General features: G+C 44.7%; 4 protein-coding genes and 1 non-coding gene across 18 annotated transcripts; 1 reads left to right on the top strand and 4 right to left on the bottom strand.

The window, feature by feature from the left end:
- Nucleotides 1-15,349: 15,349 nt before the first annotated feature.
- CXH2orf42 (chromosome X C2orf42 homolog) lies at nt 15,350-44,621 on the bottom strand. Of its 6 annotated transcripts, none has more exons than XM_055123399.1 (10): nt 44,570-44,621; nt 39,628-39,903; nt 37,465-38,298; nt 35,903-36,013; nt 33,008-33,112; nt 31,458-31,562; nt 29,027-29,134; nt 23,887-23,987; nt 21,706-21,868; nt 15,350-16,012 (listed from the first exon to the last, which is right to left on the bottom strand). In XM_055123399.1, exons 3-10 carry the CDS (start codon nt 38,285-38,287, stop codon nt 15,804-15,806), a joined length of 1,725 nt encoding a protein of 574 aa, XP_054979374.1. In that variant the 5' UTR covers nt 38,288-38,298; nt 39,628-39,903; nt 44,570-44,621; the 3' UTR covers nt 15,350-15,803. The 6 variants fall into 6 exon arrangements, with proteins under 6 accessions (XP_054979374.1, XP_054979373.1, XP_054979375.1 ...); XM_055123398.1 differs by having other exon boundaries at nt 44,501-44,615; XM_055123400.1 differs by lacking the exon at nt 44,570-44,621 and adding an exon at nt 44,365-44,385.
- A 2,771-nt stretch (nt 44,622-47,392) lies between these two features.
- TIA1 (TIA1 cytotoxic granule associated RNA binding protein) lies at nt 47,393-89,077 on the bottom strand. 7 transcript variants are annotated; one of them, XM_055120689.1, is made up of 13 exons: nt 88,763-89,045; nt 76,288-76,384; nt 68,072-68,170; nt 66,760-66,814; nt 66,558-66,590; nt 65,278-65,365; nt 62,063-62,138; nt 55,436-55,544; nt 54,958-55,053; nt 54,657-54,741; nt 53,783-53,906; nt 52,792-52,934; nt 47,393-50,514 (listed from the first exon to the last, which is right to left on the bottom strand). In XM_055120689.1, exons 1-13 carry the CDS (start codon nt 88,786-88,788, stop codon nt 50,388-50,390), a joined length of 1,158 nt encoding a protein of 385 aa, XP_054976664.1. In that variant the 5' UTR covers nt 88,789-89,045; the 3' UTR covers nt 47,393-50,387. The 7 variants fall into 7 exon arrangements, 5 of the variants coding, with proteins under 5 accessions (XP_054976664.1, XP_004609199.1, XP_054976665.1 ...); XM_004609142.2 differs by having other exon boundaries at nt 52,792-52,937; nt 88,763-89,043; XR_008627260.1 differs by lacking the exon at nt 47,393-50,514 and adding an exon at nt 53,535-53,643 and having other exon boundaries at nt 52,812-52,937; nt 88,763-89,054.
- Nucleotides 89,078-89,355: 278 nt separating this feature from the next.
- Nucleotides 89,356-89,426, bottom strand: TRNAG-CCC (transfer RNA glycine (anticodon CCC)). The gene has a single exon. It is a non-coding gene; the product is annotated as a tRNA-Gly (tRNA).
- Nucleotides 89,427-95,199: 5,773 nt separating this feature from the next.
- Nucleotides 95,200-110,592, top strand: PCYOX1 (prenylcysteine oxidase 1). Of its 2 annotated transcripts, none has more exons than XM_055120972.1 (6): nt 95,200-95,375; nt 96,498-96,704; nt 98,457-98,631; nt 104,744-104,955; nt 105,474-105,626; nt 106,254-110,592. In XM_055120972.1, exons 1-6 carry the CDS (start codon nt 95,207-95,209, stop codon nt 106,910-106,912), a joined length of 1,575 nt encoding a protein of 524 aa, XP_054976947.1. In that variant the 5' UTR covers nt 95,200-95,206; the 3' UTR covers nt 106,913-110,592. The 2 variants fall into 2 exon arrangements, with proteins under 2 accessions (XP_054976947.1, XP_004609198.2); XM_004609141.2 differs by having other exon boundaries at nt 95,202-95,384.
- A 549-nt stretch (nt 110,593-111,141) lies between these two features.
- On the bottom strand, nt 111,142-119,587 carry SNRPG (small nuclear ribonucleoprotein polypeptide G). 2 transcript variants are annotated; one of them, XM_004609140.2, is made up of 4 exons: nt 119,473-119,587; nt 115,097-115,119; nt 113,134-113,258; nt 111,142-111,319 (listed from the first exon to the last, which is right to left on the bottom strand). In XM_004609140.2, the coding sequence occupies exons 1-4, from the start codon at nt 119,502-119,504 to the stop codon at nt 111,269-111,271; spliced, it is 231 nt and encodes a 76-aa protein (XP_004609197.1). In that variant the 5' UTR covers nt 119,505-119,587; the 3' UTR covers nt 111,142-111,268. The 2 variants fall into 2 exon arrangements, with proteins under 2 accessions (XP_004609197.1, XP_054976948.1); XM_055120973.1 differs by lacking the exon at nt 115,097-115,119 and having other exon boundaries at nt 119,473-119,557.
- Between the last annotated feature and the right edge of the window lie 1,593 nt (nt 119,588-121,180).

Consider the following 121,180-nt stretch of genomic DNA (forward strand, 5'->3'; position numbering starts at 1 on the left):
AGCACAGCAGGTAGGGTGTTTGCCTTGCACGAGGCCAACCTGGGTTCGATTCCCAGCATCCCATATGATCCCCCAGCACCCCCAGGGGTAATTCCTGAGTGCAGAGCCAGGTTACACCTGTGCATTGTCAGGTGTGACACAAAAAGGAAAAAAAAAGTCTCTTACTCTGCTTTGCTTCATAGATAAGATAAAATGTGCCTCAGGGGTTCAGTCCTTGAGGGGATTTATTGCTTATTCAGATGCCCACCTGTTTGCAACACTCTTTTCTTTAAAAGAAATTAGATATAGAATGACTGCTTTCATTTGTGATATATATATTTCATCATCATCATCATCATCATCATCATCATCCCGCTGATCTTTGAATTTCTCGAGTGGTCTCAATAACATCTCCATTCATCCTACCCCTGAGATTTTAGAAGTCTCTCTTTACTCGTCCTTTCCAATGGTGCTGCATTAGAGGCTCTTTCAGGGTTAGGGGAATGAGACCCATCTTTGCTACTTATTTTGGCATATGAATACGCCATGGGAAGTTTGTGAGGCTCTCCCACGTGGGCAGGAAACTCTCGGTAGCTTGCCAGGTTCTCCCAAAGGGAGAACTAGGCTATAAGATGGGAGTTTGGTTCTATAGTCTCTGAATGTTGGCCATTGGTGGGATTACATGGCACCGGGGGCAGTCCCTGGGTGTGACCGCCTAGCTACTGGAAAATGGGGGATCTTCCATATTAGAAGAGTAATATCCATGACCAGAGAAAAGTAGGGGCTAGGACTGGTCAATGATTGGAATCAACCTCAACTGTGTGGGGTCTGAGGGTAGAAAAGATAGAAAAGGAACCAGTATGACAATAAAAGCTGGATATTATCACACTGGACAAGAATTGAGTGTAAAAGCGACCCGGGTTTGATTCCCAGCATCCCATATGTTCCCCCGAGCACTGCCAGGAGTAATTCCTGAGTGCATGAGCCAGAAGTAACTCCTGAACATTACATTGCTGGTTGTGACCCAAAAAGCAAAAAAAAAAAAAAAAAAAAAAAAAAGGATATACCTAATAACCTTTCAGTATTACAAACCACAGTTCCCAGAGGCGGGGGGCAGCAGGGAAATGGGAGGGAAACTGGGATATTAGTGCTGGGAAATATACACTGGTGGAGGGATGGGTGTTGGAACACTGTATGACTGAAACCTGATCATAAACAGCTTTGGTTTTTTTTTTTGCTTTTGGGTCACACCCGGCAATGCACAGGGGTTATTTCTGGCTCTGCACTCAGGAATTACCCCTGGCAGTGCTCAGGGGACCATATGGGATGCTGGGAATCAAACCTGGGTCGGCCACGTGCAAGGCAAATGCCCTACCTGCTGTGTTATTGCTCCAGCCCCTCATGAAGAGCTTTGTAAGGGTCTATCTCACAGTGATTCAATAAAAGAATTCTGTTATTTTTTTCTTAATAAAAACCTTTTTTGGGGGCTGGAGCCCCCAAAGCAAACCAAACCAAAACAAAGCTGTTCGACCAATTGACATACCTGCCAACCATGCTTTGTAGCACATAGGGCAGGTTGAAAGCATGCCCCCTTCTCTGTTTCTATGCTCGCTCACATTAGTGAACTGGGAGCCTCTGGAGAAAATCACGATTCTGATTACAGGGTTGATTGGAACTTCTTTCCCTCCCCACTCTACCCTCAGGCAGGAAAAGGAATTGAATAGGTACTTGCTAAGCTTTCTTCTTCCTACTTAGCTCTATTACCAGGTCTACAGCTTGGAACCACAGTGTTTATCTCTAGAGGTCTAGGCTGCAATTTCATTTTTGTTATTTTTTTTCTTTGTCATAATACCTATTTTTTTCTACTTTTACATAAAATTCTTTATTCAAGGACTGGAGCGATAGCACAGTGGGTAGGGTGTTTGCCTTCCACGTGGCCGACCTGGGTTCAATTCCTCCATCCCTCTCGGAGAGCCTGGCAAGCTACTGAGAGTATCCTGCCCGCATGGCAGAGCCTGGGAAGTTACCTGTGGCATATTCAATATGCCAAAAACAGTAACAACAAGTCTCACACTGGAGACGTTACTGGTGCCCGCTAGAGCAAATGGATGAACAATGGGCCGACAGTGCTACTACTATTTCTCTTTATTCAGAGAACTTGGCTTATTTTCCCCTAAGGATTGTCATATTCACAAACTTTATCTTCAGGGTTATAATCTGGTCAGTGACCCCAACCCACAGAAAACAGTCAAAAGACAGGGCTTACTTTTATCTTTGTTGGTCACACCCTGCATTGCACAGGGGCAACTCCCAGCTCTGTGCTAGGGGTCATTCCAGGAACGAGGGATCCACACTGAGCCTCCAAAAAGCTCAGCATGAACTCCGGTCTGCTCGGTTATCTCTCTGATGCATCTTAATATTATTAATTGGTACATAATTCTTTAAGCTTTGGAAGAGGGGCCAGAAATAGAACAGTAGGCAGCACTTGCCTTGCACCAGGTGACCCAGGTTTGACCCCTGACATGCCATATGATCCTCCAAGCACTGTTAGGAGTAAGCTCTGAGCACCATTGAATAAGTGACCCCCAAAATAGCCAAAACTCTTTTTTTGTTTGTTAATTTTTTTTTTCTTTTTGGGTCACAGCCGGCGATGCTCAAGGGTCACTCCTGGCTCTGCACTCAGGAATTACTTCTGGTGGTGCTCGGGGGACCATACAGGATGCTGGGAATCGAACCCAGGTCGGCCGTGTGCAAGGCAAATGTCCTACCTGCTGTGCTATCGCTCCAGCTCCTCAAAACCCTTTGAAGAAAAGGGAATCAACTCCCCCAAATTTGGAGAAAACCCACCTCATCACCATCCCACATTTCTTTAATTTTTCTTCACAGACATCCTTCCTCCCTTCTATTTTTTTTCTCTTCACTTCAGCATAAGCTCTTTTGGGGGGGAGAGGAGAGCACACCTAGTGGTGCTCAGGGGCTGCATCTGGCTGTGTTCCGGACTTGCTCCTGGCAGAGCTCAGGGAACCATGTGGTGTTGGGGCTGGAACTGGGCCCCCAGCCTGTTAAAGGATCTCTCCTGCTCGGTAGGGCTTCTGCTTGTTCTCTTCAATACTGTTGTTTGGGGTTTGTTTTGGGAGTGAGGGGCCTCACAAGCAATGTTCAGGGAGCCCAGGGCCTCCTTTCTGAAATTCTCAGTCAACCTGGTCAGCTGTTCAGTGTGAAAGCCCGAAAATTTTGGAGGTGCTCAGCCCTGCGGTGCTGCGGGGTACTAGGGTCTTCCCAGCCTGGTTCAGGGACCCCTGGAACTGCACCTGGTGATGCCTGAAGAATCATGTGGTATACCAAGGATTGATATGGGGGGACCGGAGCAATAGTATATAGGTAGAGCGTCTGCCTTGCACATGGTTGATCCAGGTTCGATCCCTGGCATCCCGTCTGGTCTGCTGAGCACCAGTAGTGTGCGTTTCAAAGAAGCATGGGAGCATGGGACGCATGCGTTCAGTGGCCATTCCCCTGGCCACCCCAGGGCAATGAATGGATGGACGAAGAATGGGGGGCAGGGGGAGTGGGGAACTGAGGAACAGGGCTCCAGGCTGGCTGGTAGTGTTTATTTCTCTCTTCTCCTTCTCCCCTCTCCGGCTTCTCTCCTACAGTGTAGTTATTTCTTCTACAGCATAGTTAGATCTCTCCCCCCTTACAGTGTCAATATTCCCTTCCCTGTTTACAAGGTCATTATTTTTCCCTTCTCCCCAACCTGTTCAATCTCTCCCCTTACAGCATAGTAATTTCTCCTCTTTCTCCCTCCTTATAGCACAGTTATATAGAAACTATGAAAGGTGGGTACACATAGGTGGGGTATACACATTGTTATAACAACAAACAGATATAAAGTCCCTCCTTCAGGGGAAGTTCTAGGAGATTAACTCAAGGACAAAGTCCGAAGGTTTAGCACTACAGATTACTAGGAGGTCCGCTCAAGGGTGGGATTCCATCCAGGGTATATTGCTTTTTCCTTTCCTCAGATAGTAACCCATTTAAACAATCACACTAAATTTACTTCTTACTAATATTTCTAGTCATTTTGTTTGAACACAGTAAGATATATATTAAGCTCAAAGGTTGGCTCTTCCTGGGGACATCTTGCTATATATCTCAGACTACAGCTCTCAGACCAGGTCAGTCTTTCCTAACCAGGTTAGTCTTTCCTAACCCCAGGATCCTATGGAGCGCCGGGGGCTAACCCCATGTCAGCCACACACAAGGCAAGCCCCTCTACCTGCTGGACTATGATGCAGTCCAAAGCAAGATAGTTTTTATCAAAACTGCTTAGGTGTGAGGGGAGAGAAAGAGAGCAAGTAAGTGTTTCAAGAGAAAACACAGGCTTTCCCACAGTGGGAAACGCAAGGAGACACAGAGATGAGAAAGCGACATCCGCAATCAAAGGAGAACACAACACTTAAAGAGCAAGCCAGCGGTGTATACTTTATTAAGTGGTTCGGAGGGGCACACTCAGAGGTGGTCAGGGACCATGTGCTGCCAGGGACTGACCCCGGGGCTTCTGTGTACAAAGCACACTCTCCAGTCCTTTGAGCCACCTCCTGTTCTCCCATTCAAAATTGCACTGGGGTATCACGACACACAATCATATTAATATTGTTTTAGGCACACAGTGGGTGTTAACTGCATCACACCCACCACCACAGTGCCAATATCCCGCCTCCACTGTGGGTATTTTCTCTAAACCTCTGACATTTCCGCCTACTGAAATTCTATTTGGCAACCCCCTAGCAACCCCCTCTGTGGAATCATTCTATAACTTCTCAAAGTTCTCTTATGCACTGAACTCAGGGCCTCTATCACTCATTTAGAGTTTGTCTCTTTGGGGGGGGTCACACCCAGCAGTGCCTGGGAATCTTGCTGGGCTGGGAATTGAATGTGACCTTCTGCGTGCAAAGCATGAGTCCAAAATCATTAAACTATGGCCCACTCATCTAGAATTTAGCTCTTTCTGTCTTGTGCTGATAATGCTCCTAAAAGTGGTTATAAGAGGAAGGCCAACAATAAAGGTGAATAGGGTTTATTAGCTTTGCTCATAAAGCACCCTCCCCAGCCCCAGACACATACACCGCCTCTCCTGCTAGCTTTCCCACGAGGCAGAGATCATTGCTCTTTGCTGCTCACTTAAACCGGGACCCTCCCAGGCTGGAGATGGAGGATTTTTGGTTTGTTTGTTTTTTTTTGTTTTTGGTTGGGAGAAAGTCACATTACTTGTGTCTAGAGCTTAACTCCTGACTTGCGCTCAGGGTGTACAGATAGTACAGGACTATCACTGTCCAGGACTATGAATCAGCTGGAAGGCATATGCCTTATATGCATAAGACCACCCTCCTTCTGACCCCCGACAGTGGCACTGGAGTGACTTCAAGATCAATACAGAAAGAGAATCCCCCACACTCCCAGCCCTGCAGGTGTGACTCCAACAGAGGCACACAAATAAAAAAAAACAGAGGGCTGGAGAGTCCAGCAGGCCAGAGTTCATAGTTTGCCTAGGAGCTCTGCATTCCACTCACTCCCCACCGTGGGGGCCAGCCAGCACCCCCGCCCCCAGCACTGCTCTCAGAGGAGCCCCTGAGTGGTGCCAAAATAAAAAAATTTAAAAACAAACTAGGACCCGGATCTTATATTGTTGTTGTTGTTTTGGCCACACCCAGCAACACTCCTGGCTCTGCACTCAGGAATTACTGCTGGCAGAGCTCAGGGGACCATATGGGGTGCAGGGGATGGGGGGGAATCAAGCGGGTGGGTTGCATACAGGGCAAGTGCCCTACCCACTGTACTATCTCTCTGGTGACTAGATCTTATTCTTCTAGACGGCACACTGTGCAGGAGCCCATCTCTCTCAAACACCTATTAACCAAGACCACACAAAGGTCAAGGTACATACAAAACACAAAGCAATCTACTGATTCACACTAAAGAAAAGTCAACTTTGGGGCAGAAGGGATAGTACAGTGGGCAGGCATTTGCCCTGCATGCGGCCGACCTGGGTTCAATCCCCAGCATTCCATATAGTCCTCCAAGCACAGCCAGGAGTAACCCCTGAGCATTGCTGGGTGTGACTCAAAAACAACAACAACAAAAAGTCAACTTTTAGGTGGACTAGAACTCTTGAATTGACCTCACATTTTCCCCTGAGCTAATGATTGCTTGGTAAATACTGACTTAAAACAAAAGCAGACAAAGTAATCTCTCTCCTTTAGGGCTGACCATGCTTCCCTACTGCGAGGGCAGTGTGCCAAGAAACCATGGAGCTCAAGTGCCCTTAGTTAAGATCTGCCTCAGGCACTGCCAGAGCTTCCATACTTCCACGGAGGGCAAAGCCTCTTCTGTTTAGTTCTCCAAACAACAGACTGGACTTAATCTAAATTATTAATCACTTTCCAGCACTTCCTACATTTATACTCAGATATATGATCAGGGGCTGGAGTGTAGTACACCAGGTTTGTTTTGCATGCAGCAGACCCAGGTGCTAGTAGCTCACATGGTCCCCAGATCCCAGCCAGGCTGAGTGCAGAGTGCAGAGCCGGGAGGAAGCCCTGAGCACTGCAGAGTGTGGCCCCAAAGCAAAAACCAAACCAAACAAAAAAAACAGATTAAAGATCAGTGTTTGTGTGTTCTTGAATCTCACTGCAGGCAACGATTTTACAGACAATTGCCAGGTTTATGCTGAAAGGTTACCAATCAGCCATTACACGTAGCTCACAATGCAGAAGACCTTTCTGCAATTAGAATATAAGCACCCGAATGTCCCTGCCTTACGGGTGACCGTAAGTATGTTAGTATCAGTCCGACAGACGGTATGAGTTCCAAAGACTGCTCTGGCAGCAAAGAGAAAGAAGATTATTCTCCATTTAAAAGGAGCCCTGTTCTCCTGCTGCTCACCAGCTCTCTCTGAAATACAGAAGCAAGCAGGAATTATAATCTAGATGTACAAAACAGTGGATTTTAAAGAACTACCCTGAATATTTCGGGATTTATCTTGTCTGGCCAAGCTCAGGATTATAAAAATTTTAAGAAAACAAAATGGAGAAAAATTTCTGCCTTCGATGGTCTAAATTCCACATAGGTCTCTGTAGTGGGTATGGCTGCCACCCTCACCGCGTAACACAGAACACAGCCATCCCTAAGGCACCCTGAATCCAAATTACACAGGCACCACGTTCCTGCTTTTCGCACTGCTGACTGGCAGATGAGCAATGGTTTGTAGAAGCAGCAGGTGCTAGGAGAGATGGCTCCTGCCAGAGAGTGCTAAAAAAAGGCCCAAGTCTGTTACAGGGGAGGCTGCCATTAACCCACCAAGTGCCAAAGCAGAGAGATAAGGAAAGGTTGCCCTTGTCCATTTGTCTCCTGGGACTTCTCCAGCCCTTTCACTTGATCCATCTTTTAATCGTGTTCTCCTCCTGCCCCCTCCCGCTACCCACCCACTTTGGGCCACACCACCTGGCAGTACTCAAGGCTTACTCCTGGCTCTGCACTCAAAAATTAGTCCTGGTGGTGGTAGGGGGACCATCTGGGATGCCAGGGATCAAACCAGGGTCAGCCATGTGCAAAGCAATTTCCCTACCTGCTGTACTCTCCAGCCTCCTAACTTGGTCGTGTCTGGATACAAGAAGGGTGGCCAAGAGACTGGGGACATGCCCAGAGTAAAATGCTTCTACTCATAATTTGGGTCCTGAGTATTTCATTCCCTAAAGAAGGATTGAGGCACATATGTTGCCCGAGCACGTGATGCTTGTACCCATGTGGCCGAGCACATGTGCTGCCCACACCTACCCTACTGAGATGTGTATTTTCATGCTTTCATATCCAGTGCTGGGATGTGTGTAGGGGCTCTCTTCACCCTTGGAAAAGGCCCAGTTCTCTCTTGAGTCTCGAGCACGTTATTCTCTCTCTCTCTCTCTCTCTCTCTCTCTCTCTCTCTCTTTTCTCTCCCTCCTCCCCTTCAAAAACCTCCAAATAAAATGTTTTACTTCAAAGGAAGGAAGGAAGGAAGGAAGGAAGGGAAGGAGGGAGGGAAGGAGGAAGGAAGGAAGGAGGAGGAAGGAAGGAAGGAAGGAAGGAAGGAAGGAAGGAAGGAAGGAAGGAAGGAAGGAAGGAAGGAAGGAAGGAAGGAAGGAAGGAAGGAAAACGGTTGAGTGGCTGGAGCGATAGTACAGCAGGTAGGGCATTTGCCTTGCACGCAGTCAAGTGAGGGTGTTCAATCCCCAGCACCCCATATGGCCTGTAGAGCACCACCAGGTGTGATTCCTGAGTGCAGAGGCAGGAGTAACCCCTGGGCATCGCCAGCTGTGACCCAAAAAGCCCCCCCCCCCAAAAGAAAAGAAAAGAAAAGAAAAGAAAAGAAAAGAAAAGAAAAGAAAAGAAAAGAAAAGAAAAGAAAGGAAAGGAAGGGTCGAGTAGGTTCTACCTCTTTCCCTCTCGAGCTCTGGAACCTTGCTAGAGCAATGGAAAATTTATTGGCCCTTAAGAGCCCTGAATCCTCTATCTCCCCGCTTTAAGATGTGTTATTTTACCTGCTGAACCGGTCTCCTCTATAGGAAAAGATGATCATCCACTGAGTTCACAGGCCCTGCTGTGGGAATCAGAGACAAGCTGTGTGAAAACCCTACCTCAGTCACCCGAACATGCCCTATGCACTTCAGGTCTTCCTTCCAGGAAACACTCTCGCCTTTGGAGTCCTGTGGAAGGGGGAGCCGTCTGTAGTTACTGGAGACTGGCTGGTCCTGTCCCAAGGAAGACTACCTGGCCACACGCAAGGTGAGGGGGATGATTGTGGAAAGCAGCTGGAGGTGAGAGTCAACTCCAGGATGCTCCCAGCAAGAAACCCTGCGGGCTCTCCTACTTCCACATACACTGGAACCAGAGAAAATTCCAGCAACCATGCCTCCTTATATTATTTTGGTTTGGGGGCCACCCCCAGTGGTACGCAGGGCTTACTCCTGACTCTGCCGGGACCCATCCCGGCAGGCTTGGAGGGGGAAACCACATGGGGTGCAGAGGACCAAACCCAAGTTGGCCATGTGCAAGGCAAGCACCCTACCTACTGGACTGTACTACCACTCCAGTCCTCTATTATTATTTTTTGCGGGTGCCAGGGATCCAACCGCAGAGGCTCACACTTGCAAGGAAAGCGTTCTCCTACTGAGTTAGATACCCAGCCTCGCTCGCTCAATTCCGAGCAGGCCCTAGGGTCAAGCAACTCCTCGGGTCCCGATCGTCCCACTGCCTCTTTCGGTGAGCGGCGTTCAATCAGGCCTTGAGCTGCTCTGGGCTTCCACGGGGGCCGCCTGCCGGAGCGGGGCACTGCCGGCTGCGCTCGCGACCACGCGGCCTGTTTGCTGGGCACAGTCCCGGAGCTGTGTGGGGGCCCTGCCCCGGCTCCTGCTGGCTCACACAGAAAGAAACGGGAAGCGTCTGTTAAAGAAGCCAGCCACCAGGAGCCACCCAGAGCCTTTGTTTTAAGGACTTCCCGGCCCCCGGCCGCCGGCCAGCGGGCTCCGCCGCTCCCGCGGAAGTCAAAAGGGGACTTTTGGGTTCGCCCGACCGCCGACCACGTGCGGGCACAGCCGAGTACGGCTGGGGGCGGGGGTGGCGGCGGCTGGCGCGCGGGGCTCGCAGGGTGCCCGTCGCTTCCCGCCCCGGGGTGCGGGCTGGCTCGTCCGAAGGAGGCGGGGGAGCGCGCCCTGGGCCCCTGGGTGCGGCGGCCCCACGTGGCCACCACCCCGAGGAGCCGCGGGCCAGAGTCCGAGCGGGACCCGCCGCACGCCGGGAACCGGTCCCAAACGCACATGCGCGGGGGTCTGGGGCGCCCCTCCCCCGCGGCCCTCGCCCCGGCGCGCGCGCATGCGCGCGCCACGTCCGCGGCCCCGCCCCCGCGAGCCACGCGGGGAACCCCGGTGACGTCACCGCCCCCGGCGCTCGCCTTCCCGCGCTCTCCAGAAAAGACGCGAAGGTGGTGACGTGTCCGGGCGTCCAGGGCGCCTGCGCAGGAGGCGTCGGCCACTGAGCGTCCTGCGGCGCCGCCTGGTGGCGGGTGCGAGCGCCGCCAGCCCGGCCGGAAGCGGCGGCGACGCGCGGGCGCGCGCGCGAGGACGTGACTGACGTCACCCCGCGACAGGGAGGGGGCGGGCGGCCGCGTGACCGTCCTCCCCCTCCCCCCGCCAACCCCCTCCTGCTCCGCGCGCCGCTTCCCGCCGCCTCCTCCGCCTCGCGCTAGGCGGCTGCACGCTGCGCTTTATGTCCCTTTGTTTCGGGGGCTAAGCTCGCCTCGCTGCGCAGTGGCCCGAGTCCCTCTTGGTCCTGATAGGGAATCTGAAAAGTGGATCGAGGTGGGAGGCAGACAGGCGTCCCTTCTCTCATGCATTTTTGTGTTTGTGTTGACCTACTGCCTGTAGTTTACGTTCCACAGAAATTGTGCTGTGAGAGCTGATACATAACTGGTATTATAATAATGCATAGCTGATACTGATGCATAACTGATATTAAGGACAGAAATTCTAATGTTTTAGCCTTTTGGGCTGCACCCGGCGATGCTCAGGGGTTACTCCTGGCGGGGCTCAGGGATGCGGGGGACCGAACCCAGGTCGGCCCCATGCAAGGCAAACAAATACCCTACCCGCTGTACCACCGCCCCGGGCCCTGAAAGTCTGGAGAAGGGACAAAACGCCCCACTGGAGCCTAGGGTGTGTGTGCGGGGGGGGGGGGGGGGGGACGAGGGGCAGGGAAACGAAGGGGGGCGGCAAGAACACAGCAGGAGGGCGCGAGAGCTGCAAACGCTGGGGTAAACGGAGCGTTTCGTGCCCGGGAGCCTTTGGTGCGCGTCGCATCCTCTGACCGAGGGAGTTGGAGCTCCAGGGGTCGCGCTTTAAAAAGTGGGCAGCAGAATCCGAGAGCAGCCCAGGACTTCGAAGCTGCACTTAAGATGGAGGGTGGAGGGACAACGGCAAGAAGAGTCGTTGGGGCGGGAGAGAAACCCCGCGGTTCTCGGCTGCAGACGATTTTCCCTTCTGAAACTGGTCGCCTTGGTTGTTTGAGGCCACTTTGTGGGAGCGTCTCCCAGCGCAGCTCACACCAACGGATGCTTGGATCCGTGGCAGGCGCAAACAAACCGTAGCGTCTCAGCCCAGCGACGCGGGGCTGCTTTCCCTAACTGCCAGCCCCTGGCAGTGGAGTGAAAAGCAGGCATCTCCGAACCAGGTCAGGCGTTAGGTCTTGTTCTTCAAAGTGCATCTGCACTCAAACGTTTCTGCAATGCAACACTGTCTTGCATCTAGTTTGAAGGTATAAATGCAGGGTCTGGAGTCCAAGCCCCCCCCCCCCCCAAAAAAAATCTGACCAGGGTATGCATTCTATAGAAGTGATGTAAGGACAGTGGTAGGTGTACTGGACAGTTTGGTGGTGGTGGAAGCAGTAACTTGGTGCATCTAACCATAAGCGTGAGACCTGAGCAATAGTGCAGAGGGCAGGGCGTTTGTCTCCCTCGTGGCCTGCCTTGGTTCAATCCGAGGTATCCTGTATGGTCCCCTGAGCACTGCCGGATATCACCCCCAAGCATAAACCAAAACTATAAATGTCAACACTGTTAACCTAAACTGTCTTAAGTAAAAATGTATATGCATTCTAAGTAGATCCCTGGGCAATTCCTATGCACATTAATCTCTTGTAAAACAGTTCATCCTGCTCCATGGATGAGGCAGGTGGGATGGTAAAAAAAAAAAAGTGTGGGGAGGTCACAGATCTGAATAGTGGGAGACAGGCTGGCAAAGAGCAAGGACCGTAAGGGTGGTGGTGGTGGAGGGGGGAAGGGGGAAAGGAGTGTCAGAAAATGTCACAAGAAAAAAGAGAGAAAACCAGGAGATTAAGATTGGGAGATTAAAAAGAAACAGATTGAGTGCTGAGCAGATCCATCCTAGGTAAGTTCTTGAATAGATTTTTGGTTTTTTGGTCACACCCAGTGATGCTCAGGGGTTACTCTTTTTTTCTTTTTGGGTCACACCTGGCGATGCACAGGGGTTAATTCCTGACTTTGCACTCAGGAATAACTCCTGGCAGTGCTCAGGGGACCATATGGGATGCTGGGAAACGAATCCGGGTTGGCCGCATGCAAGGCAAATGCCCTACCTGCTGTGCTATCCCTCCAACCCCTCGAATAGATTTTTACTGCCTTTTTTTTTTTTTTTGCTTTTGGGTCACACCCAGCGGTGCACAGGGGTTAGTCCTAGCTTTGTACTCAGGTGCTCAGGGAATCATATGGAATGCTGGGAATCAAACCCTGGCTTTGCACTCAAGAATTACTCCTGGCGGTGCACAGGGGATCATATGGGATGTGGGAATGGAACCTGGGTCGGCCGTGTGCAAGGCGAACGCCCTACCCGCTGTGCTATCGCTCCAGCCCCTTTACTGCCTTTTCTGTGTTGTGACCTATGCTCAAGAGAGTTTAGTTCATTCCAGGGAACCAGGGGCAGCCTCCTTCATCTCTTCACCTACAGCTGTCACAGTGGGGTTTTCCCTGGGTTCTCTTAGTGTAAGGTAAAGTTCTGGGCTGTTTGGTGTGTTTCATACCAGGGCACAAACCCAGGGCCTCACACATGCAAGGCAAGTAAAAGCTCTGCTGCAGAGCTACATTCCTGCCTCTGTGCTCTTTCTGACATGCGCTAACATAATGGTGCCTTTTGGAGAACATACCCAGGCTGCACTCAGCAGGGGCGAGATCTGGAGGCTGGAGTGTGTGTGTGCGTACCAGAACACACATGGGGGCTGGAGGGAAGGGACAGGCTATTGGCAAATCAAACCTAACAGGAATGCGTGACAGATAGTGTGGTATAAAGTAACTGGGAAGTGCCGGGCCTAGAAGGCCACAGGTGTGGTGACTCTCATAAAATGAGAGCCAGGTGGCAAGCCTACAGACCTTTGATTAGGTGGGTGGTTCTTGCAGTCAGATTTTCTGGAGGTCTCCAAGTGACCTATCACTCCTCTATTATTAACGAATTGTTGGGGTGACAGCGGTTCTGGTAGAGCAGGGACAGGCAGGTTAGAACCAATGGGTCCTGGGTGGGGGAGATGCAAATGGTTCCCAGGTGCCCACTGAGTTCAGGACTCGGCTGTGGTGTGTGGAGGGGGACAGTTTCCCTGAGACCCATCAATAGCCTGAGAAAGAACAGCCTTTGCAGTGGAAGGTTGCTGTGCCAACTTAGTGGGTTTTGATTTGTGTTTATTTTGGGGTGATACTCAGTGGTTACTCCTGGGTCTGCACTCAGGAATCACTCCTGGAGGTACTCAGGATGCCAGGGATGGAACCCAGGTTGGCCACATGCAAGGCAAGTGCCTTATTTAGTGAGGCTTGAGCTATTCACTCCAGAATACAGATGGAGGGCTGGAGAAATAGTACAGAGGGTAAGGCCTTCCATGTGACCGACTCAGGTTTGATCCTGGGCACCACATATTCCCTGAGCAATGCCAGGACTAAGCCCTGAACACAGATAGGTTTGGCCACTAAACAAAACAATACAGATGGGAGACTGCAGTGTAGGACAGTAGCAGCTGGACCACCCTTCGAGATGTGTGTCTGATGAGGAAAAGTGGTGTGTGTGGGGTTGGAGAGGTAGTAGAGTGTGTAGGTCACTTGCCTTGCAAATGGCCAACCCAGATTGGATTTCTGGCATCCTGTATGATACCCTGAGCAATTCCTGGGCGTAGAACCAGGAGTGACCTCTGAGCATGGCCGGGTATGCCCATCATCCCCCCCAAAAAATGTGATGTGCAATTATCTAGTACCTTTGGGCATGTGCCTGGTGGAGGGTCTGAAAAGCACTGTCCTAGTGTAAATATCTAGGATCAGTCTGCTAGTGTGTGGGTGAGGGTGAATTAGGGGTCCTGAAGGGGTCTCGATGTCCACTGGACATTGGCAGTGGGTGAGGGAGTCTCATTTCTCAGTTCATGCTTGACCTGGACCTAGTGCAGGTAGAACAAGAAGGGTGAGTGTAATTCTGAGCCCCAATTTGGATTTTTTGTTTGCTTTTTTTTGTTGTGCCAGGGTTCAAACTCAGGACCCCACACCTATGAGTATTCTAGCACTGAGCTGGCAGGGCTACTCCCAGCTCTGTGCTTGGGGGTCGCTCTACTGGTGCTTAGGAGGCCATCAGTACCAGGAATTAAACTCAGGTTCCTGCATGCTTAGCATGCCTCAGCCCATTCACTGAGCTCTCTGGCCCCTTCTAGATTTTTTTTTTTCCCTCCCAAATATACTCAGGGTTTACTCCTGACTCTGCACTCAAGGACCACACTTGGTGGTGCTCAGGGATCTATATGGGGTGTCAGAGATCAAACCCAGGTTAGCCGCATGCAAAGCAAACATCCTACCTGCTGTACTATTGCTCTGGCCCCCTGATTCTAGGTTTTATTTATTGACCATTACAAAGCTGTTCATAATTGGGTTTCAGTCATACAATAATCTAGCACCCATCCCTCCAACAGTGTACATTTCCCACTACCAATGTCCCATTTCCCTCCCACGATCCTCCAATACCCCACCCCCTGCCCCCAGCTTGTTCTATGGGAGGCACTTGCCTTCTTTCTCTCTCCTATTCCTTTTGTGCATTATGGTTTGTGATACAGGTACTAAACGGTCATCTATCTAGATTTTAATGGGCCATGATGGTCCTGGGTGAAGCCTCAGCACTTTAGTGGGGGCCTCTTGGTATTCATTTGCCCTAGTCATCTTTTATGACCATTGTGGTTCTTCTGGGTCAAGTATTTCCCTGTCACCCACAGTTCTATCTTGGTCAAAAAAAAAAAAAAAAAAAAGATGTCCTCAATGTTCTCAGAATAAAGAATTTCTCATACTAGGCCAGCCTTTGGTGTGCCCTTTGAGAATTCCTGCTTTTCAGGCGGGCTCTCTGCCTTGAGTTTTAATTTCTTCTCTTACCTACATCTAGCTAAACCTTTCCTCATATATTAATTTTGTTTTTGAACCACACATAACAATGTTCAGGACTTATTCCTGGCTGTGTGTTCAGGAATCTCTCCTGGCAGTGCTCAGCAGACTTTATGTGGTGCTGGGGACGGAACCGAGTTGGCCACATGCATGCAAACACCCTACCTGCTGTTCTACTGCTCCGGCCCACCTTTCTTCTCCTTTAAAGTTCAAGGTCTAAGTTCTCTGTGGGACTTTCTGGAACGCTTCTCAAGTATATCCCATGGTTTGAGGCACTTGGGAACTAAGCAAACAAGCTAGTCCTGCCATTGCACAGCATGGAGCACCAAAATCTTCCCCAAAGTTTAAAATGTTATAGTCAAAACACATAAGACATAATTTGGAAAAACTCAGGACACTGTGCTTTATTTGAGAATAGAATAAAGGGCATGACTGCAACTCTTCCCAGATTATCTTTCTGCTCGAGCAGGGCAGTATTAGCTTTCCAACACTAATGGTGTATGGTGTAGTGCTGCTAACTTCTTAATGAGTAAGAAAAATATTTAACTCTATGGGTGACTCCTTAACCAAGGAAAATCAACCAATTTTTGTTTTGCTCCTTTAAAAACTCGGGCCAGAAATATCACCCAATCCATAATGACTATATACAACAGCACTGGAAAGGCTATTTGCAAGGAGTGTTCCTTCAGAAGAATCCACTTAAGTGTGAGAAACTGCATCTTAGCTAAGAGCAGCTCACTAATGAAGAGGAACATCAAAGTGTCCCAACTAGTATTTAAAGTTGTCAAGGGGTGGGTATGTGCAAATTGAGCAGCAAAACTTTTGTTTTGCCTCAAGGGAAAGTGATGGTGGTCAGAGGAGCCAGTTCCAAGGGCTGGCCTAGAGGAGGCCGCTGGTCTTGGTATTCAGCCACATGGCCATTCCGGTGGTGGCCATACTCAAACTTGATCCGCAGCTCGCCAATCTTGGACTGGGGAAGGATATCCGGGATCCACTCAATGATGAAAGGTGTTGGTTCCTTTTGATCTGGAGAAGTGTTACCTGAGGAGGTAACAAGGAAATGCTGAATTAATGTAATTCCAGATTTCAAGTCTCAACAGATTTTACTCTGTTCATGTGTGTGTGTGTATATATATATATATATATATATATGAATATATATACATTTTTTAATTAAAAAAGTTAAAATATAACTGCAGAAGAACAGGAAAGGGAAAAACGAAAGGAGGGACCAGAGTGATAGCACAGTGGGTAGGCTATTTGCCTATCTGGGCCCAATCCCCACATCCCATATGGTTAAAAGAGAGTAGGATCAGGAGGAAACTCAAAGTGCCTGTGGGAGATTCAGGTTAAGTCCCTGGCACTTTGTGGTCCCCCAAACAGAGCCTAGAGTAGGGTCCAAGAACCATTGGGTGTAGCCTCAAAACAAAAATCAACAGAGCCGTGCCGGAATGGTGAAACAGTTGGAAGGGCGTTTGCCTTGCACGCAGTTGACCTGGGTTCAATCCCCAGCATCCCATATGGTCCCCACCAAGCACTGCCAGGAGTGATTCTTGAGTGCAGAGCCAGATGTGGCCCCAAAACCAAACAAAATCCATGATTCTAAAATATATTTCAAGGGGCTGGAGCAATAGCACAGCGGGTAGGGCGTTTGCCTTGCACGCGGCCGACCCGGGTTCAATTTCCAGCATCCCATATGGTCCCCTGAACACCGCCTGGGGTAATTTCTGAGTGCAGAGCCAGGAGTAACACCTGTGCATCGCTGGGTGTGATCCAAAAAGCAAATAAATAAATAAATAAAATAAATTTCAAATCCATAATATGCTTAGACATACCTAGAAAGATTAAGAGAAACAAAATCCAAAATGAACACAGCTAGAATAGGAATTTAGCCTAATTTAAAGGTAACCTTCTTGATAATAAAGGAAATACAAGTGAACTTTTTCTTACAATAAATAAGATACAGAGACTCATAAATAAATCTCGAGAGATCAACAAGCTGCAAAATGTTTTCGGACACCTGCTTATAACTGAGACATCCAGGACATCCAGGGCACTCCAGAGGGGTGGGTCAGCCCAGTGCCCACCCACACAGAGCCCTGGCAGCCGCCTGCTCTCACACTCCAAAGTTGCCGCCATTCCTCCAGCCAGACTCCGGGGCTAAGTTCAAGGAGAAATCAGCCTGCCAAAAATTTAGGCTATGGCTCAAGAAGTAAGTGAAACCTCTGGACATGAACTGAGTGCTGAAAGTAGGTAAAGGGACAAGCACGATAACCTTTCAGTACCTATATTGCAAACCATAATGCCCAAAAGGAAAGAAAAATAGAGTGTGGGAAAAAAAAAGAAAAAAAAGTGCCTGCTATAGACACAGACTGGGGACGGAGGGGGGGTGGGAAGGTAACTGACTGGTGATGGGACAGGTGTTAGAACACTGTATGACTAAAACACAATCATGAGCAACTTTGTAACTGAATTTCTCACAGTGATTCAATTAAATAAATAAATGAGTAAGTGAAAATAAACAGGTACATCAACCAGATAACTATAAGAAAACAAAAGCATAATACTACCTCATATCTTACATCAAAATAAATTCCAGAGGATCAAAGATTTAAACATGCAAACTCAGGTTTAATAAAATGACTTTGTGGGGCCAGAGAGATAGCTCAATGGGCTGGAGCACATGCTCTGCATGAAGGAGACCTGGGTTCGATCCCCAGTACCACATGGTCCCCCAAGCACCACCAAGAGAGACCTCCTAGCACGGAGTCAGGCATAGCCCCTGAGCACTACAAGGTGTGGCTCAAAAAAACAAAACAGGGGCTGGAGCGATAGCACAGCGGGTAGGGCGTTTGCCTTGCACGCGGCCGACCTGGGTTCAAATCCCAGCATCCCATATGGTCCCCTGAGCACCGCCAGGGGTGATTCCTGAGTGCATGAGCCAGGAGTGACCCCTGTGCATCGCCGGGTGTGACCCAAAAAGCAAAAAAAAAAAAAAAAAAAAAAGTTGCTTTTGAAAAATGTATCGCACCAGCAAAATTAAAAAATAAGGTACCATCTTCAAAGCTGAAAGCACTAAAGCACAGAAAATACCGTGCATTGAATAAGCATAAAACAAACCAAACAAGATGACAGAAGACCAACTAAATTAATTAAAGCCAAAGGGTAAACTAATTTTTACTTTTTGGTGGGGGTGCCACTCCTGGTGGTGTTCAGGCCATATTCCTGGCTCTGAGCTCAGGGATCCCTCTTGCCAGTGCTCAGGGGACCATACGCAGTGCCAGGGATCAAACCAGAGCTCACTGCCTGCAAGTCAGACACCTTAATCCCTGTCCTTTATCTTAGGTGTGGGGCTGGCATTCTTTTCTTCAAATCTTTTTCTGATTAGTCACCTTGAACTTATAAAGTTATTTATGACTGGGTGTCAGGCAGACAATGTTTCAACCCCAATCTCTTCAACAGTGTCACCTCTCTCCACCAACAGCCTCAACTCCGTTTGCCTCCCCCTCCCCACAGTCTGCTTCTAAGAGAGGCACTTTTTTTCGTTTCTGTGTCACTGCACTACGGTTTACAGCACTGTTGCTGGTCAGGTTTCCTACAGAACACTTTCCCACCCTCGGCACCACCCCTTCCTCCACTACAGAGGTGGACCTCAGCATTCTTGAGTGGCGGCTCTTCAGGAACGGTCATGGCGTGACCAGGAATGCTCACCGGGGGGTACCACGCTGTGCCTTACATGTTCACCAGGTCACACTCCCCGGCCATGATGTTCACACGCCTTAGTTGTGGTGCCTCTCAGGGATGACACCCCTTTGTGGCGCGTACATGCACCTGCTGTGGTCTGGCTGGAAATCACTCATGGCACTGGGATCACAGAAAATACAGCTGCTGAACTCAAACAGCGGTGCTGCCAAGACTTTTGCTAAGTCTGCCTTTGGGGCAGGCTCGGGTGGTTGAGGGAAAATTCGAAATAATGGTGGTGAGGAAGTATAATGGTGGTGGGACTGGTGTTGAAATACTGAATGTAATAAATTTGTGTGAAAAACTTTATGAAAATAAAATAAAAATAAAACTGTTGCTAAGGCACTTGGCAATACCACTTGGCACATATGGTGACATTGGGAAACTGACCTGTGACATTGAGAATTTGATCTTGTGGCCATGTGCTTGCAAGCCAGATGTTCCATGCCACTGCTATTCCTACAGGCTCTCAAGATAATTTGTTTTTGCTTTGGGGGGCCACATCCGGCAGTGCTTAAGGCTGACTTGTCTCTGTGCTCAGGAACCACTCTGGGAGGGGCGCAGAGGACCATATGGCGTGCTGAGTACTGGATTTGGTCAGACACGTGCCATACAAGTGCATACTATCTCTCTGCCCATTAAATGAAATTCTGGTATATGCTATAATACAGATGAACATTAAAGGCATGTTCAATGAAATCAGCCAGTCACAAAGGAAGTCTTACATTATTCTATTTTTATAAGGGAGCAGTTCTCAGATTTATAGATACACTAGAATGGAGGCAGGGAGCTAGCCCAAAGGGTGGGCCTGCTTTTGTATACGGGAACTCGGGGTTTGATCTGCCACATCACATGATACCCCAAGCAGGAGTGAAAGGCTAGTGTTCAATGGGTAGAGTTTCAACTGAGGAAGATAAAAAGTTCTTGAGATAGATGGTAATGATGGTTTCAAACAATATATTTAATGCCAGATAATTATACATTTTTAAATGGTGAAAACTTGGGCTGAGGAGGTTTAGGCCACACTTATTCAGTCAGTGCCCAGGGCATACTCCTGGCTCTGCACTCTGGGATCACTCCTGGTCGGCTGGGGGAACTATATGTAGTATCGGAGATTGAACCCAGGTGGGCCGTGTACAAGGCAAGCACCATCCCCGCTGTGTTACTGTTCCAGTCCCATGATATATTTTCAAGTGAAAAAAGCAACTGAGGCATGACCCTGTGTCTTGGAAACTCTTTTAAAGAAAACAAATGTATCTGAAATACTTAAACAATAATAGTTTTAAAGGTGAGGTCTTTATAATGAGAGGGATTACAGATGGTTTTAATTTTTTTCCTTCATTTTCTAACAAAACTCATGATTTCTCTACGATGATCATGTATTACTTCATTTATTTTGGTTTTTAAGTGCCCAGGGTTTATTATATCTGGATCCATGCTCAGGGATCATTCTTAGGCAGCTCCGGGGACCGTATGTTATGTCAGGGACCAAACCCAGGTTGGTTGTGGCCAAGGCATTGCTCTACCTATCGCTCTGACTCTTATTTTTATTTACTATTATTTTTTTGGCCACACCCAGCAGTACTCAGGGATCACTCCTGGCAGAACTTGGGGGGTTCTATGGGGGTGCCAGGAATCAAACCTGTGTTAGTAGCAAGCAAGGTGCCTGCTGTATTATCTCATTGACTCCAGTAATTTTTTTTTTTTTTTTGCTTTTGGGGTCACACCTGGCGATGCACAGGGGTTACTCCTGGCTCTGCACTCAGGAATCACTCCTGGTGGTGCTCAGGGGACCATATGGGATGCTGGGAATCGAACCCGGGTCGGCCGCGTGCAAGGCAAACGCCCTACCCGCTGTGCTATTGCTCCAGCTCCAGTAATTTTGTTTTCAAAAGCTCTGGCTAAGGGACCGATGTTACAGGGGTTAAGGCAGCTGGCTTGCAATGTAGCTAACTCTGGTTTGATCCCTATTACGGGACCACTGGCTCCTCTAGGAGTTATGCCTAAACAGAGCCAGAAATGGTCCTTGAGGGGCTGGAGTGATAGCCAGGAGTAACCCCTGAGTATCACTGGGTGTGACCCAAAGAGAAAAAAAAATTTCAGAAATGGTCCTGGAGTATTATAGGGTATGGCCAAACCAATGTGCCTTACCCCCTTAACGTTTTTATAAATAAAAATCACTTGCCAAATGAAAAAAAAAAACACATCTTATTCTATGATTATCTTTACAAGATGGAGGAATGCAATGGCTTCTTTTCTCCTCCTCCTTTTGTCTTTTTTTTCTTTATTTTGGTTTATAGACCACACTTGGCAGTGTGTTCAGGGGTTATTCTTACAGGGGATTGAACTTGGGTCAGCTGCATGCAAGGCCAGTGCCCTCCCTGCTGTACTATCCAGCCCCCAAGAGGTCTTGATTTTTTTGGGTCACACCCGGCGGTACACAGGGGTTACTCCTGGCTTATGCACTCAGGAATCACGCCTGGCAGTGCTTGGGGGACAATATAGGATGCTGGAATCAAACCTGGGTGGACTGCATGCAAGGCAAACACCCTACCCGCTGTGCTATCACTCCAGCCCAATAGATCTTGATTTTTTTGTTGACGTTGTTTACGTATTTTGGGGCCATGTCTGGCAGTGTTCAGGGCTAAGTCCTGGCTCTGTGCTTAGGGATCACTCCTGGTGGCCTTGGGGATCAAATATGGTGCTGGGCATAAAACCCAGGTCAGCCATGTGCAAGTCAAGTGCTCTACCCATCGTACTAGTTCTCTGACCTCTTCTTTTTTTGGTTTGAACCAGGGATATGGTGCTCCAGGTGCCACTTATAATTCTGGGGATGAACTTGTAGACCGTGTGCCAAAAATCGCCTTATCTGCTGTAGTAGCACTCCAGCCCTGGAATGTGACTTCTTTGTTTAAGGTCAAGATTCCAAGTCAGGGGTGGCACACTGATATACACAGCTGACCTCAAAGGAAGTGAACCATTCATTCACTTACCAACTTTGAGAAAAGTTTTCAGTTCCAAGGGCCGCAGCACTGGCTGCTTTTCTATCCGCCCGTACGTTTCTGCTATGCTTTCCACTTCAACTTTTGGGCATTTAAATAGCTCATAAGTCCCATCCCGGTTCTGGATAAAGCTCCGGGTGATTTCCAAGGGCATCTGGACAGACAAAAATCAAGGATGATGGAAAAAAAATTTTTTTTTTTCAACATAGACAAACATTTAGATGACAACAGATCTTTCTTTCACTCATTCTTATTAAATATACTCAGAATGAAGTAAGACTTCCCCTTCTGTTTTCAAGTGAATTCTGTTAGCAAATCTCCCTTCTGTCACTCACAGCTCTCCCTTCTCCTCTCTCGCTAACTGGAACACCAGTCGGATGTACAAACTGCGCCTCTCACATCTCCATGTGCTGGCTCAGACATGCTCTCTCCTCGCCTGTGCTGCTCCCCTGCTCTGTGCTACTAGCACCTTGTAAAGCTCCAGAGAGCACCAACAGCTCACCTTGCACCTGAGTGCCATCCCGGACACTCATCCTGACAGAACCTTCTTTTAAAAAATATATATATATATATATATATATAAAATAAACAAGTGGTTCCCTGCCCACTGGGAGCTTTAATTTATTTTTGCTTTTTGGGTCACATCCAGTGATGGGTTACTCCTGGCTCTGCACTCAGGAGTCACTGCTGGAGGTGCTCGGGGGGCCATATGGGATGCCAGGGATTGAACCCAGGTAAACCACATACAAGGCAAATGCCCTCCCTGCTGTACTATCGCTCCTGACAGAACCTGAACTGAATTCTGTCTCTGCTAGTGAGGATCTGGTGAGTGAGGCTCTCAAAGTGTAACCCGCTCCTCATCCACAAAATACAGTTCATACCATGCCGGGGGAGATGGCATGAGGCAGGGGAGGGAGGGAACCCAGCCCAGACAGAAGACGGCTTCTGGGCTCTCTCCCCTCACTGTCCTTGCCCTGTGCTGCCTTGGTGCCCCTCTCAATAGCACCTGCACCTTTGTGATATCCAACATCCTGTGTTTAAAGAAGTTATTCAAGTGGTTTTTGTTTTGTTTTGGTTTTTGAGCACACCTGGTGGTGCTCAGGGCTTATTTCTGGCTCTGTGCTATATATATTCTAGGGTTCACATATAAATTCTGTAGCTACCAAATAATTACCTGTTTTCTGGATATAACAATACCTTGCAATTAAGCTAATGTATCAAAGTATGTTTTTCTAGATCTATAGGAAAAGAAACTACACAAATTTTCAAATCAGCTTAAAAAATGTTTTAAAATGTCTAGTATTGGGCCAGAGAAATAGTACAGTGGGTAAGGCACTTGCCTTGCATGCAGCTAACCCAGGTTCGGCCCTCGGCACCACACCAGTGATCCCTGTGCATGTACTCAGGAGTAAGCCCTGAGCATCACCAAGTGTGGCCAAAAAACCAACACCCCACCCGCCCCGCCACACACAGAAGAGTCTAATATTTCCTTTGTGAGAAAGAATAGAAGCATATAAGAATATAAAGAATATAAGAATCAAGGGTCGTTTCTCTAAGAACTAAACTGCAATCTTGGGGTAGGGGACAATTGTGCTTGACCCATTGATTTGTTAATAAATACAAAAAAAATCACAAAGTTGGGGCTGGAGCAATAGCACAGCGAGCAGGGCATTTGCCTTGCACGCAGCCAACCTGGGTTCAATTCCCAGCATCCCATATGGTCCCCTGAGCACCGCCAGGAGTAATTCCTGAATGCATGAGCAAGGAGCAACCCCTGAGCATGACTGGGTGTGACCCAAAAAGCAAAAAAAACCCAAAAAACAAAAAAAAACAAAAAACAAACCCAAACAAAAAAACAAACAAAAACCCACACATTCTAAGCTGCCTGCCAGTTAATTTAGCTTCACCGCCATTTTCCAGGGACACTCATCTGTTTTTTCTGATCCCGCAGAGAAAGAAAGTGAAATCTGCAGTATTTTTTTCAGGCTACAAGGAAAACCCATTAAAATCAGAGTTAGAATCAGAAAGTCCAGACTATTTCTGAATAATCCCTTAGTGTGAGAACAGGAATTCTCTTTGGTGTGGATAACTCAAGGAACTTTACACATGTGTCCCATACTTGTTCCCTCTTTTCCTTGAGGCCCTCCCATGACTGCAGAGTTAAGCTCTTACCTCTGGAGTATCTAGGATTTGTTTCACTTGCAGGATATTAGTGATGTGCCAGGTGTACTTTGAAAATGTTCCCAGAGGCAAGGCATCTTTCCGAATGAAAGCTTCAAAGTGAAAAGAGGACAAAATTAGGCTAAGAAGGAAATCATCTCCTTTTCCCATTGGTACCCAATTTCTAGAGTGCAGTACAGTGGTTCCTCGGGAGATGGGGGGCTTGTTAGTACTGTGGGGGCAAACCAGGGAGTGCACATGATGCTCGGGGGGGCACCAGGCCCCCGGCAAGCCCTGCTGTGGGGTTACTGCATGTTGGGGCTTCCCATGGTGCTGAGATCAGCACAGCAGTACATGGTGCTGCCACCCGAATCACACTGCTGGCCCTGGAGAGATCCTTACCGAACCTCAGAGCTTACAAAAGAAACCCTAGGGGCCAGAGAGATAACTCAAAGGACTGAGTGTGTGCTTTGCATGCAGGAGGCCTGGCTTTGATCCCTGGCACTGTCTGCTTCCCCTTGTACCATCGGAGCAGCCCCCAATACAACACCAGGTGTGGCTCAAAAAAAAAAAAGGTAAACCAAAAAAAAAAAGAGAGAAAAATTTACTAAAAACTAAACGAGGTGGGCTGGAAGGATACTATAGAGGACCCAGGTCTGACCCCTGGCATCCCATAGGGGTCCCTTGAGCATTACCAACAGTAATTCTTGAGTGCAGAGTCAGAAGGAACACCCTGGGCATTGCTAGATGTGACCCACCAAGGGAAAAAAAAAGAATTAAATGAGGAGCTGGAGTAGGTAGGGAGCTTGCATTGCATGTAGTCAATGGGGTTCGAGATTCAACCCCCAGCTCTTCATATGGACCCCAAGCACAACTGGAATGATTCCTGAGCACAGAGCAAGGAGTAAGTCCTGAGCACCACCAGGTATGGCCACCCTGCCCCCCCCCCAAAAAAAGGGGACCAAAGAGATGGTACAGTGGATATGGCACTTGCCTTGCACCTGGACAGCCTGGATTTGAACCCCAGCACCCAATATGGTCCCCTGAGCACCACCATCAGGAGTGATTCCTGAGTGAAGGGCCAGGTGTAAACTTTGAAGTGCTGCTGGGTGTGGGCCACCCCTACCCCCAAAAAGAACTAAGTGCTAAAAGCAAGGGAAATAGCTCCAAGGGCTAGAGCACAGGCTTGGCCATACGAGGTGAGGTCTAGAGAGGTTTTTTGGTTTGTTTTTGCATCACACCTGGCTATGCTGGGTGTGGCCCCCAAAACAAATAAATAAATAAATATATTCTAGAGGTAGATATACAATAAGGTCTGACAGAAATGTGACAACTCAAACAATAAGGATATTTCTGTTATAAAAGTCTTTGGTTATCTGAGATGATATTTATTTTTTCTGCTGTTTGAGAGTATCTCACCCCTACAGCAGAGCCCTGCAAGCTACCCATGGCATATTCGATATGCCAAAAACAGTAACAAGTCTCACAATGGAGACATAACTTGTGCCCGCTCGAGCAAATCAGTGAGCAATGGGATGACAGTGACAGTGACAGTTTTGCAAAGCTACACATACATTACTCCATTAAACAGTATCTTACAATCTCTTGCAACTTAAAGTATTTTTTTGTTTTTGTTTTTGTTTTTTTTTTTTTTTTTGCTTTTTTGGGTCACACCCAGCGATGCACAGGGGTCACTCCTGGCTCATGCACTCAGGAATTACTCCTGGCGGTGCTCGGGGGACCATATGGGATGCTGGGATTCGAACCCGGGTCGGCCGCGTGCAAGGCAAACGCCCTACCCGCTGTGCTATCACTCCAGCCCCTATTTTTTTGTTTTTAAAAAATTAACTATTATTATTATTATTATTATTATTATTTTGCAACACCCAGTGATGCTCAAAGGTTTTCCTAGCTTTGTACCCAGGGGGATGCCAGAGATAGCAACTGGGTTGGCCACGTGCAAGGTAAGCACCTTACCCACTGTACTATCTTTCTTGCCCCTCTTACAACTTTAGATGTATTAGAGGTTAAAACATAGCCCATGCTTTGTATGCAGGAGACCAGGTTTCAATTCTTGGCACTAAATGGTCCCCCCACAATGCTGGGAATAGCCCCCCAAAAAACATGAGACCAGAGAGATAGTACAATGAGTAAAGTGATTGCTTTGCATGGGGCCAACCCTGGTTCTATCCCTGGCACCACAAAGATCCCCTGAAAACTGCAAGGAGTGATCCCTGAACACAGAGTGAGGAGTAAGCCCTGAGCACTGTAGGTGTGAGCCAATACAAGCACACACACACACACACACACACACACATACACTCTCTCTCTCTCTTATAATAACCACATAGAATTTAAGCTCGATGAAGTGATTTTCAATCCACAGCCCTGCCTGCAAGATTATAAAGGAGTTCCACTAATGGGTCTAAAAAAATAGCTCTGGGGTAGGTTAAAATTAATGTAGTAGGCCTAAATGTTAAAATAGAACAAAGAACATTACCTAAAAAAATCAGAGAGAAAAATCTGTAAAATCAAAGATTGTATGCCCTGAACATAATGATGCACAGCTTGCAGTATTCAAAAATAGAACTGAATCCACTGCCATCAAATAAGAATTCACTGTAAAGACAGCACAGATTTCTAACTGTAGTTACTCTTGGACTATTTGTCAGAAAGTGAATACTTTCTTTTATCTTCTCCTTTTTATCTCCCTTACTTTTATTTTATTGTTTTTTGTTTTAGGGAGATATCTGGCTCTGTGCTCAGGAGCACTCCTGGCGGGACTCAGGGGACCCTATGTAGTGCCGGGGATTGAACCTGGATCAACTGCATGTGAGGCAAGCACCTTCCCTGTTGTACTATTTCTCTGGCACCTCATTTTCTTTTATTATTCAACGAGAATCTAGCGATCTCTAACAGATGCCATAGAAAACCAAGACAAAGGGCTACAGATGTAGCTTAGCTGTGGAACACTTGGTGAGGCCCTGAGTTTAATTCCTGGCACCACAAACATTTTTTTCTTTTTCTTTTAATTAAACTGAGAAGTCAGAAAGCTCATACAAGAGGTAAGGGGCTTGCCTTGTTCGAAGTCAGCTGGTTCAGAGGCCACAGAGTTCCCTAAACACAGAATCAGAATAGCATCTGAGCACCACTGGGTGTGATCCAAATCCCAACCCCAAATAATAAAAATTAAATCAAGTAATAAATACTAGGGGCTGGAGCGATAGCACAGCGGTTGGGTGTTCGCCTTTCATGTGGCTGACCCGTGTTTGATTCCTCTACCCCTCTCGGAGAGCCCGGCAAGCTACTGAGAGTATCTCGTCCACACGGCAGAGCCTGGCAAGCTACTTGTGCGTATTGGATATGCCAAAAACAGTAAAAATAAGTCTCTCCATGAGAGACGTTATGGTGCCCGCTCGAACAAATCGATGAGCAACGGGATGACAGTGACAGTGACAGTGAATAAATACTAGAATAATGGAAATAATGGTGGAGGGAAGCTGACGCTCTGGTGGAGGGTGTGGTGCAGGAATGTTTCAGTGCCTGGAACCCTGTCATTCTCAATACTGTAAATCATAGTGTCTAAAATAAAAACTTTTAAAAATGTATTACGTTTAACATGCTTTGCATGTTCAATCTCTGGCACTGCACAGTACTCCAAGCATGGCCAGGAGTGATACTCACCTCCTCGCCTGCCCCCCACCAAACACCAAGCTTGGTGTAGCCCCTGAGCATCATTGTGGCCCCAAAACAAACAAAATGTGGCCACAGAGATACACAGTGGGGAGGGTGCTAGTCTTACATGCAGCCAACTGGGGTTCAATCCCCAGCACCCTACTTGGCCCCATGAACCCATCCAGGGTCTGAGGTCCAATCTTCAGCTCCACAAGGTCTTTCTGGCACTACAAATACCACTAGAAAATTGTTAACAACCAAAAAAGGTATTACAATCCTAAGAATCTCTTTAAAAATAAATTTTTCCTCATCAAAAATTGAGAACCTGGGGTCAGGGATATAACTGAAAGAGCAAAAGCACATACCTTGCATGCAGAGGCCCGGTTTAGTCCCTGGCACCTTCTGGCCCCCTGGCAGCACTGGATGTAGCCAATACTGCTACCCCAGCATTGAATCTTCAGGCGCATGTCACTGGGTCCAAAACCACCAGGGTGGCCCCGTGTATCCCTGACACTAAGCATCTCCCCCATCCCACTAAAAAAATTACTTTCTTTTAATTTTTTTTTTCTTTTTGGGTCACACCTGGCGATGCACAGGGGTTATTCCTGGCTCATGCACTCAGGAATCACCCCTGGCGGTGCTCAGGGTACCATATGGGATGATGGGAATCGAACCCGGGTTGGCCGCGTGCAAGGCAAATGCCCTACCCACTGTGCTATCACTCCAGCCCCTAAAAAAATTATTTTTTATATACACTGTGTGTCCAGGAAACCAGCCCAAATAACAATTTGAGCTTACAATGCTTTTACTGGAATTATTCCACATCTAAAAATATCAAAATATTTGGTGAGAACTTTCTCTCTTCTTTTGTTTTTATATCTGTTTTTTGGCCACACTCATCAGTGCTCAGGGCTTACTTCTGTCTCTGTCCTCAGAGATTGCTCCTGGTAGGGGTTGGCAGACCATAAGGGGTGTCAGGGATCAAACCTGGGTCAGCTATGTGCAAGGCAAGCACCTTGTACCATCACTGTACTATCACTCTGGCCCCTTGGTGAGCACTTGCATTGCCATTTGTTTATCAAGTTTGTGTTTCTTTCTTTTTTCAGCTTTTTGGGTCACACCTGGCGATGCACAGTGGTTACTCCTGGCTTTGCACTCAGGAATTACTCCTGGCGGTGCTCAGGGGACCATATGGGACTCTGGGAATCGAACCCGGGTTGGCCGAGTGCAAGGCAAACGCCCTACCCACTGTGCTATCGCTCCTGCCCCCATGTTTGTATTTTCTTAATCTTTCCACGAGCTCTTTCCTGGAGTATGTTTGGGCCTTCAAAGGTGATAGCTATTCCAAGAGTACAATGGCGAAGGCTTCATGGTGAGCATATGATTAATTCTTAATCCTGAAGATTTCATGCTTTTTCCAAACACAATGTCCTACAGTCAACACATCAACTGCCTCTCCTGAGGGTATATGCCATACCTGTGGTGGAGTTGGGGAGACGTTTTTTTGCACTTCCCATTGATATTCTCTGTTGCAGGGCGTCAAAAAAGGACTGAGGAATGTGGAACACCAAGGGCTCTGGCTTCCCTAGAGGAGATAAGAAAAACTCATTTAGGACACCAGGGAACAGCGCTGGGCTTAGAGCTCCTGCCTTGCAAGCCTGTGGTCTTGAGTTGAAATCCCGGGGTGCACGTGTACCAATAGGATCCTGGCAGTCCTGCTGCCTGCAGGCACCCGTGTGACCTGTCACTTCTGGATAAACCACAGCCTGGTGTATGTGAGGACCCCAAAAAGGGGTCTGACCCCTAGCATGCATCACAACTAAGAGACAGATGAGCACCACCAACAGGAAGCCTAAGCTCTGGTGAGCACATGGCTGAGATCTGCAGCAGCGCCTGGCTAGCACCACAGCTGCAGTCAGGACACCTTTCCTGATACTCCGAGCCTGGCAGTCAGAGGGGTGCACACCTCAGAGGACCATGGCGACTGTGGGAGCGCCACACCTGACATGCACCCTCGCCATCATACAATAGCAACGGCAACAAAAATTAAGGGGAGGGGAAGGAGAGGAGGAGTGAAATAAATTGTTTCCTGGGTTACACCCAGCAGGTCAGGGCTCACTCCTGGCTCTGTACTCAGGAATCATTCCTGGTGGGCTCAGGGGACGGTATGGGGGTGCCGGGGATCCAGCCCTAGAGTCTAGCGTTAGCACAGGGAAACATAGGGAAACACAGCCTCTGTCTGCCTGGATACAACCAGGAGAGTGACTCTTAGAAAAGACTTTAAGACAGTTTATCAGGCCGGAGAGACAGTGCAGCAGATAGGGGAGTTGCACTGGTCCCCCACATGCTCCCCAGCCTTTTGAGGCGTGATCTCTGAATGCAGAGCCAGGACGTAGCCCCAAGCACTGCCAGTGTGGACCCCCAAAACAAAAATAAATAAAATACAACAGCATGGGGCTGGAGTGATAGCACAGTGCTAAGGCATTCGCCTTACACTCAGCTGACCCCAGTTTGATTCCCCCGCCCCTCTCAGAGAGCCCGGCAAGCTACCGAGAGTATCTCGCCCACACGGCAGAGCCTGGCAAGCTACCCGTGGCGTATTCGATATGCCAAAAACAGTAACAACAAGTCTCAAAATGGAGACGTTATTGGTGCCTGCTCGAGCGAATCGATGAGCAACGGGATGACAGTGACAGTGACAACAGCATATCTTAGAGGGTGAGAGACAGTGCATTGAGTAAGGCACCTGCCTAGCTTGCAGCTACCGTCACAAGCTTGCAACCCTAGTCTGAACCCCAGCTGTGCGGTAATACCAGGTGTTGCCCCCACACTCCCGACCCCCACATACAGTCAGTTTATTCTATGGCAACAAAGGTCAAGCCAAAAATATAGAACAAAAGGCTTTCTAGTATTCCACAGAAAGACTTGACATTTTCTCAAACTGACTGTGCCTACTTTATTCGCCTGCTACTGATCCTGGGGCCTGCCTGGTGGTGCTCAGGCCTGGGCTTCTCTGAGTCGTGTACGGCCTGGTGGTATGGGCCCAGGTGCACAGGCCTGGTGTTTCTGGGGGCCTCGGGGACTGAACTTGGGCTTCTCCCCCGAAAGGCGGGGTCCTTTGAGCTAGGCCCCAGCCCCTTGCTGGATGTCTTTTTGTCCACTTGCGTTTTTTATGTCCTTTTTGGGGGTTCAGGGGCTAGTCCTGGTTCTGTGCTCAGAAATGACCCCAGGTACTGTTTAAGGGATTACATGCAGTGCCAGGATCTAACCAAGCCCGGGTGCAGTAAGGCAAGCACATTAACCCCTGTGTCATCTCCACCCTGAATGCTAACTCAACTGACAAAATAGTCACGGCCTCTGAGCAACTTTAAGGTTTTACATTTTAGGAGACAGAGTGATAATATATTTTGTAGGGCACTTGCCTTGCATGGGGTTTACCCAGGTGCCATCCCCGGTATCCAATATGGTGCCCCAAGCACCACGAGGAGTAATTCCTCTGTGCAGACCCAGGAGTGACCCCTGAGCACCACCCGGTGTGGCCCCCAAAACAAATATTTTTTTTTTTGGTTTTTGGGTCACACCTGGCGATGCACAGGGGTTACTCCTGGCTCTGCACTCAGGAATTACCCCTGGCAGTGGTCAGGGGACCATATGGGATGCTGGGAAACTAACCCGGGTTGGCCTCGTGCAAGGCAAACGCCCTACCCGCTGTGCTATTGCTCCAGCCCCCAACAAATAAATTTTTAAAAAAAGTTAAAAAAAAAAAAAAAGGATTTTGACTTCCTTGTGGGCCAATGCGCACTTGACTAAAGCAGGACTACCAAACAGAACCAAACAGAACCACAGCACAATTATTCTGATATTTTTCTACTTTCCTACAACAGCCCAACTGGGTGACAAATACTTACCATCAAACTGGTAGTGCATAGTTTGGTGGATGCGCTCTGTGACACTGGCCAGCCAGTCTTGGAAGGATAAGGTCACTTGTGCCTCATCTAACAGCTGACCACAAGCTAGGAGAAACCCAAGAAACTAGTCAGCCATTTAGCTTACAGAATGGACAGATAATTTAAGTTTGAAAAAGCTCAGGTGTCGGGCTGGAGTGATAGCACAACGGGGAGGGTGTCTGCCTTGCACACAGCTGACCCGGGTTCGATTCCCAGTATCCCATATGGTTCCCCGAGCACCACCAGGAGTAATTTCTGAGTGCATGAGCCAGGAGTAACCCCTGTGCACCACTGAGTGTGACCCAAAAAAAAAGCAAAAAAAAAAAAAAAAAAAAAAAGCAGCTCAAGTGTTTGTACAGAGGGGGAAAAAAAGAACAAGAAACTAAAACTCAAAGAAATTAGAAACATTATGTGAAATGGAAGATTCTGTATTTGGGGGAAAGAATACAGCATTAAAAAAAGAGAAATAAAAGACAACGAGAGACTATCAGTTTAAGATTACTAATCACAAAAAGCCTGAAGCCTTCCAATACCAAAGTGCAGACTGGCCCTGCAATGACTGTTAGAAAAGAGGCTTACTCCTTGCTCTGAATCCTGATGAATATGAATTGTTCTATGTCCACAGACCAGCCATTCTTTCTATTCTCCAGATATCTTCAGATGTCTAAAGTCTACCTCCTTTTATAGAGATACAATGCTATAATTACATATGTATAGTGAATCATTTCCCCCCCATTTAAAAAAAAAAACTGGATCTGGGGGCTGGAGAGATAGCACAGCGGGTAGGGCGTTTGCCTTGCACGTGGCTGACCCGGGTTCAAATCCCAGCATCCCATATGGTCCCCTGAGCACAGCCAGGGGTAATTCCTGAGTGCAGAGCCAGGAGTAACCCCTGTGCATCACCAGATGTGACCCAAAAAGCAAAAAAAAAAAAAACTGAACTGGATCACCACGAGATACACAGTTACAAAGCTGTTCATAACTGGGTTTGTCATACAATGTTACAATATCCATCTCTTCCCCAGTGTATATTTACCACCACCCAAGTCCTGAGTTTCCCCCTAAGCAGACGGTGGTTTGCAACACAATTCAGATCATTTTGATAACTCAGAAACTATTTTCTTCTTTCCTTGCACCAAAGGAAATATTAAAGATCTATTATTTGACACTGCTGATCTGTTTACTTTCTTTCTTTTTTCTGCTTTTTGGCGTTTGGACCACACCTGGCAGTGCTCAGGGCTTATTCCTGGCTCTGTGCTCAGACATCACTCCTGGCAGTGCTCAGGGGAACATATGGGATACTGGGGATTGAACCCGGTTGGCAGTGTGCAAGGCAAATGCCCAGCCTGCTGTACTATCTCTCTGATCCCTACCTTCCTGACTTTCTAAAAAAATATTTATTTACAAAATGTATGTCCTTAATTAACTAAGATTTGGTTTTAGATTATTATCTCCTTATGCACTGCTCTGGTTTTCTGCCTCTTTAGCCTATTCCCAGGGAGGAAACTTACCCTGCCTTTTTAAGGAAGAAGCAACCACAGGCTTTTTCAGGCCACTTTTCCTCAGATTACTGCTCACTGCATCTTGAGGCAGCAGTGTACTGTTCATCTGTGCACCTAAACCGCAAACCATTACTGTGTTTAATAACAGATCTGCAGAACAACACTGATTCAATCTTAGGGGTTTTTTTTCCTTCTTCGTCGTTGTTGTCTTCTATTTGTTTTGTTTCGTTTTTTGGGCAATACCTGGCAGTGCTCAGGGGAATCATAAGGGATGCTGGGGATTGAGCCTGGGCTGACCACGCACAAAATAAGAGCCCTACTCACTGTACTATCTCTCCAGTTTGGATTCAACCATAATTTCTGAAGAGTCTTAAATGTATAGAAAGTCTTTGCTAGCTTCTCAGTTGATATTATAAAGGCTAATGCAAAAGCTTTTATAAATAACATTTTAAGCCTTTTAAATTTTAAGTTGATATTTTAAGTTTTTTATATTCTTTATGGATTGGAGCGATAGCACAGCGGGTAGGGCATTTGCCTTGAACTCGGCCAACCCGGCTTTGATTCCTCCATCCCTCTTGGAGAGCCTGGCAAGCTCCCCGTTGCGTATTCGATATGCCAAATACAGTAACAACAAGTCTCACAATGCAGATGTTACTGGTGCCCGCTTGAGCAAATTGACGAACAACGGGACGACAGTACTACAGTACTATATTCTTCATAGACATCTTCAGAAAACCGTAAGTGATACTGAGTATCAAACCAGGATCACTTGCAAGGCAAGAACCTTACCCACCGTACCATCTCTCCAGTCATGACACTATAATTTTTAAGTAGCTGTGATCATATCAGGACTAACAGATTTAACAACAACACAATTTTTTTGAAATTCCAATAAATCAGGTGTGTGTGTGTGTGTGTGTGTGTGTGTGTGTGTGTGTGTTTGGGGGAGGTGGGGTGGCACATCTTCCAGTGCTCAGGGGTTCCTCCTGGCTCTGTACTCAGGAATCACTCCTGAATACCTGATGGTGATCAGGGGACCATATGGGATGCTGGGGATTGAACCGGGGTCTGCCATGTGCAAGGCAAATGCCCTACCACTGTACTATCTTTCTGGCCCCCAAATAAATAATTTTTTTAGTATAATCATTCCCATTATTTCCGGGGAGATATTTACACTGAAAATTATTTGTCTGTTGTTACCACCCTTTCTATGGGGATCTGGGGATTGAGCAGGGTCACTATTTTTGTTTGTTTTCCTTTGGGACCATACCAGGGCTCACATCAGGGCTTAACTTTTGTGCTCAGGGATCACTCCTGCCATTGCTCAGAGGACCATATATGGTCTCCAGGACTGAACTGGGGTCGGCTGCATGCAAAGACTAGAGCATATGCTTTGTGAGAGGGAGCTCCAGGCTCAGTGCCTGGTACCATGATGCTTAGGGCATCCATCGCTCACTGGGAGTAATCTCTGCAGAAAGAGACAGGAGCTGCCCCCCCTTCTCATAGGTGTGGCCCCACATAAACAACAAACAAAGAAGGAAAGAAAAAAAGTAAAGGCATCTTTGTTGGGTCAAAACATGTCTCAATGGGTGCAGTGTATTCTCTGCAAGCTGGAGACCTCAGTTCAATCCCCTGGTACCTAGTGGTTCCCCTGAGTATCACCAGGATTGTTCCCCTGCACCCTGCCAGGTATGACCCAAACTACTCCCTCAAAAAAATATTTACTAATATGAAAACAAAAGTATTTTACTTTAATTTTGCACTCTGGGCTGGAGAGACAATATAGTGGGTAGCACATTTGCCTTGCATGTGGCTGACCTGGAATCCCATATGGACCCTGAGCACTTCAGGGGTAATTCCTAAGTGCAGAGGCAGGAATAATCCCATCTGAACATTGCCAGGTATGGCCTCAAAACAAAAACAAACAAACAAAATTTGCATTTACCTAGATATCAGTAAGTTTGGAGTTTAGATTTTTTTTTTTCTTTTTGGGTCTCACCCGGCAATGCACAGGGGTTACTCCTGGCTCTGCACTCAGGAATTACTCCTGGTGGTGCTCAGGGGACCATATGGGATGCTGGGAATCGAACCCGGGTCGGCCACGTGCAAGGCAAACGACCTACCTGCTGTGCTATTGCTCCAGCCCCAAGTTTGGAGTTTGGGCCACAGGGGTGGAACAGGGAATATTATCATTTCATTTAGAGTATAGGTCAGGATTATATACTAAAATACTTCAGTATTTTAATATTGATTATAGGGGGCTGGAGCAATAGTACAGTGAATAGGGCGTTTGCCTTGCATGCGGCAGACCCAGATTCGATTCCAGCATCCTCTATGGTCCCCCGAGCACCACCAGGAGTAATTCCTGAGTGCAAAGCCAGAAGTAATCCCTGTGCACCGTGTGACTCAAAAAGCAAAAAAAATATATATATATATATATATATACACATACATATATGTATATATGTATATATACACACACACATATATATATGAATCCTTAACTGACACTGGTATCATTTGAATTAAAAAAGTAATTTATATGTCTAATGAGTGTGTGTGTGTATATGTGCATATATGTGTGTGTATGGTACTACATATGCTTATATATGCAAGTAATAACCTATATCTCTAAATTAATGTGAGAAATGTAATTAACCACCATTGAGGTGTTTTAAACTCTAGGAATGACACTTCCTAACACTTTCTTTAGGCGTATTAAGGTGTAAAGCCAGGGCCAGAGATGTGGCTAGAGTGTAGGGCCTTGGTTCAATCCCTGGTACTACAAGGTTTTCTGACCGAGAGCCAGAAGTTACCTCTGAGCACCCCTGGCTGTGGCCCAACAAAACAAAACAAAGGTAACACTACCAAAGCCACAAACCAAGCAGACAGCTCCCCACTCACCAGACACTTCTTCCTTTTTCCTCTTCTTTGGCTTAGAAGCAGTAGACTCACAGGCTGAAACCGTTGATTCTGAATGGCAACCTGACTGGGGTATGATAACCTCCTTAAGACCTAAGACAGAACAGATTTTTAAAAATTTTAACATGATCCAAAAATTACTTTGGGCCCATACTTAAGAAAAAATTTTAAAAATCCAAATCAGGCCAGACAACAAGTATGCTTAAGAGAGCTAAGGATTAAGTACTTGCCTTGCACATGGCTGACCCTCGCTGGATCCTCAGCACCACAGACTAGTCTCCTGAGCACTTCCAGGGGTAACCTCTGAGCACAGAGCCCGAAGTAAGCTTTAAGAACCACTCCAACCCCCCCCCCCCAACAAAAAAATCCAAATCCCCCAGATTATGGAGTGGGAGATCGTAAAAGAAGCTCCTTTGGACCAGACTGACGGTGCAGGGGTTAAGGTGCTGCCTTGTGTCGTCCAGAGCGGCTGACTCTGCTTTGCCCCCAGCACACGGCACTGTTCCCCTAACCCCAACACTGCGGGGAGAGACCCCAAACACAGAGCTGGGAGCAGTCCCTGAGATCTGCCTGCTGTGATCCCCAAACCCAAGTAAATTATATTAAATAAGCTCCTTTAGGTGTCAGATCCTCCACTCCCTGCATTTGTGGGGTGACTTTGCTACTGTAATTCAAGTAAATGTGTCACTTCAGTCTCTGGGCCCCTGCAAAAGCTCCTTCAGGTATTTCCCCCAACATGTCATTATTTATCAACTACCATGGAAGGCTCTAGACAAAAATGTGAAATGAAAGTATTTGGGAGCCGCTACCTGCTAAGGACCATTAAAAAATACAACGAAAAGCATCTCTACGGGGCTGGGGAGATAGTCCAAAAGGCTTTGCAGGCAGGGAGGCCGAGGTTCAATCCAGGCAACAAACAGCAAGCCAGAGAGGTCCCTGAACACTGTCATTGGGCCCCTCTGCCCCACACTTCTCACTGGAATTATCTACCAACTGCTTCTGAAGGTTGCTAGGAAATTTCCAGATGCCAACACAAATAAGTAGAAAAATAAGTTTCCACTTATTTCTGTTGGGGTGTGTATGTGTGGTGTGCCAGGGATTGGATCCAAACGTCCTACAGCTGAGCTACTTGATGCAGAAACTCTTAAAGATCTTTTGAGTTTTCCATATTTCAAAAAAATAAGTAAGCTAAAGGAAAAGAAACGTCTGGATAAGGTTTTTTTTGTTTGTTCTCATAAGTATTGGGCATCATGGAAAGGTAAAACTATAAAAGGGAACTAACTTTACAAGATTTATTGACTCAATAAAAATTCCCAAATAGTTTGACCATTATCCATTTCAACCAACCAACCAACCGATCAACCAACTAACCAACCAACCTTTCTGCAAGTGTGCTGACTGGGTTTTAAAGAAGGAATGCTTTTCATTTGAATTATCTACCAACTGCTTCTGAAGGTTGCTAGGAAATCTCCAAATGCCATCAGTGGAACTCTTTCATTGCCATTTTAGAAAGACAGAGTAACTGGGTCAACCATACCACCTACCGCTGGAATCAAAATTTAGGAAGTCTGAGAATTCCTGAGCCAATGTCTCGTCACTGGCAAAAGCACAGATGCAAGCAAAGAAATGAATGCATCTCTGGGCTGCCTCCTCACTGGGGGCATTTGACTTGTGCGATTTCAGAGTCTGGCAGGAGCAGAAGAAACGGCGCTCAGGCACACTTTTTGCGCTGATTTTCTGCACAAAGGATGTATGCAAATAGCCCAGACTATGCTTCTGGCTTGCCTTGCATTTCACCACCAAAATGTTTTTAGTGATCCTCTGGACCAGAGGACCCGTGGGCTCCGTGGCCAACTGCCAGATGGTCTGCTTGGTTTCTGGAGAGGCCTGCATTGCGTTCAGGACTGAGCTCTTTAGGGTCAGCGGGGTGGCCTCTGCTTGGCAGTTCACCGCCAGCTTGATGTGCTGGCACTGGTTTTCCACAACGCCCTGGGCAGCCGCTTTCAGGCACGAGGGGACGTAACATCGCCCAGAGCTCAGCTGAGTGATGATTGTCCCATCCACCATCTGGATTGTCGTCTCCGAAACCCCTAACTCCACAAAGCATCTGTAGTCAGGGCCCCGGTCCCTTTGGCGCACTGAGTAGACCTGCAGATTGGAACCAGTGATGATCTTTACAGCTTCAACGCTAGGCTGCTTGCGCGCTCCATAGCGGAATATAGTTCCACATGTCTTGTTCTTACAGCTCAGTCCCCGGGTGCCGTTGTAGGTGCCACATCGGGGACACTTTCTGATTCCCCGTAATGTAGCCTTCCCCAGATCAGATAAGAAAGCTGGAACTTTAGTCCTCAGAGAGTTTGGCTCCATTTTCAGAGGCCCTAGAAAAGGCGATAAGCTTGTTAGTGTTAGTATACCACCACACACCCACATCCACACATGTACATTATGACATGATATTGAGAGCACAAATGGAAATCTAAAACTATAATTTTCAAATTGCACCCTCAAAAAGAACATCAATCTAAGTCCTTAAAAGAAAAAGTGGGGGGGGGGGGGCTGGAGCGACAGCACAGCGGGTAGGGCGTTTGCCTTGCACGCGGCCAACCCGGGTTCGATTCCCAGCATCCCATATGGTCCCCTGAGCACCACCAGGGATAATTCCTGAGTACAGAGCCAGGAGTAACCCCTGTGCATCGCCGGTGTGACCCAAAAAGCAAAAAGCAAAAAAAAAAGTGGGAGAAGTTTGGCTGTTCCTTTTATTTTCATTTTAGGCATCATCATGATTTACAACATTCCAAAGCTACAGCATGTGCCCCCTTAATCTCCTGCCTTCCAAATTATATTAATTTTTTTGGTTTTTATGGCATACCTGACGGTGCTCAGGGTTTACTCCTGGCTCTAAGTTCAGGGATGACTCCTGGGGGTGCTTGGGGGACTATATGGGATGCTGGGGATAGAACCTGGATCAGCTGTATGTAAGGCAAGCGCCCTACCTGCTGTACTCTCTTTCCAGTCCACAAAAGGTGCCGGGAATCAAACCCAGAGTCTGAACCATGTCAGGCAATCACAGAGGTTACATACCCAGTCCTATCTCTCACTCTATTTTAAAATCCTAACAAAGTGATAAGCAGAGGCTTTGAATGAGGGCCTAGGTCTGACCGCTGCACTGCCTGGACCCCGAGCACCACTGAGAGTGACACCTAAGTACTAAGCCAGGAATAGCCTCCAGCACTGCTGGGCATGGCCCCCAAATCCCCAGAAAATTCATTAAACAAAACAAAGTCCTAATGCAATAACCAAGATGTTCCTCTAGATTCAGTCCTATTCTTTTTTAAAATTAATTTCTCTTATTTAATATTCCAACACCAATCCCACCACCATTACACCTTCCCATCACCATATTTCAAACGTTTCCACCCCGCTCCCCAAAGCAGGACCTAAATAATTTATTTTGTATTGCTTGTGATGAAAAACCCATTAAAAATGATCCAAAAAGGTTTCCTCAGAGGAAAGTGTGTCAAAGTATTTCACCCTGGAGCCATTAGGCCCTTGTATGAAAGAGTTAGATCCCATCCTATTTTTTAAAACAATCGAAACCTGACATGCCCAGAACTTTAATTTAAGCAAGGGCTGGGGAATGAGAAAGGTGAATTCTTTCCCTTTCACCACATCACACAAAACCCAGTCAAACCCCACACAAATTCTACCTGTATCAGCTGCCAGGGCATTTGGAAAACCGTATCCCCTGATTTCTTAAGACCTAAAAGGCACTTCATTCATTTATGATGATCATAGAGGAGAGGTGAAAACATATTCATTTGCAGAGTAAATGCTACTGCTTAACCCAATGTCTTCTGAAATTTGAACTCTACGGTGTAACAATATGGACATTCTGCTTCCTCCTTGGTCAAGCAATAGCAAAGCTTCTGCCCAGAGTCCCCAGTTGAAGAAGATTCCCCCGTGCTCTGTGGAGATCTTGGAAACTGTAACAAGAAGAAAATATCAAAGCTATGCATGGGTTCTTAGGAGAAAATGTTCTGCCAAAGTCACAAGAATTCACCCTATTTAGAATTCCTCCTATTTATTTATTTTGAGTTTGGGGTCATAGTGGGCAGTGCTCAGGCTTAATCCTGGCTCTGTACTCAGGGATCACTCCTGGCAGGCTTGGAGACCATCTGGGATGCCGCAGATCAATCCAGGTTGGCTGCAAGTGAGGCAAGCACCTTACACACTGTGCTATCACTCTGGCCCCCAGTAAGGAATTCAGACCACCGTTTACTATCAATTATGTCTGTGACCATAGCACAACGTTGTTTTCTACGAGTGGAAAGAAGAAAAACAAAACAAAACAAAACTCATTAAGAGAGGCACTGGTCTCCAAATTGTTTATGGTAAAGCCTTAAGATGCCATAACTTTAGCATCATCTTGAAAATTCTACTCTGTCCTCATTTGGGGACTATATGCTGGGACTATATCCAGCAGTGCTCAGGGGCTGCTCCGGAGATCACATAGCGCCAGGGATAGAATTTAGGCCTCCCATATGCAAACACTTTGACCATTAAACTATCCCCTTAGCTCATCCTATTATTTCTTTCTTTTTTTTTTTTTTGCTTTTTGGGTCACACCTGGAGATGCACAGGGGTTACTCCTGGCTCTGCGCTCAGGAATTACCCTTGGCCGTGCTCAGGGGACCATATGGGATGCTGGGATTTGAACCCGGGTCGGCCGCGTGCAAGGCAAACGCCCTACCCGCTGTGCTATCTCTCCAGCCCCCATCCTATTATTTATTTCTTAACATTTTTTACTGCACTCTGTAGAGGGCAATTTGTTAGTACCTTTCAAAATTACAAAACATGGGACAGGAGAGATAATACAAAAGGTAGGATGCTTGCCTTGCACCATGCTGCTGACCCAGGTTTGATACCTGGCACCCAATTTAATCCTGAGCCCTTCCTAGAGTGATCCCAGAGTGCAGAGCTAGGAGTAAGCCCTGAGGACAATCAGGTGTGGTCTAAAATCCAAATAACAGACACAATTACAATGTGTATGGGGAAGGGAGAGGGAGGGAAGGAAGGTAACACCCAGGTAGTGCTCAGGAGGCCTGGGCCCCTCCTAGTGAGTTGCAGCATGGCCAAGGGGCAGGAGGTTCCATGCAAAGGCCTAATGTTGCAGTGCTGCTCAGGACCCACAGTGTCAGTGCTGGCTTATTGCCTAAGCCAGCCTGGCACTGCCTGGGTGCAGCAAAGGCCAAACCCAAATGGTGCTGGGAATCCCCAGAGCCAAACCTGTATGATGCTAAATACTGAATCAGGGTTGGCCACAATCAAAACATGGGCCTTAATCCTTGAACTACCATTCTGCTCCATAAAAACCTAAAGACACTGGGACAGTACAGACAGTTCCTAGGGCAAAGCAGTAGCACAGTGAGGAAGGGCTTGCCCTGCATGCCGATGACCCAGGTTTGATCCCCAGCATCACACATGGTCCGAAGCAAGGAAGCAACAAAGGGCCAAAGTCAATATAACAGGAACACTGGTCCATACAACTGAACTTGGGTTGGGGGGCAGTGTTGAAAGAGAGGGGTTACTGGAGTCCTTGGGAGGTGATGGGTGTCCTGTTGGATTTATATACACAAGAAACCATGGTTAACAATAATGTTAACTCAATCAATAATCCTGGTTCGAATCCCCAGCACCATCTATGGTCCCTAGATCACACCACTAGTGATCACACTTGAGCACAGAGGCAGAGTCAAGAACAGACCCAGAGCACTGCCAGGTTTGTCACCCGGGGGGGGGAAAAAAGAGATGGGTTGGGGGCCAGAGTGATAGTATAACGGGTAGGGCATTTGCCTTGCACACGGCCGGCCCAGGTTCAATCCCCGGCATCCCATATGGTCCCCCAGCACCACCAGGAGTAATTCCTGAGTGCAGAGCCAGGAGTAACCCCTGAGCATCGCTGGGTGTGACCCAAAAGGAAAAATAAAAAAAGATGGGTCACAAACTCAAAATGGATCACAGACATGTTAAAACTGTAAAACCCACACAAACCATAATGTATATATATAGAGAGAAGAAAATTGTTATAGAGGCAGCAGGTGTTGGGCAGAGAGGGAAACTGGGGACCTAGGTGATGGATGTACACTGGTGAAGGGACTGGCGTTGGAACATCATATGACTGTAAGCCAATCATGAACAACTCTGTAACTGTATCTCACTATGATTCAAAAACAAACAAACAAACAAACAAAACAACCCTAAAAAAGCCTGAAAACAAAACTGTAAAACCCTGGGCCAAGATGCGGTTTAGTGGTAGTGCCTACCTTGCCCATGTGAGACCTGGGTTAAATCCTCAGCACAACCAAAACTAAATAAATAAATAAATAAGCACAAAATTCTTAGAACAGGGGCTGGAGTGATAGCACAGCGGGTAGGGCGTTTGCCTTGCATGCGGCCGACCCGGGTTCGATTCCCAGCGTCCCATATGGTTCCCTGAGCACTGCCAGGTGTAATTCCTGAGTGCAGAGCCAGGAGTAACCCCTGTGCATTGCCAGGTGTGACCCCAAAAAAAAAAAAAGCAAAAAAAAAATTCTTAGAACAGGGGCTGGAGAGATATCACAGGTTACATTTCACGTGACGGTCCCTGTTTTGAATCCTTGGCACCACATATGGTCTCTTGAGCATTGCCAGGGGCTGCAACTGAGCACAATTCAGGTCAGCCCCTGAATATCGCCAGGTGTGGCCCCTCCCCATGCGGCTCAAACAGAACATCAAAAGCGTAAGTGAAAAAATAAACACACAGGTCCATCGAATTTAATCAATGTTAAAAATGTGTGTGCTTCTAGGGATATAATAATAAAAGTGAAAACAGGGTTAGGGCTGTGACTCAGCAGTACATTATTTGTTTTACAAGGATGAGGCTATGGGTTAATCCACAGCACAAAAAGGAAAAAAAAAAAGGGAAAGGCGGAGTGGGAAGGAAAAGGAAGGGTGAGAGGAAAGGCAAAGGGAAAAGGGAAGGGTGGGGCTGGACCGACAGCATAGTGGGTAGGGCATTTATACTTTGCACTGAAAAATATGAATATCCATGTATGATACGCTAGTTAAAAAATAAAAGATAGTGAAGACAGCAGTTATTTGCCTTGCATGCTACCCACCTCCATTAGATCCCTGGGACCACGTATGATCACACCACAAGGAGTAATCTCTGACCACAGAGTCAGAAACCCCATCCCCCACGACCCCCGCCAAAATATTTCTTTTTTTTTCTTTTTTAAAGGACAGTGGCCAAGATGTGGCTCTGGGACAAAGCACAAGCTGGGTATGCATGAGATCTGTCACATCCTTGGCAATGCAGAAAAACAGATGGAACACACACACACACAGAATATCTCTATTATCTCAGAAGAAAGAACCCGGGAAATTGAGGGAAGGAGACCTACACCTCACTGTACTATTTGAACTTAACATGTACAAATGCCATGTACTGCAAATGCTATCCTGAAAGCACATACAAATAAGTCAACACAACTTGTAAAGAACCTGCGTTTGTTTTGGTTTGGGGGCCACACCCATTAGTGCTCAGGGCTCACTCCTGGCTCTGTGCTCAGGGAATAACACCAGCATTTGAATCCTGCCTTTCAACTGGTACTCTTCCCAGTACCTTTACTCAGCGAACCTGCGTATGAAAAGAAACCGGTCCTGGAGGCGGGAGCGATAGTACTGGGGTTGTCTTGCATGTATGATCCTCATTCCATCCTGGCACCCCATATGGTTCCATAGCCCCACCAGGAGTGATCCATGAGCACCAGGCAAGTAAAACGCTGAGCACAGCTGGGTGGGGCCCAAACCCCTCCTCTCCTATGTCTCCCTCAACCCCAAGGGGGCCTGGTCCTGTTAGGGTTAACCATGATCACTCCCTGGAAGTACGGGCTTTTCGTTCTGGTGCCCTTTGACGACAAAAACCTTCACACTTTACAGTGTGCGTGTGGGGGGAGGGGAGGGATGCTATTTCATGCCTGTGAAGCACTGCAAGTGTAGAGAACAATCGACCACCAGGAAGGCAGCATGTGGCTAGCAGTTCCCAAACCGTACTTGTTATGCACTGCTTGCTCCCCGCGATCCTGTGAACAAGAGCCTCTATTTTATTCACTTTGGTGCCCGCTCAGGGGAAAAGGCCCCGGTCCCGAGAGAGCTGCGTGCGCTCCAAGTCTCACACCCACCAGAGGGTGGATGGGGAGTGTGGAACTGTCTGGATCCCAGACCACAGGGGGCAGGCCTACAAGGCAGGCCCTGCCAGTGTCCTGCAACTCGGCGCGGTCTCAAACAGCCGGGCAAGTCCGCCCCCGCGGGCTCCCCGGGCTCCCGGGGTCCCCGGGACCCCGCCCGGCCCGGACGCAGCCCCCGGGGCCGCTTCCCGGCATCCTCCCCGCGCCGCCACTCACTTCCGGTCCCACGCAGGCCGCCGCAGGAGCATCACTGGCCCGGACCCTGCTCCCGGGACGCCCTTTCCTGCGCAATTCCCGTCTCTACGCCCCTGTCCACCGCCGCCCCCGCTTCCAGTCAGCACGGCCCCCTCACCTGCCCGGTGCCTCCCGCCTCCGCCCGCAACGTGGCCCCGGGGGCCCCAGGTTTGACGACCGCCCTCACCTCCTCTCTCTTCGTCTGCCGCGGCCTTTTACAAACAGGGCCGAGCTTTTCGCTGTAACAACTGTCGTTATTGGCCAGGGCGCCCACGCGCAGCCAGGGCCCGCCCACTTCAGCTGGCGGTGTATGATGGGAGTTGTAGTTTCCCCGGTGCCGGAAATTTCTGGGTTTGACTGTTGTTTACAAATAAAGTAGAGCATGTAGTCATTTTTTGATCCTCGATACTAGGAATGATTATCTTTCCGTCACTTTTCAGACCCTAAGATCTTTTTCTGTTTGTATGTTTTTTTTGGGGGGGCCCTGCTCAGGACTCAATTCCTCCTGCCTCCGTGCTTAGGGATCATTCCTGGCCATCGGGCTGGGCGAAACCACATGAGGTGTACAAGTCAAGCATCTAGCCACCGTACCATCTCTCCAGACCCCCCAGACCTCCTCCCTATGATCCTTTAAAAATAGTGTTGAATATTATATCTCGTGTCTTTGGGAAGAGACATTTGTGCCTTTTTTTTTTTTCCTATTAGTTCGGCTACACTTTGTTTAAATTTCCCTGGTATATATTTTCCCGTGTACTTTTGTTTCAGATGTTACTTGTAAGTATATCTAGTCGGATTGATAGTACAGGGTAATGCTGTGGGCACAGCATATGCCTTCCACCCTCCACCCAGCCCCCAAACACAGCTGTTACTTTTGTTCAGAAAAAGAGGGCATTATATTTGTTGATTTATACATCAGTATTCATTTACATTGTTGATTTATCATTTCCTTTTTTGTAGCTTAGATTTTTATTCTGGGATTCCATTTTTCCTGAACTATGTGCTTTAGAAGTTCATTTAATACAGAATTAGTTGATGGTAAGTGCCCTTGAATTTTATCCCATTTCACCTTCATTCTAGTATGGGATTGTTTTAGGTAGGTTGTTTCTTGCAGTATACGGAATATATCCCTCTGAGTTTTGGTTGATAGTACTACTGTTGACACATTTGTTATCAAATGATTATCGTTGTGGACAGTGTTTTGTTTTTGTTTTAGGGACATGTTCAGGGTTACTCCTGGCTCTGCACTCAGGAATGACTCCTGGTGGTGCACCAGCATCACACGGGATGTGGAGATAGAACCTTGGTTTGGCTGCATGCGAGGCAAGCACCCTACCTGCTGTACTATCGCTCCAGCCCCTGTAGCAGTGTTTTTATTCCCTTCATCCCCATTCTGTCATTGTCACTGTTGTTGCAGTGATGGGAGTCACATACCTGACCGTGCTGCTCACACACTCAGTGGTGGTGCTCCTCAGCGGAGTCCTCCCTGTGGTTCCAATTCCTTTTAAGTTGTGGTGCTCACACACACATGCTTGTTGAGGGTTTCACTTGGCACTTTCACACATTATGGTTGGAATGCTGGCCATGGGATCTGTCACACACACAAACACACACACACACACACACGAGTGGCACGGGGATTAGTCTTGTGACCCCACACTTTCAGGCTAGGCAGTCTAAGTCACTGTACCCCTAGTCTTTTATTTTTGAGTGTTTTTTCTCACTTTTTGGGTCACACCCGGAGATGTTCAGGGGTTACTCCTGGCTTTGACCTCAGGAGTTACTCCTGGTGGTACTCAGTGATGTCGGAGATTGAACCCAGGTCAAGCGCATACAAGGCAAATTGCTTTGGCCCCCAAGTCTTTAATTTTCTTTTCTTTGTTTGCTTTTTGGGTTACACCCAGCAATGCACAGGGGTTACTCTTGGTGGTGCTCAGGGGACCATATGGGATGCTGGGATTTGAACCTGGGTTGGCCTCATGCAAGGCAAACACCCTACCCCCTGTGCAATTATTCCAGCCCCAAGTCTTTAATTTTCTTACTGTTGCTTTTAAGGTCCCTGTCTTTGATAACTACAATGACCACGAATGTACAGCCCTTGACTGCATGTTATATAATGCAGGAAAAGGGGGTTTGATCCCAGCAGCACATGGTCCTGAGCACAACTGGGAGAGACCCCTCAAACACTGAGCTGGGAGCACTGCCAGAGGTGGCTGGCCCCAAATGCAAACAAATGTGAAGCATTAGAAATCTGTTGGGAGATTTATATGGAAGTACAAATCTGTACACATTCATAGTCAAGGGGAAATCAGTAGCCATTTGGCTTTTTGGTGGGGGTTCCCAAATGTCAGCATTTGCCATGTTAGAGTTGAGTATTACCAAAGGACCTTCCTCCAAATCCTGCCTAATGTCAATATGGCTGGTCAAATTCTAGATATGAACAAAGAATAAATATGGGATTTACCTAGCAAGTAAAACTGCCTGATCCTCATTTTCTATCCAGTATCTCACCGAACCTACTAATCCTGAGTCAGAAGCCAAAAGCACCCTACCCCCTTTCTTGAGTTATCAGAATAACTTCAGCCTCCAATTTTAGAGGCCAGAGTGTAAATTTCTACTTAACTGAGACACATTCACACGCATTTTATTTAGGCTCTTAAATCTGTTGTTTTGGAGGAACTTTTTTTTTAAAGTCTGAACAAAATAGTCAAAAAGCAGTGGGGCTGGAAGATCATCAAAAGGGTAGAACATAAGCCTTGCACGCATGACAGTCCCCCCTCCCCCACAACTCTGACACTGCATGGCCTCTCCTGAAAACTGCAGGATGGTCCTCACGCAATTGGCCCAATATCAAATCACTGGCAGACCTGCTCACCAGGTAAGCGCCTATGGGAGGCCACCACCCCCTCCCTGCCCCTCCCCGCCCCCCTCTCCAGTCCCTACAAAAAGGAAGTGCAGTTATTAAGGAAAAGATCATCCCTATCGAAAAATAAATTTGTTTTCAGAAATCATCACTCTTTCCTGGGAAGTTTATTTCTTAAAAACATATTTATTTTTACAACTCAACTGTAACCTCGAGAGCACCCTATAGCACTTAGTAAATTTAGCTTGCTTTATATGCAATGAGGTTTTATAAACGGTCTTATCAAATATAACAGAGCTCTAACAAACATACAAAAGGAAGACAAGCAAACACAGGGACAAAACAGGAAAAGAATAAAATCAGACTGTGAATCTCATCTTCAACAGATACTATCAACAATGAAAATGAGATCTGGTTCATGATGAGTTAAATCTGCAGAATGCCAACTTTTTGTGGTGTTAAACAGCAATTCAATGCAAACCATGGTTTCTGAAAAAAAGATTTTTAAAAAATCTAATGTAACAATATGGCTAGGTCAAAAAAGATCTCTCACACACAATAATCATTGCAAGGAGATCCCACAGGTTATAGAAAACATAAAAGAACTTTAATATCCGAAGTCAGGGCAAAGAATACTGGATTAATGACCCATTAAGTGGGAATAATTTGAGGTTCATTACAGTACCAGATGTATTTAAAAATAAAATTTGAATGCATATTGCAAAAAATGAAATTGTTTAAAACTCTAATTCCCTCAATTGATTACTAAGTACTATTAGACTGAAAAGTCTTTAAATGATGTTTTAACAATAAGAGTAAAATTTAAACCAAAGTTAGCAATGTTCCTGAAATGTGACTGTTCAGTAGTAGCCTTTTCGTCATGCATAATACCACTTCTCAAAAAGTAGTCAGCGTACATTTGTGTAATAAGAAAATATACTGGCTAATAAAAAGTATCATTACTTGAAATAGTCAAAATGAAAGATAAACTGTATTTTTGCTGAAATTATTTATGCACAAATAATTTACCCTGCAGTCCACAGGTATACAGGACATATTTTTTGAATCAGACAAAAATGAGGGAACTAAATAGAATCAAGTCAGAAGAAACTAAAAATAGCTTGCTGCTATTTTTTTTGAGTATTTTATTCAAGCTGCTTTGGGTTGCATGCCCTGATCTATAGAACAGGAAATAAAATTTCCAAGTATTTAAAAATTTTCTCATCTTCCATAAAGCAACTTTTATCAACACTTGAAAATACACAGTGACTTAATGAAACATCAGTACAACTGCATAGAATTGAGCTCCAGAGAATTAAACACGTATGAGCTGTCTTTCCTGGGCTCTGGTTTACAAGAGTATTGGCTTAGAGACCAGCTTAGAGTTAACTGCTCCTACCTGGAAGACAAAGGCCAGGCCAGGAAATTCTAAGATCTCCAAGCCTTTTGTAGTTGCTAAATAAAATTCTAGGAGCTCTCTGAGGTCTTAAAAATAACCAGCCATCCAAATATATATACCGGGGACCCTTCCCCTTTGTGAGTCAAGGAAGAATTAAGTTTTTGACCTCACTGAAAAAACAAAAAACCACAACAAAACAAAATCTCCCACAATTCTTCTAAGAGACTCTGAAATGTACTAGAAATTTCAAAACTAGAACAATGCCATCAAAGATTAAACCTCTTAATGCTCGGAGGACCCCAAAATAATAAAATTGGGAACTCCAGGAAAACAGGTACCAAAAAGAATCAAATAATGATTGCACTGAGGATTTTCCTCTTTGAAGGCTGTTTACGGAGGTAGGATTTTAAGGTTTTTTTTTGTTTGTTTGTTTATATTTTGGCCTCTGAACATTTAAAAAATGCTTTGCCCGGCTGGTCCTTCAGGCTAATTTCGGAGTTCATAACAAACCCCAAGCCTGATATCAGCATATTCTACAGTTTCACAGCTATCATTTGTACATATTACAATTAAGATGATTTACTCTTTTCTGAGTAAATGTAACTAGAAAATGGCAACTTAATATATTCCGTTACATATAACTTTGTGTCTCAAAATTTTTGAAAAACAAGAGCTGATGACTTTATATTCAAAGACTATCAAAGTATGTGTTTGATATTCACATGCAAACAAAACCTTGTAAATCTCTTGTCAACTCTGCATGATGCCTTTAAGAAGGAAATGGCAGTATGCTAACTGTGCAAAATCATAAATTGCTAAAACATTTTACATAATGAAACAAGACATGTAAATGTATAAGTTGACACATAAAATTGACATGGGTTCATAAAAACTTATCACATTTCAGAGATTTTCTTTAGTCACAAGTTTTTGTTTTTATGTTTCCTGGTACACAGCAAAGTTTATCACAGAAGATAAAAATCCTTTAAAACAAATCCAACAGGGAATTCTTGAGGCACCTTCTCATATAAAACACAAGATGAATGCAACTATCAATCCATCTGAGTAAAGTTTTCAATCTAAGTGAACATTATTTTTGCCCATTTTTAAGTTTATTTTACAGAACTCTAATAAGGCAAGACAAATTCATGGAAAAATGAAGATACAAAAATGATGCAAACTAATAATTTATGTTTAAAAATTCCAAAAGGAAAACAGTGGAAATGGGACCGTTCAAACAATGCCTTAAAAAAAAAAAAACACAAAACCTAAAACAGAATTGTGCACAAGCTGAAGATTACAAAGAACTTCTAGACTATGCACAGTTTTGGTTTTTCTTTTCTTTTTCTCTCTTTTTTTTTTACATATTTATATTACATATTTTAAATCATCAGGAATGCAAACTAGAACTGCACACTACTTTAGTGGAAAAAAGTTCAACATTGTGCAATTTTCTGCCTCTTAATTTAAAAAAGTGGCAGCAATCCCTGCATTTGTATTTCAAACAAGGATCTGAGAAACTTTATCAAAAAAGTAATGAAGGCAAAAATTGGCAGACATCCAGCATCTTGTTTCTTTGAAAAACAATGTGGATGATAAGTAATTTCATGATTAAAAAATGAAATCTTTTAAATAAATACATTGTATCTGACATTTGCACTGACTGATTTGATGAATCATTAAGTAAACAACGGCTTTCCACTCTGTAGCCTCAAGCCACTGGCTCTAAGATTCTGTAGTCCTTGTTCACTGGGTTTCATATCCTGCCACGCGGTACCCAGCAGGCTGGTTAGGCAACATGCTGCCATTCTGTCCTGGAGGAGGCTGTACTCCGTAATTTGGTCCCATCCATGGTGCGGAAGACTGTGTCTGACTGATAGAGAAGGTGAAAGAAGCAGAAGGGAGGGATTAAAATGAAACGAGTAGTTAACATAATACACAATAAATGTATTTTTTCCTAAATTCAAATAAAATGTTTAGTCAGAGGAAAGGAAAAAAAGAATTTTTCTCTTAAAAAACTAGCAATCTCATTAATTTGTAGCCTATTTTTTTAGTTTAATGACTTCTAGAAAATATCCTTCATATGTAAACTTCTATTACCCTGCCCCCCTTTTTTTTTGTTCTTGGCCACACCTGGCAGTGCTTAGGGATAACTCCTGGCTCTACATGCAGGACCACTCTGGGACACCATAATGAATGACAGGGATTGAACTTGGGTCAGCTTCGTGTAAAGCAAGTGTCCTTCCCACTGTACTCCCAACTTCTTCTTCTTTTTGGTTTGGGGCTGCACTTGCCAATGCTCAGAGGTTACTCCTGGCTCTGTGCTTAGGAATTACTTCTGGCAGTGCTCAGGGAACCACATGCGGTGCCTGGGATCAAAACTGGGTTGCCTGTGGGCAAGGCATGTGCCCTACCCACTGCACAATCACTCAGGCCCTCCAGCCCCCAGCCTACAATATCCTCTTTGAACTCAGAAAAAAAACTCTCGTTGCAGAAAACTGCCCCATATGGATGAGATATATATTGAATAAGTCACTGCAAGATAATCATTTGGCATATGGATTAGTGTTTATATTACTCAAAGAAATTAAAATAATTATCAGCATTTTTAACTTCCTAATTTTTTTTTGGGGGGGGGGAGAATACTTGTTGATGCTCAGGGAATACCACACGATACCCTGCAGGCTGATTAGGCAACATGCTGCCATTCTGTCCTGGAGAACTGGGGTCTGCCGTGAGCAAGGCAGGCACCTTAATCCCTGTACTATGTCTCAGATCCCTAACTTTATAATTTGTCTAATTCAGGTGATACGTGAAACTTTCCACATAATCACATTAAGAATAAAACTGTCTTGGGGCTGGAGCGATAGCACAGCAGGTAGGGCGTTTGTCTTGCACGCGGCTGACCCAGGTTCGATTCCCAGCATCCCATATGGTCCCCCGAGCACCGCCAGGAGTAATTCCTGAGTGCATGAGCCAGGAGTAACCCCCTGTGCATCACCGGGTGTGACCCCCCCCAAAAAAAAAAACAAGAAAAAATAAAACAAAACAACTAGCATTAAAATAAATACATCTAAGAATGGCTATGACCATAAATCACTTTTAAAAAGTTTAACTATTAAGCTCTCTTTTCTTTTTGGGGAGGTTTAGGGGTTTGGGTCACACCCAGTGGTACTCAGGGCTTAACTCCTAGTTCTGCACTTGGGAGATCATTCCTGGCCGAGCTCAGGGGACTATATAGGGTGCCAGGTATTAAACCTGGGTTGGCTGGATGCAAGACAAGTGCCCTACCACATATTACCACTACAGCCCCAACTTTTCTCTTATTCATTAACTATTTCCAGGGGTCAGGGAGATTGTACAAATCTTAAGGCATTTGCCTTGCATAGCACTGACCCCAATTTGATCCCGGCACCCCATATATCCAAGCACTCCCAGGAATGATTCCAGAAAACGGAGCCAGGAAGGAATAAACCAGGTGTGGCTCAAAAACTAATGAACAGAGGGCTGGAGAGATAACACAGCGGGTAGGGCGTTTGCCTTGCACGCGGCCGACCCGGGTTCAAATCCCAACCCGGGTTCAAATCCCAGCATCCCATATGGTCCCCTGAGCACGGCCAGGGGTAATTCCTGAGTGCAGAGCCAGGACTAACCCCTGTGCATCGCCAGGTGTGACCCAAAAAGCAAAAAAACCAAACAAACAAACAACCAAAAACTAATGAACAAATCAATACTTTCTAAATATTGATTTATCATCAAAAATATCTTTTTTCACCAAGCTTAAGGCAAATTTTTAGATAATCTCTTCCTAGAGATTTTTGGTGCTGGCTTGAGTCTGATTCCTGGCAAAATACCTAAACGTACATGAGCAGATGCATGGCTCACCCTCTTCACATTATCAATCTGCCTTCCCTCTTCTAAAACCTTGATACTTTTAAAAAGGAAAAGAGGGACTGGAGTGAGCACAGCGGATAAGGCATTTTTTGCCTTGCACACGGCCGATCCCGGTTCGATTCCCAGCATTCCATATGGTCCCCTGAGCACTACCAGGAGTAATTCCTCAGTGCATGAGCCAGGAGTAACCCCTGTGCAATGTTGGGTGTGACCCAAAAAGAAAAATAAATAAAAGAAAAAGAGAAAATATACTTACTTAAAGCCTTGCTGGTTCCAGGCCTGTCCGTACATTCCATAAGCAGGTACCTGCCATCCATTAGGCATATACTGGCCAATTTGTTGTGCATTTCCATACCACTGGCCCCATTGGCCATATGCTTGTGGATATCCAATTTGATTCTGCTATTAAGTAAAATTTTAGCATATAATTTAGTATTATGTATTCTCTGTGCATATATATAAAATCCCATACACAATATAAAGCCAAGCCACGTAGGGTCATAATTATAGTATGAATGAATACACAAGAGATTAGAAAGTGACTGCTAAAAAAAAAAAGTGTGGTTATGTTCCATAACTCTAAGTGATGTTCGTTCTGAATATTATATTTTTCATAAGGCAGTGTAGGAATGCCCCCGTAATAAATACTAAAATCAACATACTGTAACTATTTTAAAAGAAGCCATCAGTATGATTATTTCCTTCAGACACAGAAAATATAAAAGGATTACTTATACCTACATTTAGTTTACTCAAGAATCTTCGTTTAGGATTTTCTTACTCCCATTTACAATTTCCTCATAGAAATCTTTAAGGAATCAAGTTTAAACCATTAGAACTGCTTTGGAAAACAAAAGCAGCAAACTCTGGAAGAAAACGGTAAGGCCTTATATATTTAGAATTTAGAGTCTATGTTTATTTCAATTGAACTAAGCATGCTTGTGAGTTCTCCAAATAGTATGTGAATAAATCTACCAAATATTTAAAAAAATTTAATACCCTGTTAGGTTTGTCGGAGCATTTTAATATCCACTGTGGGAGCATGAGTCAACTGAAGCAGTCACATTCATCATGTCACCACTGCAATCCATGAACCACCACTCTGGAACTATAATACATGTAGGAAAAGCCCTTATATACTATAATTTTAGCTAGAAACTTATTAACAAGGATTATCAACAATTTCATTTTAAAATAACTTCACTCTGAACCCAGAAATTATTCTGCAAAATTAAGACCCTTCTTACCTGTTGTACAGGGTTGATCATATCAAGAGTTTCTTTGCCCCAATAGCACTTCACAACATGACCTTCAATGGTAGTCCCATTAACAGAAACAATTGCATGTGCTGCACTTTCATGGGAATTAAACCTGTTGAAACAATATTAAGAATCATCAGTATAAAATGTTCAAACTGATGAGATAAAACAGGCAGACCATATAAAATAAAATGGCATACTTTTTTTGCTCCCCCCCCCCAAAAGACTGTGTAGTTAGAGAAACTTCTGTTGTTTGAGGGTCATACCCGGCAGGACTCAGGGATCATTCCTGGTGGGATTCGGGGACCATGTAAGGTATGGGAAATCGAACCACAGTCAGCTGCATGCAAGGCAAACACCCTACCTGCTATACTATCGCTCAGGCCCTGAGACACACTTTTCTTAAAAGAGAGAATGCTTTATTGGCTTTCATTTGTGAGAGAGCTATTAAACAATGGTAAATAAGTTACGTGCCAAATGATTTCTACTTCTGGTTGCTAAGTCAGTCCTAGGTTTTATGGGCCATACCTATCAGTGCCTGGGGACTGCTCTTTCCTTCGTGCTGGATGTCACTCCCAGCAGTGACACCACTGAGTATCAGCTGTGCCAGGTGTCAGGGCCTCCTGTATGCAAAGCACACGCTCAGGCTGCTGAGCTATCTCTCCAGCCCCAAGCGAGGTAAATTATAAAAAAATTGCTAGGTTAACCCTCATTCAAAAGTGACTTGGGAAGGAGAGAATTTGTTTAAAAAATTTAAAAAAAAAAATCACTCACCTAGAGATATGATGCTGTACTCTGAACACATATGTAAGCCAATGGCAAATCAACTAAAACAAAACATTAAAAAGAAAGAACACCCTACCGAACAAATGAATATCCTTTATCTGGGAAGACTCGAATTTCCATTATTTGTCCAAATGGTGAAAAAGTCTGCCGCATTAGTTGTTCTGTTGGACAAAAACGGAAAAAAAAAAAAAATCAAACCAAAAAAATTCTATGCTCAGTGATAAGTACACGTACACGTACACGTACACGTACACGTACACACACACACACACACACACACACACACACACACACACACACACACACACACACACACACACACACACACAGCTTTCCAACTTAAATAATAGTTGCAAGATGTCACACAGGTTCCATACCTGTTAGCCCAGAAGTGACACCTCCACAGTAGACAGTGCAATTGCTTGGACTAGACTGATTAACCACCTCATCATAGGATAACTGCTTGGTGTTTGCTGGGGAGGTAAAGTTTCATACATTTAATTCATTAAATAAAATATTCTCAAAGGAAAAAAGCAGCATTAACTATATTACATAATGGTAATGGTTACCTTAACCAATATGCTTACAGAATACTTATTACATCTGATTGAGGGTTAAACTTCCCCCAAGAATATCTAAAAAATTACTCAGTATTTTCCATGTAATAGGAGACTTGACATTTAGAGGAAATAGTTATAATCACAAAAATGAAAACTAAGTACATTTTTGAACAGTAGTCTTGATTTGCTTCTCATCTATTTCTGCAACAAGTCTCCGGGAACAGCTCTAACACTTAAAAGCTAGTGTATTTTTCTCCAAAATTCCACATTTCCTTTTCTTCGCCATTACACCTACACTCATATGTACTCTTTGGAGCTGGAGGCTTTCGGGTTGCCCAGTTAGTTCTGATTTGTCTTCCACCAAGCCATTGGCCACCCATCTGTTGAATGGCGTTTTCAGCATCCTGTTCCGCACAAAACAACAAAAGAAGATACTATTAATTGATGTTAAATAATTGTTGGTAACAGAAAAAACTCAAAAGTTTTTTTTTTTCTGTTTTGGGGTCACACCCAGCGATGCTCAGGGGTTACTCCTGGCTCTGCAACTCAGGAATTACTCCTGGCGGTGCTTGGGTGACCATGTGGGATGCTGAGAATTGAACCCAGGTCGTACACGTGCAAGGCAAACGCCCTACCTGCTGTGTTATCGTTCCAGCCCCTCAAAAAGTTTTTAATTAACACTACTTTATAAACATATGATAGCTTTTTGGTTTTGGTTTTGTTTTGTTTGGGAGCTACACCTGTGGTGCTCAGGGGTCGTTAGTCCTGGCTCTGCACTCAATGATCACTTCTGGCTATGGTATGCTGTGCTGAAGGCAAGTAGAAGGTCTTACTCACTGTACAATTTGACTTCTATATCACAGCTTCTAATTTTTTGGGTTTTTTTGGGGGGAGGGTCACACCCGGCAATGCTCAAGGGTTACCCTGGCTCTGCACTCAGGAATTACTGCTGGCGATACTCGGAGGACCATATGGGATGCCGGGGATCACACTTGCATCCAAGGTAAGTGCCCTACCCTCTGTACTATTGCTTTGGGCCCAGGTAACAGCTTTTCCAAAATGCAATGGTGTTTTCAAATTCTTTAATATAAGATGGTGGTAATGTTACTTGAAAATGTATGGAGTCAAAGAATCCTTGTGAGTTAACTACTATAAAATTCATAAAACTTAACAATTATTATGAATAAAAGTTTTAATAAAACCAACAAGCTTGTTAATTCAAGTATATGATTTCTCATTTATCCAATAAGTAAATACTGAATCGCTACAGCTACAGGCTCGGTGTCAGGATACACACCAGTGAGTGAGGCAGACATGGTCTTCACTAGCAAGGCACTCCCGTGCTTTTGGAGAGACAATCAAGTAATCACTAAACTGTGAGAAATGCTACTGCAGAAACAAAAGGTAAAGATAGGAAACACAAACATGGGTGTGTACTTTGAATATGATTAGGGAAGAGGGCAGGAGCAACAGTACAGTAGGTAGGGCACTTGCCTTGCATGCGGCCAGCCCAGCTTCTATACCTGGCATCCCATATGGTCCTAAGCCCTGCCAAGAGTGACCTCTGAACACAGAGCTCGGAGTGAGCCCTGAGCACTGCCAAATGTGTCCCCCACTTAAAACAAACAAACAAACAAAAAGGATAATTAGGGAAGGTCTCTACGGAAATGAATAAAAGTCAGTCAAGTGGAAACACTAGGGAAGAAAGCACTGGTAGGAAGGAAAACACTGTAATGCATGTTAAAGCAAGGGTTTGAAAGGTTCATGAGAGAAAACAAATGTGAAAGACAAATAGGTTCTGTGGAATTGTAGGAAAAAGGAATAATTCCTTAATCCTTAAATTGACTGGAGCCAAAGAGATATAATAAGAGGCAGTGCACCCTGGTTTGTTCCCGAGCACCGCATATGGCTTCCTCAAACAATGCCAGGAGTGATCCCCAAATACAAAAAGAAAAAGGCAAATTCAAGTTTAAAAGACTTTTTTTTTTTTTTTTTTGCTTTTGGGCTACTCCAGCAGTGCCCAGGGCTCACTCCTGGCTCTGCACTCGGGCACTTAAAAGTTGGAGAAATATGATGGTTGCTTGATACCTGTATTAGAAACCATAACACCCAAAAGGACAGAGAGGAATGTGCTTGCCACAGAGGCAGGAGGTGGGAAGGGGGTTGGGGTGTGGAGGGATACTGGGAACAGTAGTGGAGAATGGGCACTAGTGGAGGGACGGGTACTTGAACATTGTTTGGAACACAATCATGAAAGTTTGCAAGTCTGTAACTGTATCTCACAGTGATTCACTTTAAAAAAAAAAAAAGGCAGGAGAGATGATGTAGCAGGCTGGGCACCTGCCTTGCACACAGTCAACCCGGGTTTGATCCATGGCATTCCCATATGGTGCCCTGAGCATCGCGATCCAGGAGAAATTCCTGATTTTTGTTTGTTTTTGGGTTAAACCCAGTGATACTCAAGGTTTACTACTGGCTCTGTACTCAGGAATTAACCCTAGCAGTGCTGAAGACCATATGGGATGCCCAATCAAATGCAGGTTGGCTGCATGCAAGGCAACTGCCAATCCACTGTACTGGCCCCAGCACTGCCGGGTGGGACCCCACAAAAATAATAAAGTACTATTTATAAGACATAAAAAGGAAATGCATATTGTTAAAAAGAAACACTGTTTTAACATACCAAATGGCATGAACTCTATGGGATGTTTACTGTTATGGGTTAAATTGTGTACTTTAACTCTTAATTTTCTTGGGGCCATACCAGGCAGTGCTCATGGGTTCCTCCTGACTGTAATCAGGGATCACTTGTGGTGAGCTTAGGGATCCATGTGGTTCTGGAGATCAAATCCAGGTCAGCCACAGAACTCTATACCTCAAACTGATAGTCCTAACCATCCTCGGTTTGCCTGTGATTAATTGTATCTAAAAAGTAGGGTGTGTGTAGACATATCAGTTAAGATGAGGTCATAACAGATTAGGGTGGACCCTATTATCCATTGTTAGAGAAATATACACAAACACACACACACACAGAGTCAACTGGAGATTAGAGGCAGAGATTTGGCATGATAGAATATAAGGTGAGTATAGCAAGGACTGAAGATAAGCAACAAAAGCTAGGGAGTGTGAAGGAAGGTTCTGTGGGTAGGTTTTTCAAAGGGAATGGTCGCCACAATGTCTAGTTAATTCTGCATTCTCATCTTTCAAAATGCAGAGAAGACTCGTTTTAAGTAATTTTACCTATGGTTGGCACACTTGATATAGCAGCCCTACAAAACTAGTATAATTAACTACACACACAAAAAGAGAAAAACCATTTTATGGTCATGCAAACAATTCTTTTGAGAAGTTTGATTCCAAATTAAAACAAATGAAGAACTAGACAGAGGGAACCTGGAGTCAAGGGTCCAATTTAAAAGATTCTAGAGGCCCAGGATATGGCTCAATGATAGAGTGCCCACCTTGTATATGTGAGGTTGTGGGTTTAATGCCCCGAACCGAGAACCAAGGGTGAGGGCCCTGCAACCAAGTGTGTGTGAGCCCTGGCAGACTGCAGCAGCAGCAAAAGGAAAGGGGAAAAAAAAAGATACTAGGAACATATTTTTAGGTTGAAGGAAGCAATCCAGTAGCAAAAGACTGATAAAATGATACAAAAAAATCAGACAAGTATGACATATATAATTCTACTGAAATTTCTTTTGTGAAGTAGGCAAATCTACAGGAAGATCAACAGTTGCTTAGGATTAGGGAAGAGGATGTACAACAAAAAGAACAGGGACTGCTCATAGGGGAAATGTAAAGAATTTTATAGAGATTTGGTGGTTGAAAGCTGAAGGAATTTCTGTATGATAATCCCTATTATTTCATTATATCATAAAGCTGTCAGCTCAGGCTAATGATGCAAGAAAAATGAGGATTATCTGAGGACACAGGAAAGGACACGAGATCATTAACTAAGAGTAAGAAATCCAACTTACAAGAAAAGCATTACTGCAAAAGCAATACTGTATTATACTCATTCCATGTTTGCAACCACTGAATTAGAAGCAAAACCAGTTGACAGTTATCTCTAGCAACGTCCAATGTCAGAAAAAAGCTGTCTAATCAATCGACGAGGTTTGCTCAGCTAACACAATATGGGAAGAAAGACCAGGGACATGGTATAATAAAAATTAAAGTCAAAATTAGCAGTATTAACAGAGGACATGCCAAAGATTTTATTTAGCTGTTACATTAAATTAATAGCATTTTCCTTTTTTGTCCTACTCTTACCTCTTGCTTGAATACCTGCACTATCTTTTTAAAAAGCAAAATCCAACACCATAAAACATGCACAGAAATTGATGTTCCCATTTCCGGAGTGTACACACAGTACAGCAGGTAGGGTAGCTTGTCTTGCGTGCGAATGACCCCGTTCAATCTCCAGCACCTCATATGGTACCCCAAGCACTGTCAGGAGTAATTCCTAGGTGCAGAGCCAGGGGTAACCCCTGAGCACCTATGGGTATGGCTCAAAAACAAAACTAAAAGGAGTCCCAGGTGTTAAAGAGAGAGAGAGAACCTATAATAAGGTGCATACCTTGCACAAAGCTGAGCCCTATTTAGTGCCTGGCACTACCTATGGTCCTCTGAGCAATGCCAGGAGTGATCCCTGAGCACAGAACCAGAAGCAAGCCCTGAGCACCACTGGGTAGGGCCCAAACATACACACACATTTGGGGTCAGGGAGATGATTCAAAGTTCACAAGCTCTGCGTGCAGGTTCCATTTCTGGCACTGCATGATACCCCGGCACCACACGGAGGAATCCCGAAGCAGAGCTTAGGTGCCCCAGAGTACCACTGCATGTGGCCCCAAAAGGAAACAAAATATTGGTGTTTAATAAAGGATTGTTAAATGATTATTACATTTTATTAACTATTTTTTGGGGGAAGGTGGGGCTGTTACCCCTGCATGAAAATCGTGCACACTAATTCTTCGAGTTATCTCCCTGGCCCCTCAACAGCTACTTTTAAATAATGATAGGAATATGAAATAGGGAGTTAAGGAGTAGATGAGAATTTCCACATTCACTTTGTTATCGTGCAGTGTCAGGAATAAACTCAGGCTTCCTACATGAAAGGCATGCACTCCATCCAGGCCTTTAAGCTGTGTGTCAGGCCCAACTGTTACTTTTATTTTTTTTCTTTTTGGGTCACAATGCACAGGGGTTACTCCTGGCTCTGCACTCAGGAATTACTCCTGGCGGTGCTCAGGGGACCATATGGGATGCTGGGATTCGAACCCGAGTCAGCTGTGTGCAAGGCAAACGCCCTACCCACTGTGCTATCACTCCAGCCCCTATTTGGGGGTTTTGAGGAACCACTCCTAGAGCTCAGGGGCTGTTCCTAGCTGTGTGCTCAATAGTGACCCCTGGTGACGCCTGGGGGAATCATATGTAGTGCAAACTATCAAATCAAGGTTGAGCGCATCTCAGGCATGTGCCTTACCTTCTGTGCTATCTCTCTGGTCCCATTAGTATTTTTTAAGTAGAAGTCATTCTCAGCACTGTTCAGGGTCAACAGGCTACCCTCGCCAGTGCTGGGGAACCATGTAGTATTAGGGATCAAACCCAGGATTTTGAACATTGCAGGTATGTACACTACCATATGAGTTATATCTCTGGCCTCTTTACTGATAATTTGTGGGTTTTTTTCTTTTTCTTCTTTTTTTTTTTATTTTGGGTCACACCCAGCAATGCACAGGGGTTACTCCTGGCTCTGCATTCAGGAATCACTCTTAGTGGTGTTCAGGGGACCATATGGGATGCTGCGGATCGAACCTGGGTCGGCCGTGTGCAAGGCATATGCCCTACCCACTGTACTATAGCTCCAGCCCCCTTTTCACTGATAATTTAAATATTTATGCATTTTGAAAACATTCTATCAGTCCTCTGTGTGTACCAGATACTAAACAAATGTTGGGTAAATAACCATCAGAAGAAAGACAGTACCCTTGAGTGCTGAGGGGTAGCAAATGTTTTGGTTTACTGCTCCCCCTTTAAAAAACAAACATACCTCTTCATCCTCAGCAATGGAAAACAAATTATCTAATGCTTCCTTTTCAGCAGGTCTGACTTTAGGGGAGAGACTCTCCAAACAATAATAGTGAGTTTTGTTGAAATATTGAATGCAATCAAAGTGAAAGTAAAGTGAAATTTATTAGTTACACAGGCGGGGGGGGGGGGGCGCTAGGGGTGGGGGGGCTAGGGGCGTGGGGGGGTTAGGGGTATGGGAGTGCGGGGTGGAGCTATACTGGGATTCTTGGTGGTGGAATATGTGCACTGGTGAAGGGATGGGTATTCGAGCATTGTATTACTGAGATTTAAACCTGAAAACTTTGTAACTTTCCACATGGTGACTCAATAAAAAAATTTAAAAAAAGAAAAAAAAATAAAAACAAACAAAAAGCCACAACCACCCAGCATTCCCTCAGATATCTACCACTGTTAAGTGTGTACATAGAGTACAACGCCCACCCCCCATCCCTTTGCACCTGAAGCTATGGCCTGCCTTCTTCTCTCCCTCCCCACTCCCCTATTCCAGTGGGGTTTCCCAGAGGACAGTATTCCAATTATGGAAATCAGTGCTCTAGTGATTTAACAATGAAATAAATAACAGATGACAGAAAAGTCAGAGGCCAGAGATACGCAGCAGATGAGGTGCTGGCCTTCATGTGGCTAACCCAGGTCCAATCCCTGGCATACCCTATGGCCCTGTGAGCACTGTCAGGAGTGATCCTTGAGAGTAGAGTCAGGAGTAAGCCCCAAGCACAGCAAAGTATGGCCCCAAAACCAAATACACAAAAGATTCATATTAGAACAAAAAGAGTGTTTTTATCCTGTAAAGTGCTACACATGCACTTTTTTTTATTGAGCTCACCCATTTGTTGAAAAAGGAGACAAAGCCATATCCCTTAGACTTTCCTGTTGCCATGTCTTTTACCACACGGGCATCTCTGAAATCAGAAACAACCAGAAGTTTAGGTTTGCAAACTGTCTTGTAGCTGTCAAGTGAGAATTTCACATACAATTCATTTTATGTTCAACTGTCATTAAGATGAACCTTTAATGCAAATTCACCTTTAAGTCTATGAAATTTATTAGCAAATGAGGCTTATTTTTCAAACATGCAAATCAGTAACTTCATTTATATATATATGCATAAACTGCACAAAAATTGCCTCTTGCTTAGCAAGATTTTTAAACTTTCAAATATTAAGCATGGTGAAAGCAGCTACTCATATGAATTTAACCACTTTAGACCAATGACTTTCTTTAACCATGCAATTTATACTTTGCAATTGGGACCCACAGTATTACCTAATAATTAAAAATTAAAACAGAAAACAAAAGAAAAAGTTACATATTCCCTAAATTAATTAAATTATTTCACTTTCTGAGATCAATTTATACCCCCCTCTTGGACTCTTGATAAATTTTGAGAACTTGACATTTTCAGGAAAGCTAAATCAACGATGAAAAATACTACACACACACTTTAGTTTTAAACTATACAAGAAAAGATTTAATACTAAATTTTAAAATAGTAACCATGTAAGATTGATTGGAAACTAAAGATATAAAAGCAAAATTTTAAAAAGTCAGAAAGTAAAAAAGCACGCCAACATTTATCCACTGTGAACCGTAGCTTGTAGTTAGCCAGGGCAATTCTGTCCATTCTTCAGAGACACTCTGCAAAATAACCAGAGCCCTATTATTTGAGATTGAGTGAAAAACCCAGCCATGATAGCTAAAACTCCATACCTCAAAAAATTGGACTCAAATTGTGCTTCACAGGCAATCGGCTTTTAAGTTAGCAAGGCATGTCACAATGCTTGTTCTCTCAGGACACACGAACAAAACAGTCAACCATGCAATATAAGTTTGTATCGAAGTATACATAAGCATATTTTGATCAGCTTAGAAGTGATTTTTTTTCCCTTGGGGTTGGGGGGCTGGGGCCACACCTTGTGATGCTTGGGGATCACTCCCAGCAGTGGGACCCTGCGGTGCTGAGGATTGAAAAGGGGTTACCAGCCACAGGCAAAGCAAGTGCCTTAACCTCTGTACTATCCTGCCCTGTAAGTGATTCTTTTTTTTTTTTTGCTTTTTGGGTCACACCCGGCAATGCACAGGGGTCATTCCTGGCTCATGCACTCAGGAATTACCCCTGGCGGTGCTCAGGGGACCATATGGGATGCTGGGATTCGAACCCGGGTTGGCCGCGTGCAAGGCAAACGCCCTACCCGCTGTGCTATCACTCCAGCCCCCCTGTAAGTGATTCTTAAGTGTACAAGGTCAAAAAGACAAAGGTGGAAACTGAAAACTAAGAAGTCAATTAAAATACCATTTTAATGAAAATCTCCCAATTAAACTATATAGTACAAATACATTTAATTTAGTAGCTGAGACACTTCTATATCAGTTTTATCAGACTATCCTAAATCTGAGAAACAAGAGTTTAACGTGCTATGGTTTTGGCTCACATCTCACAGTGCTCACTACCAGGCTTGGTGCCTGAGAGCTGCTCTTGCAGTCCGTGGGGAACTGTGCAATGTCAAGGACTAAGCTGAGGTTTCCTTCATGCAAAGCATGCACTCCAGCCTGTAGAGCTATCTTTATGGCTCCTAAGCACTTTCTTGCACTACTAATATTTAATTTTTCAGTTTAACTTTTGGTTTGGCAGTCATGCTTGGCAGTGCTCAGGAGTCACTCCCGGCAGCATTCCCAGAAACATGAGGTGACAAAGACTGAACCTGGGCCTACCCCATGTTAATGTGTGCATTCCAGACTACTGAGCTCTCCCTGGCCCCTCAATGCCATTTAGAAGTTGGCTGCTTGAACCAGAGAAAGAGCACAAGGGCCTGAGTGTATGTGTTGCATGGTTCAGGAAGTCTGGTTTTAATTCCTTGCACCGAGCACCACTGGGAGTGAGGCCCGAGCACAGAACTAGGACCAGTCCCCAAACACCACCAGAGTAGCCAAAAATTAAAAAATAGCAGTAACAATAAAGCTGACCTCTTAGGGCCTGCAAAATGGCTCAATAGGTTGAATACATGCTTTGTACGTGAGGGCTGACTCCCTGGAGCCACTAAGAGCAGCCCATTTTTTTTTTTAAAAAAAAGGAAGTTTGTCTCCTACTTTTGTCCTTCCTTTATCATTATGAATTTTCATTTTTTTAAGTAGGCTTTATATCCAAAGGTAAAGCCCTCAAAAAATTAGTACACAAAGGCCTTTTAATATTTTCTTTTCACAACCTCTAACTTCGGGAAAGTTGTGAAGAGAAAGTAACTTATGCATTTTCATTTTCTTATCAAAGGAGCTACAACTCTTTATATGAAAAGCTCCCAAAATTCATCACCAACAATTGGCATTTACTTCTGGGGTCCTCACACTCTTCTCTCCATTGCTGGTCTATTCAAACCAAACCAAAGCTAGTGTTTCCTTTTCACTCTTCTAGAAGGAACAACAGTAAAGCAACCAGAAACTTAAAAAAAATTATTTTCTAAATTACACAATTAGGACCATGATCGTACTATAATCCACTTACAATTCTTATACTCTGAAATGGCATGCTTTTCACAATACTGAAAATTCTTATTCGTTATATTCATGATGAATACTACCTTGTGAGCTATTTATAAAAAGCCTAAAATGGATAATAACAAATGCAAACAGATAGTATTTCATGAAATAGTAAAAGGTATTGCTATTGCTAACAATAATAACAAAAGGGTCAATAGCTGGGAAATAACAGTAATTGTTGAGTTTGAATTGTTAAGGTTTTCTTTTGGGGGGGCGTAAAACTATGCTAAAACAAAAGTCATGGTATCACAGAATTGCCAAAAGGGCCTAAATCTCTTGTCACAGCACAAATTTACTAAATATTATGATCATGCTAGCAAAACACTTATATAAGAAACAATACGCACACAGCAAACTGTTTCTTAAAAACTAATGGAATGATTTTAAATGCACTAAATAACAATGAGAAGATAAGCCTTTACTGTTAACTGCTTGGATAGTCTCTAGACTATGTAACACATTACATTCAAGAGTTTAAAAAGTATTTAAAATTTATCTTTTGTTACTTACGATATTCTTCCAAATGGTGCAAAAGCAGCTTTTATATCTTCAGTTGTTATTTCTGGACTGAGATCACCAACAAAGACATGGAAATGATCTTATAAGGGGAAGGAAGGGGAAGTGAAAAGAAAAATAAAATTTTAGAATTTAAAAAGTACTAAAATTGATTCAAATAAAATATTCTTATAGAAACTTATGGATTAAAGTATAATACTATACTACATCTATACAAATCCTATCAATTTTAAGCATTATCAATCAAGATGATAATACAGGATTCTCCTAAATGACTGTGATGTATCTAACTGGAAAATGATAGTTACATTTCTATTTAGTCAATTATTATAGCCATCTAAGAAAATATGAGTTTTGCAAAAAAATTAATGACTGAATCACCATTCTAATAATAATTATTTACATTTATTCAATTTTCCACTATATTAAAGGTTTTACAAATATAAATAAAACAGTGGTATTGTGAATTATGTAGGCTAGATTGCCTCAGTTAAACAATTTACTGAAGCTAGCTATATACTTGGTTTAACCATATTTTGTGAAGAACAATCAAAGAAATACCTTGCATTGCAACAGTTTGATGTTAAAGTATTTGACAGTTTTCTCAAAAGCCAACAGTTTTGGTTGCCCAGACATTACACCACTCAGTTTATGTGAATCCATGTGCAAGTGAACTAAGACTGAAGGCAACAGAATGAAAACAGTAATCCCTTCACTTTAAATTAAAGCCATTAAAAATGCATTGGAGAGAAATAACGATCCCATACGTGAAGACTTTTTTTAAAAGATAATGCTCAAAAAAAAAAAAAAAGAAAGAACTTAAAAATTACACAACAGCTGCTTCAACATTTAAAAATGGATACATATAGCAATTCTGACAAAGTTGTATTTGTAAAGAAAAGTTACCCCTAGTTGGCAGGCCTTAAGCAAGATACTGGGTTGTCATTTGGGAAACACAGTGTCAGGAGCAAACTCAAGAATCAGAAGATCTGGGTATGAAGCAACCTCAAAGAAGCAGGGTATCTTGCCCTTTAGTTGGTGAAAGATTTCTAAGGCATCAGCTGCTACCAAGGGGGGTGAAATAGCACCAAAGTAGTGGAAAAACCACACTTGGCCAACACTGGGAAGAAGGGGGAAAAATATTGCCAGAGAGACAAATAGAAACATGACCTTCTCCCTCCCCTCTCCCCCCAATAGCAAACAAAAAAATTTCAAGTGGTTAGTGAATACCCTTTTCAAGAGATTTCATTTTATGTTTAAGAAGATACAATTACCTTGTGAACGCTGTGTGCTGACAACGGTACTACCTGATGACAAAGATTAGATTTGTTCTTAAATTTATTAACACAAACACATTCAATCATATCTTAGGATAACGATCAAAACATTACTGCAAACACATATGTTTATATGCTTTATAATAAAACTATGGTGTATAATAAAAACAAATATTCAAAGGGTATAAAATATACTTACTGCTTGTATCTTTCTTTTGACTGCTGGGGGTTGTTGCCCAATTCACTTTGACTTCCTAAAAAAAATTTCCACATTTAATCTCATGAAATAAAACTCAAAATCAGAAAATTAAAAGATGAAACATTCAAGAAAATCAGTTCAGTCCAAAAGTTATCATTTAGGGCCGGAGTGATAGCACAGCGGATAGGGCGTTTGCCTTGCATGCGGCCGACCCGGGTTCGATCCCCGGCATCCCATATGGTCCCCCAAGCACTGCCAGGAGCAATTCCTGAGTGCAAAGCCAGGAGTAACCCCTGAGCATCGCTGGGTGTGACCCAAAAAGCAAAAAAAATAAAAATTAAAAAATTAAAAAAAAAAAAACAAAAAAAAACAAAGGTTATCATTTAGCCTATACTTATCTATAAATAATACTGATAAATCATATATGTTTCTCTTTTAAGAATTCTATTTACTGGGGCTGGAGAGACAGTACAGTGGGTAAAGTGCTTGCCTTGCATGTGACCATCCTGGGCTTGATCCCTGGCATCACCTATGGTACCCTGAGCACTGCCAGGACTCAGGACTGATTTCTGAGTACAGAGTCAGGAATAAGTTCTGAATATTGCTGGGTATGCTGCCCTGCCATTCCCCCGCCCCTTCCCACCGCCCCCCCCCCCCCAGCCAATAAAGAGTTCTATTTACCTTTTCCTTTTTAAAAATTTTGAGTTTGGGGACCAAACTCACTAATAATCAGTTTATGCCTGGCTCTGAGCTCAGGAAATCACTCTTAGTGTGGCTCAGGGGACCATATGGGGTGCCAGGGACATAAATTGGGGTCGTCATTATGCAAGACTAGTGCAGTACCTGCTCTACCTGTCTCCAATTCCTCTATTTACCCTTTTCATCTGAAGTGTCGGCAATAAGGCAAGAATATAGCTCAGTGGTAGAACACTTGCCTAGTGAGGCTCTGTGTTTTAACCCAAAGCATTGCAAACCACAAAAAAAGTATATGAATGTATTTCTTTTGTGTTTTGGGGCCTCTTAAGAAATGCGCTGGGGTCCTGAGATTAGTCACAGGGCCACCGGCTATTACTAATACTTTACCCTACTGTGCCTGGGGAACCATGAGGTACTGGGTAGAACTCAGGGCTTCCGGCATGCAAAGCACACACACCAGCCTTTTGAGCTTTTTCCTAGGTCATATCTCATCTTTTTAATATTAAATAAGATGTTTGACAGTAGGTAAATATAATGCTTCTGAAAAGAAACAAAACTGGATGCAACGTAATACTTTCCCAGTGCCAAGTCACCTTTTGTAATGACGTTAGCTTACCTTACCCATTATCTTCCGCCCATTCATAGCAGCTAGAGCTGCAGCTGCATGACGATGTTCATAAAACTCCACAAAACAATATGGATCATTTCCAGCTGTCTGTTAAAGGAGAAACACAGATCAATTTTAAGTTTCATACTCCCATTATCTTAAAAATGTTTATGTATGTCAACCACCATACTCATGGAGAATAAGAGTCCATTCCGCGTGTAGATATTCAGGCAAGCATTTAAATGAACTATTAAAAAATTAACTTTCTGGAACCTGGGGATATCTATTGCTCAGTGACAGGGCTGGTCTTGCATGCAAGAAACTATGAGTACGTGAGGATAATCCCTAGCATTAGCCCACAAACCTAGTACAATCCAGGCTGCACTGACATTTGAAAATCTCAGACATATTTTATTTTCAATTTATTGCTATACCCAGTGATACTCAGTAGCTACTCACAGGAGCACTGGAGGGACCATGAGGTAGTAAAGATCAAACCAGGGCTTCCAGCATGTAAAGCATGGACTCTGATGGTGTACGAGTCAACTCTCTGGCCCTAGTACTATCATTCAATATCTGTGCTGCCACAACAAAGTGTGATCTTAGAAGCATTACAATCATGTGTGTCTAAGCACTGCAACTGTAGAGTGTGACCCTGTCATCACAACAACCCAAAGGGCAGGGAATGGGAGAGAAAGACCAATTTTCAGGGGCTGAAGAGATTGCCTTGCATGCTGCTGACTGGGTTCAATCCCCACGATCCCCTATGATCCCTCAAGCACCACCAGGATTAATAAATGTGGAGCTAGAAGTAACCCTGAGCACTACCAGGTTTTCTCTGTCTGGGGGTCATACCTGGCAGTGCTCAGGGGTCACTCTTCGTCGTTTTGGGGAACCACATGGGATGCTGGGGATCGAACCCAGGTTGGTCACATGCAAGGCAAGTGCGCTACCCACTGTGCTACTGCTCCAGCCTATAATTTAATCTTGTTAATAAACAAGTATCCTACGCATGGCTTTAGATAATTTCTCCTCACCATATCTTAAAGCCATAGAGCTTAATTTTACTAATCTCCTTTGGTCTCAATGCCTTGGTATTAATTTTTAATGATTTTTCTGTCCCTTCCCTGTTTTATTACTTCTGATTTTTGGTCCAAACCCAGGGGTGCTCATGGTTTGAATCAGGTCCTTGGTGTCTTAGGTTACGTTTTACTGATATTACTAGTACACAGATAGTCAGGAGGGACCTCCAAGGGTTCTGCCTTTACATGCTGGAGGCCTGCGTGCAGCCCTCAGCACTACGCTATCTCCCTGACTGCAAATATACACTGCTGAAGTTACGAAGCTGCAGAAAGTCTCAGTTGCTTTTCTTGTTTTTGGTGCAGTGTTCAGAGGACCCTGGGGTAGCTTTCAGGATACTCAGCCACCCAGACCTGGAGATTCGATGCTTGGGGCAGATGAAGGAATCAGCAAACACAAGGCAGTGCTGCTGGGGCCACGAGGGCAGCAACCGTGCTATGGTGCTGAGGCGACAGGAGGGGACTGAATGCAGGCTTCTGACCAAGCACTACCCTGTCCCCGCTGGCCTTGACTACCAGCTGGCACCAGCCTCAATCTTTTTTGAGTGTGCTCCCAGGGACAGAACCCGGAGCTCACGGGTGCAAAGGCAAATACTCTACTGCTGGGCTGTATCCCTGCTCTCGCAGGCCATCTTGAATCTGTACAATGAGAATAGGCTCTGAACACAGAAAAATAAAAGAATTGAAAGGTTTTAGAATGTGAAATTGATTTGATTTGTGTTCTTTATTTGGGGCTATACCCAGTGGTGTTCGGAGGCCACACTTGGGTCTATGGTGCTTGATGAACTTTATTAGAACCCAGGGTTGAGTTGCACACTAGGCAAGTACCTTAACCTTTGTACTATCTCTCCAGTCCCTGACTTTTTTCCCTTTTGGGGTTAGAGAGGGAGGTTGGGCCCACACTGGATAGTGCTCAGGGGATCCATAAGTGTCACTGGGGGATCAACCCCATGTCAGCAGCATACAAGGTAAACACCTGTTTTTTCTTTATTTTTTTTGGGGGGGGGGTCCACCTTGCAATGGCCAGGGGTTACTCCTGGTTCTACACCCAGGAACTACCTCTGGTGGTGTTCAGAGAATATATGAGATACCAGGAAGGGAACCAGGGTCAGCCACATACAAGGCTGTACTATTACTCCAACCCCCGTAGATACCTTTTTAAATTTGTGGGTCATACCTAGTGGTTTTCAGATACTACTCCCGGTGGTGTTAGGGGATCAAGTGCTAGAGATGAACCAGGCTTCCCACGGATCTAATAGGATGTCAGGGATCAAACCTGGGTCTATTGCATGCAAAGCAAGAATCTTACCTGCTGTATTATCTCTCTGGCCCCAGTCTCACTAGCCTTATATGCTATCTTCCCATTCCATAAGTGTGCACTTTCTAACATAAGAAAAAAATATGTTGCCAGCTCAGATGTATTTAAGAAGATTTTCTCCCTTTCCTGCTGGTACTCCAAGAAATTGAAGTTAGGGAGTTTTTGTTTGTTTGGGGGCCACAACTGGTTACTCTCAGGGTTTATTCACTCCTGGCTTTGTGTTCAGGAATAATTCCTGGAGGGGTGGAGGATCATACTGGGCTGCCAAGGACCAAGTCCGCAGCAGCTGCATGCAAGGCAAGCATCCTATTTACTGTACTCGCTCTCCAACTTGAAGCAGTTGAAATTTCTTAAATGAGGCCTGGATTTTTTATTTTTTTGTTGGGTCACACCTGGCTGTACTCAGGAATCACGCCCGGCAGGATTCAGGGAGTCTTATGGGCTGCTGGCAATCGAACCCAGTTGGCCGTGTGCAAGGTAAGCACCCAACCTGCTGTACTACTGCTCCAGCCCCAAGTCTGGATGTTTTATTATAACAGAAGAAATACTCAGTATTTTCATAGTAAGAAAATTCTTTTTGTTTTTGAGGCCAATTCTGCAGTGATCTGGAGGCTAATCCCAGCTCAGTGCTCAGAGGTTGCTTCTGTGGTTCTCAGGAACCCTGAAGTGCCAAGGATCACATGTGGGGCTTACACATACAAAGCATTTGATCTAGCCCTTAGAGCTATTTTCCTGGCCCCCAAAGCACAATATTTTATATCTATTTATGCAAAATAGCGAATGACTTTATTGTCCTTTTTAAAATTCACTGCATAATTCTTCAAAACAGAATTATTCCAACAGGAGACTAACTGAAAATTTAGATGATCCTAAAATAAACACTTTGTCTTTGTATAATTAAGACAAAGTATAATTAAAATAAGTCACTGATATTAATTTTTTTGAATATTGGAACAAAAAGGTAATCACAAAAGTGATGATACGTATGGGCCCAAGTGATATAGCGAGTAGGGAGTTTGCCTTGCACGAGGCCGACCTGGGCTCGATCCCTGGCATCCCATATGGTCCCCCAAGCACAGCCAGGAGTAACTCCTGGGTACAGAGCCAGAAGTAACCAGAGCATCACTGGGTGTGACCCAAAAACAAACAAACAAACAAAAAGCAAAACAAAAAAGTGATGATACTTAAGACTGTCTATTTGTTTTTTGAGTTACACACAGGGTTTATTTCGGGCTCTGTATTCAGAGATCACTTCTGGTGTGCTGGAGGTACCATAAGCGGTACCAGGGATTAAAGCAGGATCAGCTGTGTGCAAGGCCAGAAGCCTTACCTTTTGTACTATTTCCCTGGCTCCTAAGCTTTAATTACTTTTAAAACAGGAAATAATAATAGTTTTGAAACTGTGTAATTAAGGCTGCTAAGACAGATCAGTAATAGCCTTTCAAGGATAAGTCTGTGGACTCATGCCTGGCAACACCAACACACACACAGAGACACACACACTGACACAGACACACACTCCCATGCACACCCACACATGCTCTCTGCCTTGCATTTTGAATTTGTAAGACTCTGAATTCTATGCCTGGAGCCACAAAATAAAAAAAGAGTAACTTTTATGTTCAAATGAAAAAAATCTTAATCATGTACATTGCCAACTTTATATTCCAGAGAATCAAATTCATATATATGGAATATGGGTTTAAGTGCAATAGTGTAAATGGGCTGGGATTTAGACTTTAATAAACAGGCCCTCTCCCAAGTGTATACCTAACAGTGCTGTGCTTGGGAACCCATGCAGTGCTAGGGGAGGGGGGAGAGAGAGAGAGAGAGAGAGAGAGAGAGAGAGAGAGAGAGAGAGAGAGAGAGAGAGAGAGAGAGAGAGAGAGAGAGTGTGTGTGTGTGTGTGTGTTTATGTCTCTCTCTCTCCCAAGTACAGTGCTACTAGGAGCGAGAGCGAGAGAGAGAGAGAGAGAGAGAGAGAGAGAGAGTGCGTGTGTGTGTTCCCGTGTGCCCTACTGATGTGAGACACACACACACACTTCTTTATCAAAAAACATACAGATTTTTAAGTATGCAAATAAAATACTTAAGAAGTACAATGGGCAGGGGCTGGACAGATAGTACAGTGGGTAGGGTACTTGCCTTCCACACAGCTAACCTGGATTCCATCCCTGGCATCCCATATGTCCCCTAAGTACCACAGGGAATAGAGCCTGGAGTAACCCCTCAGCATTGCTGTGTGGCCAAAAAACCCCAAACTGTACAATGGGCAAAAACAGTTGTTCAATCTATGCATATTACATGTAGATGACCCTACTATACTAGAAAAAAGGCTTGATATTTTAAAATCTAAGACAAATTACAGTGACCATGCTAAGTAGCTACTTTGGATTCTAGGGCTGGAGATGGCTCAGAGGGTTGCAATACATGCTTTGCATAAATTGAAACTGTGGGTTCGACTCCCCGAATTACATAGTCCTTATGCACTGCTCCAGGTATGGTCCCCCGAAACTGAGAGGTGTGGCTCCCAATTAAAATAAATTTTAAGGGGGCTGGAGTGATAGCACAGCGGGTAGGGCATTTGCCTTGCAAACGGCCGACCCGGGTTTGATTCCTGGCATCCCACATGGTCCCCCGAGCACGGCCAGGGGTAATTCCTGAGTGCAGAGCCAGGAGTAACCCTTGAGCATCGCTGGGTGTGACCCAAAAAGCAAAATAAATAAATAAATAAATAAAAATTTAAAAGCATAAGATCCAAACAAAGGGAGAAGGGATGTAACTAACTCAGTGTTAAGAATGTCTTAGCAGGGGGGCTGGAGAGATAGCACAGCGGGTAGGGCGTTTGCCTTGCACGCGGCCGACCCGGTTCTAATCCCAGCATCCCATATGGTCCCCTGAGCACGGCCAGGGGTAATTCCTGAGTGCAGAGCCAGGAGTAACCGCTGTGCATCGCCAGGTGTGACCCAAAAAAAAAGCAAAAAAAAACAAAAAACAAACAAAAAAAATGATCTCTCAGGGCTGGAGTGATAGCACAGCGGGTAGGGCGTTCGCCTTGCACGCGGCCGACCCGGGTTCGATTCCCAGCATCCCATATGGTCCCCTGAGCACCGCCAGGGGTAACTCCTGAGTACAGAGCCAGGAGTGACCCCTGTGCATTGCCAGGTGTGACCCAAAAAAAAGCAAAAAAAAAAAAAGAATGTCTTAGCAGGGGCTGGAGTGATAGTACAGTGGACAGGGCATTTGCCTTGCACGCTGCTGACCCGGGTTCAATCTCCACCATCCTATATGGTCCCCTGAGCACCGCCAGGATAATTCCTGAGTGAAGAAACAGGGCTAACTCCTGAGCATCCAGGTGTGACCCAAAAAGCCAAAAAATAAAATTAAAATCTAAGTATTTTAAAAAAAAAAAAAAATCCTCAGCACTCCACAGGGTCCCCTAAGCACCACCAGGAAAATTCCCGAGTGCACAGCCAGGAGTAAATCCACCACTACCCCCCAGCTTCTCCGGGGCATGACCCAAAAGCAAAAAAACACAAAACAAACAAAAAAGTGGATCTTGGAATCAACCCAGAAATCCAACAGGTAAGTGGATGAAGGTATGGTATATAATACAATGGAACACTATGCTGCAAGGAAGGATGAAATCATCCAATTCACTACCACTTGGATGGAACTAGAGAATATTATGTTAAGTCAGAAGAAGGACAAATACTGGATGATCTCACTTATCTTGTATCTTGTAGTATACAGAATAAAAGTACAAGGTAATGCAAGGTATCAAAGGGTGACACCGAGATTACCCTGGACCACGGATAACAGGAATAAGGGCAAGGAAAGAAAGAAATCGAGGTTCAAAGAGACATACAGGGGCCAGAAGCCCTAGGCATACTGGCAGTGCAGAGGGGAGAGAGGGAGAGAGGGAGGGAGGAGAGAGGGAGAGAGGGAGAGATGGAGAGAGGGAGAGAAGGGAGAGAGGGAGAGAAGGAGGGAGGGAGAGAGAGAGAAACTGAGACTGTCCAAAGAGACAGACGGGCAAAGGACCTTGGGCACATTGGTAGTGTAGAGGGATTTTGTGTGTGTATGTACCAAGAATCAATACCATTGTGAGTATAAGATCCAGACAACACCAAACTTAAGAAGATGCCTGTCAGGGAGACACACTGTAGGGTGAAAGGGAGCCGGGACATGGGGGTTCCAAAGGGAAGTTGACACTGATGGTGGGATCGGTGGCAAAACACTGTAACTCGGGGCTGGAACAATAGCACAGCGGGTAGGGCAAACAGCTGACCGGGGTTCAATTCCCAGCATCCCATTTGGTCCCCTGAGGACTGCCGGGGTGATTCTTGAGTGCAGAGCCAGGAGTAACCCCTGTGCATTGCCAGATGTGACCCAAAAAGCAAACAAAACAAAACAAAAAAAAAAAACCACTGTAAATCGCAATGCTTTAAAAAAAAAAAAAAAAGGAATGTGTATCTTCCATGAGGCCCTTGGTTATTATTTTTTAATTGTTGCTTTGCTTTTTGTGTGGGGCCACCTCAGTAGTGCTCAGGATTGGGGCATGCATTCCAATTTTTGAGCTACCTCTCTGTCTCCTAATGCCCTGGACTAAATCCTAAAAAAAGAAGAAAAAATTTATTTCTGTTTAGCACTAGCACTGTCTTTTCATTAACAACAACAACAAGAACAACAACAACAAAAAGGTCTTTTGGGGGCTGGGAGATAGCTCAGGGCGCTAGCGTGCGTGCTCTGCGTGCTCGGAGGCCGGGTGCGATCCCTGGAGCTGCCTGGTCTCCCAAGCAACACACCAGGAGGAGCTACCAAGCACTGCCAAGTGTGCCTAAAACCAAAAACCTTTATTCTTTGTGTACATTTATAGTTTATTGCTAACCCCAAGTAGGTAGATGAAGGAATTAAATCCATCCTTCATCCCTTCATCCCTCCCTCCCTCCCTCCCTCCCTTCCTTCCAGAGAGTGTATGTGTGTATGAAGGAGGTCACTGCTGATACTGCTGAGGATCAAAGCCAGGACTCCTGCGTGCAAAGCAGCAGACTGAGCCATCTCTCCGACCCTAAATTACTTTTCTATACTGGTGACTGCCTAAAGCAAGATAAAATTTGGGGGCTGGAGCGATCGCAGAGCGGGTAGGGCGTTTGCCTTGCACGCGGCCGACCCGGGTTCTAATCCCAGCATCCCATATGGTCCCCTGAACACCGCCAGGAGTAATTCCTGAGTGAAGAGCCAGGAATAACCCCTGTGCATCGCTGAGTGTGACCCAAAAACCAAAAAATAAAAAACCAAAAAAAAAAAAAAAAAGGAAGATAAAACTTGAATCATGTCTTTAAAAAACAAAGCCGGGAAGACTGTACCAGTTGTAAAGCTCTTGCCCTGCATACAGCTGACCCAGGCTTTATCCCCAGCATCACAGAGGCTGCCTGAGGAAGATCAGGGGTTACTCCTGAGCAGAGTCAGGTGTGGCTCAAATATCCCTATAGAATAAAAATAAATAAAAACAAAGGGCCAGAGACAGCATATACACAACATCCTGAGTTTGATTCCAGCATAGCAAAAGAAAACAGTAATTTCCTAATACAATAATGGAATTTCTAGATTAGGACAATTAACAGACAATGCTGATGCCTCGATGCATCTTAAAACAATAATTAACTCTATTCTCTTCATTATTTAGAAACAGATTAACAGTTACCAAAAAAAGGAATCATTACAAATTCACTAAAATCCCTATAAACTTAGAATTATAATTTGAGTTACTAGAAATACATATACAAAAAATAAAAATAAGAAGAAAATTAACTAAATACCCTTACATCCATAATCATTTTGCAGTTTTTACAAGGTCCGATTTGGCTAAAGAGCTGGAGAATAAGAGCTTCTGTCACATCTCTGGAAAGGTTACCAACATATCTGAAACACAAAGAAAAACAATTTACCATTCAAAATTTGCCTCTTTTGAATCAGTTTTTTTTTTTTTAAACCGAAGGAGATGGAGCAATAGTACAGAAGTAAGGCACTTGCCTTGCATGTGACCGGCCTGGGTTTGATCCCCAACATCCCTTATGGTCCCCTGAGCCCAAGGAGTGATCCCTGAATGCAGAGCCAGGAGGAAGCCCTGAGCACAGTTAGGTGTGGCCCAAAATCAAAACGAAACAGGGGCTGGAGAGAGAGTATAGTGGGCCAGTGTGCCTGCCTTGCACAAGGCCAACCGGGGTTTGAGTCCTGGCATCCTATGTGGTCTCTGAGACTGCTAGGAGTAATTCCTGAGTGCAGAGCCAGGAGTAACCCCTGAGCCATCACCGGGTATGGCCCCAACCCCCCCAACCTCCAAATATAGTAAAATAAAAATCCCCCCAATTGGGGCTGGAGCGATAACACAACGGATAGGGTGTTTGCCTTACATGTGGCCAACCCAGGCTTGATTCCCAGCATCCCATATGGTCCCCTGAGCACCGCCAGGGGTAATTCCTGAGTGCAGAGCCAGGAGTGACCCCAGTGCATCGCCAGGTGTGACCCAAAAAAAAAATCCCCCCCCAAAAAAAGTTGTTTACTGGAAAACAATCTTTGTCTTATACAACTTGGTTATAGTTTTGAAAAGTTTGGCAAAGGCTGGGGATGGAGCTCAGTGGTGGAGGTTTTGCCTTGCGTGTGAGGTCCTGGGATCAATCCTTGTCACGACAAATAATAGTAATATGAATAAAATATATTTTCTTAGCAAAACTTCAAAATAGTAGAGGGGAAGCTAGTTTACTTGGGGGGTTGGAGGGGGATTTGAAAGATGATCAGGAATCATTCCTGACAGTGCTTGGGGACCATATCGGGTGATGGAGATCAAACCTGGGTAGGCTGCCTGCCTGGCAAGCGACCTTCCTGTTTTATTATCTTCCTTTCCCCTAAAAAAAACCTTTTGTCAAGGTTTTGCAAAGTAACTTGTTGTCCTTAGAAAGATAAGCTTTAAACACTGGCACATTAACGAACTGCTGTACTTATACAGAAGATTTAATATAAGCAATCCAGGAAAGCTTTGCAATGTTGTTTTTAGACTGGGTTCATGCTTGCAACTTCTTATTACTGCAAATAAAGTTTTCCTCAACTTTTAACTCACACAATTCCACTAGCACTGTCCCATTCAGGTAGACTTTGGTTTACACAATAAACATCTTTTCCTATTTTTATTACTGTGAAACACATTATGCAGTGCTAGCGCAAGCTGACCCCTGTGCAAGTCAGCAGAGCTGATGCTGGGGTGTGCAGGTACATGCGGTGGCAATGAGCAAACACAGGGCCTCGTACATTCATGCCATTTGGTCTATCATATGAACCACATCCCCAGTCCTAAAAATTATGACTAATTTATGCAAAGAGTGAATTTATAAGCCCATATTACCAATATGCTTTTTATTTAAAGGATTATTATTTTTTAAAATTTCCCTTCCTGGGGCCGGAGCGATAGCACAGCAGGTAGGGCGTTTGCCTTGCACGCGGCCGACCCGGGTTCGATCCTCGGCATCCCATATGGTCCCCCAAGCACTGCCAGGAGTAATTCCTGAGTGCAAAGCCAGGAGTAACCCCTGAGCATTGCTGGGTGTGACCCAAAAAGCAAAAAATAAAATAAAATAAAATAAAATTTCCCTTCCTTTCCCTTTGTTTTTGTGACAATTGCTGCACATACTTGTTTGTGGCACTGGGGGTTCAAATGGCAGTGTTGTCAGATCACACTTGTCATATGGGAAAATGCCAACTTTCACCTCTTGCTTGCAAAGCAGATTTGTTGCCATCAAGCTATCCCTTCCCTTGGTCCTTTAAGGGCTGAGTTGCTTTTATTTTTGTTTTGTTTGGGGTCCACACCCAGCAGTACTCTGGAGACCATGACCTCTCATCACAAAACATCAACACAAGCCATAAATTATAGATTCAATTCCTTTTTTCCATTTACTTGTTCAACAACTATGCACAACACTTACCACAAAGGCACTGGAACAGGTTAAAAAGGCAAAGGCAAAGTCAGAGAGGATAGTGGGGAAGGCAGACTGACTTGCACACGGTCAACCTGGGTTCAAACTGAGCACCATATACTGTCCTGTGAGCCATGCCAAGAGAGATCCCTGAGTAAGCCAGGTGTGTCCCCAAAACCAAAACCAAACCAAACCAAAAGGTGAAGGGAGAAGCATGATTCTCTCTTTTCTTTTTCCTTTTTGGGTCATACCCAGCAATGCTCAGTGGTTACCCCTGGCTCTGCACTCAGGAATTACTCTTGGCTGTGCATGGATGGACCATATGGGATGCCGGGGGTCTAACCTGGGTCGGCTGTTTGCAACGCAAATGCCCTCACCATTATACTTACATCACTCCAGCCCCAGAAGTGCTGATTCTTAAGGAACATGCACATTTAAACAACTGACAACAACATTCAAAACTAACAGTAAGCTATTCAACAGCACTTCTCCCAGTACGAAAGATTATTTTTTGTTGTGTATTTTGGTTTTGGGGGCCATATATGGCAGTAGTCAGGGCTTACTCCTAGCTCTGCACTCAGGAATCACTCCTGGCGAGCTCAGGAGACCAGACGGGGTGCTGGGGATCAAACCTAGGGTGGTTGTGTGTAAGGGACATGCTCTACCCACTGTACAATCACTCTGGCCTCCCAAAGATTATAATTATCTCAAGTTTTTATTCTGAAAATCAGTAAGGGGAAAAATTAAGACCTTAATTTTTAATAGAAAATCCAATAGAATATGATCTAATGATTCTAAAGGAAAAAGCTTTTGTTGCATTACAAAATGGCAGTTGGTGGGCCAGAGTGACAGTACAGTGGGTAGGGTGTCTGACTTGCATAGGACAGACCTGGGTTGGATCCCAGGCATCTTATAAGGTGCCCTGAGCACCAACAAGAGAAAGTCCCGAGTGCAGAGCCAGAAGTACATGGTGTTGCTACGCGTGGCACAAAAACAAATTTAAAAATTTAAAAAAAATTTAAAAAGGGCTGAACAGACAGTACAGAAGGTAGGATGCTCACCTTGCACATGCCAGGCCTGGATTTGACCCTCAGACCCACATGCCACATGTCACCCATGTACCACAAAGATTGATCCCCAAGTTTAGAGCAAGAATAAGTCCTGAGCACTGCCAGGTATGCCTATCCCCCAAATAAAAAGAAACAAGAAAACTGGTAGTCAAGAGATTTAGACAATTAGTATTATATTAACAAAAACTATAAGCCCTGTTGAAATAACTGACTCATGCAAGATTCACGAATGGATGAAATCATTAGGTAAAGGGTTGGTGTGATCATTACCAGAGTGCCCAAGTTTTCACACGCATTACTCAACAACTTTGAAGGAAAAACACTTTTGAGCCTTTTGAGTGTTTACCACTCTGGCCATTCCACTTTACAGATGGACTGTGGGGCCAGAGCAATAAACAGTACAGCAGGTAGGGCACTTGTTTTATAAGCAACCTACTGATTTGATCCTTGACATCCCATATGGCCCCCCGAGCACTGCTAGGAGTGATTTCTGAGTGCAAACCCAGTAGTTTACCTCAACACTGCCAGGTGTGTCCTCCAAACAAAAAATGTCTACATATGAATTATATCACCTATAAAATATTCTAAAAAACGGTCTACTTTGAATCTGGTCAAGCTTAAATTTAGGTATGTTTACAGGGGTTGAGGCATATAAAAGTTTTAGAGGTCACGGAGACCAGAATGATATAGGGCATTTGCCTTTTAGGGTTCAATCCCAGTCACCCTTAAGGTTCCCTGAACTTACATAGAGGGACTGCACTCATTTGTGGAGTATAAAATAACATCACATGATGCTGACACCCAAGGACAGTAATACAAGGACCAGGGAGACTGCCCCATAGCTGGAAGACTGTTTCATGAGCGGAGGGGAGAAGGCAGATGGAATAGAGAAGGGATCACTAAGAAAATGATGGCTTGGAGGAACCAGTTGGGATGGGAGATAGATGCACACCGAAAGTAGATAATGGACCAAACATGATGACCTCTCAGTGTCTGTGTTGCAAGCTATAATGCCCAAAAGTAGAGAGAGAGTATGGGGAATATTGTCTGCCATAGAGGCAGGGAGACGGTGGGAAAGGGGGGTTATACTGGGGATATTGGTGGTGGGGAATGTGCACTGGTGGAGATATGGGTGTTTGATCATTGTGAGATTGTAACCCAAACATGATTCAATAAAATTTTAAAAATTAAAAAAAAAAAGTTCCCTGAATTTGCCAGGAGTGATCTGGCAAGACCTGAGCACTGCCGGGTGTGGCCCCCAAAACCAAAAAATAAAATAAAATTTAGGGGCAAGATAGATAAAACCATGGGCAAGGTGCTGTGCTGCCTTGCGTGAGGCCAACCTGGGTTCAATGCCCCAAGTCCTGTCAGGAATAAGCTAAGCATAGCTGGGTGTGACCCAAAACCAAAAAATAAAACCAGATGTAGAATATAAGAAAACCTGTCTGATCTCTTTAAAAAGGAAAGGGGGGAGGGCAGAGTGATAATACAGTGGGTAGGTAACTTGCCCTCTACACGCCTGACCCAGATTTGATTTCCACCCCAGTATCCCCTATGGTCCCCTGAGCCCTGCAAGAAGTGATCACTGAGTGCAGAGCCAGGACTAAACTCTAGTGTGGCCCAAAAACCAAAGGGAACAAAAATTACTGGGTCAGAGTACAGCAGACAGGGCACTTGCCATGCACAGTGAACCTGGGTTTGATCCCGAGCACTGCCTAAGGTTGCCCAAGCCCTGCACAGCGTGACCCCTGAGCAGAGAGCCAAGAGTATGCCCTGAACACCACCAGATAGCTCCAAGGGCTAGAGAGCATACTCTGTGTGCCTGAACCCTGGACTCTATCCCTGGTATGAACTCCCTAACACTGCACAAAAACACCCCCAACCAACTAGCCAGGGGGAGAAAAAAACACAACTTGGGGCTGGAGAACAAGGCCTTGCACTGACCTCCTTGGGTTGATCCTCAGCACCCACACGGTCCCCCAAGCTCCACCAAGAATGTTATCTGAGCACAGAACCAGAATTAAGACCTGAGCACCGCTGGGTGTGGCCCCCAAACCAACAAAACAAAAACCACCCCGCAAAATAAAAACTACGGTCTGGGCTTTTTTTTTTGGGGGGGGGATGGTCTGGGATTGGTATTTGGACTACACTTGTCAATACTCAGGGTTTACTCCTGGGGCAGCTAGAGGACCATATGGAGTGCCAGGGATTGAACCAGTCAGCTGTGTACAAGGCAAGCTTAGCTTTAGCCCTTGTACTATCTTTCCAGCCCCCACAAAGCACTAGATTATGTACTGCTTTCTATTTATTTACTTATTATGGTCTGTGATAGTCTATAAAACTTTTAGTAGCCTACACTAGCTTGGAGCCTCTTTGAATGGACTCTGAGCACAGAGAAATGCCTGAGAAGTGTCTTCCATAATTTGCTTTCTACCTTAAGAATTACAAAAACAAGGGGCTGGAGGAATAGCACAGCGGGTAGGGCTTTTGCCTTGCACGCGGCCGACCCAGGTTCGAATCCCAGCATCCTATATGGTCCCCTGAGCATCACCAGAGGTGATTCCTGAGTGTAGAGCCAGGAGTAACCCCTGTGCATTGCCAGGTGTGACCCAAAAAGCAAAAAAAAAAAAAAAAGAATTACAAAAACAAAATTTCAAATTAAAGAAATAAAATAAAATTCTGTGCAAAAATATCCAGAGTAAAAAGTGACCTCTTGTTTTTTGCTCTTTATTAGGAAGTTAATGACTAATACCTAGTTTAAGTTTTTTTGAGGGATGGGAATGGCAAAACCAGGGATTGTGAAGCCAAGTATGCACTTTACCACTGAGCTACATTCCTTGCCCCCATACCTCAAAATTTAAAAACAAGTCTATTTGTAAATAAAAGCTTTGGTTTGAGACAAAAGCCCAAGTTATATATATATATATGTATATATATATGTATGTATATATATATATGTATGTATACACACACACACATATTGGCAGGGGAGGGGGCGGGGTTTTGGGCTACACCTGGCAGTGCTCAGGACTATTACTCTTGGTGTGTTTAGGGGACCATATGGACCGCCAAGGTTCAAACCAGGGGTGGACATATGCAAGGAAAATGCCCTATCCACTACATAAAAAATAACTTGAGTGTAACAAGTGTTATAGTTTGCAGAATATTCTAAACATTCTTTTTTTTTTTTTGGGGGGGGTGCAACACACCCAGCAATGCTCAGGGATTACCCCTGGCTCTGCACTCAAGAATTACTCATGGCAGTGCTCAGAGGACAGGGGATCAAACTCGGGTTGGCCGTGTACAAAGCAAACATTGTACCCACTGTATTAGGAACTCCAGTTCCTAACATTCTCATTTTTATATTATTCTTGGGGGAGACTTGGGGTCACACTGGGTAGTGCTCAGGACTTACTCTTACTCTGTGCTAACAAATTCTTCCTGGTGGTGTTGGGAATGACAGATACCACATGTGGGGCCAGGGGCAGACTAAGGTCAGTCACATGTGGTTTAATACTATCTACCTGACCAGACATTGTTCTAGGATTCTTATTTTGTTTTTAGGTCACACCAGGGGATGCTCAGGAGTTACTCCTAGCCCTGCACTCCGAAAGTGCTCAGGGGACCAGATGGGATTCTGGGATCAAATACAGGTTGGCTCATGCAAGGCAAGTGGTCTAGCCACTGTGCATATGATCTTTCTGGGCCCTTTATGATTCTTCAATCACATACTTTGTCACATACTACTGTTTCCAAATCTAAAGGATGTCCTATCAAAAATGTGGATTTATGTTAAATGTGTTGTAAGTATTTTTTCCTTTTGGCTGTCAAGTAATTTCTTTCGTACACTTAAAGAAATCCTCATTCTATGATAGTCTAAGATTGAAAAGTCTCTGAAGTGTCACCTTCATAAAAAAAAATAGGCCAGGACAATTAGGCACTAATGCTGGACAAAGACAATAGGCTAAAGGAGAGATTGAAGAGAACTCATTTTGGTGAAAAATATTAGTGGACTCCCCAATTCAATGCCAGAGGCTAGCACCATATCCTTCCTGGGATGTTCTATGGACTGACTAGAACCATGAGCCTGACAGTTGTCTTTCTTTTCTGAACATTTTCTATAGCATGTTCTCTAAATTTTCAACAAATTCTGGGCATACAATATGTATTTAATATTTTTAACATATTCCTTGCTGCTTGCATTCAAGAAAATTCTAATACACAAATAGAGCAGTTGCAAGCCATGGTGCCCTGGCATGTCTACTGGACTACTAAACAAAAGCACAATTTTCTTACATTTACATGTAGTTTTTATTTTTCAAAATTATTTTGGAATAATATTAAATTATCCCATTTTTAGCTGTTCCAATGACCTCTGAATTGAAGCAGTCCATGTTGATATTTAATATGTCACCTCTGAGATCATGTGCCAATCTTGTGCAAACTGGAAAGTAAAGACAGGGAATAGAATAAATTAACTATTAAAGAAAGTAGACTAAAGATTGCCTTTCTTGGACAACTGGGCAATTATGACTGTGAATTGCTTGTCAGTTAATATTATATTAGTACAGCTTCCTTAACATGAGAACTGGATTCTCCTAGAGAATGTCCTTATTAGGATAAATATGTGGTAAAGCAAGAGTACTTCTCAAATGGTTAAAGCTAGAGGCCAGCGGAGCGATAGCACAGAGGGTAGGGCGTTTGCCTTGCACGCGGCCAACCCGGGTTCGATCCCCGGCATCCCATATGGTCCCCCAAGCACCGCCAGGAGTAATTCCTGAGTGCAAAGCCAGGAGTAACCCCTGAGCATTGCTGGGTGTGACCCAAAAAGAAAAAAAAAAAAAAAAGCTAGAGGCCAGGAGCAGGCAGGGCGTTTATTTGCCTTGCATGTGGCCAACCCAGGTTCAATCCCTGGAATCCCATACAGTGTGCCCTCCCCCCCCCCCCAAAAAAAAACAAGTCAAATGGTTCAGCTAAAAAAGCAGTGTCAAGGAGGTAGTCCAGCAGCAGGTAGGGCACTTTTCTTGCACACTCTGAACTCAGGTTGGATCTCCAGCATCCCATATGATCCCCCTAGGCACGTTCAGGAGTAATTCCTGAGTGCACAGCCAGGAGAAACCCCTGAGCATCACCAAATGTAAACCCAAAATCAAAAAAAGAATACATAAGGCAAATCTGGCAATTGGCAAAGCCCCATAAAAGTACCTTAATCTTCAATGTGCTGTTTTCATAACTTTTCTTTTTTTTTTCTTTTTCCTTTTTGGGTCACACCCAGCGATGCTCAGGGATTACTCCTGGCTTTGCACTCAGGAATTACTCCTGGCAGTGCTTGGGGGACCATATGGGATGCCGGGGATCGAACCCGGGTCGGTTGCGTGCAAGGCAAATGCCCTACCCGCTGTGCTATCGCTCTGGCCCCTTTCATAACTTTTCTGTAGTTTTATATTTTCAAAATAAAAACTATGAGAACATTCCATGGAAAGTCATTAATACTGACAGTGAAAACAACAATTTATGCCGGCACTGAATTTCCTATTAACACAGATCTTTGAAGCTTGGTAACCAAGTTCAAGTAGACAAAACTGGAATCCAAAAACCTAGAAAAATTAACCAATAAAGAATACGCTAATTATTACGCTTACGTCATAAGCATACTGGCCCAGTATGGTCATGGGTTCCTGCTAAAAAAGGGGGAAAAAATGTACTCAATGTTATACTGAACTGAGTTTGCATTTGAGTTAGACTCTGGATAAAAATACAAAATTTGGGGGTCAGAAATTTAATACAGCAAGCAGGGCACTCTCCTTGCACATGGCCAACCTGGGCTTGATTCCTAGCACCCTATATGGTCCCCTGAACACAGCCAGGAGTGATTCCTGAGTTAAGAGGCAGGAATAATTTGTTGGGTATGGTCTCCAAAATGAGCACAGAAGGGAGTGTGAAGCAGAATCTGAAGAGGACTTGTGAAAATTTGAATGAAAAGCTTTTCTGTAATTATAAATTCTGTAAGAGATTTTATTTATTCATCTTACTTATGTAAGGCTCACTCATAGGGTCCAGGACCTATGGAACACTGGAAATACTATAAGTATATGTTAAAAAGATAACACTGTTCTCTCTCATAATTTAATATTACAACAGCAATTTATTTCATTTCCCCTGACTAGTTCAGGAAGAAAATTTTGTCTTATTCTATTAACAGTTGTGTGCACTGCAGGAAAGAGGTAGTCTGTTGCATATGGCTGAAACCCTGGAATTATGACCTTTATTACTGTACCACCTACACTGGTGGAGACTTTATAATTTCTACACCAGTCTAACAGAATGTATTTAACTACGAAGGAAAACATCCTAAGGCATCCAGGACTGCTCTCATTTTAAACTTATTTTGCAACAAACTAACATTTTAGATGACTGATATTTTGTTAATAAACCTACTTACTGATTTCATTCTCATATGCCATATCCATTGGTAATTCCTGTTGCTCTAGTTTCAAAATATACCCAGAATCAAAAGACTCCTCACAATATTTCCAAAGTACTGCAGATAAGGAACTGAACACTGGCAATCAGCAACTTAAGGTGATGCTGAATGCTCATTTGTGACAAAGAGGCATTTCCATGAACCAGGTTAAGCAGACAGGTGAAATTCAAACTGACACCAGATTTTGCCTTCAAGAATGAGTCTTGATACACTGTTTGGAATTGTACCAGTTTTTAAAAACAAATTTATTGATCACTTGTCATGGACCAGACAATGTGTAAAACCATATTAAACCAGTTTTTAAAAAAAGCTGGCAAAATCTAGGGATTAGTAGCGTAGCTGCTTATAATTAATCTAGATTGGTTTAACTAGACAAACTGAAGTTTTGGTTGAGGGAAATTGAAGGAAGACAAGGAGACTGTAAGGAAATGTTAAAGCAGTTCTATTTTGATTCAAAGATTGTTGGGTGGGGTGTTCTGGTGTATGAAAGGCAAAATAAGTTTGAAGTGTAAGAGTTGAAGACTTAGAGCTAGAGATAGCACAGCAGGTAAGGAGCTTGCATATGGCAGACCTGGGTTTGATCCCCAACACCCCATTTGTTCCATCTCCCTGCAAGCCCATTAGCTCATCCCTGAGCACAGAGCCAGAAAGCCTGAGCACCATGGAGTGTTCTTCCAAAAGCTGAGGACAGAGTTGCAGGATCAAGAACAAAAAGGTATTATGATCATGGGTGAGTTCCTTAAACTGTGAAACTTAAGTTTTTCCTCAGCTGCAAAATGGATACTCAAAGTTCTGCTAGGATTAAACCAGCACACAAAGCACTCAGCATGGAACACTTCCCAAGGACTAAAACTTCATTATTTCTCCCTTGGGAATTGGGTCACCTTCTCCAAACTGCTACTACCTTGCTTTGGAGAAAGGCCTGAAAAGACTTAAGTGGACTTGAGTATGTCATTCCCAAATCAGTGCACTACAAACAATGAGCTCCAGCTAAGTTCTGGCAGTCTCTGGAAATAAAAACTTTGAAATAATGGCTGGAGCGCTAGGACAGTGAGGAGGGTGTTTGCCCTGCACATGGCCACCAAGGTTCTATCTCTAGCATCCCTTAAGGTCCCCAGTGGAGTAAGGCCTGCGTGCGGAGCCAGGAGTAAGGCCCGAGCATAACGGGCATGTGCCCTCCACCCTCCAAAATAAAAAACAAAACAGAACAAAAATAAAATCTTTGAAATAATCCAAAAAATCCTAAATTCCAAAACATTCAAAAAGAGAAGTAATGCTTAACCCATTATGTGGCAGGATAGGGTACTTTTAGCAAATAAGGAAAAAAGATTCCCACAATCTCTTACTATACAAACAGGTTTTAAAGGCAGTATTCTTAAAACCTTTGTCTCCAGACAGAAACCTTGCCAAAACACTGGGTTAGATCCCTGGCTCCGCCTGGGGATAGGGGATGCACTAATTATTGTATAGTACTTAAAAGATAAAGTACCTAACAGACTAATCAAAAGTTTACTAATCCATGATGAAAAGAAAAATGCCTCGATTTCTCATCCAGATTACAAAACGGAAACTTTTGCCGGGGAAAGTACAAATTACCCTACCTAACTTCAGAATAACTAGCTTTTTTTCCAAAAAAAACCAAAACAAAACAAAAAACCCCTCAATCTCTAATTTCTAACGCACAGACCTCCCAAAGAAAGGGCCAGTCTAATAAGAATCAAAACGAAAAGCTGTAAAAATAAAACAAGCAAACAAAAAAAAACCCCAAAAAACTCCAGGCGCTTTCTCTTCCATGGGAGGAAAGGAACAAAGACAGGACGCCCCCCCACCCCCTTCTAGACTTTGGAACACAAAGGAGAACGCGGGGGTGGGGGAGGACCGGCGTGTGCACTTGGCACAAAGGAACCGTCCCGAGCAGGGCTGGCCAGGAACTCGCCCGGATCAGCGGTGACTGGGGGTGTGCAGCGATCCGGGCCTCTGGAAAGGGTCCGCCGCTCGGACGTCCATCAGCGGGGCGGCCCGCGCGGGGCCACGGGGCGAGAATGCCCCGTCGTCCCTCCTCGATGCGGGCACGGAGCCCTCGCGGTGCGGGGTGGGGGTGGCTGTGCCAGGTGTCGCCAAGAGCGGGGGGTGGGGGGGTCTCCAGAACCTGGACGCCCACTTTGAGGCGTTTGGGTCGGGCCAAAGGCAGCCCCCGCGCTGAGTGGAGAAACAGACCTGGCTCTTGTCCAGCTGGCAACGGCGGGACTAAAGTTTAGCTTCCTGAAAATGAGCAGGAGCCGTCTCAAGGGGGAAGGGGACAATGCTTAGGGAAAAGGAGAAAACGTGCGGGAAGTGCCTGGGGAGGGGGAAAACCCCAAGGGCCACCTTGGGGAGGGGGGGCGGCGGGGGACACGCTCTGAAAGGGCCAAAGCGGAAAAAGGGGGCGAACGGGAGCGCCTGGGACCCCGAGGACGGGACGGAAGGCTCTGCGACTCCTGGAGCTTTGAATGAAAAAGTCTCTTCTTTTCCAGGCCCGGGGCCACGGGCCATGCCGCCGGAGCAGTGAAGGTGCAGGGATTCGTTTTGGGGGGCTGAGCCCCCTTCTCCCTCCACCTCGTCCTCGCTCTGCGCCCGGCTCCCGCGCTTCCTTCAACCATCCAGAAGCGCGCTCCGGCCGGGCAGGAGCCGCGCCGTCGCGGCGGCCACGGAGAACAATAGGCTGGGGAGCGGCGCGGGGCCGAGGCCTCACGCCGGGACGACCACCATCCCGCCCCCCTCCTCGCTGCCCCAGACTCACAGAGTCTTGGGCATCTCGTCCTCCATGGCTGCTGCTGTCGCGGCGGCGCCTCCGGGTCCAGCTCCCTACCCTTTGCTACCTCCCACCTCGTTTGAACGGCTATGGCTGCGGGATAACGGGGTGGCTCGGCCGCCCAGAGGTTACTCCGCCTCCTCCGGCGGCGGCAATTACACTAAAGCGCCCGGCCCGGCACGAACAATGAAGCCCCAGTGCAAGATGGCGGCGAGCCGGGAACCTCGGAACAGCCCGCGGAGTGACCCGGGCTGCGCAGGCGCAGAACCGTCCGGCAGGCTCAGCCTCGCGGCCGCCGGGCTGCACCTCCATCCATAGGTTCACTTGTTGCGCAGCCGCGCTGGCTACCCGGCGCCGGGCGCCGGTCGCAGCGCGCAGGCGCGAGAGTTAACTCTTTCGGGACCTTGGATCTACTTTTGTCTTCTAGCTGGAGTCACATTGTTGCAAGTGCGGGGGATGATAATGAAATTTATAATGAAACAAATTTGCGTGGAAATGAGAAGTTGTCAGTGTTTCTGGAGAGGAAAATGAACTCAGAGATTACTGGTTGTCTTCTTTGTCTCTGAAGTCCAAAAGCGAAATGCGCCGCCCGGGAATCGAACCCGGGTCGCAAGAATGGGAATCTTGCATGATACCACTACACCAGCGGCGCGGCTGGTATCCTCGCTGGTCAAAAAGACTTAGGACTAAGCATAAGCATACGCGTTTGCTCCTGGATGAAAATTCTTTATTTGAAATTAAACTCTTATTCATACACTAAATCCATTTTTTTTGCCATACATAAGAAACAGCTTTGTCTTCTCTCTTCCAAATATAGTTGAAAGGATGTTCTTCCTTTTTTCCTCTATATGTTTTAAATATTAAAAGTAGAAGTCTCAGTAAAGAGAATTTTCCTTCTTGATTTTAACCAAATTTTTGAGAGCCAGCAAGGTTTTTCTAGATCTTTGCCGCGTTTGTTTTTAAAATACATTTCATTGGTTTATCGCCTTTACATTAGAAGCATTTAAGAAATATAAATGAAAGTTAATCATAAGTCAGAAAACCAGATGAATCAGAGATCGATAAATTTCGTTCCTCTACGAAGGGTGGAAAAATCAGAACTTTTGATGTGTGGTTCAACGTTCATTCTTCTTGTATGAAATAGTTCCCACCCCCGCTCCATGAGCTGGATCCCCCAGTTCCCTGCCAGCTCTTTGAGAAATATTTCTTAAACACAGGAGAATGTACAGTCTTTGAAACAGTTCTTCTACTGAATGGTATACTTTGAATTTCTATTTATAAAGTCTGTGACACATTCTTTAGAGATAGTAGAAGTCTAAAATTGTCTTTTTAGAATGAATAAAACAACTGTTAGCAGTGGACGGTATTTTTATCTTAAGATTCCAGGGATTAAACCTAGGTCTCAGATGAGTACTTTGCCACTTAGCCCATCCCAGCCCCAAACAATGTGAGAGTTTTTTGCAATGTATTTCACGTCTTATAATTCACCCAGGAAGAGCCATTTTTGTTGTATAACAGAGATGTACAAACATCACTGTAATTAATGTAAGAACATTTCATGACGTGTAGATTCACCTCACTTGCACATTCACCTCACTAATCATCTTTTTGTCTCTATAGATTTGTCCCTTTCTAGACATTTCATGTAAATGGAATCATATATTATGTGGTTTCTTTCATATAATATTATGCTTTTTTTGTTCTTCTATGAAATAGAGTATAAGTACTTTATTTTTCGCCAAAAGTAATTCTATGTTATAGACAAAGCACATGTATCATTAAAAATTTTTTGTTACTAAAATTTATTTTTATTACATTTATTTAGAATTTTATAAAACTTTATTGACATTTTTATTTTGAGTGTAATACATCAGTCACAAACTAAACATAGATTAAAAAAAGATTTGGAATTCCCTCATTCTTCCCTTCTTGACATAACCAATATTAACAGGTTAGTATAAAAGCTTCCTTATTTTACTTTAAGTGTTTATGAGTACATATGTGTATGAGGACTTATAACCTTTTGTCATTATTTTTTAATTTAGTTATGCCATGGAAGTTACTGTGCTACTTTCTTCTCTCACTTAGATGTACATCACAAGATGTTTTCCATTTCAACTACAACAGATCAGTGAATTTTTTATAATAGCTGAAAAATAAGCCATATAACAAATGTGTCATAATCTGTTAAATGGCAAATTGAATAAATGGCCACAACAATGTTAATGGATATTTAGATTACTCTTTTTTTACTACTATAAACAATAATATTATATGCATCTTGAATATATCTTTATGAATTGATATTTTAATTTCTGTTGGATATCACTAAACATAATATTAAATTATATAGCTATGTTGCTAAAAAATAGAACATGTCTATGTTGATATATTTATATGTAGATAAATATTTTCTATTGGTATTAATCATTCATGAACTGTGCAGGTGGCTGTGGAAAAATACATGTCTTGCATGTAGGAAACCCTGGGTTGGAGCCAAGGCATCTCATACATAAACAAACAAATAAGTAAGGTCTGAGTAATCGATATGCTGAACTAATATTGGAAAGCCAGTACCTCAAAACGCCTGTATTATTAGCCTCCCTGGGGAACCCTGCGACTTATTCTGTAGTTCTGTGACCACCACGCAGAGTGCTTAACTTCTTTCTTCTGGGATTCTCTCTGTCTCTCCTCCCCCTCTCTTCCCCCTTCTTTCCATCTCTTTCCCCCTTCTCTCCCCATCTCCCTTTCTTTCTCTCTCCCCCTCTCTTCTCTCTCTCCAGCCTCCTCTCTCTCTCTCCCCCTCTCCTCTTCTCTCTATCACCCTCACTTTACCCCTTTATCTGATTCTCTCTTTACCTCACATTTTCTAAATAAAAATTATTTGCTTTACTAAAATAGAAAAATCAGTACTTAAGATCTCAGCCATCCTTATACCATTTCCTCTGGCATTTATAATGTACTCTTACTAATTTTTGCCAATGTTATAGGTGAAGAATGATACCTTCTTTTATTTGTCTAAACTATTACCAGAGTTGAGCATTTCTTCATGTTGTTACTTTTGCTATTGGCATTTTCTCTTTATAAATGACCTATTTATATATCTAATCTGTATTTGTATTAAGTTTTTTAATCTCATCACTATGAGCTCTTTTTATGTTTTTTTATAATAAATCACAATTCTGTCATATAAGTGGAAAATACTGTAATGATTTTTTTTTTTTTTTGCTTTTTGGGTCATACACGTCAATGCGCAGGGGTTACTCCTGGCTCATGCACTTAGGAATTACTCCTGGCGGTGCTCGGGGCACCATGTGGGATGCTGGAAATTGAACCAGGGTTGGCGGCGTGCAAGGCAAATGCCCTACAAGCTATGCGACTGCTCCAGCTCCCATAGCGCATTTTTTAAACAAATTTTTCTCATCTAAAGATGTTTGAATTTTATGTAGGCAATATGTTTAGCTTCTTATATTACTTCTGAATTTACTGTCTTGTGTAAGGTAAGAAATATCACTGAAGCAAGTGTTTAACTTTTTCACATCTGAGCCCTGGCACCCATCCTACACACTGGTCCATCAGCGGGTAGTGATGTCCACGGTGCCAGATCAGTGATATTCAGCCTTTCTATAGTCAGGTCTGGGATTATAGTTGATTGAGAATTTGGACTGTATACAGTGAGAACTGAAATACAAAGAAGTAAGAAGGTATGAAAATGAATTCCACTAAGGTACTTTCTTTACAAAAATTTTTAATTGAATCACCATGAATTACAAAGTTATTCATGTTTCAGTATAATTTAGGCATACACTATTCCAGCAACAGTCCCTCTATCAGAGTCCACTTCCCTCCACCAATAATTCCAGTTTTCCTCCCACCCCAGGCCTGTCTTTATGGAAGGCACTATTTTTTTTTTTATTCCCCTCATCTTTTTCAGAAACTGTAGTTTACCATACTGTTATTGATAGGGTATTGCACATGTCACTTTACCTCTCTTCAGTATAAAGTACTTTCAAAAGAAAGTAGAATAATGGCAGGACTATAGATTTAGTTTTGTTGTTGAAGTGAGCATACATTTTAATATAAAGTGACACTGAAGTCTCATTACTTGCAGTAGTATCCGAGTACATTCACCAGTTTTCTGTTGGGTACTGTACCAATCACACCTACTTTCTTGAGTCTGGGTAAACAAGAACATTTAAAAGATAAACTACAGAAATTAATAAGGGTTTAGATTATCATGATCCTGCTTTATGCATTCTTTGCTGAATACTGCAGAACAGACAAGATGGGGGGATGCTGTTGCTCTCAGGAATGGTGGAAATTTGCTTTCCTGCTCTATCATAACCATTTGTCTTCTCAGTCCAATAATGTTTGAAGTAAAAGCTCCTTGTACTAGCACATGCCACCAACGAAATTGTGAGTCAAAGAAAAATTACTTGACAGCAACCCAGTCTCTAGAACAGCCGAATGGAATCAACACAAGAGGCTCAGGCCCTTCTGAAATCAACACATTTGCACTTGCTCCTCCCTCCGTGAGTGCTGTTTCGCTTGAATTGAACTGAGCATCAGCAGATGCTTTCTGTCATCTGGGGCAGAATTATAGATCTGGGTGTTGTCCAAGATAAATAAAGATGGATGCTATAGTTTTAATATGATCAGTCATACTGTAATACAGAAAGTTCTGTATGAATTGAATTCCATTTCAATTTGTACAGAAGTGAGTGGGCTTTTCAATTTGCTTTAGGGCTCCAGTAGGCTCCACCAGCAGAGCTCAGGGACTACTCCTGGCTTACTCCTGGCTCTGTGCTCCGGAATAACTTCAGGCAGGGCTTGGTGGACCTCATGTGGTACCAGGCATCAAACCTAGGTTTCCAAGTACAAGGCCAGTGGCCTACCTGCTTCAGCTTCTCTTTTGTGCTGTCCCTTCACTAAGTAGGTTTTTGGTAAAATCTTTTCAAGGTTTCAGTCACAAAAATAACTCCTGTGTCAAGGTCAGTAACAGAGTCAACTTTAATCTACCAAGAATTATTTATTGAGAACTTAGTAAGCTCAATGTGTTGAGGTAGCCTAAAGTAGCTTAGGAAAAAGAAAATTTAAAGAAATATGTGTGTACATATATATCTTTAATTTAATACATATATATGAGTTCTTTGTAATTTCTAGGTGTTGCTAAAAAGGAGAGTTTGTATTTTTATGTTTTTTGGTGTTTTTAAAAAATTGTTGGCCATACTCAGCAGTGCTCAGGACTCATTCCTGGTGGTTCTTAGGGACTATTTGTGGTGATGGAAATTGAGTCAGCTACAAGCAAGGCATAATAACAAAGTCTTGCAATGGAGGCATTACTGGTACCTGCTCGAGCAAATCGATGAGCAATAGAGTGATAGTGACAGTGACATGCAAGGCAAGAACTTTACCTGGTCGTATCTCTCTGACCTGTATATATATTTTTTTCTTTCTGGGTCACAGCCTGTGATGCTCAGGGGTTGGCTCTACAGACAGTGATTTCTCCTGGCGGTGCTCCAGGGACCATATGGGATATCAGGAATTGAACCCCCCTGCTCCAATATTTTAGAGAAAAAAAATATGCTACTGATTTTTCTGAACTGGGAAGAACTTAAATACTTGCTCAATGAATTATTTTTGCATTAATTCCCCAAGTTCAACCTTCCTACCTAATTTACTTTTGCTCTATACGTATTATAGTTTATGTTCATAAGCTCATTTTTTTTCTTTCTTTGGGGTGGAATATTTTTGTTGTTGTTATAGTGCGAGGCATCCAAGCCAGAACTTAATACTAGGAATCTACGTTAGCTACAACCTGGGCACATGGATGCAATATTTTAACCACAGAGATATAATCATATAATCCTCATCAACCAGAAACCACTTTCAAAAAAAAAAGAATCCATTAATACTAGGACAATTATTAGAGGTCCTACATTCTTTTCTGATGCTTGCATAATATCCTGACTTATGACATGAGGACACAGCTTTTAATCCTGCTTTTCCTCTTCCCTCACTCTGCACCACCCCCTCTCCAGTCTCCGTCATTATTCTTTCGTCTAGCACCATTTATCATTTACACAACAGTGCCATACCATTTGCACAGCTGTGCCTGGAACGGTAGCACTCTTCTGACTACGTTTAGAGCTAGTGCCTTCTGCAAGAGGAAGGGCGTGAAGGAAGGGGCTAGCGAAGATTTAAAGGTGTTTCCCCCAGAGAGCTGGGGAAGAGACCCCTCTGGGTATCTTTGGGGTTTGCTCGAGGCGGGATGGGCTTCGGACGGGTTGCGGGACTGGCTGGTTTGGGGGGCGCGAGGGGGCCCGGCGGTGAGTGAGCTTCGGGAGGGCGGGGCGGCGGCGCGGGGCTCGGGACCCGCGTGGGCGGGCGCGCGGGGGGCGGGGCGGGGGGCGGGGCGGGCGGAGCGCGCAGATGCGCCGCGGCCCAGCCACTGTCTGGCGTTCGGGTCAGTCTGCGGCGCTTGGCGGAGACATGGGGCGCACGGCCCGGCCGCTCCTCTCGTCGCTTCTGGGGCTGGGGCTGCTGCTGCTGCTGTGCAGCTGGGGGTGCCCTGGCAATGCCCATCGGCGGCCCCCGCCGCGTAAGATCGGTAGGAGAGAAGTGGGCGGGGTGGGGGGCGGGTGGGCATGAGCCCCACAGCCTGGCCGCTGCTGCTGGGGAGCACGCCGAGCCCCTACCGGGTCTCGCCGTTCCCGGTTCCCCAGAGTTGCTCTCGAAGCCCCGGAGACCGTGCCTTCCCGGGCGTGCAGATACTGCCACTTGTGGAATGGGCCGTGGAGGGAGGCCGCGGGCGGGCTGGCGCCCGTCCGCTCGCACGCACCCAGCCACCCTGCAGCCCCAAGTCCCGGAGGCCTGGGGCTCCAGGGAGGCCGAAGCCCCTTTTTGTGCAAGCCCCCCTCCCCCACCCAGGCTCTGTCTGCCTTCCTGCGCGGCCCCGGAGCTGTGGGCCGGCCGCGAGTTCTGCAGATGTCAGGCGCACGAGGGCACCATGCGCGCGCGGCGGGGCGGGCGGGCCGGGCCTGCCGGCTGCCCCGGCGGGGCTGGAATCCTCGGTCCCCAGGCCACCTGCGTGCGCACGAAGGCCTGCTGGCACAGTGGCTGGCCCTCGGGACGATCGCAGCCCCGGAGGCATCTGCTCTTTCCCCAGCTTCTCTCTTCTCCCGCCTCCCCCGTTTGTTTTGCTTTGCTCTGTTTTTATCTCCCTTAAAGCTGCGTTGAGGGGGGGGTCCCTAACCTGGCCCTGTTGATAAGACGACCATCCTGGGCAAATATGGCGGCCCCTTCATTGCAGTGCGGACTGGGAAGGCCCACCCCCGCTCTTGCATGCGTTGGGCACAAAGAAGGATGTGCAGGCCCAATGGAGCGTCAGCAAAGCACTGGAAATCTTTGGGCATCTGGCAAAACAAACAAACAAAAAATCTCCTAAATACAAAACCAAACAAACATACAAACCAAAAAACCCAGAAAATCAACTAATGCCAATTTGTAATTTAATTGAATGTCATCTGGGGCCACATCTCCAGATTTTGAGTTTTCTTTCCTTCCCGGTCTTTAGGCTTCCCTAAATTGTTACTTTGATAGTCTTCAATTGATTATTGAGTAAGGGCCTTTCGAAAAGCTTTGATAGAAAAACAGAACACTCATAAATGGACCAAGGGTTTAAAAAAAAAAAACCCACGTTCTTAACCTGCCTCTCCCATAGCAATCATTGGAGCCGGTATTGGTGGCACATCAGCTGCTGTTTATCTACGACAGAAATTTGGCAGGAGTGTGAAGATTGACGTGTTTGAAAGAGGAGAGGTGGGAGGCCGTCTGGCCACCACGGTTGTGCAAGGGCAAGAATATGAGTCGGGAGGTGCTGTCATCCATCCTCTTAATCTGCACATGAAGCGCTTTGTCAAGGACTTGGGTATGTAATTTGGGTCTCCAGCTAAGCAGATGTCTGTGTGACCATCCATGTTGTCCCTGTCAGTGAGGGAGCCGAAACTCTTCTGCCCAGTTAACTGCCTTTTACAGAGAAGTTGGTGAGACTGTTGCCACCCCTTCCTGTTAGCCTGGGCACTGTTCAGTAGGAGCCTCTGCTGTAATGGACACTGGGTATCTGTAGCTTCAGTTAGCTGGAATTACAGCCACGGAGTGCGGCTGGTGGCGGTGGCTGCTATCCTCACCTCCTAAACCTCTGGGTTTCTGTTGAAGAATCAGGGGGTTGAGTTAACAGATAGCGAGTGAGCTCAGTTTCCACCTTGAGAGATCCACAGGAGGCCCGAAGTGGCTGGTTTCAACTTGCATAGCCACGTGCAAACCTGGGAGAACTAACCCACTGCTTCCCTGTGAGCGGGTTTGTGGGGCAGGTTTGAGGTAAGTGTGCAGGCCTCTGCAGGTCCTTCGCTTGGGGAAATGAGTCATTTTGGCTTTCCGGTTATCTGGAATATCTGGTTATGCAAAATAGGGTTTGTGTGGGATACTTTCCCTCAGTGTTCTCCACACTCCCAGTGGATGCTCCCTTTGCCTCTCCGAGGACAATTGTTTGCCAGGAACAGTTTATTTTATTTCATTTGGTTTTGGGGGGGCCACACCTGGTGGTGTTCAGAGCTTACTCCTGGCTCTGCACTCAAGAATCACTCCTGGCAGTGCTCAGGGGACCATCTGGGGCACCAAGGATTGGACTCCAGACAGCTGTGTGTAAGGCGAACCCCCTATCTGCTATGCTATCACTCTGGCCCCAGTGAGGAACAGTTTCTGCCACACCAAGATTTATGTCTGACATTTCAGTCTTTCTGTTGAGTGCAATCATGTTCCTCCCACCCCCATTGTCTTTCATGCAGGAGGCCTAGGTTCAGTCCCTCCTTCACACTCTGAGGTATTTGTCAATAAAATTTTGTCCCAGACCACCTGCAGGAATTACCCCTGAGTACAGAGCTAGGAATAGCTGTCCCCCCAGCTGGGTATGGCCTCCAAATCTGGAAAAAAAAAAAACAACCAAACCCCCAAAAGCCAAATCTAGTGTTTACACCCACATAATCATCTTTCAGCATCTGCTTTGAGACAGAGTAGTGAGTGTGTAGTGTGTGTCTGTTCTATTCTCCTATTCTCAACACTCTATTCTCACCAAGAGACTCCTTTATTATTTGTGTGTGTGTGTGTGTGTGTGTGTGTGTGTGTGTGTGTGTGTATGGTGGGGGGGTGGGTAGTTTGGACCAGACCTGGTGATGCTCAGGGCTTACTCTTTTTTTTTTTTTTTGCTTTTTGGGTCACACCCAGCGATGCTCAGGGTTCACTCCTGGCTCTGCACTCAGGAATCACCCCTGGCGGTGCTCAGGGGACCATATGGGATGCTGGGAATCGAACCCGGGTCAGCCGCGTGCAAGGCAAACGCCCTACCCACTATGCTATCTCTCCAGCCCCTGAGGGCTTACTCTTGTCTCTACACTCAGGAATTATTGCTGGTAGTGCTTGGGCGACCATATGGGATGCTGGGGATTGAACTCTCTGGTTGGTTGCATGCAAGGCCAACACCCTACCCGCTGTGCTATGGCTCTGGTCCTTTAGTAAGTCTCTGAGTAGTGGGCCTGTGCCTGGAGTTCATTAACTTCATAGTGTCCCCAGTAACATTCAGTTATCATGGAAGCCACTGTCTTAGTCCTCTTTTCTGTTTTTGCAGGTCTTCCGACTCTTCAGCTCTCTGGTGGCGTTACCGGGGTGTATAATGGAGAGAAAATGGTGTTTGAGGAGAGCTCCTGGTTTATAGTGAACATTCTTAAACTAATTTGGCATTATGGACTTCAGTCCCTTCGAATGCATATGTGGGTAGAAGATGTATTAGATAAGTTTATGAGGTAATTCTTCTCTTTGCCCCCTTCCATTTAACTAAATCTGGCACCACAAAGCTTGTTTGTAAGATTAGTAAGCAGAATGTTTTGTATAGAAACTATATACACTGTCCATTTGGAAATTGAAAGGGTAATTGATTTTTACCTCTGAAAATGTGTTTTGTAAATATGTGTGTAGTACCACTAGACTCCTTTAGTCGTCTATATGTTAATACCTTCAGTTCACATGACAGCTCGCAGATAGGTACTGTTCTCAGGGTTTTTTTTTTGGGTGGCATTTCACACCCAATGGTGCTTAGGGTTTACTCCTGGCTCTATGCTCAGAGATCACTCCTGGTAAGGCTCAGAGGACCATATGGGATGCCGGGATAGAACTAGGGCGAGCCGCATGCAAAGCAGGCACCTTACCTGCTGTACTATCACTCTGACCCTGTTCTCAGCTCTTTGTAGGTGTGGAAGGTGGAGGCATAGAGAGATTTCACATGTACCCTTGTACATATCTGTCTACTCAAGATACACTTGGAGGGCTGTAAGCTGGGCTTCTTACCCAGACAGCTGCTTCCAGTGTCTATACCCTTTTAATTTTGTGTGTGTGTGTGTGTGTGTGTGTGTGTGTGTGTGTGTGTGTGTGTGTGCAGTGCTGGAGATAGAACCTATAGCTAGATATGTGGCTCAGGTGGTAGAACATATGCTTTAGCTAATGTGTGAGATCTTTATAATTCAATTCCTGCACCCTGTGGCCTCCAAAGCACTGCCAGGTTAGGCTGGTGGCCACAGATCATGGTCAAGAGTGCCACCCCCTTCCCCATCGAAATAGGCTACATCTTTCTTCTTTTTGGGGTCACACCCAGCAATGTACAGGGGTTTCTCCTGGTGGTGCTCGGGAGACCATATGGGATGCTGGGAATCGAACCCAGGTTGGCTGCGTGCAAGGCAAACGCCCTACCTGCTGTGCTATCGCTCCAGCCCCCAACACCTTTCAAAATAAGATTTGCACCTATACTGGTGCCAGTAGCAAATCACATGGAAGTTGACCACATAGGAGGCATGTGCGGTACTAGTGAGTCACATGGTGGATCCAGAGTCTGTACTTTTAATCCCTGCACTGTGCTGGTGTTGTGTATATGAGTGTGGTAAGTCGTCCATAATCTTAGAGAGATCCGAAAACTTGAAGGAGGATTTATTGCAGCATGCTATTTCAGTGAGCCAGAACCTGAAGTTCTGTGCCCTAAGAATTTATTATTATTTAAAAAAATTTGTTTTTGCTCTGGGGCTATACCCAGCGGTGCTTAAAACTTAACCTCTGGGGGCTGGAGTGATAGCACAGTGGGTAGGGTGTTTGCCTTGCAAGTACTTGGCTGACCCGGGTTTGAGTCCCAGCATCCCATATGGTCCCTTGAGCACTGCCAGGGGTAATTCCGGAGTGCAGAGCCAGGAGTGATCCCTATGCATCGCCAGGTGTGACCCCCCCCCCCAAAAAAAAAGAAAGACTTAACCTCTGGCTCTATGCAAAGGGATCACAGCTCCTAGTGAGGCTCAGGGAACCATCTGGGGTGCTGGGGATAGAACCCGGTCTGCCAAGTACAAGGCAAGTGCCCTACCCACTGCACTATTTTTCCAGGCTTGCCTCAAGAATGTGTTTTTTTTTAATGTAGTAAAAACCGGCAACTGTTTATACAGTTTTAGGATTAAAGTTGATTAGATAACAAAGTTACAATATTAAAATCAATAGATCTGGAAAAAAATTTATATGAGCATTGTTATATCTGATTGCAGGGTTGGTAGGTTCTTGTCTAAGAATTTATTAAGTGTTTTGTTGGTTCAGGAGGTGTCACCTTTGCGGCTGCACAGCCCAAACACTTCCAGATCTGTGGTCTTGGCCAAAGAATCTATAAGGCTGCACATGTGGGTGGTGGGCAGGGCTACTGGGGCTTCCGGAAGGATGGGGGGTGGGGAGAGGCTGTCCACCCTGGCTCCGAATAAAAACACCAGAGTTCAAAGGTACCAGAAATTATTTGGAGATCGGTGTTTCTCCAGAGAATACTCGTGGGGTGGTGGAGCTGATAGCTCTAGTGGTAGGGATGGCTGCTGCTTCATGAGCCTTGGTTTGGCAGGTGTTTGCCCGCCTGCCATGGGCGTCTGGGGTTTTCAGCTGTGGGGTATGGCACTGCCATAAGGTTTAGCTGCTTGCGTGCATCTCCTGCGAGATTTAGTCGGGATTTGGTGGAGCAGGGATGGTGAACCCCTGCCCCAACAATTTAAATGGAGACACTAAACTTCAGGGGCTGGAGAGATAGTCCAGGGGTTAGAAGACTTGCCTTGTATCCTGCTGACCCAGGTTCCATCCTTGGCACCACATAATGGTTCCCCCAGTACTGCCCCTGAGCACGGCTGGGTGTGGCTCTCAATTTGGAATCACTCCTGGGAGACTGTACAGGGTGCTGGGGATTGAACCCGGGTTGGCTGTGTGCAAGGCAAGTGTCCTGCCTGCTGTCTTGTCTCTCTGGCCCAAAAACAAATTTATGCTGAGAGCACCACTTATTTTCAGACCCAGTGTATAAATATATTGTTGCATGCTCAACAGGAAAATCAAGTTCAAACAGCATCAAAGGTAGTTCTACCTGTGTGTATGTGTTTTGTTGTTGTTGTTGTTTTTTGTTGTTGTAGTTGTTCTTTTTAATCTGTAGGCTTACATTATGTGTAGACAATGATTCTGAGTAACGAAGAACAAAATATTTAGAAACTTTTTTCACAGAGGTGAGAGGGGATGTGGGGTGATGATGGCTGGGGGATTGATTTCTGTGTTTTTTTTTTTGTATGTTTTTGTTTGGGGGCTCTTCCTGGCAGTGCTCAGGGGCTCTTCCTGACTCCTTGGCAATGCTAGGCAGTCTGTCTGTGGTGCCAAGAGTTAAACTGGGTTGATGACACAAAACAAGGTCTGGCCCTTTTTTGTTGTTGTTGGCCAAACTGGTAGTGCTTGGAGTTCACTCCTGGTGCTGTGCCCAGGGACCACATCTGGCCATGCTGTGGGGCCTTACGTGGTGCTGGGCATTTGAATCAGAATCAGGTTTTGGCAGCCATATTCAACACAATCACTTTAATCTCTGTATTGTCTTTTATTTTATTATTTTATTTTTATTTTATTTTATTTTTTATTTTTTTTCCCCAGTTTTTTCTATTTTTATTTATTTATTTATTTATTTATTTATTTTTATTGAATCACCAAGTGGAGGGTTACAAAGTTCTCAGGATTATGTCAGTTATACAATATTCAAACACCCCTCCCTTCACCAGTGCCCATCTTCCATCCCCAACCCCCCCAGTATATCTGCCGCCCCCTCCCACCTCCCTAGTCCCCACCCTTGTACGTGATAAGTTTCACTTCATTTGCGCTTATCTCGATTACATTCCATGTTTCAACACACAACTCACTACCGTTGCTGGGGTTTCCCCCCAAAAAGAAAAAGACAGTCCTATTGCCAATGAGGCATTTGATAATTCTCCATTACTAAGCATATAGAGATATTAAGTCCTGCTGTTTGTTACATAACTTTTCTTTTTCCCCCTTGCCCCGCGCCACCGAGTTCACGCCTGTTTAGTAATCGCCACGCTGTCTGACAAAGGGAAAAAACCGAAGAGGATGGTTATTTCCCGTCATCAGCCGGCGTGGGGCTCTGGCTTAGTTGATAGTCTAGTAGAGTGTCTGGAAGCAGTTTCTGGAACCAAAGCTCTTGCGCTGATATCGGCTCCGGCTCGAGATACCACCAGCGTCCCGCTGGTCCATGTACCTAATTTTTCCCCTTATTTCCCATTCCCACGCCACCAGGTCTGTTTGCTTAATGGACATCACACTATGTTTGACACCACGCCACGTTTCTTCCCGAGAAAGAAGGATATTTCTTCTCAGCCGGCGTGGGGATATACCTTAGTTCAGTCTAGAGAGATGGCTACCATTTTGATTGCCTTCAATATTTCAACAAAATACTTACTATTCTTGTTAGGATCACCCACAAAAGTCCGACCCATTAAGAAGGAACCATTACATACTGCTGATACTAAGATGACATTAGGTCGCGCGGCCGCTGTCTAAAGTCCAGGGAAAAAGTTGAAGGAGAGAGAGAGAGATTTCCGCACGGGGGACCTGGCGGAAACTCTCAAGTCACATACTGCAGGTTGCTGGTGGGCTGCCGGTGTCCCAAGCAGCTCCATCCTCTTCGTCAGTCATTCTGGGGGTGCGGGCGCGGAGAAATGGGAAAGCCCACGTGGCTGCACTCTCTTTAAGTGTCCGATGTGGGCGGAGACTGGTACTTCCCCGCCCTCGATCCCCCGCCAGCCGCGCCGCGCACTTGGGTGCGTCTCTCCATTTTGTGCTCAGAAGTGGGGTAGATGCTGTGCTGTGCCCAGAAGTTGAGGGGAAGAGAGATAGATTAAAGAAAAAAAAAAAAAGAGAAACGCCAGGCCCCCGCTCGGGGGACCTGGCGGAAACTCTCAAGTCACGTACTGCAGGTTGCTGGTGGGCTGCCGGTGTCCCAAGCAGCTCCATCCTCTTCGTCAGTCATTCTGGGGGTGCGGGCGTGGAGAAATTTTATTTTATTTTTTTGCTTTTTGGGTCACATCCGGCAACTCTCAGGGGTTACTCCTGGCTCTGCACTCAGGAATTACCCCTGGCGGTGCTCAGGAGACCATATGGGATGCGAGAATTGAACCCGGGTTGGCCACGTGCAAGGCAAATGCCCTACCCGCTGTGCTATCGCTCAGCCCCTCTGTATTGTCTTTATTGCCCTCTTGCACCCCCATTTTTTTTCCCTTTTGGGTTACACCAGGTGATGCACAGAAGTTACTCCTGGCTGTGCGCTCAGGAATTACCCCTGGTGGTGCTCAGGGGACCATATGGGATGCAGGGAATTGAACCCGGGTCAGCCGCATGCAAGGCAAACGCCCTACCCGCTGTGCTATTGCTCCAGCCCCGAAATGTATTTAATAAGCAGTACTGAGCAAGATGTTTGTTGAATAAGTGAATGGATAACAGAATAAAAAGGTATTTTTAGGCTTTTGGGGGGTTCATAAATCTTTCAAAGATAAGAAATTAGATGCAGGTAGATTCATTTTTTTTAATTTGAATATAAATCTTGACTTGAAGATAGTGAGTAGCAAAAGAGTAATGACTAATGGAATAATAAGAGATGCTAGGAAAACTGACAGTTTTTCCTTTTTGGATGGGTGGAAGAAACAGAAGGAGAGCAGAAAAAAAAGAAAAACATGTTTAAAATTTGAAATGAAGTGAGGGGCTGGAGAGATAGGATAGCAGGTTTGGCACTTGCCTGGCACGAAGCTGACCTGGGCTTGATCCCATCCTGTATGGTCCTCAAGACCAGGAGTGATTCTTGAGTGCAGAGCCAGGAATAACCCTTGAATGTTGCCTGGTGTGGCCCCCAAGCAAACAAACAAACAGAAAAGAAATGAAATTAACTGTAAGGGTAATGTGTAGGATGTTAGGAAGGCCCTGTTGTATTTTGTTGTGATGGCAGGGGTGGTATGTAGATGGAGACAATTAAATGAGGTGGGAAGATAGATAAACGTTAATATTACACTACCAAAGTATTTCTGGAAGGTGAATGAGAAGAAAGCACACCAACTTGATTAACTTCAGTAAAGGCTCTTTCTAATGTTCTAATCACATACACACACACACACACACACACACACACACACACACACCAACACACCCATGTTTGAGGGGTGGTGGGCCATATCCAGCAGTGCTTAGGGCTTTACTCCTGCCTCTGTGCTCAGGAGTGACTCTTGGTAGTGCTTAGGGGACCATATATGGCATCAGGGATAGAACCAGGGTCTGCTGTATTGCAAGCTAAATGCCTTAGCTCCTGTACATTCCGATGAGCATATTCATGCAGAAGAGAGTACGAGGGGCAATCGGCTCCCAGAGGGAGGGAGGGAGAGATCTGAGAACAGTGGTGACTGAAATGTCTCCTGGGATCCATCAGCTGGAAACCTGAAAGTTAGCGTGCTCTTTCCCTTTATGCATCCTCCTCCCCCCTCCACACCCCGCCCCACCTCCTCATCTTGTTTGGTATTTAATGATCATTTCTCTTTTCAAAAGGATCTACCGCCTCCAAGCCAATGATTATGCCTTCAGTAGCGTAGAGAAGTTGCTACATTCTCTAGGAGGGGATGAGTTCCTTGAAATACTTAACCAGACACTTAATGAGACCTTGCATAAAGCCGGCTTCTCTCAGAATTTCATCAGTGAAATTGTTGCTCCCATCATGAGAGTCAATTATGGTCAAAGCACCAACATCAATGGCTTTGTGGGTAAGTCAAGGTTTAAAACGCTCTTGCTCCTCATGGAGGGGTTTATCTAACGCTTCAGTGGCTTCTGAATTCACGCCATAAGTTGGAGAGATAGTTTAAAGGGCTGGAGTGTATGGTTTGCACATAGCAGCTCCCTTCAAGCACGGAGCCAAGCATAGCCCCTGAGCACCACCAGGGGTTGGCCTCCTCCTCCTCTAGCCCCTACCCCCCCCCCCAGCCGAGCCTCCCTCCCCCCGCATGCACACAAATGCTCTGTTCTCTGTGGACTCGAAGTCATAGTTAACTATGTATATGTGGATGTGCATGTCTATGGGGGAGAAATGTGCATGCCTGTTGTACATGCATGTTAGGGAAAGATTTTTCCCCTGGGTCATTTGTCGTGCCTGCAGACATTGGGAGCAGAACCCCTTCCAGGGAAGGGAGAGTGAGTAGAGCAATTCCTGGCGGTGCTCTAATTATACCCTAGAGTGAAATAGAGTGGAGAATGAAAATAATCTGGTTTTCCATTCCAATGACAGGAGCGGTGTCAATGGCTTCTACTGATTCTGGCCTTTGGTCAGTAGAAGGTGGCAACAAACTTGTTTGCTCAGGGCTCCTTGAGACTTCTGAAAGCAACCTCATACATGGCTCAGTAATGTTCATAGAGGATAAGACAAAGATCAAGAAACCAGGTGAGCTTGAACTGCTATTTCAGCATTCCTCATTTACTTTGTAGAAGAGCGGGGGAATAAGACCCTGCAGAGTAAAAAGCTGTTGAATCTTCTAGCACCTGTCAGTTTCAGATACTGGAATTTTAATTGTTTGTATTGTCCTGTGTCAAATTATTCCCAATTGTGCTCTGCTCCTGTATAGTGGTGTGACTCTGGATTAAAATAAAAACCAAAAAATTTATGCGCACAAAGAAAAAATTTGGGGTCTGGGGAGATAGTGGAGTTGGGACAGTGATTGCCTTACATACAGGAGACCTGAACTTGATAACTGCAGCGCCACATATCGTCCCCTGGGTCCTACCAGGAGTGATCCCTGAGCTCGGAGCCAGGAGTAGACCAGAACTTTGCTTTGGGTGCGGCCCCAAAACAAATAAAAAAAGACAAAAGGAAAAACATTTTCTGTTTGTACTTTTTTATAAGGTATTCTGTCAGAATAGGAAATGATCCAAAGTAACAAATGCAGGGAGAGTTGATCTAGAGGATACAACTTCTTTAATTATTTAGAATTATAAACTATTGAGGATACTGAATTATTTTTGAAGGTATGGAATGTGTAAAATAGAAGGTTTGCTTCCTTTTTTCCTTTAGGAGATCCCAGAAGGACGTATGAAGTGGTTTACCAAGTTGGGTCTGAGACTTACTCAGACACCTATGAAGTTATCTTGGTGGCCACTCCATTGATTCGAGAAATAGCCAATATAACTTTTCTCAACTTTGATCCTCCAATTGAGGAATTCCATCAACAGTACCAACATATAGTGACAACTTTCGTGAAGGGGAAGTTGAACACATATTTGTTTTGTCCTAAATGCAGAGATGGTTTTGGCTACAGTACCATCTTAACCACTGACAAATCAAAGTTGCTTGTCAACAGCATTGGAATTGTGACCTCTGTATATGAACCGAGTTATATCCAACCATCAAAAGATGGGACAGGTATTTGGAAGATGTTTGCCCGACAGACTCTGAATAAACATCAAGTTTCAAGGCTCTTTAATAGCTACATATATGCTTCGAAGCAACCGTGGCTCGCATATCCTCGCTATCAACCTCCAGAGAAATGTCCCTCCATCGTACTCCATGATCAGGTTTACTACCTCAATAGCATCGAGTGTGCGGCGAGTGCCATGGAAATGAGTGCCATCTCAGCCCACAATGTTGCTCTCCTGCTTTATCACCGCTGGAATGGGTACGACGGCATGATTGACCAAGAAGGGCTATATGAGAGGCTTAAAATAGAACTGTGAAGTTCTGTTTTCCTTGCGTGTTGGTTCCAAATGGATTATCACTGGCAAGAAAATAATTCAGTCTGAGCAGAGTTGATTTGCAATCTGATGTTTTGCCATTATCATCGCCATCATGTAACAAAGGTAATCCCAGCAAGTCATGAGAACACACAAGATTCTAACTGAGCATAAAGGTATAACTAGTAGATTTAGGCCATCTCCAAAAACTTAATTCTTTTAATATCCATCAGCATTATTTCCCAAACTTGTCTGATCAGAAGAATCACCTGGAGGGGCCAGAGATGCTAGGTTAGCAGGCTAGAGCCCAAGCTTTGCATGTTCAATCTCAGCACCACATGGTTCCCTGAGCACTGCCAGCAATGATCACTGAGCACCAAGCTGGGAGTAGTCCCTGAGCACGACCAGAAGGGACAGCAAAATTGAAAACAAACCAAAAAAGTCACCTGGAGTCAGTTAGATGTAAGGATTCTCTGGCTTCTCTGGATTTTCTGATTCAAAAGGTTTGAAAGAGGAACCCTGTAGTTTGAACCAGTGCTTCAAACATTTTAAACTGCACTTGAAGAATTTAAAGACGTACTGTTGACTGGGGTACTGTTTCATTTGCACTTCACAAGTGGACGGTGATTGTTTTTTTTAAAGTCAGATAAATGCAGAGGTCTGTATCTTATACCTGACTTAGGTAATTTATATCCTTTTTCAAAGTAAAGATGCCCAAAGCCTTGGCTTTCAGAATGTTCTTTTGATTGCTTTCTGTCTTCAATTTATTAGAGGTGAAATTCAGAAGTCTTAGTAGTATATATGATTTTAATATGAATACAAAAGTTTCAAGAAAAATAAGAAGCAGAGTCTGTTGATCAAGATGTTGACGTCCTAAACAAAAAACAACAACAAACAAAGAAATCAGCATTCTCTTGTCAAATCACTACCTGAGGAACTCTTTAAGATATACCAATAAGTGAGGGAGCCAACTCATTGAACTTGTATTTTTCTCTTCACCATACCCCTTTTCCTTCCAGGAACACAGATGCGACGGGCATGAGAACAAGAACCACATGCTTAAGACTGCTGGGCAGAATATAGAGATAGATCAGGGAGTCTGTGATTGTGTTGTGAAAATCTTTGCTGCCTATTTCTAGCCTTACTGTTTCACAAGAAAAAATAAAGCTCTAAGTTGTTGAAAAAAAGAAAAGTAACTGGGGTTGGAGAGGTAATATGATGATGGATTGGGCGCTTGCCATGCACATGGCCGACCCATGTGTGATCCTCTGAACATTCCATCCCCTGAGCCCTGCCAGAAGTGAATCTGAGCACAGAGCCAGGAGTAAGCCCTGAGCACTGGTGGGTGTGGCCCCAAAATCCTTTCATCCTGAGATTCTGATGTATTAGATTGAGAATAAAGACCTCGAAACTTTGTGGGTTTTTCAAAGGTCCACGTTTATAATATGGATTGAGGATCAGTGATACAGGGCTTAAAAAGTCTCCAAAGGTTTTTAGTGCCTTAGAAGTCCCATGAAACACAACTATATTGTCAAAGTGGACTTTCTTTGTGTGAAGAAATTCTCAGTGAGAACTCCAGTAGCACACTTGATATTATCAAGATGTAATGAGTCTAGTAGCAGAGACAATTCATACCTTACTCTGGAGCAGCTGATGCTGGAGCAGGATATTCAGAATGGCAGCCTGCTGTGATTCAAGACTGTGCTCATGTCAAAGCTTTTGTGACATTTTGAGTGAAAAATTGGTTGCTGCATAAGTCTATCATTTTCAGCTTTTGTTGCACACTGGAATGCTTCCCCAAATGGCTCTGATGCAGCCCAGTTTGAGATTACAACTGCTGAAGAGCATGAATGACTGATAAAAAGCTTGTGAACTCTAAAATTGCAATCAAGAACCAGATAGTATGGGGGTTAAGGTTCTTGCCTTGCACATGGCTGTCCCTGGTTTGATCCTGGCACCACATGTTCACTGGACACCAGCAGGACATTTTCCCACCTACCAAATTAAATCCCACCCCTCCCAACCAAAAAAAAAAGTTGCAGCCAATATGATGTATTGTTAAAATTTTTTCTCCAGATTATTTCTTCAGTAGCTATTTCAGCAAAACACTAAGAATGTTAGTTCTTAAAATGATTCTCTTGTGAATATTAATATGCCGATAAAACTTCCAAGATTGTGTAGAGAAGGGATTAAATTTATGTTTTGCCAATTGGTTACTTAAGAAGTGCTTGAGGCGTTGCTGTTTTTCCTTTATGATTGAAGAAAATATGTGGAGAATATAATGGCTTATTTTATGTGCTACAGGTCGGGAAGTACTAATGAAATTGTTCATTTGTCACCTATAAATATTTTATAATGGAATATATTTTTATTTAAAGGAACATCAATTTAAAATGTTTCTGTGTCAGATCTGTTGGTTGTTTCCCATCAGGGTATCTGAATTTTTTTTCTTTTTTACTGTTTTGGGTCACACCTGGCGATGCACAGGGTTAGTCCTGGCTCATGCACTCAGGAATTACTCTTGGCGGTGCTCAGGGGACCATATGGGATGCTGGGAATCCTTGTGCAAGGCAAATGGCCTTGCTATCCTTCCAGCCCCCTGAAATTATTTTCTTAAAGAAGGAAGCAGTCTAGCAACATAGTATTACTTTTGGTGCCAGAGTGATAGTACAACCGGTAGGGTGTTTGCCTTGCGTGCAGCCAACCCAAGGTTCAATCCCTGGCATCTCACATGGTCCCAGAGCACCATCAGGAGTAACCCTTGAGCATCGCCAGTTATGACCCCAAAAGCAAAGAGAAAAAAAGGTACTAGTTTTAATGCAATTACAGTATTATTTATTTGAAGAAAAATACTGTCAGAGCATCTTACTGCAGACCATCGTAGGTATTACAGGAAGACAAACATGCAGGAGCTGGATGAAATCCAGTTCTCTTCCAGTAGTTCTCCAAATTCTATTTATTAACATCATCTGGAAGGCTTGTTAAACCACTCCGGGTTTCATGTCCAAAATGTTCAGCGGATTTCAAGCCGGACACAAAACTGCTTTTTCTTAAGTTCCTGGGTAATGCTGGTTGGTTGGGAACCAGAGAACCAATTCTATAGTTTAGCTCTGTGTGAAAAAGCAAGCTTGTGGCAGGAGATGCAGACCTGAGGCCTTGGGTTTGATTCTAGCATTGCAAAACAAAAGCCTGGAAATATCAACATGAGCTGCTGAATAAGTATGTATTGGACTTCATGTTAATTCCTGTGATTAGTTGGTCCCTCTAAGCTGTTCTCCTGTTGTACACATTTTTTTGATAAATAGGAAATACTATTTGAGATACACACAAGCCAGCATTGTTTTCTAAGTACATACTTGTGTATATACCCCATGCTCTGGAGTTTAAAGTAACTCAAGATTTATATGCTTTTTAGCAGATCAAAAAAAAAAAAAAAAAAGAACAGGCCTAAGTATTTGCTTCTTAGGTTTCTTAATGATAGGCTTGTGTTACAGTCATCTGTAATTTATCTCATCAGGGTTTGTATCATAGTTGATGAACTGGCTGAATATATTGTGGGTAGCATTACCAGTATCTTCTCCACAAAGAGTCACAATACACTGGAATGTCTTTCTCTGTAATTGTATTTCTACTCTTTAAAAATTGTTTCCCATTTGTGTTTGGAATAAACTACATCACCACTTGCTGTGTCTTAATTTTGTTAATATACTTTGAATATGAAAGTACTTGGAAAAGTTAGGAACATAAAATGTATGAGAAACTTGGAGTTAGGTAGGATATGACTCAGCCAACGTAGTACTCGCCTTACATTTTGGGGGCTTGGGTTCAATCTTTGACCCCGCAAAACAAAACAAAAAACCCAAGAATTTTTACAAGTCTTTCAAAAGAAATCCAATTGATTACTTTTTTTTTCCTTCTCCACTTTTTAACCACATCTGGCAGTGCTTAGGGGATACTACTGTTTTAGTGTCCAAGGCCCTATGTGGTAGTAGCAGGGATCACATGGGGAGCTTAGGCCTCCTGGAAAGCTGGAATGATAAAACAGAGGGTAGGGTGCTTGCCTTATTTGCAGCTAACCTGGGTTCAATCCCCAGCATCCCCCAAGCACTGCCAGGACTTATCCCAGTGCAGAGCCAGGAGTTGAGTACCCCTTACTCCGTGCATGCAAAGCATGTACTCCAGCCCACATAACTCTCCCACTCTAGAACAGTCCCTGATAGAAAAGACAAATATTTTTGACATTACAAAAATTTATTTAACAAAAACATTCATGAAAATGTACACTATCCAATTTTATATTAGTAAAAAGATGCAATGACGGGAACACATGAAAACACTTGACTTCTGAGCAACCTCTGTCTATACTCGTTCCAAGGCTTCTAACATGATGATACTATTTCCTCGTATTACCTAAAGAAAGAAAAAAGCAAATTTGAAAACAATTCATTTAAAAGACATCACCGATGATTGCACCTTTTTTCTTGTGGGACAGGGTTCTGGCAGTGCTCGGGGACCATTAATGGTGAGAAGAACTAAAGTGGGGTCAGCCAGATGCATCTTCCCTGTAGTATCTCTTGGCCAAAAAACTCAGGGCACTCTGCCCACTCCCGATGAAACCCCTGTGGCCACAAACCTCCAGAAGAAAAACCCAGGTACATGGGACCAGTGGCTGAAAACTCTAGGCCACATGTGAGGCGGGTATGGGCCGTCCCTCCCCATCTCCCTGCCCATGAACTGCCTGTGGGTACCACTTAAAGGCATTAATGGCCAAGATCCAGAGACTCATGACTGAATCCTGGAAGAAGGCAGCCTGACTCAGAGATGTCTCCAGACCCCAGTTTTTTTAAAAAAAATTTTTTTTTTTTTGGCTTTTTGGGTCACACCCAGCGATGCTCAGGGATTACTCCTGGCTTTGCACTCAGGAATCACCCTGGTGGTGCCCGGGGGACCATATGGGATGCTGGGAATTGAACCGGGGTCGGCCGCGTGCAAGGCAAATGTCCTACCCGCTGTGCTATTTATTACTCCAGCCCCAGCCCCCAGTTATTTAGTTTTAGATATCCCATACTATTCATAACAAGTGATACAAAATAAATTATTTAGCATCTGCCTGTGGGGCAGGCTTTAGTAGTGGTGAGAAAGTTTGAAATGATGGAGGGAAGGGATAAGTAATGGTGGTGGGATTGGTTTTGAAATCCTTAATGTAATCAATTACTGTGAACAACTTTATGAAAATAAAATTGGAGGGAAAAAAAAAAAACCCAGAAAACAAAAAACAAACTCAGGGCAACAGACATTGCTTGTCAAGTCCCAATATCCTCACAATATATAAAGTGCAAGATTCCAAAGAACATGCCCTCCTCCCCTCACCCCGCTCTATACATTAACAAAGAAAAAAGGTACACCAGACTGTGTCAGTTCAAGAGTATGAGACAATATAGGAAACAAATCTGGACAGATGTGTAAACTAGATTTATGAAGATCCATTTTGCGGATCTTGAAAATTGGATTAGTTTTTGACAGGAAATTCTTGCTAACATGAAAAAAGTGCATAGGGGCCGGAGCCATAGCACAGCGGGTAGGGCGTTTGCCTTGCACGTGGCCGACCCAAGTTTGATCCCCGGCATCCCATATGGTCCCCCAAGCACCGCCAGGAGTCATTCCTGAGTGCAAAGCCAGGAGTAACCCCTGAGCATCGCTGGGTGTGACCCAAAAAGAAAAAAAAAAGTACATAGAATTAAGGAAAGAATCAAATTTGAATATAATAAAAGATTCTGTAGGGAGTAAAGCTGACATCCAATCTTCAAATCTCTAAGATATCCTTTTGGGTGAGGTGGTAGTCAGACTGTTTTGGGCTACACTTGGAGGAGCTTAGGGCTTGGTTCTACCTGTGTACTATTGCTCCAGCCCCAAGATAAATTTAGGGGTGGGGGTGAAATGTCATACTGGTGATGCTTTGGGGAGCAGTTGGCATTGGGGATCAAATTGAGGTCGGCCACATACAAGGTCTTTTTTTTTTTCTTTCTTGAATCACCGTGAGCTACACTTACAAAGCTATCATGTTTGAGTTTCGGTCACACAATGATCGAACACCCATCCCTTCACCAGTGCATTTTCCACCACTGATGTACCCAGTATCCCATCCCACATGCAAGGTCTTAAGCGCCTTAATCACCATACCATCTTTCCAGCCCCTCTAAGAGAAACCTGAGCTTTTTACATACCACCATTCCAATATTATTCTGTTGCCCACTTGTTGCCATCTCCACACATTCATCTATCACAAGATTCATAAAGGGATCAAATCCTCGAAGTATTCCTTGGACATGTCTGCCGCCATTCAATTTCACTATACGAATGGAGAAATTTAGAAAAATGTTTCTTTAAATTCAAATATAAAGAACTGTGATTTACAAAGTTGTTGATGGCTGAGTTTCAGGCATATAATAATTCAACATCAATCCCACTAGCATCAACTTACCCCCACACGTTCCCATATTCCGTGTCATGGTGTCACCCTAGCTACCCTGGCAGGCACAGTACAAAGTGCTGATGACTGCAGTTTAGCTCTCATGTTTTCAGCGTTGCTGAGTCTGTGTTTTGGATATAAAGCTGTGCTATTCGCCCACATCAACAGTATAACTGAAGACCCGACCCCTATTTGCCCATCCCTTTCTTACAAAGGGAGAAAGAAATTTTAATAAAATTGACCAGAAGCAATCAACTGTTCATCAGAAGTTAAGCTGAAGAAAAAAGAAAAAAATTTCGGGGATGTTGGAGAACTATAATCTACTACCCTCAAATGCCAAATGCAGAGCTAGACACCGTATGTTTATTTTCATATTTAAATTTCAGCAATCTTAACAAAAGTGGGGAGAGGAATGACATTTCCAGTGGTGCGGGGATTGAATTCAAGGCCTCAAAAATATACCGTAGCATCTACAAATATATGGTACTTTTACCAAGGATCCTTACTTTTTATGAGGAGACTGAGTATGAACTTAAAAAAATTAATTTTTGGTCCACACTAGCTGTGCTCAGGGGTTACTCCTGGCTCTGCACTCAAGAAATTCCTCCTGGTACTGCTTTGTGAACCCTATGACATGCTGGGGATCAAACCCGGATTGGCTGCAAGGTAAGTGCCCTTCCCATCGTATTATCTCTTTGGCCTGTAAAGCCAAAGTGTTTCTCCACCCCCCCTTTCTTTCTTTGCCATACCTGGTGATGCAAAGGGGCTACTCCTGGCTCTGCATTCAGGAATTACTCGTGGTGGTGCTTGGGGAACCATATGGGATGCTTTGGAATCGAACCCAGGTTGGTCGTGTGCAAACACCCTACCCACTGTACTATCACTCCAGCCAAGTCAAAGTTTTAAGTCCTATATACTTCTAATACTGAGCAGGTCAGAATTGTTTTCACCTAATTCCTTTATTTAAAGGGAAAAAGGCTGATTTATAAATTTAACAATTATAAAAATGCTTATGAATTTTGTAAATAATTTTAAGTGAGAGCTAGAAGGATAGTAAGTGGGCAGGGTGCTTGTTTGCAGTAGCCAGCCTGAGTTTGATCCCTGGCATCCCATATGGTCCCCCAATCAACACCAGGAGTGATTCCTGAGTGCAGAACCAGAAAAAGCCCTGAGCATTGTTGGTTGGCCTAAAATAAAATTAAGAGAAAGTTATTAAATACCAAAATTAGATAAGATAATTAAGGATTTTCATAAGCCTGATTAGCAGACTGGGCTGGAATGCACACTTCACATGTAGAAAACCAAGTCCAATATCCAATACCATATGAACTCCAAAACAGAAAGTTGGGAATAGCCCCTGAGCACTGACTGCCAGGGTGGTCTACCCCCCCCCCCCCAAAAAAAAAATCAGGAGATTCTTGTATGCTCTGAATTTTTTCATAAAGTCAATTAAACTGTTCTATTTTGGGGGCTGGAGCGATAGCACAGCGGGTAGGGCATTTGCCTTGCACGCGGCCGACCTGGGTTCGATTCCCAGCATCACATATGGTCCCCTAGCACCGCCAGGAGTAATTCCTGAGTGTAGAGCCAAGAGTAAGCCCTGTGCATCGCTGGGTGTGACCCGAAAAGCAAAAACTAACAAACAAACAAACAAACAAAAAACTGTTCTATTTTAACCAGACATATATAAAAAAGCAACAAGATTTAAAACAACTTACATGATAACTTCTTGTCCATAAACCTGAAAAAGAAAAAAGGTGTAACTGACTTAAAAATCTTACATAAGTTTATAATACTTACAAAAATATAGTCAATGTGATTTACTAACATTTACTAAAGAGAAATAAGACAGAAACATTAAATACTTTGTACTGCTGTAAAGAATAAGAGGGCAGTGGACTACCTTACTACCTTAGTACTTGATGGAATAAAAATGGAATGGATTTAGAACATATTAATGTACATTAAATCTTTATACATATGTGAATTGCTTAAACATTCTTGTTCAATATTTGACATAAATCTTTTGCCCCAATATAATCTTTTTTGGGATGGTGGTGGTGGGGATGATGCTCAGGAGTTACTCCTGACTCTGCACTCAAAAATCACTTCTGGCAGGGGCTGGAGTGATAGCATAGCGGGTAGGGCGTTTGCCTTGCACGCGGCCGACCCGGGTTCAAATCCCAGCATCCCATATGGTCCCCTGAGCACCGCCGGGGGTGATTCCTGAGTGCAGAGCCAGGAGTAACCCCTGTGCATTGCCAGGTGTGACCTAAAAACAAAACAAAACAAACAAAAAAAAAATCACTTCTGGCAGTAGTTGAGAGACCATCTTATGGGATTTGTGAGATGGAACCCAGGCTGGCCACGTGCAGTGCAAGGCAAGGCAAGTTCCCATTGTACTTATCACTCTGGCCCCTGACAGAATTCTTAACAGTTATTAAAAAGTCCTCAGAGATTTGGTTTAACTTTGGTTATTTCTGAAGCCAAGCAAAGATCTGAGAAAGCCAGAAAGGTATTTTATTTGAGACAGTAGTGTTGCTTGGACTGGAGCAATAGCACAGCGGGTAAGGCATTTGCCTTGCATGCGGCCGACCTGGGTTCAATTCTTTTGTCCCTCTCGGAGAGCCTGGCAAGCTCCCGTGGCGTATTCGATATGCCAAAAAGAGTAACAAGTCTCACAATGGGGTAAGAAGGTTCTAGTCTCACCCAGCAGTGCTATAAGGCACCTGTGCATCGTCAGGTGTGACCCCCCCCCACAATTCTTCAACATTATGTTCTAGCAAAAATAAACATGTACCTTGAAGCTTTAAGAACTTTTTTTTTTTTTTTGCTTTTTGGGTTACACCCAGCAATGCTCAGGGGTTATTCCTGGCTCTGCACTCAGGAATTACTCCTGGCGGTGCTTGGGGGACCATATGGGATGCCGGGGATTGAACCCAGGTCGGCCGCGTGCAAGGCAAACGCCCTACCCGCTGTGCTATCGCTCCGGCCCCGAAGCTTTAAGAACTTTGAATCAAACCAAAAACATCCCATTAAGTCACGCTCTCAAGTCAGTTGTGTGTGTGTGTGTGCGCACGTGTGTGATGTGCTGGTGGTGCTAGGGACCGAACCCAGGTCTCTTGTATACACGGTGTGTATTTTATTATTATATTTTGTTTTTGGGTCATACCCGGTGATGCACAAAGGTTACTCCTGGCAGTGCCTGGGAGACCATATGGGATGCTGGGAATCAAATCTGGGTCGGCTGCGTGCAAGGCAAACGCCCTACCTGAGGGCTATCACTCCAGTCCATACACGGTGTGTATTTTACCACTGCGTCACATCCCTGGTCTTAAACTAGTTCTTACCTCTTCCAATAATCAGAGAGAAAATATAAATTTCACTTATACTGAATGTGTAAAACATTAAGAAAATGGAAAGATTACAAAGACACAGGATCTGACAAAAAGAATCAAACAACATGTACATCAGAGCTGGACAGACATCTCGATGGGATGAGCACAAAGGAGTCCTGGTGTAGATCTCTGGCAGCACCAGGTAAGGTTCCTTCAAACAAACCCCCTACTCAAATATTTATGTATAGATGTGTCCAACATCATACAGATAAGAAATGGTTTAGTTAGAAATCTGGATACTCAAATATTAGTAGTATTGGTGTCTGGAAGTGGATAGTCTTGAATAAAGCTGGGTTTTATTATGCAGAAAGCAATGATTAAAGTCGAGTCAGTCTTTGGCAAGACTACAATACAGTGAGTTTTATTTATTTTTTTTTTTTACATTTTGTAAAGGGAGTTAATATAATGCACACAGCTAGAGAGGAATGCAATTAATCCATTTTAACATGTGAAATACTAATAAAATATTCATATGCCACATTTGTTTTTAATTAACAACTGGCAAGTTAGAAGATTATATTTAAGTCCACATATTTATTTATTTATTTTTTTTAAAATTTATTTATTTTTAATTAGAGAATCACCGTGAGGGTACAGTTACAGATTTATACACTTTTGTGCTTATACTTCCCTCATACAAAGTTTGGAACCCATCCCTTCACCAGTGCCCATTCTCCACCACCCGTAAACCCAGTGTCCCTCCCACCCTCCCCAATCCCATCTCCCCCCCACCCCACCCTGCCACTGTGGCAAGGCATTCCCTTCTGTTTTCTCTCTCTAATTAGCTGTTGTGGTTTGCAATAAAGGTGTTGAGTGGCCGCTGTGCTCAGTCTCTAGCCCTCATTCAGCCCGCAACTCCCTTCCCCCACATGGCCTTCGACTACAATGTAGTTGGTGATCGCTTCTCTGAGTTGACCTTTCCCCGGAACGTGAGGCCAGCCTCGAAGCCATGGAGTCAACCTCCTGGTACTTATTTCTACAGTTCTTGGGTGTTAGTCTCCCACTCAATACAGTGAGTTTTAGAGGCGGGAAGAGAAGGGCTGGCTGAAGTGATAGGACAGTGGGTAAGGTGCCTGCCTTACATGCAGCTCACGAGGGTTTGATCACCAGCATCCCATACAGTTGTGTGCCCCCCTCCCTCCTCCAGCACCACGTGGAGTGATTCCTGAATGCAGAGCCAGGAGTAATCCTTGAGCTTCAACAGTGTGGCCCAAAATAAAACAAAAAGGGGGGAAGAGGTAGGGTAGGCCAGGGTATTCCACGACTGACAGCTAGGGACAATTACTTCTTGGCTGAGGAATGTCAGTGCATTTTGGAAAGTTTAGCAGGATGACCTTTTTTTCCCCTGTGGATCTGCTAGAAACAATTCCGGCTACTAGTTAAGAACCAGAGTTGGTCAAGGATACAGCTCGGAGGCAGAGCACTTGCCCTGCATGTCTGAGGTCCAGGTTCAAGTCTAGGTACAAGGAACCAATGAGTTATGGCAACCAGAAGGGTATGTAAGTGCAAACATGGTCTGGAAAGAGCACAGCAGATTTAGACATGTGCCTTGCATGCAGCTGACCCTGGTTTGATCCTTAGCTCTACAAAAGGTCCCCTGTGCATCACCGGGAGCGATTCCTGAGCTCAGAGCCAGGATAAAGCTCTAAGCATAGTTGGGTGTGGCCTAAAACCAAAAAAGAATAAAACAATAACTAAAACTATATCATCCTGGTATAGTTTAGGGCCAGAAAGATTGGACAGAGATTAAGGCATTTGCTTGCACGCGGCACAGGTTTAATCTCTGGACCTTCGTATCTCTGAGCACTATCAGGATTCTGGAGCACGGTCCACACCCGATCTCCCCATCCTGGCCCCCTCAAGAGAATTTATTTGAAATACCTTTCGAGCTGCTTAAAACATTAGTAAAAGATTTTGTAGGGTATCTACAGGGTATCTACCTTACTGGCTAAGTGGCTACAAGAGGGAACAATTGCTAGGCTTTTAAACTTCAAAGTAAAGCAACCCAAGGGCTGTTTAGCAGATAAGGAATTACATTCGTTAGTGATGCTCATGACAGCGTCTGTATACAATCAAGCTTGAGCATGTTTTACTCTTTTACAGTAAAATCTTTTTTTACGGTTTACTTTTTCAACAGTTCCCTTCGGGAATGAAAGAATTTTGCCTCCCTTTTCATTGTTTTGCTTATACTTTGCACAAAGCAAAGCCTTTGTCTGGCACATACATTTAAGATGTTAAACTCGGGCTAGAGAGGAGAGTACAGCAGGGAGGGCGCTTGCCTTGCACACAGCTGACCGGAGTTCGGTCCCCCCAGCCCCTCCCAGGAGTGATCCTGGGGCGCTGTGCCCTGAGCACAGCAGTGTGGCCACCCGCTGCCCCCGACAACTCTTATCACATCGCCTTCACAGGGCATTAAAACGGACCAAAAAAAAAAAAAAGGCATGGGATTTTTCAAAGGTAAATCAGAGAACTGGCTGATTCCTCATACTATCAAATGCTTGCAAACCCTCCCACTTTTTAAGCATTAACCCTCCAGCCACATGGATGGGGCAGGACGCGTACTCAAAACGTTTAACAAAGGAGGCGGGAACTCGGGGCGGAGGCGGCCGCGGGCAGCGGGCCCTCGAGCGCGGGATGTAGCGCGTCCCCGGACGGGAAAGGAGCCCGAGCACGCGGTCCCCGGCGGCCCCACTTACTTTTTCAGCTCCGGGGGGTGAGCTTTGCTCATGGTGTCTCCGCGGCGGGGTCGCAGACGCCTCCAAGACGAAACCTCGAGGACTCCCTCGCGCTCCCGCGGTGGGCCGGAAATCTCGCGTTTGGCGTCACTCACCCCTCGAGCCAATCAGGGGCCGCAGCGTTCACGTTTTGCCTCGCGATACTTAGGGACCTGCGAGAGTTGGCCGGGCTCCAGCTTCCGGTTACGGCGCCAGCGATTGGCTAGGGTGGGAGTTGGGACACTTCCGTTTCCTCCTCTGCGGTGTTTATAACGATTTCTGAGACACATACATTAATTCCTTATTTACTAATTCCCTATCTCTGTCGATTGTTTGTTGTTGTCCACAACCTGCTGTGCTTGGGGGACCATACGTGGTGCCGGAATGAAACCGCTGTCAGCCTTAATTCCTCTATCACTCCTGACCCATGTATCAGTTATCTCAAGATGCTTGGGGGAAGTGAGCCCCGATTATGTCTTTGTCATTAAGTCCAAGAATACAGTAATAACTCAATTTAGTGACCTCTACATGGGGGTGCGGTGGGGTGTCTGTTTTCAAGAATTGCAACTACAGCCCAGAAATGATTCCCGATTCACTGATCCCGCAGCCGTCTCCAGAATGAAACTCAAATTGTACCTTGCTCCACTATATGAAAGTCATCTTTAATACGATATATTGATTTTGAAGTTAATCTTTAAGACGGAGAATCCACATTTATGAAGCAAACGAGGGTTATAAAGGATTTAAGAAATCAGAATAGAGAAGCCCTGATAATTTGATAGAGAATTGAGTTTTGGAACTTAATTCATAGAGCCTGGGATGTGGCTCAAGTGGTATAATACGTGTCTTTTAATGTATTAGGTTTTGAGTTCCATTCGCAGTAGGGGGGGAAAATCCTGGCGTCCTTATATTTTTTTCGATGGGGGGCACACTTGGTAGTGCTCAGGGGTTCTCCTGGCTCAGGAATAATCCTGTAGGCTCCAGCGACCAAATGGGATGCAGGAATGGAACCTACCCTGATGTCCTTAAATCCCAATGGTAATAATGATTTAAATTCATTTGGGGGCTGGTGATAAAGTACACCGGGGTAAGGAGCTTGCCTTGCATTCAGCTGTAAAACCCGGACTTCAAATATGGCCTTCTAAGCATAACCAGGAGTAATCTCTGAGCACAGAGCCTAGCATAAGCCACGAGGACCGCTAGATGTTGCCCAAATAAATGAGCCAACCAAAGACTTCTGGTATTCAAAATTCTAGGTATTGCGTTTTCTTTAGAGGGGTCTAACTGAACATTTGCCATCTCATTGAAGCTAGAGAATGGTCATGGATACTTTTTTTTTTTTCAGTGTCATTGACTATATCTAATCCATTTAATTTGAAGTACCAGGTTTTACAATACCATTTAAACTGAAGTACCAGGTTTTACAATACTGTTAATATTCTTTCCCCTGCACACATTATTCCAATACCATACCCATCATCAGCCTGCTTCCCTCCACCAGCACTCCAACAACCCTTCTCAATTCCCCCTCCCATCTAAATCCTATAGAATATATCTTCTGTGACTTAACAAAGAAAAATACATTTTACAGGGGCTAGAGAGATGGTACAATGGATAGGATGTTTGCCTTGCACATGGCTGTCCTGGGTATGCCCTGAGTACCACTAGGTGTGACCCCAAAACAAAAGCA

The sequence above is a fragment of the Sorex araneus genome, chromosome X, assembly GCF_027595985.1.
Source record: "Sorex araneus isolate mSorAra2 chromosome X, mSorAra2.pri, whole genome shotgun sequence".
Taxonomy (NCBI): Eukaryota; Metazoa; Chordata; class Mammalia; order Eulipotyphla; family Soricidae; genus Sorex; species Sorex araneus.

Bases quoted from the DNA above. Each gene is read 5' to 3' on its own strand.
- CXH2orf42 (XM_055123399.1), bottom strand. From the start codon at position 38,287: ATGGAGCCAAACTCTCTGAGGACTAAAGTTCCAGCTTTCTTATCTGAT. The intron at 36,014-37,464 runs GTAGGTGGTATG...GTTCTGTCTTAG, and splicing joins CCTAAATTTTGATTCCAGCG to GTCTTAAGGAGGTTATCATA. The intron at 29,135-31,457 runs GTAAGTATTTGT...TATCTCCTCTAG, and splicing joins TATGCACTACCAGTTTGATG to GGAAGCCAGAGCCCTTGGTG.
- TIA1 (XM_004609142.2), bottom strand. From the start codon at position 88,788: ATGGAGGACGAGATGCCCAAGACTCT. The intron at 55,545-62,062 runs GTGAGCTCAATA...TGTGCGGAACAG, and splicing joins TCTCCTTTTTCAACAAATGG to GATGCTGAAAACGCCATTCA. The intron at 55,054-55,435 runs GTAGGTGTAATG...TTACCTCCCCAG, and splicing joins TCCAAAGAGTACATATGAGT to CAAACACCAAGCAGTTATCC.
- PCYOX1 (XM_004609141.2), top strand. From the start codon at position 95,207: ATGCGCCGCGGCCCAGCCACTGTCTGGCGTTCGGGTCAGTCTGCGGCG. The intron at 98,632-104,743 runs GTAATTCTTCTC...TCTTTTCAAAAG, and splicing joins GTATTAGATAAGTTTATGAG to GATCTACCGCCTCCAAGCCA. The intron at 104,956-105,473 runs GTAAGTCAAGGT...TTCCAATGACAG, and splicing joins CAACATCAATGGCTTTGTGG to GAGCGGTGTCAATGGCTTCT.
- SNRPG (XM_004609140.2), bottom strand. From the start codon at position 119,504: ATGAGCAAAGCTCACCCCCCGGAGCTGAAAAA. The intron at 113,259-115,096 runs GTAAGTTGTTTT...CCATTCGTATAG, and splicing joins TATGGACAAGAAGTTATCAT to TGAAATTGAATGGCGGCAGA. The intron at 111,320-113,133 runs GTATGTAAAAAG...TTCTTTCTTTAG, and splicing joins AGAATAATATTGGAATGGTG to GTAATACGAGGAAATAGTAT.